At 32.5% G+C, this 129585-nt stretch overlaps 5 protein-coding genes across 13 annotated transcripts; 1 reads left to right on the top strand and 4 right to left on the bottom strand.

Annotated features, from left to right (window-relative positions):
- Positions 1-41975: 41975 nt before the first annotated feature.
- On the bottom strand, positions 41976-67891 carry LOC123691574 (vascular endothelial growth factor receptor 1). Of its 6 annotated transcripts, XM_045636017.1 has the most exons (25): positions 67394-67891; positions 59992-60345; positions 59794-59906; positions 59250-59403; positions 57994-58142; positions 57720-57879; positions 57453-57576; positions 56623-56798; positions 56314-56468; positions 55947-56229; positions 55719-55862; positions 55479-55606; positions 55086-55284; positions 54494-54754; positions 53861-54085; positions 53411-53567; positions 51122-51213; positions 48369-48413; positions 47796-47950; positions 47526-47648; positions 46823-46992; positions 46329-46473; positions 44477-44654; positions 43435-43486; positions 42992-43125 (listed from the first exon to the last, which is right to left on the bottom strand). In XM_045636017.1, exons 1-24 carry the CDS (start codon positions 67461-67463, stop codon positions 43461-43463), a joined length of 3786 nt encoding a protein of 1261 aa, XP_045491973.1. In that variant the 5' UTR covers positions 67464-67891; the 3' UTR covers positions 42992-43125; positions 43435-43460. The 6 variants fall into 6 exon arrangements, with proteins under 6 accessions (XP_045491968.1, XP_045491969.1, XP_045491970.1 ...); XM_045636012.1 differs by lacking the exon at positions 43435-43486 and having other exon boundaries at positions 41976-43125; positions 67394-67890; XM_045636013.1 differs by lacking the exons at positions 43435-43486; positions 59250-59403 and adding an exon at positions 58752-58878 and having other exon boundaries at positions 41976-43125; positions 67394-67890.
- A 7741-nt stretch (positions 67892-75632) lies between these two features.
- On the bottom strand, positions 75633-98199 carry LOC123691637 (proline-rich extensin-like protein EPR1). Of its 4 annotated transcripts, XM_045636131.1 has the most exons (9): positions 98006-98199; positions 85892-86081; positions 84764-84895; positions 82098-82357; positions 79645-80670; positions 78444-79551; positions 77961-78167; positions 76998-77122; positions 75633-76657 (listed from the first exon to the last, which is right to left on the bottom strand). In XM_045636131.1, the coding sequence occupies exons 2-9, from the start codon at positions 85995-85997 to the stop codon at positions 75863-75865; spliced, it is 3759 nt and encodes a 1252-aa protein (XP_045492087.1). In that variant the 5' UTR covers positions 85998-86081; positions 98006-98199; the 3' UTR covers positions 75633-75862. The 4 variants fall into 4 exon arrangements, with proteins under 4 accessions (XP_045492087.1, XP_045492086.1, XP_045492088.1 ...); XM_045636130.1 differs by having other exon boundaries at positions 78444-80670; XM_045636132.1 differs by lacking the exons at positions 84764-84895; positions 85892-86081; positions 98006-98199 and adding an exon at positions 83732-83880 and having other exon boundaries at positions 78444-80670.
- Positions 98200-98706: 507 nt separating this feature from the next.
- LOC123691794 (protein phosphatase 2C and cyclic nucleotide-binding/kinase domain-containing protein-like) lies at positions 98707-102214 on the bottom strand. Its single transcript, XM_045636352.1, has 10 exons — positions 102117-102214; positions 101783-101974; positions 101278-101382; positions 100837-101092; positions 100383-100510; positions 100113-100307; positions 99672-100033; positions 99520-99586; positions 99185-99352; positions 98707-98890 (listed from the first exon to the last, which is right to left on the bottom strand). The coding sequence occupies exons 1-10, from the start codon at positions 102147-102149 to the stop codon at positions 98723-98725; spliced, it is 1674 nt and encodes a 557-aa protein (XP_045492308.1). The 5' UTR covers positions 102150-102214; the 3' UTR covers positions 98707-98722.
- A 1461-nt stretch (positions 102215-103675) lies between these two features.
- LOC123692086 (proteasome maturation protein) lies at positions 103676-107480 on the top strand. The gene is made up of 4 exons (XM_045636721.1): positions 103676-103756; positions 103842-104000; positions 104244-104345; positions 107256-107480. The coding sequence occupies exons 1-4, from the start codon at positions 103754-103756 to the stop codon at positions 107415-107417; spliced, it is 426 nt and encodes a 141-aa protein (XP_045492677.1). The 5' UTR covers positions 103676-103753; the 3' UTR covers positions 107418-107480.
- Positions 107476-110509, bottom strand: LOC123692085 (2-oxo-4-hydroxy-4-carboxy-5-ureidoimidazoline decarboxylase-like). The gene is made up of 3 exons (XM_045636720.1): positions 110168-110509; positions 108299-108452; positions 107476-107702 (listed from the first exon to the last, which is right to left on the bottom strand). Exons 1-3 carry the CDS (start codon positions 110349-110351, stop codon positions 107525-107527), a joined length of 516 nt encoding a protein of 171 aa, XP_045492676.1. The 5' UTR covers positions 110352-110509; the 3' UTR covers positions 107476-107524.
- Between the last annotated feature and the right edge of the window lie 19076 nt (positions 110510-129585).

Here is a 129585-nt window from a genome sequence, read left to right as displayed (position 1 = left end):
CTTAAAAATTTGTTATCGTTCAGTCATGTAAAATTAATTTAAAGTGAAGTTTTTGTTTAAATGGGTGCATCTTATACTTTAATAAAATACTGTTTTATTACTTTCTTTTAATTAGATATTCTTTAAGGAGCGGAAAATATATCTGTCTATGAAATGTAAAAAATGTATTCGAATTACCTCTCCTTATAAAATGAGGATGCGGTATACATTATCAATGTATTTTTTTGCTTTTACAAAAACAAAAGTATAATAGAGAAGTAGTATAACGATCGATAATTCTTAATTGCCACGGTCTCCAATTGCCATTATTAACGATAATAGTAATATTATGGAAAATCAATAACACGCAAGCAATTTTATTTCCGCATTCCCCCAATTATATTACATACATGATTAAAATTTTCTACGGGCCCTGAAGGGAAAGTAAAGGAAATATTCCATTATTTTTAAAAATCTTTAAAAAGAACTGTATTTAATTATTTTTAAAAATAAAGGCAGCAAAATTTGCTATCTTCAGTATTTTAAGTAGGTACTTCGCCTCCAGGGCCCATATACAATTTCCACCCCGTACCTACATCGAAAATAATTTAGAATGAAGTTGGTATGTTTATGTATAAAACACACAGGTATATTATACTTAAATTAATCATACTAAACTATATAGCTATTTAAAATTTATAAAACACTAGTACGGGCGAGCTTCCACAGCGTTCAGTCCGTTCATCTATCAATATTTATGTGAAATAAATAATATATTAGGCAATCTTAGCGAACAATTACTTTAATAGAAAAATATACATAATATCGATTTTTCTAAGATTTCAACGAACATTTATTGTGGGTTTTGAAAATGTATAACTAGCTTACCGCCCGCGGCTTCGCCCGTTTTGTCCAAAACTCGTAAAGTATATACTAAAACCTTCCTCTTGAATCTATTAAAAAAACCGCATCAAAATCCGTTGCGTAGTTTTAAAGATTTAGCATACAAAGGGACATAGTGACATAGGGACAGAGAAAGCGACTTTGTTTTATACTATGTGCCTAGTGACTAGCGAAAAGAATTTTCGTTTTCCTTTATAAAATGGGTAACTAACTTTACGTAAACACTAAATAATGTATAACGTATGTAATGTGTAACATACATTCCAAAAATTTTCCTTGTTTTGCCATTAAGTTAAATACTGACCCCTTTTTACTAGATTCTGTAAAACCCATGCGTTCGAGAACTCGCTAACGGTGGTTTTGTAAAAATGGTTTTGGGTCGAAATATAAATTATTAGGTATACGATTAAAATATTTACATTGCAATTTTCAATTAATCATATTTTATCCAGTTAATTTATTTATATGAGCATCTTAAATGACTGCAAATGTTCGTAAAATCTGAGTGTTTATTTATTATAAAACTATTTAACAGGAGAGTTTGTAGCTAATAGGTTTAATATGTATTATGGGCGAGATATTTATAATAAAATACAGCACTTTCATCGCACAAACCATTTGTTATCCTTAAATCTAATATTGATTATCGTTAAAGACTAGAGACATTTTTTATTATAAATCAATCATTATTTACTGTATATTTCTACAAGTAACGAAATGTTAATTCACAAATAAGAAAACTCTACACGATATTTCATTGAAAAGAATTGATGGGATCGAGTTATCGAGCGCTCGCGGATAAGTGTATTTGTTCCAATAGTCGGCAGTCGTGGGGCGTGCGCTGCTAGCCGCAGCTGCAATTACCTAATGATGCGCAGCAGTTACCCAATTACCCCGACTGCTACATTTACGTTTTTAGTTCCGCTGAATCGGACGCCCGCACCGAACGATAGTTAACGTTAACACAAATACTTTCCATTCGTTCGCTACGTCTTAATTATGTTTGCCTCCTACCTACTAAGACTATTTTAAATTCCATCTCACATTCTCTTTACGTATCATTCCTAACTCCTGCAGTATTAATAAAAATAGACCGTCAGCTCAGTTTGCGATACCGCAGCCTGAAACTTAGACGGTTTCCTATACTAATTTTGTCACAAATTAGTGCAGTGTGGACTTCACAAACAAAGTGAGAGAGATGTTAATTTAATGTACGACGGTGTCACTCGACGCGGTCCGTTCCGACTTTCAAAGGACTAGGGCAGCCACGGATTCTCTATTATGTAAATTTTCGAGTAATTTTCTCCGGTACTGGCCAGACTTTGTAACCCGAGCGGGCGCCTCATTAATGCTTACCTGAACTCGTTGCCGTTTCATAACATTTTTACAATGCCACTCTAAAAGGTACAATGTTTTTTATGGTTATACCGTCCAAATTGAAACTTAAAGTGTTGGCAAAATAATTAAGGTGAATTTAGCCCCTGTTGATGCTTTCATTTTCAGACTACAAGTACTTTAGCGACTGTATTTTCATGACGGTCAACTGTGAAGGTTGTTTAATTATATTTTTATTCGTTCATAATAATTATTATAACATAAATAAAAATAAATTCATCGAGCTTTATATAAATTACAGAAAACAGTGTAAAATTGAATACGGTCGTAGTCACATGATTACGAGCAAACGATAAAAAATAAAGCAAAACAGCAGTGGCGTAAAACTGGACAAGTAATTATGTACCGAAAGCCCAGCTGTCAAAATGTTTTGCGTAAACTTCTATGAAGTGGGACACATAATATGAAAAGCTAACGGGTACTAATCCATAGATGAGCCGTCGCTTTCGTAGGCACATCTGCGTCTGCAACGACAGAACGAAACAAAAACTAAATGAGAAAGGTTTTGGAAGTGGTATTGTGGCAAGTCACGAGCACGCCGTAGGGTTGAAGACAGTACTTTTAATATAAGTCTTGCATTGCACTACTGCTATATGATATTCCTTTGTGTAAAGAACTGACGGTCTCAAAATAAAAACGCATTTTAGTCACTTTGTGTTCCATTGTAGTATTTTACTACCTGAATGTCTGTGGAATAATGGAGTTAACTTTTGTTGTCTATTTTATATTTGTATTCGTACAACACTTCTGATGTAATTATTTGTTTTAATTCAACAACTAATTAAAAGTTTACATTTATTAAAGTTACTAAATACCTTTAACTTTATGAAGTCTAGACTAGACCTTCACGAATTACGTGTTACCGTTGAATAATTAGCCGACAAAGCAAACGGGAGGTGATAATAAATAAGACAGTACTTAATTCTATCTGCTTTTATTTTATGTAAAACGTAAAATAGTTTACGAGACTCACTTGACGTGACTTGTATATCAACCACGCATAAAATGGTAGGTAAAAGACAATTGCCTATTTAATTTCTGACATTTTTTTGAAAAAAAAATATACTTTGTCTTGAAGGTAAGTTATAGTTATTTACTTTAAACATTTTCGCTCAGGTACCTAACTACAATAACCCATTTAATTCAAAACATTATATTAAGCAGAAAAAACATCGAATACCCGCCTTTGGGTTAAATTATTATCTATTTCCCTGAAAGTAAATCTAACATTTTATAATTTTATAAAAGCAAAATGCCCATAGAACGTTTCGACTCATTCTTGAGGCGAAAATAAAGCACCTCTACTTCGCCAGCGGAATTTTTTTAGATGATATCGTATTCATTGAATACCTGAGTGAATCTGTCCTTGGTCTGTCTAAATATTACTGATGAATTATAGCTGATACTGAAATATTTAAGGCATATTTGAAAATGAACACGTGCATCGCAAGTTTAGTCACGTACGATGTATATCACAAAATTGTGGATCGCGTAGAGCGACAGATTTCTCGAATTGCCTGTAGCGTATCGATTACGAGCAGAAATGTTCTACGCACCTTTTACATCAGTTTATAAATCACTAAGTAATCCATCAGCTCATCCAATCGCTTCTATTTCTCGCGGTCCTGTCATTTTTGCGAAATATTTTTTCCGTTCCATCTTCCTTGTTACGCCATTTATTCTTTTGATGTGTTATATTTTATTGCAGTAGATGTACGATGATGGTAATGAGATAAACGACATACGAGCTTTTGTTCTTTATGGCGGTGTCTTTATATTCTTGTCTTATAAGAATGTTGATTCTCTTAAGGAAAGATGAGAGGGATGTAGGGTTTTCAAATTGATTGTGTAGGATCTCTTAAATAATGTTAAATGGTATCGAATACGAACTATTTGTAAAAGATGTAATATTTTTTCAAAATTCAAATGATATTATTGTTCTATTTGATGTTATTTCTGTTATATTTGACCCCCTTTTCTCATACGTACGTTCATAATGTTTAAAAATGAGTTCATCAGAAACAATTTAAAAATAAATAGGGTTGAGCGATAGAGGAGTGGATAAAAGGATTAGAGTATAATTATTTCCAGGATCTTCCATTTATTTAAAAGCTTTAATGCATTTGCTAAGCTCTTATGATTTTGTTGTGTACTCGCAAACAGATAAATTAATTATTCACCAATCATGAGTGTAAAACTGAAAACCATTAAGGTTTCAAGAGTAACTATGTGTGACAAAAATGACGATAAATACTAATTATTAGGGATGCGCCGAATACCGAATACATATTCGGTATTCGGCATATTCGGCATCTTTTTCACTATTCGTATTCGGCCGAATTATTCGGTTTAGGTGCCGAATATATTCGGTATGAGTATTTCTACTTTCTTGGCTATAGAACTACATAAATAACTTCATATTATGAATGATTTATGTCATACTAAACTGCACAAGTCAAAGAAATCCTATGAAGAATGTGTTGAACCTAAGCAGCTAAGGTATCTACACTAATATTATAAAGAGGAAAACTTTGTTTGTTTGATTGTAATGAATAGGCTCATAAACTACTGGACCGATTTAAAAAATTCTTTTACCATTCGAAAGCTACATTATCCACGAGTAATATAGGATAGGTTTTATCCCGGAAATTCCACGGGAACGGGAACTATGCGAGTTTTTCTTTGAAACCGCGGGCGGAGCCGCCGCGCGCCGGCGGAAAGCTAGTATAAAATAAAACAATCATTACATTTCAAATCAACGTTTATTTTGTAAATTTACATCAACATAATTTAATCATGTTTATTATTAGCACTTAGTTAGTATTTACTATTTATTATACTTTAAATCCTGAAGTCTGAAGACAATGCTTTTAGTCCCAATAGAATATGACACACGAAAAATAACACAATCACACAAATTACACTTAACTTTTGTTTTGTCACCTTGCATTTCATCAAAAAAGTCCCAAGCTCGCGATCTTTTACGTCCGCTCATGTTGCAAACACTAACTTAAAGTAAAAATATAAAACTTTTAAACAATATAAAAATTTTAATATTTTTTTGTTTTAATTTGTAACGTATTCGTGCGATGTTTCAACACAACTGAGACGGCACGGAGTGCGCGGGCGATATACGCGGGTGGCAGACGGTGAGGTACCTAAGGCTCGCTCACCACCGAGCCACCGAGCCACCGAGCCAGCAGCTACTTGCGACCCGTTAGAATCCGTTTACGCATCAAAACACATCAAAACATTGAACCGAATAATTCGGCCGAATATTCGGTTCGGTAAGGTTTTAACCGAATAGTATTCGGTATTCGGTTATTCGGTGAAACCACTATTCGGCGCATCTCTACTAATTATGAAACCTATTAATAACTTTATTGTACTGAATGATGGGCAGTTAACAGAGATTTGATTTAATAAAATAACTTCTATCATTTAGTTTGAATATCTCTGAATCTATTAACGAATTAGTACTAATGGATATATGGAAGTTTTGGAAAGAAAATCTTACAGGGGAAGAATTTATTAAGTTTGATTTGGACACTTTGCAAAGCTAAAAACAAACTATACACATTTTGTACATGTTATAAAAGTAGATGTGGTAATTAAAATTTTATTCTTATCTCGAATCCAAGCACTTAAAATATAACACCTACGCCTTATACAAGATTCCTATTATATAAAGTACTTTATTTAAATTTAAATGAGATTGCTTATGCACTATACACCACTATTTTTAAATCAGTACAAAAACTTTAAGGACATGTTAGCGAATACTTTATTATCGTGATCATGATGTTAGAATTACATAATATCGATAGATAGCAAAGATATAATCATTTGTTTATTTAAGAAAGTCTCACTAAAATCATAGACACATTGCAGAGTTCATTCACTTATTCATTGATAGTATTACCTAACCTTGGGCAATAAAATGAAACAAGAGATGTAGTTACTAACTTTATTTATTTTAATTTCCTAAATTCAAATCTCCCCTTCATACTTCATCCGGGCTTAGGACCGGAATAATTACTTTTTTACAATAAATTAAATAGGTAGGTACGTAGGTAAATTACAAAACAAACAATATCAAAATCGAATTTTGACGTATAAATTAAGAAGTTAGAATCAGCTGTTTTTTACAATACCTAATCTGTATTGAACGAAAAAACGATTTTGGCGTGTTTAAGAAGTTAGAACCAGCTGTTTTTTACAATACCTACTCTGTATTGAAAGAAAAAACGATTTTGGCGTGTTTAAGAAATTAGAATCAGCTGTTTTTACAATACCTAATCTGTATTGAAAGAAAAAACGATTTTGGCGTGTGAAGTTAGAACAGCTGGTATTTACAATTATCTTAACTAACCTTACAAGTATTTCAATAATAAAATTGTCCTTCAAAATGTCCACCACCGTTATCAATACACAGACGTGCACGTTTTATTAAATTGTTTTTTAACGAGAGAAGTAAGTAGGTATGTTTTTTTGTCTTTTCACTTCATCCAATATGCGCTGTTTTAATTATTGTTCGACACTAACCGGCTCACTTTTGTTCACTTAATTTCACTCCACAAAAAGAGGTCCAAGGGTGTGAGATCAGGTGAGCGAGGAGGCCAAGCAGCAGGCCCGCCTCGACCGATCCACTGACTTCCAAACTCCGCTGTGAGAAATTCATGAACCGCAGCGTTATTCGACATTCGTACTACGTCGAGGATCCTCTTAAAAATACGCTAGTACATTACACGTTAGCATTTTGTGACAACGCCTGCTGGTAAGCATTTACCACGACGGTTCGTACATTTGGCGATCGAGCGTTCGGGACTCGGGTACTATTATCTGTACATACGTACTGCTGCACTCGCATTTTCTCCACTCAAAAAGAACGCACGAAGCATAAGTAGGTAAATAATCCCGTGATATGAATTGATATGATATTGTACCAGGAAAAACGTAAACAAACGCGACGAAAAAAAGCAAGTTTTCACTTCCGCTAACAATTAGGCACTGTTTGTCCGTTGTCGCAACGCGTTCGGCGTTGGGGTGCGAACTGCGAACTGCGAACTGCGACGCGGGCGTCGCGGGCGCAGGCCTCAGAGGGAAAGAGGGTGGCGGGGTGAAGGATGGCGAGCTTCGACGCGAGTTTGCCGGAATTTATCAATGGAGCTGTCCAGCGGACCTATTCGAAATCGTACGCTAGAAAATTACAACACAATACCTAGTGTGGGTCATTGACTAAGAATAGGTTTAACAAATTTTACATATTTATGTGGACAATTTTGGGACATTTCTGTTTGTTCAGTGTTTTTAATTATTTCTTACACAAATATGATTGGTTAAAGGTACTTAACACCCTGTAAAATTTTATGTACTGATTAAAAAATAGTGGTGTATAGAGCTATAAAATTCTCTATAAAAAGAGAGAGAGAGTTATGAGCTAAGAAATAGAGGTGTGCGGTCAAAAATATTAACATTTCTATTTCCCCTGCAAGTGGTTTGTAGTTGAGTTGAATTCGCGCATCGTGAATATACGTTGTAATCCATCATGCGAGTTTTCTATGTAGCTGAAATAAAAAGTCTTGTTACAGATAATATTTCATGTTCTGTGAAGAATACTGTTTTCAAACTGGACTATTTAGGTGAGAATCTTAGTTATTATTAAAACTCCTGAAATGTTTATAACCCCTCTACTACTACAAATATTTCGAGTTGCCTCTAAGTAAAATCTGTCTATTTAGACAAATTCAATCATACTTATTCCAAGCAAATAAGTATGATTGTTATTTTAATCTAATTGAAGAACAGCCATACTCAGGTCTTATCCTATCAATTTAATACAGCATTTAAAAGTAACAAAGTGCTATAAACTAACTACCTCGAATCATCCAATAGTAAAGAAAGAAAGAAAGAAACATTTATTTATCAAGGACAGCACAACACACACACACACAACATAGTATTAAAACATATTTATACTGTGATAGTTCTATATTATACTCATTGGTTACTTTAGCCGTGCAGAGTACCTACGGATGGTCGAAGCTGGAATATTGAATTCTAAACGTGTCTCCGAAGAGCGTACGTGCTCGCGACCAACTAGAGCTCAAGCCTCAACAAAAAGTCCAAATGGATGTCCACAAGGAGGGTGCGAAGGAGGCCATTGTGTCCGAGTTGCACTTAGGCGCCTCTGCAAATCTCAACACATTTCGCTAGTAACGAGAAAACTGGCTACACACATAAAAACGTAGGCAAACAGCTATAAAATCCGCAGCTATATTGCAAAATTCGAAGAATATTCATGCAATCAGTAATATTAAGTATCGATCTGCTTAAATTAATTAATATTCTCGGACATCAAAATGAATGCGCTGATGTTTTTATTCGAAGTATTCTGGAGCCAATTAAATGGAATTTCATCTTTTAAGTAGAGTGATTTTATCCCATAAAGCGAATTGAGAGGTATGAAGAGTAGAGTAAATAGTTACACGCGAAATGTTATCGTCGAGGAGGTATTTGCACCCGGCCTCTGCCCTCCGTTAAATTTCATAAAGCTTTTCAGGATAATATTAGATTTAAATCGACAATCTATTTTCAGATATGTCGTAAATGTCACCGGGTTCGATAAAGTATTGTAGCATTTCTATCGAACAATTTTATCTATATTAATTTAATTTGGATATAGATATAAAAGAGTATTAGTGCAGGAATTTAGGTTATGTAATTTAGACTGAGGATTGGTATTTAATCTGATAGTTATGTCATGATTTTAAAACAGAGTAGGTAGGTTATTATGAATTTGGATTATCAAATTAAAGCAACGATAAAAGTTTAGAGAGATAAGCGTCAAGCGACACTAAATTGATAAAATAATGAAATCAAAATTTCAACGCTAACATTTTTTCAATGTACATTATCATTGAAAAAGGCGAGGGCTTAGGACCATGGAGGCTAGAAAACCATAAATTCTACTTATCTATACAATTATTCAACTACCGTCATAATGTGGGTTTTCCTAGCTACCCTTTGTCTGTAATCGAAATACTAAGCTGAAGTGATTTAAGATTATGGTGTGGGATAATAGCGTTCATTTTCGGTTCCACGCAGCACAGGTGCGATGGGCGATTTTTCTCAAAATCACGTTATTTACGATCATTGTAATTCCTGTAACTGAACCCAAATATTGGGATTATATCATGAACGGGAAAATGTTATTCGCAAACATACAATCGATGTTATCATGATTTATGTTATTATTGCAGATAGAAACGATTCACATCGTGCGACACTTGGCAATATAGATATTAAAATGTATTTTGCAATCTAAATGAACATTTTGATATTAATTAATCTTAATTATAAATTGCTGTTGTACAGCAAAAATAATGTACAGGTATCAGGAACTTGCTCTAAGAAATGTTAGCGGACTGAAAAGAGCTTATTAGTAATATAAATGTTCGCGAACTTAAGTAATTTATTACCCAGTAACGTCAAGCGAACTATTAGAGCCCCCCCGAGGAGATTATCATCGTGGGGTAGGAAACGTGAGGACCCAGACGGTATCAGTGCCGACTCACTGCTTCACTACTCTTTGCACCGCAATCCAATTCGTACATTAAAATATATTTTAGACTCGAAGTCTGTCACGTCTTGTAAAATAAGATAGGATTAGATTGCGAAGATATTAGGTAACTAGATATTCAAGGCAATCAGTATTCACGCCGTAAGTACTTACTCTACGTACGGCCTCAGATCATCATAAGCTCTGATGTACAAATCAATTTTTAAAATGTTTTGCTAATTCCTTTGTAGCAACCCTTTAGACGATATTCCAATTAGCGTTGCCCACATTATCTCGACACATTGTTTAATTTAATTCAGAAAATATAAATAGAGGGAATATACTATAATCATTTAGAAATTTTCAGCGACGTATCGCTCACCACCAAGTAAAATACAAACGGCTGTTTATTTTCTTTTCTACGACGTAAAATTCAAAAATAAAATTATTCGTATACACAGGAAATGTTAAGAAAACCACGCCAAAATCCCCCGCGTATGTTTGCAGCAAACCGCAACAAAGGAGAATGCCCATTTTTGGTACTGGTTTTTCTCATGCATCAAGACAACAATATATTAAAAAAAATCTCGGCAATTTAGAGGCCTTCTTACCATCGGAAAATATATTTTGAACAGGGAATGTTTTGTAAAATCTAATAAGACATGTAATTGTTTAGATCCGTTATTATAGATTTAGTGTCCATTACCGTTTACATTTTTGGTACAGGTTTTTTCTCATGCATCAAGATAAAAATACTATTAAAAAAAATCTCGGCAATTTAGAGGCCTTCTTACTATCGGAAAATATATTTTGACCAGGGAATGTTTTGTAGGTTTTGTAAAATCTAATAAGACATGTAATTGTTTAGATCCGTTACCATAGATTTAGTATCCATTACTGGTTACCACGGTAACCAAGCGGTAACTATTATGACATTTACTATGGTAAATAGCTAATATTGTTTTCATTGAATTACAAAAAAATCAATTAACATAAAATCACTCTTTAAGGTATTGTTTATACACTGTAGGTTGTTTTAACATATATAGTGAAGTAAAATAATATAAATATATATAAAAAATATTATTATGACATAGCTTGGAAGGTAACCAGTTATTTCTTATTTGTTTCTTTCTTCGAATATGTAGTGAAAAAATGATTCAAACAACAACAACAATATGTAAACTGAATAAAAACTCTATTGGCATTTTTTAAATATATATTTAGGTTTTCTTGAAATCCGTCCCGGAAGATTTCTGGTGCCTACCTACACTAGCCGATGAACACATAGACTTTGTCTGAAAGCATAAGCTCTACGCATAGATTAAATATTATGTTAAACGAAAAATAGCCTTCAGACGATAAAATACTACCTAAATCACACATAAACCTAACTAAATCGGGTTCATTTAAGTTTTGAGGTTAATTCACATTTTTCTCAATATCTTGAAAACCCCTGTTTTTATCACAAAAAAATGTATTGGTAAAAATCTTTTGAATATCGAAGAACCCTCCAAAACCACTCTGGCATTGACGCAACACTATACTGAGGTCCATACTTTCATGGGCATTCTCCTTTGTTTATTTATCCAGCCTTTGACGTTCGCATGGTAGAAATATAGAATGAAGACATTGAGTTAATATGTACCTAATGAATGAAGATAAAATGATTAGCAATGGCTTAATAATTACATGTGCAATTGGGATTTTTTAACCAAAATATTTAATTTAAACATTATATCTTTGCCTTATGTTATATGGGGCTTAAAATGTTTTATTAACTTTAATAGACTAGGTATAATTTGCTACAAGTCAGAAAAAGAAAAAATGGAAATATCGGGAAAGCTATAATTTATTGAACGAACATCAAGATGGAATGCCCAAAATAAATATTTGAAATTATAATGAATTTGTGTCTCACAATTTTTTTTGCAGAAGGATAAATGACCTTTGTACCAAAAAACGGAATAACAGCAAATCCCGTACATACCGTATTATTTCGTAATTCATAACTTAAAGTAAAAATGATCCATACTAATATTATAAATGCGAAAGTAACTCTGTCTGTCTGTCTGTTACTCAATCACACCTAAACGGTTCAGTAGGAACCAATTTTCATGAAATTTGGTGCGGAGATATTTTGATACCCGAGAAAGGACATGGGCTATTTTTATCCCGGGAAAATGACGCAATCCCGGCAATCCCACGGGAACGGGAACTATGTGGGTTTTTCTTTGACTGCGCGGGCGAAGCCGCGGCCGGAAACCTAGTAATGAATAAAGTTGAAGTTGTTATAATGTTATTAGTGTTTAACATTTATGGCCAAAGTATTTTTACGTTAGCAAGAGATTTTCTTTTTTTATTACTAATTGTTGTGCTGAAACTTTATCATATTTTTTATAAATTATATATAGGTACGAGTGAATTTTCAGTCAGCTATTTAAACACTTGATATTCCATTTATAATTAATATACAGTAGTAAGGGTAGTAAGTCTAGATAATAGGGCGTAGTATTATTATTGGACTAATTTATATGTAAATAGCCAAAAATATTACGGAAAGAGCTTTTATTCAAATTATGCCTTAGCAAAAAAATAAAAGTTATTTAGTATTTCTAAAATTGACAAAGAGTTCTTTAAAGTGTAAGACTAAACTATTTTTACATTAAACTTATACTCGTAAGTTTAGGCAAGTTATTACTAGCTTGTGCTCTGAGCTCGACCTTCAGACAAATAAATTTGCTTGGGTTGGCTGCCTAACTGTAAAACACTTGAAAGTTAGACGTCCCTTTTATTTCCAGTATATCTTAATCTTTTAAAGCTCCTAACAGTTTCTTGCAATAACCGTCGTCAAGTCACAACGGATCCTTCTGCGAACCTCTGTTAAATGTTAAATGTACCGCGTTTCACAAACAACAGTAAAGAGATTTTACTATTTTTATAAAAATGCTTGAGTTGAAAAAAAGGTTGGTGACGGTAGCCGGTTGTTAAATTACCATACGTATACGGTATAATCCACGTTGCATATTAACAAGTTGATTTACAATGGTAAACTAGGCAGTAACTTTTGTTTTTTAAAAAAAATAACTCCGTAACATCGGTAAAATTATTGACTATACTAGCCGTTTGCCCGTGCGCCGCACTCGACGTCTCAGGAGCATAACATTTTTTTTTATTATTTAATTCTATTATATATTACAATTGCAAATTGCAATTACATCATTTAAGCCTTCGATTAATTAACAAACTTCGACTTGACAATATTGTCATACTCATATTGTCATACATTAAAATTACTTTAAATAGTTAAAGTCATTTACATTTTACACTAAATGTTTAAATAAACTCACGATTAATATTTATTTTAGTTCATGCATGCACTCGATGTCACATTTAGTTGTTTTATATCCGCGTTAGCATTCCTTACGAACACAGCCATACAAAATTCTTTTGAAAGTAAATGTCTCTAAACCTATACTCATTTTTTGTTATTAAACAAAACGTAGGTAGGTACTTCAAATACCAAATCTATTTGATGTTCGATACGCCTGATTTTCGTGAATTGCTGATGAAGCGGAACAAGAGAAATATTAGTGGGCGGATCATATTGCCTGTGATAAATGTTAAACTATTAGCAATGACCTATTATACTAGTAGACGCGGCATACGCCAACATCATTGCACTAAAAAACAGCGTAATTAATACATACCTACTTACTAACGCATTATCACCAATACAGTTGTTCTCTCTTTCACTCTCACGCACGAGACATAATACATGTCTCACTCATGTACTTCGTAATAACAACTGCCGATTAAAATACAAAAAGAACGTCCAGCCACGACGCTGAATGGTGCGTGACTAAGTGAAACTCGGGCACTTACCTGAGTTTTTTCTTGCCAAAATAGAGAGCGGGTAACGTATCTAGCTCTTTTATATATCATAGACTATTAGTTTATTTTTTATTCATATTTGTTTGGGGTTTGATTCACCCATATATTTCGCAAGACTTAATACTTATTATTATATTGTTACACATGGATCTTATTAACCCGTTTTGAATAAAAACAGTAAAAACAACCATTGTTACGCAAATTGCTCTTGCCCAGGGTTTCAAACTAAAACGGTAAGTATAACAGGCAGGGCAATTTTAACGAAACCGCTTAAAATTTTATAAAAGTATCTATATTATTTTTAGAAGGAATATTTTGTAAAGATGCCTACTTTCCATAAATTTGCAGATGAAACATAATTGTTATACCTATAGACATGTTATAATATTGCAAGAAAGAAATAATCCAACTATGGAGCTAGAGAAAAAAGGTCATAGAAAAGTTAAAAAATAAAAAGATAGAAAATATTTTTTTAAAAGACAATTCAATTTTGAAACGATTAAAGATATAATCGTTAAGTGCTTTCTTTTCGATTAGAACTATTTATTCAGTTAAAAATTTAAACTATTAGTATTGGTATTATTGGAAATATAATTATGTTCCATAGAAGCACAGTACCTAGTGGCTATTACTTTATGGAAGGAATAATACCAAATACTATGAACCAAACGATCGATGAAACGCTTTCATACTAAGCTACCTCGGCTATTCAGTGCGATTCTCAGAATAGCAACGTGATTAATTAAACATATTATTGTGAGTAAATTAAGGCAACATGTTCTATACTACTAGGAGACCTTTTTTAAACCCTTTATTATTATACAATTTTGTCTCAAATTAAAAAGTCGTAAGTAATAATTCTTATCCAATATAACGACTAAGACTAACGACAAAGAAAATTATTTAGGTATTGTGCAGTGTGCACCACAGAAAAAGTACAAACAAGAACAAACAATGTAATGGTATTGAAGTTTGTCGATATCGTCACTTTTATTCCTCAAATATGTAAATTATAAACGAATAATTAATTGCATCGCTGTGAAAATTTTCGGAATATGTTAATAGCCAATTACTTATTTACAATAATGAGGCAACTGGGAACACTTCCCGTATAAAGCCTTTTGTATTGAGCGATAAAATTTTATCATAATCTAGGCATAAAGTACTGAATCTACAATCAATGCACAATTATTAGTCTTATACAATATTTTAAAGCGTGAAGGTTTCATTAAATACCTACAAAAAATACAAGAATCGATAATGTATTCAATAACTGAATCAATGGCTGAAATTATATCTAATCGTCTAAAAAATTAAAGTACAAATAAAAAGGTCAGAAGGCTTGATAATTATACCTACACAAAGAAAAGGTTAACCTTAATACGTGAATAAGTGCTTATTTAAACTGTGCTGTTTAAAACTAATTTATTATTTAAATGCCCTAGTGTTCAGAATTATTAACATTTCTACTACCTAGTCCAAATTTAAACATATCAGTCGTCTAGCTTCATCCGATAGAAAGCGCATGAACACTAAAGGTCTGAATCTTTGCTGTAAAATTGTATTGAATAAAACATTCAACGCTTACATTTCGCACCTGTAAATTGAATCTGTGGGAGATTTGGACTGAGGATAAGTTAACGTTACGGTAAACACGAACACGGAGTCCAAACTTGATCCTTCTAAACCCTCGCAGTTCGCACCAATCTACAATTGTGCAATATTACATTGAAGCCAGATCAGGAAGTTGGATCGGTCGTAAACTTCATTTTATTATAGAATATAATTCTACAGAACGCCGAAAAACTATGCATCTATAAAATTATTCTATGATAATAACATAAATAACTAAATGATATGCTAGACTAGCATTTATTATCTTCAGATCCAATTCATTCATGTGCAAAAAAACATAAAAGGATTTTTTATGGTTTAAACAAGCTCCAAAAACAGACAGAGTAGATAATTACTCACAGGATAGAAATTCTAGTTTCTGAATGCATATAAATCAAAAAATATTTTAGGATAATAATAAATAGTTTGCTATAACACATTTTTAATAGTTTGTATCAAAATATGTTTTCATCATAGTTATCAGTCCATAAATGTTCCCACTAAAGGTACACAGACAGATTTCCTAACAGGTATAAAAAATTATACCAAAAATGCCTCAATACCAACGAGAATTTATAACAAGTGATTACTGCGTTAAAAACAACCGACTTCAAACTTGCACTTGCAACATTTACAAATACAGACAAAAATGCTCATAAAATAAAAACTACTAGGCCTATCCGAATAAAATTTTTATGGGACCAAATCGACACCATCCCGCATCGAACAAAAAAAGAATCACGTAAATCGGTTCAGAAACCTCGGAGTAATCGGTGTACATACATAAAAAAAACATACCGGCCGAATTGATAACCTCCTCCTTTTTTTTGAAGTCGGTTAAAACAGACTATCTTTACAGTAGACGGGTTGAAGACAGAAACGTAAATATCCAAATGAATGTCTGTATATTAATAGGTACGTTATTCTAGGAGTAAGCCTTTCTCGTATGTGCTCAAAACTTTTCACATTTGCTCCTCGCAATTTCCGTTCTCTTAGCTGAAGTAATCCTATCTGGCTGCTTCTTTTAAACTTTATTATCGCTTAGAATTATTTGTAACTGATGAAGGCTCCTGGCTTGTGATTATCCAACCTCAGACTTTTTACATTATGAATTATGAATGACTTCTTTTATTCCTGTTACATTGTATGTTTTAGTATCTACCTATTATCATTTCATTATGATATGAAAACTTTCGAGTTCCAACAAAGTTCTCTTGTAATCTGAAAATGTGTTGTGAGTAAATAAATGAGAATAAAATGAATTTAGTTCCTACTGTACTTACATTTTTGTTTAACTTTAAATTAAGGAAACAAATTCATAAAGAATAAAAACGCCAGAGGAAATTAACCGAATAATTTAGAAAGGCGCGAGGATTTTCATGTTTCGTGTGTATTTAAGTATCGCTAGTAATAAAGATATAGAAGCTGGAAATATTTGGAAATAAGCGGATAGTTGCGACGAAAAGAAAACAAACTAGGCCATTACCTTCCCGAACATTAAGACCAAACATTTTCCATATACAACAGCAATGCAATTCTCCATAATTATAGACGCATCAACAAAATGTACATAAAAATCAAACGAACTGTGATATTTTCTTTTTTAAATCGACTACGAAATAAGCTCACTATAATCATTATGTTTGAAATGAAGTTTCTAATCGACATTGCTAGACATGCATGTTCGATGCGTTCAATTTAAAATAAAAGCAAATATGTTGGAACTAAAAATAGAACTTAGCCTCTTTATATTAGATTAGTTTTAACGACAAGAGAGTCTTTTAAACGATAGGAGCGCTAATAGAGTTGATTGCCCAAAGCTATTTGCTACTGGATCTGGAACAACTGAGCAGAACAGAATTCCAATTAAGCGTGACTTTAGCGAAATCAACTTTTTAGAATTAATTTATACCAATAAAGGGTAAGGATTTCCAGCTTTTTAAGCTGCTTATAAAAATATATGTCATGGTATTACTCCTTGGGTATTAGATGATTATTATTTATTACGTAGCATTTAAACGTCCTTGAACGATGATGATAATTGTCTAAACGGCACATCAAAATGTATTACGGTTATAGTTTAATGTATTCAATATTTAGTATTTACATTAACTAGTGTGCGGTGATCTGCGGACGGGTGAAGTGTCGACGCAATCTTGTCAAAGGGTCTCTAGTGACACCCACCAAAGAAATTACCCGAGATTTGCATAAAGGAGACTCAAGGGATCGGCTTTGAAACTCGTCCTCTAACTTCGTGGACATCTCAACATGCTTTATATTAAGTCACGCTCCTTGAAGGAGCGCACTTGAGAGGGAAAACCACTAAATAAACAACCTTATGCGTCTTCAATTCTCCAAAATATTGATACTGGTGCGGTTTTGACGTTTCATAAGAAAAAATATTTAAATAGCATACATTTTACTCGAATTGCAAGGTGTGAATGAGTATGTTGTTATTTTCAACTATCGTGAAAACGGATTTAGAATAGAGTATTTTTTTACGTTTAAGATACGTATGTATTTACTTACACATTGCGATGACAATTTGAGAAATGCGTTTGGTACGTGTTAAGCATTATTATGTGACTAAAAGGAATAATGTGTTAAAGATTTGTTGTAAATAAGAAGAAGGATCCAAAAGGCAAAAAGTATTATTAGCCAGAAGGAGGTTCGCTGAGCGCTATGAAAAAACGATAATACGATTGAAATATTAGAACTACGCTGTACTTTATGAGAAAATTAATAACTATGCTGATGTGGGGCCAATTAATGCCGAAATATACTCGAAACTAGCAGGTAGTGTTATTGGCTCGTTATAACATTAATAATACCCTCCATACATCGGCTGCAACGAAACAATACACAAACAATAGTCTCGGGGTATAAAACAGATATTTCAAAGGTAGTTTATACACCTGACGTCCGATTAAAATATCAACAGGGTGCTGGCCACGCTTTGTGATGAAAAATAAATATAAAATGTTTATTCAAAAAGCTCCTACTCGTATTTTAAAACAAAATTAATAACAGTCGATAGTTGTTTGTTTAGGATAAAGAGCTCCCTAAAACATCAATTTTGCGGTAATTCGTTTTCGTCTTTGCACAATATGCCTATGTATTTTTAGTGTATGACTCTGATAAAACAATAAACGTTTATATTTTCCGTATAAAGCTTACAGTTTCAAGTAGACAAACAATCAAGTCGGTTTGTAGTAAGTAATTTAAGATTATCGGTAGAGTTAATGGCGGCAGTTAGAGTGACTATCTGGCACAGGTTGGACAGGACATTTGTCCACGCGACAGCTCCAATTACCGGGAAATACCGGTCTCATTCGTTCAAATACCTAAGCGATTTACCTTCATAGCTACTCTGCCCTTATACGATAATACTTTTGTATTAGCGTTATAACCTTGTGTAATACAGAATACTGCCATGAAATTGTTATAGAATAATATAAATTTTTGTTTTTGCTATGTTTTTGGTAATATAAAATAAAGAGGATTATGCAATAGTTTATGCGAATAGATGAATGTTGAAAATATAATAATAACAGTTTAAGCCGACCCTCCCAAAAGCCACGGAGGTTCTGAATTGGTAGCATATTTTTATTTTAGGCTGATATTATCAATTATGTAATTGAAATTGAAATTTGGAAAAGCGTCGGAGTATGTAGAGCATGACCTATTTCTTAAATATATCTATAAATTATATTATGTCATCTTTGCTTTATTATATACTAGCTTTCCGCCCGCGGCTTCGCCCGCGTTTTCAAAGAAAAACCCGCATAGTTCCCGTTCCCGAGGGATTTCCGGGATAAAACCTATCCTATCTCTCAAGTTGGATCGAACTGCACATGGTGTGCGAATTTTATTATAATCGGTTTAGTGGTTAAGGAGTCCATTGAGGACAAACATTGTGACACGAGATTTATATATATATTAAGATTTTGTATCAAGTGCTTCGACCAGAATTTCAATTTCAATTGTGCAAAGCTAGTCACAAGCAACATGAAATAATTAAAAGTGTCTCCGATTATTTTGTCGTGAAATCAATTTTTTGTCCGTTACAATTATTAAAATTTTACTAATTTAAATAATTTACCCAAATATGCATGGTAATTTATCTTTAAAGTTTAAAAGTAAATGGATGCTTACGCACAAACTCATGATTTCCCCGGGGCAACGCAGTCTCTAGTTAAATTATCTTAGCTAAACATTCATAATGAGGTATATTTTTCAATTTATAAGGCAATTTTGTCGACGTGTTGCGCATATTTTAAAATGTTAGTTTATTTTATTTAAATTGTGCTATTTTTCATTTCAAACTAAGTTTTATAATAGAATGAATAATTCGTACCTAAGTAATGTTATATATTTTAAATAATAGTTAAGTTAAGACAGTGAAGAAATAAAAAATGAGTAAATTAAAATCATTCTGATGCATATGGTATGTGACCAGTAACCCCTTTTAAATATGGCAGAAACTTTATACTGCAGGCGCCAGCTATGAAGGATACGGGATAAATGAAAGGATTGGTTAGGGCCAAGGGGAATAAGCAAAGTAACTAGAAGGGGTATAACATAACACATTACTGGTACCGCTCCATTCCGTATTTAACAATAAAATTAATATAAAGTTTATTATTTTAATAAATTGTCTTAGATATTATCATAATCAAACTATTAATATTCCCACTGCAGAGATTCAGACTTGTAGGGAAATTACTCGTTAATCTATGTCTCACCAGACGAATAGTTAGTTCTAACTCCCACGAAATTATGTCTGAATTATTCTTGATTGGTTACAGAAATATTTGTGTTTGACTATTATAAACTACAATTCGAATATTTATATAACTATAATTATTGTTAGATTTGCATAGCCAAGTTCTTTCACCTATTAAGTATACTTACTAATATTATTCTTCTACCCATCTCAGTTTAAAAATCAAATGTGACTTAATATATACCATAAATCATACCCTTAACCCGCACTTGTGATCGGTCCTTTATGCATGTGTCAAAGTGTGATTTAAGATTCATACAACTTTATTGAGGTAAAATCCTGTCTCACGATCCTTTTAAAATGGCTTTTTGTATTAGGTATATGCTTCCACTAGAAAGCTTTTTACTGTAAAATATAAATGTAGCAATATTTAATTAGGTCTATAATTCACTTACAAAGGTAAGACGTACTTCTCATGTGTAAATTACGAAAACTCCTTTATTCAGTGAAAACTGGCAATTTGCCAAAACTTAAGCAAACAAGACATGATCGTGGTTTCAGCCTTTTGAAAGCGAAGTGCACTATGAAAATGGCAAAATGTTCAATTTCATAATAAAATACATAATAGATTGCAATTATGTAATTAAACTGCAAGAGGTGCAAATTAGTGAATGAAAAGCGCCAAGGGTTGTATGTACGATGTCGACTGGTTTATTTAAATAATGCCAAATCATTTACTATATTGATATATAGATGATTATAATAATTCTCATGCTCTTAAAAATATGTTATTCTGCAACCGATGAAATTGCAACCGCAAAAATTTATGGTCCATTCACAACTTCTGCGAATCTATGAGGAAGGAAAATTACATTACGTCGTGTATACCTACTTAGCCTTCAAGCCTTGGCCGATATTCAAACACTGTAAAAAATATTGACAGTTTTCCAATAGCATAAGGGTTCTGTTGCATTTTGATTCTCTTATTTATTATTTTCAGTAACAGCATTCTAGGAAGGCTCAAGCATGTCCGAGCGAAGCACTTCACAATTGGCGCAACAGTTTTGTACGAAAAAGAGGATTTAAGCATTTTATTTGCGATAAAATATAATATTTTGTTAATAAAAATAAAATAACTTCAATATCGTTTCTAATTTTATTTAAAGTTTTGCTATATTCTTGATAATCACAAAGAGCATAATATTATTATGTCAAGTAGGGTATGTTACGTTGAAAAATAAGTATATTTTGGACTGAGCAATTTACAAGTGCCTACATATCGCAATTTAAGGAAAAATCTGTTCCAAAAGTTAAAAGCTCAATTTGGTACTTTCTAGTGTTTGGCAATTAATTTATTTTTATGTTAACCAATAAGTACCTACAGTCCAAGAACGTAAAAGAGATTCCTAACATATTTGAGATCCTATTTCGACCTAAAATTTATCTGTCAGTATTTTCCTCTTGTACTCAATGTAATATATAAATAAAATGAAATCAGAACAAAAGGTTGGACCACTTTCGGTAAACGTTTTACGTATTAACCAAATAGGATCTAGTGATGACAATTTATATCATTTACCCAAATAAACTGGCTTGTTAACGGGCCTTAATTTTGCGATACACATCGGATAATGCGAAAATTTACATATTTAACCTATATCCTTTTATAAAATTACTCGTTACCAAGTGATATCGTCACAGCGAAAATTGCTCGGAGTCCCAATTGAAACGTAACAATGGTTCCTGTTTGCAATGAAAATAAAAATCTTTCACATGGGAAAGATGCGGGTTACGCTCGCAATAGTAAAAATAAAAACGCTTTCAAGAACTCATAAATTCCAATTAAATCTGATAAACATAATTTAACTATTTTCGCCCGTTAAAAATTAATATGTTCCAAACCTAACGTTAGTCAAAAGGCCTACGAGTATCATAATTATGATAAAATCAGTCTGTTAAAAATAGGACAATGTTTGTGTTTATTACGGGCATGATATTTCGTAATTAACAAGTAAAAGTACAAATTATACAAAGGGTTTATCAAAAAGACCTCATCTACATTTCATTGTCAGTCGCTCGTGAGATAAATGGCGGAGGATGGCGGTTTGATTACTACTCATAAAGTGTCGACTCGTGCACGTAAAATTGTTTCGACGCGAATGGTCAAATAAATACGTACTTTTTCGTTTCATTCTCATCGTTCGCTACAACCCTGTCATGTTCAGGATTGATGTGGCAATATCAAATAAAACTCCGCACACATTTTGATTAGTAGCTTCGTTTATTTTTATCCTAGATATTTTTTGATGAATAAACAGTGCTTTTCCATCATGATAGATATGGGTTTTAGATTACTTTTTATTATAATCATAAATATTTGTTTAAACGTAAAGTAGGATTACAACGGTAAATGGTTTTTAAACTGAATTTCATTTTGTTAATAAGATTTCCTAGAATACACAAGAGGTGCCTATGTTTCATAAACAACCATATTTTATACTGAAACTAGATCCTAGATGACCCTCGCACAATTCAACGGGCTTCAAACAATATTTTATCGATTTACGCAAACACTCATACTTTTCCTTCTTGACCGTATAAATATTTTATTTGTGTCATCTACACTATAAAAGACTGGTGCAAAATTATAACACTCCTAATCCAACTATTCTGGGCTGTGCGTTGACATGTAATTCGAAGTCTGGTCTGTGAGTCAGTCAATCAAGACTAAAATAAAACAAACCAAATAAAAAAGCCAAAATACCTCTTATATACTCAAACTACAAAGCCCAAGCACGCCCAAACTAGTAGGTAAAATTCTTGTAAAATGTATCAGTTGTCCTTATAAATCTACATAAAAATCAGTATAACAATAAACAGCAAAGTATTATCTCCGTGATACGATCACGAAGTACGAGGAAATTGATTTTCCTTTTATAACAGGGGCATGTGAGGCGCGCCGGGCGCGATAACGAGGTTTCCTCGTAAACAGAAACACGTGTACTAATGGAGTCTGTCCATATGACTTCCGCAGCCTTTTAATATGAAACGTTGGATGGGTCAATCGGTTTGCCGGCGCGGACTCTACGGCGCGGCGCCCTCGTTAATATTTATCAAAACCTTTCGCCTCGAAGCACGGATCACTTCACGCAATTTTGCTCTGTACTTTTATAATTTTTATAATCTTTTCAGTGTTCCAAACGAGTTAATAAGTCAATGAGATGAGAGAGGAATACTGGTATTCTATACTAGTTTAAAATTCAAGTTTCTATTTAGCATGACTTCTAACTCTAAACAAACTAGCTCATGATAAATATATTTTATTTAAATACTAGATTTCCGCCCGCGGCTTCGCCCGCGTTTGCAAAGGAAAACCCGCATAGTTCCCGTTCCCGTGGGATTTCCGGGATAAAAACTATCCTATGTGTTAATCCAAGTTACCCTCTATATGTGTGCTAAATTTCATTGTAATCGGTTCAGTAGTTTTTACGTGAAAGAGTAACAAACATCCATACATACAAACTTTCGCATTTATAATATTAGTAGGATAACATTCCAAAAATTCAATTAAATTATCAAAGCAATATTTTATTAAAATAAAAATAAAAATTAAAGATCTGTCTTTAAAGTCCTGGAAACTATTCGGAATATTTAAAAAATTTAATTATTTCACAAATATTTGTTTTTAAAAGTATGTATTTACGCGAATAAAAAATTCTTAAAAACTATTGAATTATGAAAAGCCTGTTTTAAATGAAAATTACGGGATAACTTTTCTTTTAAACACTTTTAAGAATATTATGAAAAACAAGAATACTTATTACGATTTCGAAATGATGAACCTCTTCACGAATGATCGTGATAATTCGTGGGGATACAAATAGAATAAGCAATACTTAAAATACTAGACAAATAAATCTCTTACACAAAATAATAATGATTTTATCATATCAAAACCTAAAGATAATGCCTTTGTTTAAGACTTAATAAAATCGGATAACAAATTTCCATTATAACCAAAAAGAAATGAACCAAAGAGAATGTGAAAAGAACAAAGCTTACAGTAATGTTCTTGGAAACAAAGACTTTGATTTTATGTGAGCTAATATTATTTAGCATCGTGGATGATTAATGTGTTATGCTTTAGGTAGTTCACCTGACGGGGTACAACAGCAAGAAACCATTTATTATATGTTATTGGGTTTTCACATCACTGCAAAAGGTCAGAATATTCTTACGAGATTTTAATATGTAAGCGCTTAAACAACCCCTGATATATTCACACATTCATTTCATAAATATTTTTTCTTTTAACACATGTTGCAATGGCTTCACTGCTATCATATTTTCAGTTTGATGTCAGAATTGCCTTTGCTAGTGAAATCATTCGAATGAATATTTTAATGCAAGAGATATTTATTTCATATCATATTTTATAAACTTCGTTTATTTAAGTTCTTTTTTATGTATCATCGAATTATGAGCTTCGAGTTCAAGTATCATAGTGACAGCTTTTATAAATAAAATTTTAATAACGTACGAATACTTTACACTGGTTTAAATATTTATAACTGTATTAAAACAAAATATGTATACCAAAGATATATAAGTAAACTATAAAGAATATATACTACATATATAAAGTAGGTCAAGATTTGAATTACAATTTGCCCTTGAAAATCATAACAATTGAAGCATATACAATGAATTGTTTATTCAGCTAGTGAGTTAGCGCTTTCACAAGCACCGTGGGAGTCAATCAAACGTTTGACGTATCCAAAATTGCAATCCACTTCATGAAACTGTTACGGAAAGAAAAAAGAAAATGATTAAAAAGCGCAACGTGCAAAATGAAATTTCACATGAGCTCAACGAGTTTAATACTTCAAGGATTGTAACTGATGTTTTACCGTTTTCCGCCTTTGGAAAAGCTCAATTTCCTGAGCTAAATACCCACTGAGGAATATCTACTTAATTACTGTGTTGAAAGTGTATTCGCCGCTTACTACCATTAGTTGGACGTGCGAACATACTTCATGTGTTTTGTTTTATTTGCACGGAAACTTTATAGCAAGTTTTATTATGATGTCCTGTAAATACCTACTACAACAGATCTTAAGTTTTTCTCTAGCATTTGTAAAGTGATATAATATATATTAACAAGTGATAACTGCGTTAAAAACAACCGACTTCAAACTTGCACTTGCAAAATTTACAAATACCTACAGACAAAAATGCTCATAAAATAAAAACTACTGGGCCTATTCGAATAAAATTTTTATGGGACCAATTCGAAACCATCCCGCATCGAACAAAAAAAGAATCACGTAAATCGGTTCAGAAACCTCGGAGTAATCGGTGTACATACATAAAAAAAAAATATACCGGCCGAATTGATAACCTCCTCCTTTTTTTGAAGTCGGTTAAAAAGATAACTGATTACTTCATGACGGGCTTTGAATGTTATAATGTAATAGGGATATAGAATATTTTGATATAATTAATTTAAAAAGTAACTTTCATCTAATTATTAGAATTAGGAAATGGCAATTTACCAAGTTTAAATCGTTTACCGTACCCTTCACCTGTGTGGGTTAACCTTTTAGTCCTGGGGCTACGAAGATGGCCATGTGGTAACGGCATTCGGTAATTCAAATATACTATGTTCGTGACACGCTTTACCTTCTCTTAATTTTTCTACCTAAATTGCCGATTAACCTATGTTTTATGTGAAAAAAAATATTGTTTAAGTATGATTGATGTCATGTTGAAGTCATGAATAAGAAATGATACGCCAAATCTCAAAACTTAAAAGTTTCATAGTTTCTGAGTTAAACACACAAGAAATTATTGCTTTTTGTGGTAGTGTAAGTATGTAAAATAACACAAATAAACTACGTTAACATTGCAACTTCTCAATATGCAGTATTAAAAGAAATTGCTATAAAACTTCCAAATATTACACTATAAGATTTAAAATAAGTATAAATTGCATTTATAAAAACATATTTTCTCAACACAAATAAGTCCAGCTTCCGCAAACATGATATGTGGTATTTGACAGCTCGCTGCAAACATGTCTCCCAGAATGTCCACATCAACGCGTCGGGTCCGCCACTTAACATATCTTCGGCCTATCGCCTACATTTGTCATGTCCAACGCTGACTGCGTAGATTGCTAGTGCAAATAGCTGTACTACATCGAACTTGTTCTATTGATATTTCCTTCAATTTTTCGTATGTAACGAATCAGTTTTGTACGAATGCATTGCTCCAGTTTAAGTGCTTTGTTAATTGACATATCGTAGAGGAAACTAATTTTTAAAGATAAAATTAGATATCGCCACAATTTCGATTTATCCATTCATGAAATTTAAAAAAATATAAAAAATTCGCTACACAGCATAAAAAAACATCTCAGAACCAGAATCGCAATTTTTATTATCGTTTAGGCAATCCGTAACGCCCTCTGTTTAAAGCTGGACAGCCAATTAAAAAGTTAGACATGAAGCTATTCTAGCGCTCCAACGTATACGTGAAAAAAAGAATTTTACACTTTAAAAACACTGGAAATAGCATTTTGCAGTCGGTTATCCTGTTTGTTCCGGGATATCTATAAACTAACAATTTTATGTTGACAATAAGCTTTTGATTCGAATAACTACCTTTGTATTTCGACTGTATCAGTTACATTTCAATTAATCTGTGTTCATTTAAATTTGTGACGAGCCATCCATGTGAAATAATTTTTAATGTGTATGATTAAGTTTGGAAACTATATATTTAAAACATAATGCGTAGTTGTTTTATAAATCTATTGTTAGTAAAAAATATGTCATTCTGTTATTCAAAAGCTTAATTTAGAAGCATAATATGTTAAACAAATATATTTCTAATAACATGTTCATATAATAATATAAACCGTAATAAACATAAAACATGAAAAGCCGACGACAGTCTCTAGCAGTTGGCGTACCATTGCATCCGATATGGAGATGATTAACAGCTATTCACCCAGAACTATGTACTATTTGAATATACTATTTCATACCCCTTACTCCATTGCAGTGTCTATAATGTAGGACCTATATTCGAGCTTCAATTATCTTGTATTATGTCTCTAATAGTTATTACTATAAAATATATAAGGACTTATCTATATCCGCAACTACGTATGCGTGAAAATATTATTTAAAGTAATCAACCAAATGGAAGCGGCAGACAATGAAATTAACAGATTGTATGTGATGGACAAACTTCACATACAACTGCGATGTATTTCCAACTAGTACAATAGCAGAATAAGTTAATGAAATTAAAAGCTCGTTCGAAAACGGTGGCTGTTAATTTGATAGTGTCGTGTTCCTACCTGACCCGAAACTTTGCCAGCTCTTCCGAACTACAAACTGAAACCTCGCATTATAGGAATTGTATAACTTGCCTACTACATTTAGAATATTACTTCGTGAAAACGCTAGACCAATTAAAAACTTAAATGTTAATAAAACTCATAATAGTTTAATTTCACAAGTATTTCCCTAAGAGCGCAATGGAGAGTGTAAAGTACTGAAGAAGTTTTAATATAAGCTTACGAAGGAGTTCTTAGTGTTTATTAATCAGTTATTTGTTTCAGCGTAAATCGAGATATCCAACACAAACAGAACAAAGTTTGATCGAAATCTGTTAAGAACTAAAACGGGAGTTTTAGTTTTACGAAGTCGGTATCGAATCCATCATTTATAATGTGAGGAAATTTTCTGAAAGTTATGACGCTATTTAATAGACACGCTTTAAACTTAAATTACTTATTTATTTATACTGAGTATGAGCTAGACTACCTTTAAACTTTCATTATATGAAGTATGAGCATTTAATTAGTTTTAAGAATATGTAGGTGAAAATAACTCCGTAAATATTTACGCCAGCATATTAATAAAGAGACTTTAAAAATATTTTAAGCGAATTTTTGCGTTAAGCATGTCTAGCTTTAAGCGAAACATCTAGAAACGACAGAGGTTTATAAAAAAATATATACCTAACTGTTTGCATTTTTGTATTTAAGTTTTTTTTTTTATTGTCTTACAAAGGACGTAGTTTTATTTGTTATATTTTTATTCATATCATCATTTAAAGTTCACACTTCACACTCAACGTTTAAAAGTATCTTACCAGATATATGAAAAAAGTCGTCTTAGTTTTCGGCGGAACGGATTTAATGATTTGGTGTGTTAGATTTGTCTCCCCTTTCATAGGTGCAAGTAAAATTTTTAAAATATATAATACAGGAAACCCAAACGGAGCCGAGGTAAGCACCTAGTCTAATAATATAAAAACAAATGTATTCTCTCATTAGGCAAACTTGAGTATAAATGGGAATAATATTCTGTGATATTTATGACAATAAATTATGTAAAATGCTCTGTCATTTCTATAATTCGGTAAAAACGGTAACGTTTACTAAAAACTAAACCCGGTTTTAAACATGACAGAGGATTTGAGCTGTAAAAAGTGGGGTAAGCCAGGGCATAAATCCCGTACTACACGGTCGACGTCGCTACAACTTCAATGAGTGTTTTGTAGTTTGTGGAGGGATCCTTCCTTCTCTTGTTGTTGTTTAATGACTAGATCCAGGAAACAACTTTGAGTGAATGTAAACGTATAACCGTGAAAGTGCGTTCAACTGTTTAATCACACCTAATTTCCCCGCTTTGATGTTAAAAGTGTGACTTTTAGTTGAACATTGCTGGATTATAGGGGAATACAAGTGTAGTGTGTTAATAAGGTTCTGAATTATCTTAAGTTCTAAGAGCTAAGGTACCGTACCGGTTAACACATAAATTAAGCACTTAGCAGTCGACGCCATTTGCAGCCAATTTTCTTTCCACATTAAAGCGTAAGAAGTTTTGTTCACAAGCATTCCAAAAGAATTAAACTGTTCATTTTGGTCTTAAATAGTTTACGTAACACAATGGCGGGCTGAACAAACGTCATTTTACTGTTTTGCATAATGGAGTTGTTTGGTAAACAAATATTGGTTACGTAATTTAACGCTAATCCTACAAGTCAAAATCGACAAACATCACATTTCTGTAGCATTTTTATTCTGTATATTTTTTTTAGTTATCAATGCATTTTAATGAAAAACTACGAATGCGGAACAAAATATAAAATTTAGATGTAATACCTGCCGGGTTTGTAAATTTGTATTCATATACCTACGAGCTTCATACTATTCACCTACAATTAATTTGAATAAACAATAATGGACTACTCGTATTAAACCTTCTATTTTCATGATGAAAATGAATGTCGAGGGAAAGTTTACATATTTTTGTACGTTTTTAAAAGCTTTTATTTCTGGATCTCTGTTTATACTGCCTACAAACTGTCGTAAATAAATACGTGTCTTTGTCAGGGAAACCGCTACAAAGCGTGTTAGCCGCGAACCGTTTTGTTCCTGTAACACGTTTTAATAATTGTTTAAATTGTATTGCGTTAATTTAATGAAGCTAGTACCTAGTCAATAAGGCGATAGGCGTCTTGCGATATAACAAGGGCTGTCCAAAGATCTATAAATTAATGTCAGCTCAATCACGCGACTCATTTCACACGTTATATCCGGCCTACTATTAATCTTTCTTGTAATTTTTTATCCATCTTGCATTACTTTGAGTCATACACATGCAGGTGCTTTAATAACCGGGAATAAAAACAATAATCCATTATGCCAACATTCTAATTAATTATATATATAAAGGTTATGTATTTAATTATTATCTAATTAATAAGCTACAACGTAGTGATAGTGTTTAGTTTTATTAATAAACGTTATTAAATTAATTAGCGACATCTGAATGGATTTGTATACAAGATGACACCGATATTATAATTAATTAATTATAATCTGGAATAGCACAAAGGTTTTTTTTATCTGGGGAACAATCATTATATTATTATTTCTTACCCTCTAAAAATAAAGATAATTACGATTACACAGCAGATTAATTAATAGTAAAAGTACAGTAAGTATTATATTATCTGTGCTGTGTTGTTAATTGTTCGTATTTGTTTGAGAACAATATTTACTTAAAAAAGGGCAAAAGTCTCTATCAGAATGTTATTGTGTTTAATAAAATATGGTCCGCACCTGCCGGCTCGTCCGGTACTCTATCCGAACCACCTCAGCAAGAGATAAATCAAGATATTTCAATTACAACCTTCGATATAAATAAAAAGATTAGGTATTATCAAATTTATGCCCTAGGCACTAATTGGTAAACTGATATACGTTCAAATGCTTAGCTAATACAATTTTTTCGCATTATAAGGAACTAAAACTTAGAAGGAACCAAAACTTAGATAGAACGTATTTATTTAAATTTGTGTTATATACTAAAGATGGAAAAGCTGTGAATCTTTTGTTTTTTGATTTAACAAAACAAAAAACAAACAAACAAAAATACTTTATTGTGCACCACAGAGAAAAGTACAAGTAGGTAAGGACACAATACATTGTTAATAAAAAAGCACAACAGGCGGTCTTATCGCTCAGACAGCGATCTCTTCCAGACAACCTGGTGGACAAGGAGACGCAGTGCAAAAGTAATAAAAAAATTAACCTAATTATACCTAAGAAAACTTTCACTAAACTAATTGACCGAAAGATACGCGAATTATATCTCAATTCCGTCAAAATGTCCGCAATTTCAATCTAGGTCGCTTTCATAGTTAGAATGAATAATCCAATCAACGGTAACGAAATGTATTCAAAGAAAAATGTCGGATTGAAAATTGAAATTAAGTTAATAGCCGCAGACGTCGAGGGTCGTAACCGCAACAGTATAAGAATGGGCTCTTGCAGTCGCGTTTTATAATTTACCTTTTGTTTTTGTTAATTGTTCTGTTTATTGGAAAAATTATTAATTATTTAATTATAACTGCAACCTTAAAAGACTGACAAAGTATAAATAAAGAATAAAAATTACCTACAGAATCGAAAAGAAAACAAATAGGTACAACATAAAATATTTTATCTAACTTGTTTAATTTAAAATATATACAAGATACGTCAATAGCCCAAAAATCTTATAAATTTTAATATAAAGCCGTTATTTAAGTCCAAGAAGAATATCCTTCGTATTATCATTTGCATTGTGAATTTTGGCAAGCTTCCCGCGGCGACGCAATTTTGAAATTCAGTTGATATGCAAAAGATTACGTGCAGAGGCATCTACGATAGAACTCATTGCGAGTGTCTATCTTCACTATTAGTGTATTGAGTTCAGATCACGATCAACGACTTATCTTTCGTGTGACTTATTTAGTTTTGCTTAAGTTTATGCATTTGCAATGCCTGTTTTGTTGTCATAATATTATGTATTAACTAATGGCTATCTACTAACATAACTTTCATGCTTATTTTACAATTATTATAAGTTAAATCCTAGTTTGATACTTTTTAACTATTCCTTAACAATATTTTGCTGCAGCCTCCTCAATTTCCTCCTTTCACCTCCTCAATGCCACTTTTAACCCGTTAAATGTAGAATTCCTGGGGGAAGTAAGCGCTGTCATGATTTTAGCATCTGTACTCTTGGGAAGGAGATCCAATTCGTTTAATATATTTTGGTCATCAATTTTTTTTCAGATCAAAGGAATAAAAATTAAAAATGTTTTGTATTCGTTGTTTTTTAAACAGAGCAGTGGACGATATATTTTTCATTCATTTTATTTTTTCATGAGTAAATTAAATTACCAAAGGAATGCACAGCAATGAATGGTTTTATTTGCTTTTAATAAATTTGTCAAATAAAATTAAAAATATGAAAGTCATATTTGAGTACAAAATGTTAGAATCAATTGTTTCATTCATGGTGCACACTGAATAATGTACTGTATTTCAACGAAGATCAAATCTTTTCACTTGTCCCTTAATCCTATTTTATACCAGAAATAATTGCACTACTCGATGGATGAAATAAATTACTTATTGTTAGAAGTAATAAGATTTATTAATTTATAAACCCAATATCACCCTTGAACAAGTTTTAAAGTGAAATATCGCATTTTTCGTGGTCGTAATAAAGAATAAATGTGTCGTCGTTGGACTCAGATTGCTGAGCCAGAGCCGCGGCCGGAACAGGTGCCGGCCCGACCTATCTTACAATTCACTAATTTCACTTACTCTGCCTTCCCTTTGTACTATCTCACGAAATGTATTTTTAGCATTTAACGATATATTTAAAAGATGATACTGAATATATTGGTTCAATTTTATATGGTTTTTAAATCAAGGAACATTAACTATTTGAATCAAATATAATAACTGTGTTTAAAACTTCAACATTAGAAACTAAAATAATTATTGTCTCATTAATAATTTATGACAGGCCCTTTAAGTCCAATATAAATTATGTTGAGTAAAATGAAGCGGTGAAGTAACAAGTTAGTTGTGGTTTTTGATTAAAACTTCTATTGATGAATGATATTAAAATAGCGTAGGCGGGTTCAGGGTGAAAATTGGGTTATGGTGAAAATTAATAGATTATGTTTGCAAAATGATTTCCATTTTTATACAAATAGGTAATAAAACATTATGGCAAATAAAAAGCCTCACAAAGTAATGTCTTTATTGAACACTCAAGTTAGTACCGTTTTATACGTACCTACAGATAATGTGTAGCAAGTTCAATCAACTCCATGAATATGATGTGAATGTAAACGCATTCATTAATGGCGCACATAGAGACGGAGCCCATTCACGCGCTCTCGAGTATAATGCTGATGATTACGATGGGGCTGTAGTGCCTATACACACGTCTGAGCAATATTGATTTTTTTATTTGGCTGAAGCTGTGGATAATGGACGCTTTTATGCAAATGCAGCATCCGCAGTGCATCATAACCCGGTGCGGTGAGCGAAGAACACAAATAGAATAAAACGTTCCTTTTAATGTTCTTAAAGTATCTTTAGCTGTTTATACCTGAGACTACCTTTTAGTCTTTACTGCGAAGTGAAATGCTTTAAATGGCTACAGCAAAAGTTCTACAAAGGATAATTGAGTTAAGATTGGCGTTTCAAACAATCCTCTCGCTTGTCGCGTAATCAATACCGCTTGGCAATGGATTTAAAAATAAATGTCATAAATTGAAAATAAATATTCCTGAAATCTTAAGCCAATGTAAAAAAGATATTTGACGTCGTAATTTATTCAGTGCTCGTTGCGTAATTAAGAAGGTGTGACTCATTTGCAAATTAAAAAGAATTTAAGGAGAAAGCGACGACTGAACAATAAAACTTCTTAGCGCTGAAAAAAGCTCTTTATTTTATGTTAATAAAGAAAAAGGGATGAAATGAGCTGTTTTGTTCTCTTATTATTATAATCTACTCGGCGAGTCTAATAGATGTAAAGCAAATGTTAGTGTAAAAATAAGAATTGTAAATTCTTATTCCCGCTAACCATTCGGATTTTATTTATTTAGGTAGAAGGAAAGCTTTTAAGAATATAATTATTTGTGTTCGCCGAGTCTATCTCGGTGGTGCGGCAGACAATAGATCAACTGCCAAAAGCAACGCCACGGCCGCGGATATTACCGTGAGACATTTAATTTTCTACGTGAAAGGATAAGGCAAGTAGAATTTCCCCGAGCTTCCTGGGGTTGCTGCTCAAATTGTGTTACGGTTTGCCTAATAGTCCGGTCTATTTACACATTCAAGTTTACATAAATTCCCATAAAGCTGAATATTGGCATAGTTGTTCAAAACATCATTATAAAGAAAATCTCAAAAGTCCTCATCGTTCCGAGGTGTGCTAAAAATTTGGCACGGGGTCAAAGGTCAAAAAAATGAGTTTTTTGCGATTTTTAGCGAAACGGTGAGTTTTTTCGCAAAATTACCCCAGTACAAAATTGTAGATCACAAAATTCTCTACAAAAAATATATCAATAATTTTTTTCCTAAAAGCCACCATTTTGGAGATATAACGTTCCGAAAAGTTGGATCAGTCGTAATCCCTCTATTTTGCACACGTTTCCACGCCACCTATGAGGTAGTGTACAAAGCGCGTTTTTTTTAACGTGGTTTCCCCAGTAGGCCTATTCCACGGGTCTGCTGAGATTTTATATGTTTTAAAACTATTGCAAAATAATATTATATATTATAGTGGGCAAAAACAACGGCGGTGTAATTAAATAAAATACTTAAAATAAAAAGTTAGTCGTCTGATTCATAACTGTCCAAGATTTCTGTTTCTTCTTCTTCTTGATCTTCTTCTCCTTCTTCTTCCTGTTCATCCTCTTGTTCTTCTTCTTCTTCTTGTTCTATTTCACACGTAAACTGCCCCAATAGCGATTCCTGATCGGTATCAAACGAATCTTCAAGAGTTGGTGACTCAACATTCGAGCATGATCGGCCTTGACAGTGTGTGCATGCCAGGGAACAAAACAGTCCAACTTTTCTGCAACCACATTTTGCACTACACCCTTTCTTGCAGTTGCAAAATATTGTGTTGAGAAGTTTCTCAGGTGCTGGTGGAAGTAAAGTTTGAACTGGCTCTAGTGTATTGTCGATCAACTTCCAACCCCAGTCTTTAGGGTCCAGCTGATTACCAAGCCACACTTGAACTTGGTAATATACCCGAAACAGATGTTGATGAGCAGCTACTGAGGTTGGAGGAAGAGAAGCTAAGTTGACTTGTTTTTTATTACGCGTATTTTTCACGAAAGATGTGTATCGCAACTTATCTAAGCAAGTGGTTTTTTTGGGGGCTCCGTACATAGCAAGAAGAAATTGAACTCCGTTGGTGATAACATGTTGTTGAGTTGAATTACCATATATATATGTGGCGTACGTGTGCAAAATAGAGGGATTACGACTGATCCAACTTTTCGGAACGTTATATCTCCAAAATGGTGGCTTTTAGGAAAAAAATTATTGATATATTTTTTGTAGAGAATTTTGTGATCTACAATTTTGTACTGGGGTAATTTTGCGAAAAAACTCACCGTTTCGCTAAAAATCGCAAAAAACTCATTTTTTTGACCTTTGACCCCGTGCCAAATTTTTAGCACACCTCGGAACGATGAGGACTTTTGAGATTTTCTTTATAATGATGTTTTGAACAACTATGCCAATATTCAGCTTTATGGGAATTTATGTAACCTTCCTCCTGATTTTAGGCTTAAATAGACCGGACTATAAGTAGGCGAGGGGCCATATACTGACTGCGACCGCCGCCATCCGACGGGATTAAACTTACCGTACTGTTCATAACGATAATTTGCTTTTAGATTTTGCATTTCCAAAACGAATTTAATTATTTTTGACTTGGGTCGGACTTGGTTTAACGAGGGATTATAAAGTTTCACAATATTTTCGGCGCAATGTTTTAATTGGTTTGAAGTACATACTTATAAAAGGTAATATAATAATGTACCTAAGTACCTTATTATGAATAATATTTTGGGGATTTGCAGTAAATTATTACAGCCAATCCAGAGATTTTGGTTAATCTGCAGTGATACACAGAATAAGTTATAGGAAAACCCGAATGATATGTTTTTTGATTTTTTGAGCGAGCCACATTTATTACCTTCTTATTATAAATTTCAATGAGATTTTTAGAAAAAAAAAAAATATTATAAGCTGTGTATTATATTTTGAAATGTACATCAAGGAGCTTATCAGATTGTATTGGTTTGCGTTCATCAATTTATTATTAGCATCGTGACGTCAACATGTACCCACGTATTGATGATTCTCCGTATGTAAAAAGATTATTATGTTTATAAGTATAATATACGTTTTTTTATGTTATACTTTCCGTATACTTAATATGTAAAAATCAAGCAATGATACTTCAGAATAAAAGGCTGGAAATGTAAATTTAAAATAATGATTTACTACATAAGTATTATTTTATATAGAGGTATGGGTACCATTACTTTTCTATTGAAGTTTCTATGATGTTTATATGTTATATTTTATCTGAAAACATACAATCTACCAAATTAAAGAATTACCCATACTAATATAATTATAAATGCGAAAGTAACTCTGTCTGTCTGTCTGTTACTCAATCACGCCTTAACTACAGAACCAATTTGCATGAAATTTGGTATAGAGATATTGTGATACCCGAGAAAGGACATAGGCTACTTTTTATTGCGAAATATGTACCACGGGTGAAGCCGGGGCGGACCGCTAGTAGAAAATAAAATTCTTAAAATTATGGACTTTAAGTAAGCATATTTTTTTACATATTTGGGCATTAAATAAAATAAAGGTAATAAAAAATATATTTTTTGGTGCGCATCTTATAAGACGATAATCCGTTGCAAGCGGGCTGACTCGCACGGGGCTCGTCTCGCCGAATGCGGATGCGCTAACATTGTGGAATAATAGCTAAATCTAATACACGTCCAACCAGGTAACATTTAAATCCAGTTGCAGTACATTACTCGCTACACGAAAGACTTGTTAGTGCACTTTTCGCTCTACGCAGCAATGTAGTGCACTCAGTTCATGTTAACGAAAATTTGAAGTCTGTGAAAGAGGCGTAAGCCCGCGAAGCTTCCGCATTTAAATTGCGATGTTACATATATACCGCACCTGGAGTACCGAATACCGGATACAAACATGCTTGGGTGGTGAAAACTTGACACTTTTCCAAGTTTCACTCGTTTGAGATACCTGACATTTGAACTTGGGCTTAACAATTTGGTCGCTTATTTCTTTAGCTCAAAATTCAAAAATGGGTGCAAATACACTGCTAACATTTAAAAATTGAATCAATACATTAGTGATTCTTTAGTTCATACACTTCAATGAATTTTAAATTTTAATTGATTAATTACCATCTACCAATTATTGGTAGATATTTAGCACCTACAACTACCACTTTCACAAAATAAAACGGTACCTTTAGTTACACCATCATCGTGGTTCATTATGTACCTCATTAAAATTAGTGTATGTAACCACTACGTTTAAGCACTTATGCTGCCATAGAGGTAACAACACCACTTAACATTAAATGGATTTACGAGTATATGGTCAAAGGCTCGCTGGATGTACATTAAAAAAGCCCCTATTACATGCAAAAGAATATAAGTGACTATGCATAAACATTATAATATTTAGAAGCAAAAAGGTTTACGGCCCACGGTTGATTCACAAAGGCATCATGTCAAGTTTAAAAAGGTCAAAGGCTGCTTCAGCGTGTTTTATCCGACAATGTGAAGCCTTTTATGTATGAAAAAATTATTGACAATTCTTTGGCAATGGCACTGAACAGATGTACTTTAGATATGGACTTTTAAACACAAATAATTTAGTCCATTTTAATATTACTTGTGGCCTTCTAATAATTAAGTGGGGTTGTTTCTATTCCTATTACAATGAAGCTTTTTTGAAAATTGTAAAATAAAGTAAATCGCTGTATGAATATATTTAAATAAGACCTTTCCTTTGTGGTGACGCGATTTTTTGTATAGATACCAATCTATAATTTCGCCCCTTTCTCTATCTTCGATAATTTAAAATCACAATATACATCGTCAAATAATCTTATAGAATAAATTTACCAGCCACTTGACTTACTTCCATTTCCTAAGTACATTGTTAACAAGGAAATTCAGTATACCAATTGATAATATGCAATATGCATTTCTATAGTTTTAAACAATATTTTAAAATAATTTATTAGTAACATTCATGAAATTAATACATTTGCTTGTGCTTCAACGACGTTTAATTAATATGTAACACAGTTCATTATAATATGCGTAATCATTTATCATGTATTGTTACATACATTATTACAGTTGTAGTGTCCGCAGCACTCGTTAGTTAAAAGCTTCAAAGAATAGAATTGTTATTGCACTTATTTATTGCTGAATTATAACTTAAGTACTTTTTTTAAAAACCTACGTCATTTTTCATAGAAGCTTTAACGCATAGTCAAACAATTTTTTTCACGCTAAACCTCTTAACGTAAGGTTCTTTCGAAATATACAAAACAAAGACGTTGACATTTCTTTTGTGGGATACAAGGGCAATATCACTCAAAATTGGACACGTTTATTTCCGATTGCACACAACAAAATGTCGACGTAAACATTCTATTTTACTCCGCAAACTCAAGAACACATTATTTACTCATTGACCAAACAATGAATATTCATAATTTCTGTAAAAAGGAACCGACGCCATCGCCTCTGAAAATAAATTAGCATCTCATTACGAAAGAAAAGACAACACACCTTTTGGTTTGTTTCAGACGTCAATCGTACAATGCTATCGTAACGGCTATCAAAAATACTATATATAAGAAAAATGAGCCGGCAAAATATGTTAACAGTTGTGAATCGTTAAAAGAATGTCACGCTTTAGTTTGCTCTTGCTGGTATTGGCGATGTTTGTGGTTGCATCCTGGTGTGCTGACACCACGGCAGCCCCGTCAACTACAGCGGCTTCTACCAATCCAAGCACTACACCATCGCCAACAACGACTGCAGCTCCCAATAAACCAGATGTGCGTACATTTTAGAATATTATTATTAGTCTTAAATATTCATGATTATGTACCTATAACCTTATCTTCATCTCACTATTTCATTAGTCTATCAAAATTCATACAATATTATTGTTTAATAATTAATCATCTATTTGCATCGGTCGGTTTCAATTCAAATCGTTTTTATAAGTTTTTTGAAAAACCAAAAAGCATACATCTTCTGTACCATGTGTTCTACTAGGTTTTAGTTGAAAACCAGCGCTAGGTTCATGCCTGGTACAAGCATGAGCCTAGCGCTGCGCGAGCGCAAGCAACTAGGTCTTTTTTGGCGGTACTGCGGGCACACTTTTTCGTTCTTAATTTTTTTTTCTATTCTTGTTGATTTTTTTTGTGTTATTTGTGTTGTCAAATAAATGTTTTTTCTTTCTTTCTTTCTTTCATGTGTACAAAATATAAACGAATATTTAGGTACCGTGCGAATAGTTTTACAAATTAGTTTACGAAATAATGATCGTAGCATTGAAGGAGTTTTTAAATAATTTCTCTCAAATATATGAAACATTAGTACCTACTCCAACATTCTATTGATGACCTGTTGATTCGGTCGGCGCCATTCTACAAACAGCGCCTCTCATAATGAGTACCTATGAACATGTATTTATAAAGTATTTTAGGATTAATGACTAAACTTTTCATCGTTAATTACGTATGTTAATTAATAATTGTCCCTTAATGTTTCAGATTATAAAAGACATCTTTGAGCATATGATAGATGCTTGTGCAGATGTAAGTGTGACCAGTTTCTTTTATTTTTTCATAACGCTCCTCTTGCCAATTTTCCTCTAATATTATTATTTTGTTTTCAGATGAAAAAAAAATTTTTGGATTTCTTCTGAATGGAGAAAATGACAAAAAACAGTGAATGTTGTAAAATGATGTTGTAATTAATAGATGTAATTTATAAGAATTATGTATACAGTAATTATTGTCATAAGTGTGTAATAAAGTTATATTCTATTGTTATTAAAGTATTCTTATATATTTAATTTCCTATAAACCATCGGTCACTACAGCTCTGTAGGGGGCTAATATAATGAAAGCTCATTTTTTTAAATAAAAATGATTATTCTTGTTTAAATTAAAAATAATTTAGTTATTTCTTGTTCTATTGCCTATGTTTCACAAATAATAATTATTAAAAATCTTCATAAGAATGACAAATTTGATTAAAAAGAAAATTGAAACATTTAAAATGATAAGTATTCTTTTTGTCTTCACTACATAGTATAAAACAAAGTCGCTTTCTTTGTCCCTATGTCCCTTGGTATGCTTAAATCTTTTTATCTTTTTTTAATAGATAGAGTGATTCAAGAGGTAGGTTTTAAGTATATAATTTATTAGGTTTTAGACAAAGCGGGCGAAGCCGCGGGCGAAAAGCTAGTATACTTAATATAAAATACATTCTAAATTATATGAAAAATAAAATTTCATTTAATACCTACTTAATGAATGCCATATGATTACATTTTAGTTTATTTAACTTTTATGCATGTACAAACCTAATAATTTGGAAATCGTTATATAATTTGTTTCTGCTAGGTATTTCCCAGAGATACACATTCATCATATTCATTTAGATCCTAGAATATACCAGAAGCTCACAGTTCGCTGTAAGCATTTCAAGTTAAGTTTCAAGTAGTATAAAGAAAAGTATACATTTACGTCGGCTATATGCAGTTTATTACATAACCAAATCCCTACGAAGCCGCGGCGGACGGCGTGAAAACAGCAATTTCTTAGTAAAATATCAACAGTAGTTTCATTGCTCTAATTTTTATATTAACACACAAAGATACTCCATAAAACGATATTTTTTGGATAAAAATCAGTAACTACTGTTAAGTTGTACGTGCCACCACATTATAGGTAAGTAGGTACTATTATAGACCTTCCTTCTAAAGCAGCCACATTATTTACGGTAAAGGAGGTTATCCATTACAATGAACAAAACCAAGCATTGACTTAAAAAGAAGGCACGGTAACAGATTGCTTCATTGTTTGGTAGACATGGATTCGAGTATATTGATACTTTTAACTTTTTTAGTAGTCGTATGTTGTTCTGGAAATGAGAGCGCTGCACCAGACTCGGGAAACAAAGAGTATTATGGGCCTCATGGGGTAAATATCATTTGTTTTAATATTAATTAAAAAACAAATAGGTAGTGTGTAAGTTAATAGAACTTTCTATTTTATTAGATATATCTCTTAATGTTATTTACTTTACAATAATTATCGTCCTATAATTAATAATCTCATATTTATTTTAGGCTCTCTCAAGTCTAGGAAGGATGTTTATAGATATACCTCTTGGATTTGTCGAAGCTCTGAAAGACGTAAGTATAGATACTATATTTAAAAAAACGTTAATATTTCAATATCCGATGCTATAAAATAAGTAGATTTCATAACTTTCGCTCCCCACACTTAACTACTTCTTCTTCTTGTTTGTCGTGTTGCTCCTGACATCAGAAGCATAATATGTGCTTAACAATATTCGCCATCTTTCTCTGTTCCCTGTCATTCTGCTACACTCGTGCAGCGCACGACCAACTTTTTATCAGGTCGGCCCACCGCGAGGATGACCGTCCGCATGATCTAGTGCTCTCCACACCCAGCACTATAAGTAATTAGACGTACTGTCAAAGATAGACTATAATAATTACTTCGACCTATGGACGTCACAGTCCTTTGCAAAACATGCCAGAATAACAGCTTTAGTATGCGATACTGTACTAAGCTTTGACACCTAGCTCTTGGAGAATGAACTTCGTCAACACCACAATAATTAATACTAACCTGAACCTAAACCTAAGCTAGGTATGCTTTATCTTCCAAAGGCAAAAGACTTTAGCCAAATTGTGATTGTTATGCTCTTGGCTTACCTAGGTATATATTATATAGATAAAATAACAAAGAATAAATTTCTATTAAAATAAAATAAACTTTTGAATTTAATTAGACACCGAGTAAGTTACAATCTAATCATATCTTTTTAATCATTTTCAGGCTGCTGAAGCAATAGAAAGCGTCGCAGTTGCTGTAGTGAAAGGAGTATTTAGCTAGAATATTTTTTATTACATTATAGTCACTAGTCAATTATAAAAATTGGAATATATTTTTATCGAAGTTATCATTTATTTCACTACCTTTTATATAAAATGTATTACCAGTATTATTTATATCTATAATTGTTTTCAACGCTAATAATTTCTTAACACAAATAGCTATGACAGAACAAATATTATATTATCTATGTTATTCACAAATGGGGGATGATTGTATAATAATATCAACAAAGAGATTCAGGAAAATGAATAATTTTTTTTTTTTTTTTCAAAACAATGCTTTATTTTTCTATTCAGAATTTGAACCTTTATAAATACGTAATACATAGAGAATATTCTTATACTTACTTAAAATCTTACAAATAACATCAGAAACAGAAAGCATGCATATTTTATGACATTCCATCAACTTAAATTAACTTTTATAATACATCTAACTTATCACGGCGCAAATAAAAACTTGAATATCAAGTTTATAAAAACAGTACATAATAGAAAATTTTGATAAATGCAAAAATGTTTTCACTAAAAAGTATTAAAGATGAAGAAGCAAGGAATGATAATATATTGAGGATATCTAGCAAATTGTAAATATGGAAAATATATAACTATTAAATTAAAGTGGTGGGGTACGTAAAAATACTAAAACTACCAGTAAATAGCGAAATAAGCTGACACTTTTAAGTAATGTTAATGACATTACTTTCCTTTTCAGTTACATAATTATAATATTTGTACTTCACAATAAATATATTGTATTACTTATAACAACATATAATACTTGTTTATTTATTAACAATCTTTAGTAACAAGTTACTAAGAATCGTACATAAAAGGAAAACGGATCTTTCATTCCGTTACACGCAGTTTCGATAAAAAAAATAGCTTAAACATTAAAAGTAATGAGATTTTGTATTCAATGATAATATTATAAGGAGATCAAAACCAACGAATGAATTCTAATACTCATACATACATATTGTAAATGTGTACAAGAGTACGTCATAAAAGATATCTACTTGACTAGACCATTGGGCACGTTTATATTAATGTAATTATTGGAAATGTTTAGGGGCTTCTTATTATTCTCGTTAAAAGCAATGTAAGTCGGATTAGTTACTGCTCTGTTTTTCGCGTTTTTGTCTTTGACTTCGAAGACGTCATCTGATTCTTCTTCAATGCGAGGACACATGGGCATGTACGAGGATGAATTCCCGTCGTAGTCGGAGTCCGAACCGCTCCTCGCTGGAAGGTTGTTTAGGGATAACATCGGAGTCGATTCTGAACTGAGGCCATTTGCCTCGGTCATTCTAGGGTTCAATTTACGGGCGTCGAAATCAAATTTAGTGTCTTGAGCGCGTGGACTGAATATGCGTTGGTTCGCTGGGCTCATTTGTAAGTAGCCTTCGTCGTCTGTAAACACATCTCATATTACATTATCATATTATTATACGCGTGCAATATAAAACGAAAATCGTGCGTTGTCAACATACATTAACATATATTCTAGAAACGTTAGTAACATTAGGTAAAAATGTGCAAAAGATAAAAAGAAACACAATTTATTTAGGATTTATTTTGTTGAATTGTTAAATAATCACACGTTTCATACATTACTGTATTTGTTTGTATAAGAAGATAACTAGGTTTCTATAGTGTTTACATTCAACATACACGTTTTGTTGTTAGTTACATCAACCATGCCTTATACCATTTTATTACCGTATGAAAGAATCTGTTTCGCGTGATCAGACTGGCGTATTTTCCGTTTCGTCTGACAAAAGGAAAAATGCGTTTATATGATGAAATTGCTACCGAGGAATTTTGTTCAATAACAAGAACATGAATTCTAATAACATTAATACATCTACGACGAAACTCTGTTTAATAAAAGATTATCAACTTATCTTAATTCAACTAAAATGTTTTGTTCATTATTTACGTAATAGTGATCATATATTAACTTATATAATGTAAGTATCTACTTCTTGGAAACTGTTCAATTTTTTTCTAAAATGTTTAATAAAATTACTAGATACTAATAGTTTTGATAGTTTTATATTTTACAATAATATAACTCCAAAATGAATAGTTAAAAACTTAAAACTATGAGCTATGATTGGGAGATAGATTTCCAAATTTTTAAATATTGTGCAATCAACTACCGTAACATGTGACATACATGTGACATACATAGTTATTTAAAAGGTCTACTTTTGAATATCTACGAATAAATTTATAAGTAGGCACATACGTCGGACTAATTATTATAACCACATATTTTGTTTACTTCCTACTAAATAATATTTTTACTCGACATATTATGGCAACTAAGGCTTTAAGCAGCGATGCGAGGTCCCCTAGGCGCTTTTCATATGGCAAGGCCCATGATATTTATAGGAATATTTATATCTATTGTAGGTGAAGGGGAATTTATAAACATGATATCTACATATAAATAAACCTGAATACAAATTGAATGAATAATGTAATAAATATAGATAACTATATAGCATTCTGTAACGACACGAAAAATATAGGCAGTAGCTTTCAATCTTGTTTGGATATAAAAAATCCAAACCTTACTTGTATTCAAAAAAAATCATAACTTCTGTTATAATTTATAGTACAAAACATGGGATTTATTCAATAAATTAATATAATATGACACAGTGTTCAATCAATTGCTAATTCAAATACATTAACTAAAATTATAAACCAGATTTAAAATTCGTTTACATACATTTGATTCAAGAAAACTTACCATGCTGTAACTGCGTAGGCGTCGGTGGGAAGAACTGCGTAGTTTCGTTCACATAGTGATGAGGACTCGGCGTCACGAGGTTATTGAAATCAGGCGCCGACACCATAGCTAAATAGTCCTCTTGGCCCTCACACTTTGCGTTTAACTCCATGTATGCGGAGTTCAAGTCGACGTAATGCTGAAATTTTCCATAATCACGTAACGGTGCATTTAGATCAAACGAGCGAACGCTTATTCTAACCCTAACTTCTAACCCCACTATGTCAAGTTTTTTTAGTGTAAACAGGCGTAGAGCATTCTTTCGTTGTTCTTGGTGCTTTCGAAAAGATTCTATGCAATGTTCTATAAATAACACTGCATATTGTATACAAATTTTCTTTTACACTTTAGTGTACAGAAAATTTGATCACGAAAGAATGCTCTTGCTCTTGTTCTTGCTCTAGCTCTATGTTCGTTTGATGTAAATACACCGTTATATGCCATACATAATTAGTGTTCTTTTTTTTAATTTACATATTTAAGAATGTGTGTAATGTGTGTAATTATTAAGTACATATACAATATACATAAAAGGAAAATTTATTAGCGAAGCAAGATGTAAACAGTATTTAATAAGAGCCTGGCAACTTTGTTATTTAACGAAAATCGTAAAGAATTTACAGAATAATAACAACGTTGCTTATTAGATATACAATGAAGACTATTCAAAAAAGCGAAATCGGCCCTTAGTTACGCTATTCACAATGATCAAATAATTTTATAATTTAATATTGGAAACTGGTTTTCTTACAATAACGATTAGGTAAGTAAAGTCACTAAATCTAAAACTGTTACTAAATACTATTATGTGTGTGTTACTAAATAAATTTGGAAGTATTGTTTATTTAAAAGGTTTATCCCAAGAGCACATGTTAATCTTCCAATTTACTCCATGTTCGCTATACCCCAGGCCAATATAGTGTAGTATAGAGGAGCGTTTAATATTTAAATCACTTTAAGGCAAGTGCTGGTCTGAACACCCTATGATACTGTTATCTTGCTCGTTTGTTGAATACAAATACACATACACATACACGAGTTTAGATAGTTAGATACCCAATCAATAGTTACAAATTATTATAAAAATAAAACTGTATTAATACTAGGATAAATTAATTATATAGCTGATGAATATATAAGTATTCCAAATTTATAAATTTAAAAAAGGGAATAAATACCTAGATTTTTATAATATTATTTAATCAATGCAAAGAGTAAATTCCCACAAGCAGTCTATTAATGTTAATTTATGCAGAATACGTAATATTATTGTATTAACTATATAATATTTAAAGCTGTTAACATAATTCATTATTACTTTTGGTATACTCAGATTGAGTGGTTATATATTTAAGAACTAGCTTCCGCCCGCGACTCCGTCCTCGCGGATGTCGGTCTTCGCGTGGATGGTTTATTTCTCCATTTTGAGTAACTCTGACAATGACATCTTATAAATATCTATTGAACCCAAATACAGCTAGGCCTATAATAATACGCAACGTGTGTTCGCGGTTCTACAGAACAACGTCTATGGATAAAATTGAAAAATTAAGATTAATTTTTTCCAGGATAAAAAGTATCCTATTTTACGCCCAGGATAATAAGGTATAATTATACCAAGTTTCATCGAACCACCACCTGGTAATTATTTTTTCAATATTTTCAATGTACAGAATTGACCCTTCTACAGATTTATTATATGTATAGATATGTATAGATAATTATAAGAAGTTGTTCAATTCGTTATATTTTTTGGTATAAAAAGAGTGTTTATTTTACGAATAACTATAATTATAAGAAGCTATTTTCTTACATTTCGAACATTGTCTTCTAAGAAGGATCCGAGTATTTCTTGTAGTTGTGAAAAGGAGGGCCTGGCGGTGGGCTTCTGTTCCCAGCACTTCAGCATGACGTCATAGAGCCTGTCGTCCGCGTAAGTCGGCTTCTCCAAACGATGCCTAGATTAAATTATCATTAAATATTGTATTGTTTTTGTTATACATGAAAAATAATTTTGGTGTTGTATTCGTTCTATATCTTCAGGCTATTTAGTCTACAAATAGTCAAAGTTTTTTGAAACTCCTTAAATTTTAATTGAGAGAAAAAATATTTAATGTAGGGTACGTAAAAAAACTTGTAAAAAGACTCTCCACAAAAAGAGAACTAACTACTAAAACTAACTAACTTACTAAAACAATTAATTTAATTTGATAATACGTTTACCTGTATTTAAATCACATACTTAATAAGTAAGGAAACCAAACTGAAAGATTTTTTAAACAATATTATGACGATGACAATATTTACCCCTCTAAAAGCCATTTCAGCAAGTTAGTCGGACTGATGTTGGGATACGGCGTTTTAGCCAACGAAAAAAGCTCCCACAGCACGATACCAAAAGACCAAATATCCGATTGAGTAGAAAATATTCGGTCGGTCATACATTCTACTGCTAACCACTTCACTGGCAAAGGACTCTGAAAAATAAAATCAACCTTTAATTATGTAGCTATGTATTAAATAAATTGAAACGTTACAAATATTCCTAGCAATTTTTCTTTATAATCTATCCAATAAAAAGTAACAAAAGACTCAACAAGACAACATTAAATTTTATTGTAAATTTATTCAAGCTGTGAAAATTAAAATACCTACTTTTGGCGGGAAAGCCACGGCATTCCAAATTTCAAGAGAGTAGCGACATCTAGCGGCAGTGTTAATAACTACTAGACCGCGAAAAGGTTACATAGGCTTACAACGTGTTCAACATGGACCTTTATTGTAAATTGATTACAAAATATGTTTTGCGTTTCTGGTGAGGGCGCTGCTTTAAATAAAAAGCCACTGGTTGCAGTAAGTAAATGACTTTACTTCTCATTTCCTTTCTTAATGTGGTGTGAAATGCCATCAAATATTGTTGATTCATCGACAAGTCGTTAATCATTCAATAATGTCCATTGTCTACAGTCTAGTTTCTACGTTATGCAATAGAAATGAATAAATAACTTACGTTTTCCTTTTTCTGATATTCATCGTTCTTGTAAATACTTCTTGCTAATCCAAAATCGCAAATCTTTACGATATTGTCTTCAGCAAGCAATATATTTCTGGCTGCTAAATCTCCATGAAGCACCTGAAATTTAACATATTTGCACATAAAAAAAACTGTAAAACCTTTTTAGTCAAACCTATATTTACTTTTTTAAACAATCGAAATTTGGAAATTTTAATTCCCGATAAGTTGTTATCAATTAAAATTTCATACAACAGAGCATATTACCTTCCTGCTTGCAAGATATTCCATTCCTCTTGCAATTTGAAATCCCCAAGCTAATAGATCTCTTGAGGTTAGAGGTCTTGGATTTCGCCCTTCATAAAGGTAGTCACATTCGTAATTTGATCTCCATTCTGGTTGTACGTAACCAGTGTCGGATACTGTAAAAAGTATTTATTAATAGTTCATTCTATACATTTGTAGATAATAATTGCTACAGTGTGGCTACAGTGAATTGAATGCATGTCTAGTTAAAGTGCTTAGTGCTTACATAGATGAACTAAAAAGCTTATTACGTATTTTCTTATATTGTTACATTAGGGGAATTAACTATTGAAGCAAGCTAAAACTTGAACTGCTCTTGATTATTTGGAAACGTAAATTAGAAAACCGATATTCTATTGAATGTTGTAAGGAATTATCCAAAACTGTATATACATATAGAAAGTGCATTATAAATTGCTGTTATAAACGATATTATTTTCAGGTAAACATATTTAACAATTAGTGCATAATAACGTCGTGAAAAGCCAAGAAGAGTGTTTTAGAGACATCGACATCACATAAAAGTAAATATACCTTTTATAAACTCCACGTGTGGAATTTGATTTGCATTTGCATTATCTGATAAAATACAAAACAAATGTTGTATGATTATATACGGTTTAAGACATTTATTTCTCAAAAAAGATTACATTTGAATCACTTACAGAGAAATAATAATAAAAATTATAAACATGTTTGCTCGCTTATCGTTGTACGTAGTAAGTAGTTTGTTAACACAAATAGAATCACGCAATTGAATACAGCAAGAAATAACAAAAAAATGGGCGGTAATTTTTATAAACATAATTTCAGACTACCCCAACGACATTCTAAAGATATAAGGCTTGTGTTCTAGGTAAAGATATGCTATTTTCATGAGATGAACGTACAATTATATTATGCTTAACCTTTTGACCGCCAGAGCAAAAACGCATCGCCGTGCCCTCCACGCCAAGCCACAAATTCAATGAGATAACCTTGAAAATAGTAGGGAGTCCAAAATGTTATCGATAAACATAATAATTCACGTCTGAATATTTGAATAAACAGCTTATAACACAAAAATAATATTTATTTAACCTCATCTCCTACTGTAAAAACTTAAGACCACATTTATAGCAAGTATCAACAAAAAAAATCAACCTTTTGAGATACAAAAATACATATAAAATTGCAACAAGTTACAGCACTATTCTCTATCAGTTACGCCCCATTGGCATGTATACATGCCAATGGCGCGGGCAACCATCCTTTTTTTTATAATCTCTCGCTTCTGATTAGGGATGTGTAGTTGTATATTATTATAACTTATCGAGTTTATTTATTAAGTTTATATGAACTATAGGTATTATTGTGGAGTGTTTATTTGTAAATATCAAAACAACTATTACCTTTAAATAAAGGGAATTGCATTAAAACTACTTACATATTTATTTTCCAATCATTTAGTTTAATACTTGAGTTATTACAAATACTAATGATATGTAGGTACCTGTTTAGGTCAATTACCATATTTGATATGACATAGCGACAATTTGTATCATAAGAATATTCTAATAAAGGCACTGATTAGACTTATTAGGTAATAAATTTTGAAAACTGCTAAATAGGTAAGTACCTACAGATTTTTAGAGATATTTATACATTTTGGACCTAAGCGAATTTTTATCATTACATGGACAATAAATATTATGCTAGAACGCATACATTGTGTTTGTGACGATAAAATAAAAAAAAAGTTGTGTGGTTTTATGAAACCACGGTAAAAGTGAAACTGTTCGAACGGTTCCGAACACTGCTTTGTGTAGCGCATGTCGCGTGCCAAGTAGGTATACCTACTCGGCAGCCGCGATACACGCGACATGCGTTACACAGACCAAAAAGTTTGAGACGATGTAATAAAAGTTTCACTTTAATAATAAAAAACCAACAATTGTATATAATCATTATGTTCATTAACAGCCTTGTATTTACCTACCTATCTATATAATTATTATGCTCATTAATAGCTACTCGATAAAATATTTTTACAACTTTCCGCACTTAACAACACGGCACGCGCTTACGACGTCACCAGTCCGACATCTATTCATGTCAATGGCGCAGAAGGGATTGCATATCGATACTGTGCTAGGGATGCGCATGATTGGCAAAAAGGAAAATATTCAAATCAACAATATCCACAATATAGACAATATGGTATTATACCAAAGAATGTAGTATTTACCTTTTTTCTCAGTGACTAAGCTTATATATTTTTTTGTAGCTATTACAAAAATTAAGCGAATTAGAGTAATTTCGCTGAAATTTTAATGAAGTTACTTGAATATTACACTACATCACTAGTAGGCACGTATACATGTCATTGGCGCGAGAGAACATGCTTTTTTAGCCATTAATTAAGTTATTTTTTGTCATCAAATATTTGAATAACTACTTGGCAATTTTGTTTACTGTGTACAATTATGTAATAACTGGGGATTCAGTTCATAAACTGTATAAATAAAACACGTAAAAGTAAAGGTTTAATATGTTTATTTTGTATTTATCTATGATCTGTTTCTTGGCATGTATAGGTGTCGTTGGCGCACAGGGCACGATTGCGCATGACATCTATAGATGTCATTGGCGTTCAAAAGGTTAATGCATGAGATGTAATTATTATAGGTTACATAAAGTATTGAATCTACGTAAGATATGAAAGATGTATCTATAAAGATTAAATAGGTACTTCAAAGGCTTATATTCAACCGACTGTTTTAAAATAGTGTTGTCATTACTGGAATACTATGAATTATGATATCACTATCACTACATATTATCAATAACAGTCTGTCTGTTCGAGATAAACTTACAATCTAATGAACCGATTTTCATCCCGTTTTAACAAATGAAAAGCGTAAGTAGTTCTTTAGGTAGGTTTATATTGTTATATTATTAATATATGACAAATAATGTGTTAAAAACCGAAGCGCGAAAGCCTGCTTTGTTTCATTTAACACATGATCTGTCTAATAATACTAGAGGAAGCCACGTGATAATAATAATTATTCAGTTTTAGAGCATTACTTTTATATGCTCTCCTAGTCTCGATTCACTTACGGTCACTGCAGTAGTGTTCACAGATGAAGTTGCGTGGGTTAGCTTATTTCAAGCTAGATAATCAATTGAAATGTAAATCGTTTTTATCTAGGCTTATCTTTCATAAATAAATATTTTCTTTGCTTTTCAATGATTTACCTAGAAATATAGATGTAATAACTAGATACATAACAAAGTTAATTTACCTTTTCTCTCAGATCTATTTGTATTTGCAGAATTGATAAACGTGTGATCTGTTACTTGAGTATTATTCGAGCTGAAATAATCTGAATGCATCCTGAAAAAAAAGAATGACTTCATAAAATTTTACATAATATGTTACACCAATACGATAAATAAGCATAAATGTATCCGTCTATTTATTATTAATATATATATATATATATATATATATATATATATATATATATACACCACTATTTTTTAATCAGTACATAAAATTTTACAGGGTGTTAAGTACCTTTAACCAATCATATTTGTGTAAGAAATAATTAAAAACACTAACAAACAGAAATGTCCCAAAATTGTCCACATAAATATGTAAAAATTGTTAAACCTATTCTTAGTCAATGACCCACACTAGGTATTGTGTTGTAATTTTCTAGCGTACGATTTCGAATAGGTCCGCTGGACAGCTCCATTGATAAATTCCGGCAAACTCGCGTCGAAGCTCGCCATCCTTCACCCCGCCACCCCCTTTCCCTCTGTGGCCTGCGCCCGCGTCGCCGTTCGCAGTTCGCAGTTCGCACCCAACGCCGAACGCGTTGCGACAACGGACAAACAGTGCCTAATTGTTAGCGGAAGTGAAAACTTGCTTTTTTTCGTCGCGTTTGTTTACGTTTTTCCTGGTACAATATCATATCAATTTATATCACGGGATTATGTACTTATGCTTCGTGCGTTCTTTTTGAGTGGAGAAAATGCGAGTGCAGCAGTACGTATGTACAGATAAGTACCCGAGTCCCGAACGCTCGATCGCCAAATGTACGAACCGTCGCGGTCGTGGTAAATGCTTACCAGCAGGCGTTGTCACAAAATGCTAACGTGTTGCGGTTCATGAATTTCTCACAGCGGAGTTTGGAAGTCAGTGGATCGGTCGAGGCGGGCCTGCTGCTTGGCCTCCTCGCTCACCTGATCTCACACCCTTGGACCTCTTTTTGTGGAGTGAAATTAAGTGAACAAAAGTTAGCCGGTTAGTGTCGAACAATAATTAAAACAGCGCATATTGGATGAAGTGAAAAGACAAAAAAACATACCTACTTACTTCTCTCGTTAAAAAACAATTTAATAAAACGTGCACGTCTGTGTATTGATAACGGTGGTGGACATTTTGAAGGACAATTTTATTATTGAAATACTTGTAAGGTTAGTTAAGATAATTGTAAATACCAGCTGATTCTAACTTCACACGCCAAAATCGTTTTTTCTTTCAATACAGATTAGGTATTGTAAAAACAGCTGATTCTAATTTCTTAAACACGCCAAAATCGTTTTTTCTTTCAATACAGAGTAGGTATTGTAAAAAACAGCTGGTTCTAACTTCTTAAACACGCCAAAATCGTTTTTTCGTTCAATACAGATTAGGTACTTATTGTAAAAAACAGCTGATTCTAACTTCTTAATTTATACGTCAAAATTCGATTTTGATATTGTTTGTTTTGTAATTGCATACCTACGTACCTATTTAATTTATTGTAAAAAAGTAATTATTCCGGTCCTAAGCCCGGATGAAGTATGAAGGGGAGATTTGAATTTAGGAAATTAAAATAAATAAAGTTAGTAACTACATCTCTTGTTTCATTTTATTGCCCAAGGTTAGGTAATACTATCAATGAATAAGTGAATGAACTCTGCAATGTGTCTATGATTTTAGTTAGACTTTCTTAAATAAACAAATGATTATATCTTTGCTATCTATCGATATTATGTAATTCTAACATCATGATCACAATAATAAAGTATTCGCTAACATGTCCTTAAAGTTTTTGTACTGATTTAAAAATAGTGGTGTATATATATATTATATATTGGTTAGATTTTGTTATGTACTAAATAATTTTACATTTATCCTTTAAAGTAAATATAGTTATTTAAAATATACGCCTATAGTATTAAAGATTTCTATTTATAGGATATTACGGGTTAATTTAATAATGCCAAAGCATGTGTGCCACATGGAGTCCGGTATTATAGACCCAATGCTCTATATCGCATATTGCGAAGACTTTAATTTAAAAATACAACGTACAAATTATACGAATCATTTACATAAGCTGTGTTAAAAATGCTAAAATAACTTCAAGGATAACTGTTAGTATAGTTTTGTGCACAGAACATATAAGTTTTGTGACCACACTTTTATATAAATTAATGTCACTTCTTAGTTGTCTTCGTATATTTATTTTTTTGGAAACAAAGCTAAATATGCGAATTTGTACGTTTTTCTTTGTGAAAGCCACTTTAAAATATCTTACCCGCTGCTGCCACTGCTGCAGGAAAAAGCTCTGTTCACTTTTCCAAGGTTTTTCTCTTTATTATCTGTCAGCTGATCAATGAATACCTCGCGATGCCGTAACATGTAATTGTGAATATTGCCGAATTTGCAGTACTCAACAATTACAATCAACTCTCCTGTAATGGAATAGTTTGTGTTGCAATTATTTAATATAAGAAAACTTACATTCACTATTTTGTACTTAACGACATAAATGATAAAATACATTAAAATATAACTACAGAATAAATGAACTTGTTCACAAATCTGTAAGTTATAAGTTAGTTCACAAATCTGTAAGTGTAAGTTATAAGTTATGCTAACTTTTTTAACTTGTTCCTTGAAATGCTCTCTGTCAATTTTGTTCTATATTAAGGATAAACAATTCAAATTTTAAATTTATTATTTAAATTTCAAAACAATTTCTTACTTTTCCCCGCATTCTTCGTGCACGCTCCCAATAAGTTGACAATATTGACATGTTTCCCTAAATGCACCATAATCTTCAATTCTGAAGCCAGTGCTTTGATGTACATGTTATCAGCTGTTTTCTTTACCATTTTCACAGCAACTGTAGTCGTTTCTTCAGCGTTTACAATGCCTCTTGCTTCGGCTTTGTATACAACACCGAATGCTCCTGCTCCTAATTGTTTACCTATGTGAGAAAAAATAAATAATTGTACAAGAAACTTAAAATAAATACATTAGGTAACATGAATCATTTAAATATTATTTGAGATTTCAATGAAAGATTTTATATTGCAAGGCCAACGAGACGAGATAAAAAGTGTAAACATTTCTGACCGTTCACTGAGTTTTTGTATCATAACATTGCACTCTCATGTAAATAATTTTGTGTTATTATCAAATTTTACTTAATAACATCATTTGAAATCCTTTAAAAATTCAAATAGATTATCCATGTTAATCAAAACTTAACAATAATATAATGATAAATAGTTTTAATTTTTGTCTGCTTACTCTTTGATCAAATTCCATTATCTAGAATACTTATTACACTTAATAATTTTCACTGCTCATAAAAATAAATAAACAAAATTACCTAGCACAAGTTTATCTGGCGGAAATTCGAATCTGTCATCGTATGGTAATAGTTCGGCTTGCTCGTCGATGCCTAAATCTGGATTTAGCGACTTCGGAACACCCTCTTTAAAGTACAGAAGTCCAGCGTCCGCTAATTCCTTCCTGAACTGTTTCTCTTTTTGTATTCTCCAAGTGAGATATACAATTAACAGGACTAGTATAAATACAATAGCGCAGGTAACACTTAGAATGGTATACGTGGTTTTGTATGTCGCTTTATCTGAAAATAATAAACTAAGATTATTATTAGAGAGTCGACGGATTGTTCTATTTCTATTATATATTTTTGGGTAAAACATGTTAATTCTAATATAAATATCTTATTTTTTGGCGGTACTTTGATAGTACTAGCTGGTTGGCAGACGCTAAGGAATTAATCCACCTACCCTCAATTATTTGTAAATATTCCTTATAAGCACAAAGTTCACAAATTGTCAATAGTTCTGTTTCATGCAAAAATAGGCCATATATTATTAAAGTTTAAAAGTTTGATGCCATATTTTGTAGTGCACAAATAGTATCGATCATTATATAAAATATTACAAAATCACCTTTGAAATACACATTGTATGTTTTTCTCATGGTCCGTCCACTACTTTCTGCGATACATTCGTATTTCCCCTTGTTATCGTCCACCCGTCCGTCTGTCTGCATAGTGGTCTCGATTTCGAGGGTCGAGTTAACCGTTGTATGGTTCAAATAATCAGTTTTTATAACAACATCAGTTGCGTTAATTAGAGGGACACCGTCCTGTAACAAATAGCTTTGTTTACTGTGCTAGTTATAGAGGGTGAAATAGTACGTATTTGTGCAATCAACACACTATTATTAGGCACGTGTGTGTATAACATATACACACGCACATACACGCCAACACGCACAGATACAAACATACACACACTAATAATAATCACAAATGTTTATATAAATTATGTAAACATTACCTTTTCCCAAAGTATTGTAGGTGGAGGAACAGCATCTGCTTGGCAGACTAGATACACTGGGTGGTATGGAATCACTTCTACGTCTTCTTCATCCAGTTTCGGAATATTTATCTCAGGTAAACGTTGTGCTAATACAAATAGATATTATTGAAGTTTACAAATATTATGAAAAGAAAAATATTTTTATGAAATCTTAACATTAACGTATGTACGTAAGTTTAATTTGAAAAAAATAGTTACCTGTGACACTTATAGAAATCGTAAATGTTTCGCTTGTTTCATTGTTTTTAAATCCAGCACATGTGTAGTTATCAGCTTGTTCTAAGGATATGCTGTCAAATATCAACTGTGCAACGTATGAGTACGGAGTTTCTTTCAATTTAACTAAAACAATCACATTATTAAGGTAAACTTAATAAAAATAAAATTGGCGTAAAACCCATTCTTTAAAATTAAACCAAAGATTACCATTATCAGCAATATCGTTTCCTTCACCGTCAAACCAAGTCACGTCTGTAAATTCGTACTTTGAAGCGTAGCAACTTATGACCACTCTATCATTCTCCGAGAACCATGTATTGTTTTCATTGGCAACACCAAATCCATTGTTTATTTCGTAAACAAGGAACTTTCGGGAAACAGATGTGTGATTTATAGTATTTGTGGCATAGCATGTTATGTTTCCAGATGAACGAACGGGAATTTGTAGTATCGACGATGTTTTGATGATCGAAACTGCGGTACTCTTAGCCTGGAATAAATAAATCAATAAATAATAAAAGATAAACCATCTAATAAGCTTTAACTAAAAGCCTGCTTCAGAGATAAACAGTACCTGTTTTTCTAAAATGTGTCTTTCTCCTTTGTCAGTTGTAAAATTCCAACTGATCGTTGGTCGAGGATATCCGATTGCATTGCATATTAAAGTAGCAATGGTGCCTGATAAAAACCTCTTACTGGAACTTAGATTAAACTCGATGCTAGGTGATGCTGAAAATTACAAGTCAAAAAATAAAACGCAAATTTAAAAAAATTGTAAGGATTAACATAAATGATACATATGTGATAGACAAAGTAGAAACACAGACCATTAATCACTCTTTTAGTCACCTATTGTTCATTGAATAGTAAGATAATAGTTTACCTTTTGGCCTTATATCGTAAGTAATATTACGTGTGTTGAACTGGTTTCTTGCGATTATCGTATAGTTTCCAGTATCGTTTATATTTAACGAATTAATTTGGAACACGACACCAGATGTATAGAAAATTAAAGAGTATTTTTCACCAGAGGGTAATTCCATACTACCATCTCTCACTCTGAAATCAAAATTAGTTATATTTGAATTTTCAAAGAAACTTCCTTATTCAAAATCTGTTCCTAAGTCGAACTGTTTATGAATCGCTGCTTCTTAACTGATTGTTGATATGGAGACCGAAGAAAAGGTAAAATTTATAAGTTATTTATAAAGACTAGAAGCTGTAAGTAAAGACGTACAAAGTTAATTAATCTGAAAAAATAAATTTCTTGTTGTTAAGGAAGACCGCATAAACATATTTAGTGATTGAACAATTGAATACGAATTTAGCTCATTGCAATGACTTGCACCTGAAACTGATTAGACTCACTTTCCTCATTACTCAGATGCATTATACCCGAAAAATTCATTGTTTCACCGAAGAATTAATACTGGTCAATATTTTAGCACATAACTGGAACCTTAGCATTGCGGTCATTTGCAAGGATCATTCATCATTTACGTATAGTCTACAATCGAACTGCTTTAGAGGTAAACTTTTTTATCCACAGTAACACGAAATCTATAACATTAAGTATCAAACTTGTTACTGAGAAAGATGATCAGAGAGAGGAACGTGTGGAACTGTGAGCACACCAAACTGCAGAACCTTAAGGTAATTAAAGAAGTTGGTTGAAAATATAATAATAGCAACGGTTATCTAAGCATAACTTACACAGAAAATTGTGCTGGAGGATAGGCTTCAACAAGCGTAAAGAGCCTCAACGGTGTGATGTTGGGATCCGTTGACACAATCTTTTTCATATTGAGCTTTTCTAGCTTTATGTAACCTTCCGTGCCTAAAACATGAATTTTACGATTAATATACAATATGTTTATGTAAATATTCAAATTCAAACAACATTTTTTCCAGACTTTATTTTGCAGAAAAATTAATATGAATAAAATATAACTACGAGTACCTATGTATAATGTTACAAACCATTGTACGTTTTTCTCGTTCTACTCGTCTTATTCCCATTTCTATTCTTCGATATACATTTATAATCACCAGCGTCTGTTTCAGTTGCATTGTAAACTGTTATATTATTGTATAAAATGCCCTGAGTTATTTCCCTTTCATTTGTTTCATGTAAAATATTCTGAAAAATACGTGTTTATTTTAAAACTTGCTGCTTATTCTTTTTAACAATTCTTAATAATAAATCAATGAATATAGTATTTAATAATTAAAATTGTATTTTCTTTAAACTTACGTTTGCATATGGATCTGGTGTTTGCCAAGTCAAGACAACAGCAGAGTTTGCTTGATAATCAACTGTACAGTTTATAGAAAATGTTTCTCCTCTTAGGAATAATTCGGAATCGCTTTTTATATTAGGTATTGGAGGTTCTATATTGTCGTCTAAAAATAAATAGAACATTACATATTAAATAACTGTAAAAAAATCATTTAACACACATTCTTGATTTTTTGCAAAATAAAAATAAAATGTAAACTAAATTTCTGTAACTGCGAATTAATAAATCTCAACTCTTAGTTTTTTGGAGACCAACATTTATATTAATATTGCTATTTAATTTAAGCTTATCACGTATTTTAATATATTATACGCACTGTCTTACTGACTTTTACACATTAAATTTTGCAGGCAAATCTAAGCCGATATTATCAATGAATTGAATGATTTGGTAAAATATGAATTATTTAATAAGTTTGTTGACTAGCGGTAAACTTTCCATGTTATTTTAAATAAACTACTTTCAATATCAAACACAAATAATAATATAAACTGAAATAGATATATAATGTTAGTACGTTAGTTGTTAACACAAAGTGATAAGAGTTGCACATAAATGGCGCTAAGCCACACACCATAATAAGAAGAAAATAGGAGATAGATAACAAGCAGCAAACTTTAGAAAACAAAAAGAACGATGCCAAAACAATCCCGAATGAAACCATCACACTGGGCTACCTTATGACATCAACATTTCAGCACTATCTACTTACTAGTAATATATTTCCTTAATGTTTGATTTCCGCGCTGTCCATCGCATATATAACCGGTTTCTTTCGCTTTCAATAAAAATCCAATTTTTGGGGAATACTTATTGAAATCGGCCGCCTTGTTATTCTGCTATTTTTATATTACCATTTAAACTTGTTTGTTAGTAAAATACATGGTTATGTTAATAGTTATGTTTTTCAATCGAAAGCATTTTTTAACTATTCTGAATAAACATCATCATTACAATTAACAATATTATAATAATCAATTCCTGTTTTGTTTTGTTATCATATTGAAAAACATAACCCAACGCATTCACCCCAATTTTATGACCTCTATTCATGAAACCGTATTTAATCTATGTTACCTACTTTAGATTTTTATACATCGAAATAATATAAAATTTATACACTCAAGTGAATTTTTATTATTGCTATAAAACGGGGGTGCACACCAAAGATAATAATTAAAGGAAGTAAGCATGTTGTCTAATCACCTACGTTTATTTACAAAAACATCTTTTGTTGCCTGTATATTTCGTCGCTTAAAGCCACAAGTGAAAATTGTAATCAGGTCTTCCAAAAATGTTAACAGATAACTATCGAGGGTGCACCCGATTTTCGGGTTACAACTATATTCCCCTTCTGCAAAGTCCTGAATATCAAGAAGGTTGTTATGAGTTGTCCAAGCAATAGTATTATTAAAACCACAGGTGGTAAGTAACATGCTTTATTAGAAGAAACATTTGCAGCTCAAAGCATTGATTTATTATTAAATGAGACAATGCATTTTCCTTAAATATTCATGCTTTATTAAGATATATGTAAAACATAGAAAACATTATCTCATTCATTGTCATTTCTTGGTTATTTTAATTTAATGCTGTTTAACATGCAAAGTTTGAAGCAATTTTACGCATTCCATTTTCATGTCTCTATTTATTAAGTTGTAGATACATGTAGCAAATCCTCTAACTAATGAGAGTATGTTTACAATGTATTATTTATTTAGGCATATAATATCATCGCATTCCTATATACATACCCCTATCAATGTAACGATAACATCTGGTGTTGTAGGTCTACATTCAATTACAACTTTTGAGTTGCCTTTAGGAATAACCACTTCTCTCATTGGCGCAAATATACTATCCGTACCTAAAATATATTCGAAGTTATTTCAAATCAAGTGTCTACTGTTTAATCACCAAATAATTTAATAGGATTTTTAATAAAACCTCACCATCCACGTATACATAAATGTAAGAGACTTGATCCGTGTTAGTAGGTTCTTCTCTCAAATCATTTAAAATTGTGTTAGGATCTAGATCTTTTTCGAAACAAGCATAGTAGCCGACTGCATACTGATCAACATTTATAAGATCGAGTATAGTCTGGTACACTTTGTTATCCCCCTCAATTACAGTCTTATTTCTTTGTACCATATAAAATGATTCAATCACTTCTTCGGGGATTTCTTGTTGTTTTATTTCGACAGGTTTGTCGGATTTACACGAAATAGTAAAGTTTTGTCCCTTTTGTAATATTATTTCTTTCTTTAAGGGAGTTATCACAGGACCATTGATTTGCTGAGCATCTGGAAAGCAGAACGGAATTCTTATCGTTTATTGACTTTTGAATTACTTCCATAGGTTTTCATAAACAGTAGTTTTCTACACAGGGAAACAAAAATGTAAGATGAATTAAAAAATCGACAGTGTATCGAATCATTATCTTTACTCATAGGTATTAGATACATATTATGATGACCTCATATTGAAAGAAGTTTATATAGCACATAGTGCTACCACGCCTCAGAATAATATAATGAAAGAAAATTAGCCTTTCATGGAAACTTCCTGTGGCTAATTTGTCAACGCTCACGTGCGTCACCTATCGAGTAGTTTATCATGTCGGGAAGACAAACAACGGTGGCCTTGGGAGGGAGAGCTCAGTGTTACACCGGAGCGAAGGGTGAATGTGATCAAGTAGACTTAGCTTATCAGCCTAATGGTAACACGAGACTAGCACCGTACAATGCGTATACGTAACTATCGAAAACATTTTTAATTAATTTGCGTCTGGGGTGTGACACAGGCGTGGTCAACATTGGGGAAATTAATCCTACCGGTAGGATAGCAAATGATCCGTGCGTCTGTTCACAATTGATTCGATCAAACTGTTCAATTCGGCAATTAAACAATTAGGATCCCGTTGTTATTTTTATTTATCTAATTAAGCTTCCGATTGATTTGGATAACGTAGATACAAATGTTTTCTATAATCACAGAAAAGAGATAACTGTTGATATATATTATGTGTGAGTATATTATGGGTAAAAGGATTCCCAAGTAATCCCATAATGAGAAATCGTCGGCTGAAGATAGATTTAGGTACATGATAAAATGACATAAAACGCTAGCTACAAAACCAAAAAATCAAGAATGCTTTGATAACTTCCCGAACAGAGTTTTAGAAAATTTAATTTAATTTTAATAATTTTGTTTTTAAGGACATTAGGGATACAGGCCAACAGGATGCCATACGCGTATGATAAATAGCGGTGGCATCCGGTAATACAACAAAGTTAATTATAACAATTTACATAATTTCTGTGAATTTCATAATTATTTTCCTTTAATTTTTATTTAATTATGCATTAAATACAGAGGAAAAAATCTTTCTAAACTGAGAAAGTCCAATTTACGTCTAGCAATTTATAATAACCGACGGGAATTTATTGGTCACTGGTGAACAACGTGAGGAAAATTGTAAATTGTAAAAATTTTACTGTTGTTTGTCAAACGCTTTGTTCATAACTCACTTTTTTTCTTAAAAATATTTTATATAGATACTGGATATACTGGAAATACATAATAAAGGACAGTATAGTTCTCGAATTTTTTTGTAAGTGCTTCTGTTTAAAGTTTAAACCTACTTTGTTTTAAATTGTTATCAACCGTTTAATTTACATGAGGATTATTTGAGCCCGCAGTTTTCTTTGCGTTGTTTCAGTGCAAAAATTAAATTCTGTAATCATAATATTAGGTGAGTTGCAACATGAAAAAAAAGCCCAGATATTAATTTTAATAATTGATTGAAATTTGGAGTGAAATTAATAATTGTTTTTTAATTATAAATATATTATATCATATAGAATCATCTTAACTTCGATACTAAGAATGAGCAATGCGGACGAAATAAAATCGATCTCACAAAACGTACTAGGTACTATAAATAATAATTTTATTTATAGTCGCCGTAGTTTTATAATTCTCGACAATTATACATCACAGGTGGATGTAATAAAAACTGTAACTATGAAAAACATGCTATACTGTAATGATTGGAAGTGACCTTGTAGAGGTCGGTGCTTTGACGCTATTGCTTGTAACAGTCAAAACAAACGCATATTTTATTTACAATCATATTTCTTTAAAAGTTTTTTTGGTTTTTCGCATTAACTAATAACACATTGCAATGTTTTAGATGCGAAAGAATGTTTATCATAATTTGTTTTGAATGCATTTGCGCTGAATTTATGTGTTGTATGTATGTATGTATAGATCATAAAATATGTCTGAGTACCTATTATCGTTATTTGTTAGACGTAAGTTTACTTTGGAATTTATTTTAGGATCACTCTTATGTAAACTTACACAGATTGTTAACAACGACAATACCAGTAGGTGTAGGCTCTTTATTGAAATTTACATTAGTGTTTCTAATTTACCATTTTTCCGCCCGTATTCTCTCGCGCATATTTCAGAATAACGACAAAGTAATTTATTGGTATCATAATTTTTGATAAAAACAATCATTCATATCTATAATTAGATATTAATATTTTTAATATGAATATGAATATGAATATTTATTTTTGTATGAAAATAAAATCTAAAAAATTATCAAAAGTCGTAGAACAAATGTTGTTACTTATGATGTTAGCTATCTTGTCCTGCGAGGTTGCTGGTGTTTTACAAGTAACCCTGTATATTTTTTTTTTTGGTTTTTATGGCATTCAAATGCTTTATAAATATAAATTTATAAAGAATAGAAAAAATTCGATCACGAGGCGGGACTTGAACCCGCATCCTTCGCGCCATTCCGGGGCGGATGCCTAACCAACTCAGCCACTCGTGACCTCATCTTTAATCTAATATATAAAAATCAATGCCACTTTTCGTTGTAATTCCATAACTCGAGAACGGCTGAACCGATTTCGATAATTCTTTTTTTATTATATTCCTTGAAGTACGAGGATGGTTCTTATGTAGAGAAAACGTTAATATGTACCACGGGCGAAGCCGGGGCGGACCGCTAGTATATTATATAAATCTCGTGTCACAATGTTTGTCCTCAATGGACTCCTAAACCACTTAACCGATTATAATAAAATTCGCACACCATGTGCAGTTCGATCCAACTTGAGAGATAGGATAGTTTAAATCTCAAATCGTTTTAGAGAAAGCGGGCGAAGCCGCGGGCGGTAAGCTAGTTCTTTATAAGTTTATATGTCTACATATTATGTCCAGATTGGAACTTCCGGTATTTTCCCAGCAAGGAGTTTGTTTTTATAAGTTAACCTTTTCTCGGTCTCGTTAATGACACATCTTGAAGTAATATGTACCTTTCTCACTTCAACTATCTTCCATAATTTCGCTTTGTTTGTAGTAGATATGATTTTTTAGTTCTAAAATAATTAATATAGGTTTCTGTTTTAAAATTGATGTTTAAATAATATAAATGATGCTTTTTATTGGTGAAGGTTTCACAATCCACACGCCATAGACATAATCAATAGAACCCAGCATGCAACCATACACTTTAAATTCTGAATGAAAACTATAAATATTCTCAATGGATTTGGATATAGATTTAATTATATTTTATTCTATGAATCAGTGGCAAGACAGTAACAGTAAAGCGATGACGCATATCTTAGTCACGAGAAGACGGAGTCTGCAGAGTGTACAAAAATCCATATTCTTAATATTTTCTGACTCATTGTAGTATCACACGTGTACTATAATTTTATTGATTCGAGATCTTATTTTAGATATCATTTGTGTCTGAAAGTTTATTTGCAACTAGCTTCCGCCCGCGACTCCGTCCGCGCGGATGTCCGTCTTCGCGTGGATAGTTCATTTCTCCATTTTGAGTAACTCTGACAATGACATCTTACAAATAAAAAGAATCCACTGCGGGTAACGCAACGTGTGTTCGCGGTTCTATAGAACAACGTCTATGCATAAAACTGAAAAATTAAGATTTTTTTTTTTCTACGTATTTTTCCAGGATAAAAAGTATCCTATTTTACGCCCAGGATAATAAAGTATAATTATACCAAGTTTCATCGACATCGAACCGTTAGTTTTCACTTGATGTCTTCACATACAGACAGACAGACAGACAGACAAAAATTTTTTTAATCACATATTTGGGTTTGGTATCGATCCAGTAACACCCCCTGCTATTTATTTTTTCAATATTTTCAATGTAGATACAGAGTTGACATACTTCATACATACATACTTCTACAGATTTATTATATGTATGGTACCTATCTTGGTACCTATATAGAAGATGATTTTGGCTTAACTATGCTCGCTGCAATCATGCAGCTGCGCAGCTGATAAAATATATTCGAAAATTTAAAATATGATAAGCAGATATTCGAATAATTAATTAAAGAAATCTGAGATGACAATGATTTGATAACGATTAACGAAGTTTTATCATAACATAATTATTAATTATGTTTTATGATAATAAAACGATACGAAAAGAGGAAAATTCTCAAAGATTTGTTATTACAACCTACTGGATTTATCTATTTTCAAAAGTATTAAAAGACTTAATTATATATTAAGAGATTTTTATCTATCGTACATTTTAACCATAACTAATTTTACAGGATAAATATTAGTCTTAGGTACAGTGTTTATTACCTTATGTTAATTATACAAAGTAAGAAACAATTTATCAGAAATAGCATTTCTCATTTTTTGGTTATCGGTCAAAACAAAAGGTGGTAGGTATTATATTTGTTAGCACAATAGTACCTACCTACCTATTTATTATACGAATATACCTAGTTACAAACTAGTTAAATTTGCAACATTTTTACATTATTTAAATTAGCAAAGCGATTACCCATACAATTATAATATTCCTGGAAAGTGTACGCAGAGCAAGCATTAGGAACAATATTTAGTGAGCAAACTGAAATATCCCAGACATGTTATTGCAATAAAATTTGGCGCCTCAAATGTGACATCAGTATAGATAGAAAGCCACACATTCGAAATCATATAAATATTGACGTAGTTACTACTATTTAGTCTGTGGTAATATGTAGATTGATGCTAAAGTCTAGCGAGTATCCGATAATTTAAATAAATTTATGTAAAACTGGTCGTACAACTGCTGCTTTATGTTGGTGTTTATTCACTGTTTGAGTGAACCGAGTTTAATCACGTACCTACTAAGTACTGTTACTAATTCTGTGAATGCCAAACAAATAGCCAATGGGTGTACCTAGGTGGTAGTAATAACTAATTAACTATGCTAGGAACTACATATTTCTTATTCTCTATTAGAATAGTATTACATTCCAATTTCTCTTATTGTTTGGTTAAACTTGAAACCTAAGGCAAGTGTATAAAAATTTATTTATTTATTTATTTATCATTATATCAAATTACCATTACAGGCTTAACCTAATGCGGTATTGACTTACACTAAAAACTTTACACAGAAACTAAACTAATAATAAAACAACTTAAACTAACAAACTAGATAGTAATTAATCTAAGGAATAAATTAACACGATAATAATTATACAATTAATAGCTAATTATTATCGTGTTAATTTATTCCTTAGATTATAGGTAAACCAGAATCTGATGGCAATTAGGGAAATCAAAATTTTGAGTGTGCAACCCTAGGGAAAATGGACTGAACGATCTTGATACTGCTTATTTTTTATTTTGTCCTCAATATCAATAGTCACATTACATAAGTGGACAATACTGTACTAAATAATGAGATATCCACTTAATATTATGTAGGTACATACTTACATGTATAATATACAATTATACATATTACTTTTATACAGGTAATACATATTATTATTTACACATACCTATATTTGTATATTCATTACCAGTATGCCATGTGAAAATATCGATATAATGATAATGTAGATCAAAACTGCTTATAATTTTTTATAAATAAAATAAAAATAAAATAAAACTATGTTTATTTTCATAAGTATTAACAGATAAACACATTATAAAATTGACTTGGACAGCTTGGACTTGACGAATAGCCGAATTGGAAACTCCTGTAATAAGTTTTCATAAAATTATATTCTAATCAACAAACAATATTATTATATTATTATTTACCTAGATATAATATTTTTTTTAATTTAAAGTATCAAAACGGGTAAGTCCAATTTACCAATAAAATCTTCAAAATTGAAAATTGTGATGTGTTTGACCCTTCTTCATCGAATGTTTTTCTATACACATTATAAACAACACCTCTTGCTTGTGATCGCAGCGGCTTTGTCGACATTTTCGAAGATTTTTTAGACAAAATCCTAAAAATTATTCATTTACTGCAAAAAAGACAAATAATTTGACAACCAATTTGATAGTTGTCAAATAAGTTGCCACATGAAAATCTTTGATTTCTTAAATATAAATATGCCATCAGATTCTGGTAGACCTAATTACTATCTAGTTTGTTAGTTTAAAATGATAATATTATCAGAACAAATAAATGATAAGTATTAAAATATTTGTTGTTTGTATTCTTATACGTGGGTACGTGGGTTACTAACTGCCTACTTATACCTACCTACCTAAATTACCTTGGTTTTTGAGTGAAAAACCACAAGGTAGGTAATTATTTGAAACGTAAATTAAATATTTCTGAAGTGATAGGTACCTATTTAAAACGGTCTAAGAAAATGGTAAAAGAAATAGATACTAGGTAGATGGGTACCTACCTAAGTAAGTATATTCTAATGAAAGGTTTCTTATTATATATTCAAATATTCCAGTATTTTCTGTAGGTAACAATTATTTGTTATTGTAAGTGAACAATGCTAAAACATTACTAACATTAACTAACGTAGTTATTAATTTATATTCAAACAAACAACACCTTATTAAGAATGTTTTTTTTAACAAATGTTTGGAGTCAGAACTAGTTATTGAGAAAAAAAATACCATAATAAATAACAATTCTAATAAAAATAAACAAACCTACCTACGCGGAATGCCTTCGTCATGTGAATAATATTGTAAACAAAAATACAAGGTGTTGTACCTATTCTCAACAGATTTGCCGACATGTTTAATGTATAGTGCGTCCATATTAATAGACGTTATAGGTACCTACTTGTGTTTAAGGGGAGGTGTCATAAGAAATAGGTAGGTATACCTAGGTGCATAGGTATTCATTATTCAATGGTATCCCCACTTACAAATAACTGGCTTTAAAATCTATACTGATTCATTCGAACAAGATGCCATTAGTTTCTATTTAGTTATAAAAAGAAGATTAAATTACAGAATCCGTGCTTTTTAGGAAGTTAGTTCACAAGTGGAAGACAATAGTATGCAAACCTGAATACGCCAAAGTTGTCAAACATAGTAAAAGAATCCCACGCGCTGCTATTAGCCGCGAGCGAAACATTTTGGATAATATTTACTATTCACTATCAATTAAAAACTAATTCTCCAGAACACTATTCATTGTAGACTCCATACGCCGTGATTTAATCAAGCGTTCTATTTTAAACGTTCCATCCAATATAGCGCTGCCCAAGAGCAAATAGCTCAGTCTCAATCACAGTCGATGTAAACACTTCGAAACTTTGTACACTGAGTCACAAAATTAAATACGCGTTGCAACAATCGGAAATGTTCAATCATTTTGTCTCATTTCACATCTTGATGCTATATATGGTCACTGGTTTCACTAGATTTGGGAGTAAGCATATGCTTTGACGTAGTAATTAGGTCACTGTTAAAGTTTACAACGGTACGACACGTGATGGTTTACAAGGCAATGACAATAACGCGTCCGATTCGCGGCATCCAGTGTGGCGGAATGTCGACGCAATCGCGCTTACACTCGTGGCGCGCCCGCGACCTCGCCGCGACGGACGGTCAAACCAAGATAATGCCCATAGTAGAAGCACCATACAGAGAACATAATCACCAGCCATATTGTAGATACTATCGAACAGCTGTAGATATGTAAATACAGACAAATGACCGCTACATAGAAGTTTGTTAAAAAACTGTTATTAATATGATGGTACGTGTTCCTTTCCCAAATAATGATCAAAGATTTTAAATTAACATAGGTAACTTCTCAATTTAGCATAACTTGATATAACATCTAGTCAATTATTGATGAAACAACAGATATTAATTAAATACCTATCCTTCTATAGATACTGTCGTAATCCAATAAAATCTGTAGAAGATGATTGAAGTTCTCCAAATATTAATAAATAATCATAAGACTCCATAAATTTCTCCCTTTGTCCATAAACAGATGAAGACACAACTTGGAACTATAACATGAACTGTTGTTTTTTTTATTAATAATTCTTGTCAAACTCTAGGAAATTATATATTATCAGATAGAGCAATGTAAGCCCTATATCCCGAAATCTATGCATTTATGCGGTGTAAGACCACTGCGAGTCTACCAGTAATAGCTTAGTCATAATTTTTATGAAAGTAAACATTAACATTTAGGTGCACCGTAGAATGTTATCAAACAATCACTGCGTCATCAATTATTAAGTCCAAATAGTAATAATTACACAAATTATTGAAGTCTTTACATTCCATATCAAGTGTTCCTATTACATGTTCGTATGTGATACATTAAAAATATGGTAAAATAACGATGAATTAGTTCTGGCAGCAACATGCTCACAGCACGTTTTTGATCACAATTCGTGCAACATTGCATTTACTGACACCAAGAAGCTTATAACTGGCACTCAAATATAGTTAAATCAAACAAAAGCCAGTCAAAAAGTGTCATATTTTGATCGATGAGGGTATCATGTTTGTTGCTATGAATTTATATTGTGCACTGCAGAACGCCCACCAACAGAAGAGTCGAATTCGCCATGATAGTTTTGATAACGCCCCGTATCCATCATGATTCATGACACACATTGTCATACTCGTAGGATAATAGATTATGTACTGTCGAAGCCTGGCTTATGTTACTTTACCTATTTTGTTACAATCCTGCAATAAATGAAAGATCTTCCCAAAAAAACAATTGAACATGGCTTCTACTGCAAATGAAAAATCGTTAACACATTATTTACAATTTTACCAAATAATAAAATGTTATTTTTTTAAACTTGCAATATCTTAATTAAATTGCAGACTTTAATGAAATTATGGATCCCACGAGCCTTAACAACCAACCAGTGGTCACCCCATACTGCGAGAATTATAAGCTGTTAATAGGACCTAATTCCTTAGCGTATTTTATGAATACTGGCTTTTTCAATTTAATTTAGTCTTTATAAACTATCAAATATTATTGTGAATTATTGCTTTAAAGTCTCTGAATAAGAAATAAAAAATAATTTGAAAAACATCAACATTTAAAATAACATCATCAAGATGTCTGGCATGGTTGGCAATACTGTAATGTGTAATTTACACAGGAGAAGCATATAATGAATCCCGAATTGATATGTTATTCATTGAACAAACATTGATATGTTACATTGAAATTTGTAAGAACTTTATGACCTATTTGTGGTCTCTACACTATCTTAGTTGTGTATATTTTTTTCCTCAATGCATGCGTGTTTTTAAAGTTTCTAATAAACATAATGTATAAAATTTAATAACATTCTTGTTCCCTACTCTACACACGGCGGCCTATGTCAATTGAAATTTTTTGGTGCCCCTATAGGCTATTTAACTACTGTCTCGTCTAAATCATTTTCTATATTATGAGAACTTCTCATACTATTAACTATCTTATTATCTCTAACTATCTTTAAATTTTATCAGTAGATAATGCAATCAGAAACAAATATAGAAACTTCACAGACAAGTTGATATGACATCTCATAAACGATATCTCAGACTTTTTGTTTGTACTTTAGGAGATTGTGAAATGATTAAATTTTATTTTCTGTGTTTATTTTGCATACAATTAAAGTTAGACCTGGCAACTAATTCTTTATTTAGCACATAATGTTAAAAAAATAAGTTGGGAAGAAAATACCAAAAGGCAAACTATAGGTATTGCAAAATTTAGAAAACAAATAATTTAGTATTGTCTACTTTATCATAATTTTATTACACTTCGATACTAAGCTTCGGTACTACCGATACAGAAAAAACAATTATTTTTCGACACATCAAAAATTTATGGGTATTTAACTTTCTAGGCTCATAGACATGAGGCATCTTATAATAAACGAGCCTTTTAAAATGAACATGTCAAGGAAAGGACGATTACAACATGGATAAACATACTGTTAATCTATTAACTTTTAAAAACCATTCACAGAAAAGTCATAAAATTTCGTTATTTGTGACTTTTATAGATTCTTCTTGCCATAGAATATGTTCTGTGGTACAGACACATTATGCTTTCTTATAATCTCCCAATGTCTGTACATAGTTACCTGTGGGTACATACTAGAATCAATTCCAATTACAAAAATAAAATGTAATCTAGAGCTCCGCTGAAAAGAATATTTTCCGACGTAAATATTATGCTTTCAACACATTCTCCTACACATGTTCTAGTGTAAGAATACTTTATTTTATACCTAAAAATATTTACAAAAGTTTTAACATTTAAATCATTAATAAATTTATTAATTATTTGGAAAAGTAAATTACCAATACGAGCATTTAACTTCCTTCCTTGATAACTGTTCGATGCGTTTCATCAAAATTATTGAAACGTAAAGCAAAATACTCGATCGTTATCATAACATGTATATTACGCTAAAACCGAGCGTAATGGTCGTTATGATATACGAACTTAAGTGTAGGACATTGCCGTAACGCATGGCTGTTATCAGATTTTCGATAACATATGTGGTTACACAATTCGAACGGATTAGCCTTAAATCGGAGTTAAGTGCACTTTAGGTTTATAAAAAATATATTTACTTGCCATTGTGATTAAATCATGTATCGTACTAAAAAGAAGATTGAAATGTATCTTACACCGATAGACATACTGGGATGGATTTCGTTAATACAAGATAATATCTAAGTTCACGATAAAACGTTGAAAATAAAATGTGAAAATAAAATAAATTGGTGTAACTCCATCGCTCATCCTTTTTGCCGTATCATCTTATTAAGCCGTATCCGTGTCTTATATCATAATTTGATCCTTCCTGTGAGCGTATGTGGGTAACATTAATAATCTAGACAATTTGGCTTCAGCCGGTTTCACTCCGACAATATCAGCATGAAGGTACGTGCTGGCCCACTAAAATTAAATTAAAGAAATACTTAATGAATAAAGTGTTATATAAGGATAGAATCTGTAAGTTTCATATAAGCTTAAAATTTTTGTGTACTGGAATATTTTTCACATAATTTAATTAATTTGTAAAAATGCTGCAGACAACAATAAAATTGAAACTCATTAAACGTCCGACACCACGGTACATGCCATAGACAAGGACGCAACCACAACAATGTATTCAGCTTGTATGTATGTCACACCACCGCTAGCCAATATTTCACACGTAGTTCTAGTAAATTTAATCTACTTAGTTAAGACTAACATTACGCCAATTAAATCAGATATGTAGATATATGTACGGCGGGTCGCTTTGGACATTCATTCCACAAATTGGTCTAAATGACAATTGTTACACCAGGGCACTGTAAACTACTTATCGACCTTGACCTATTGCGTGTTACTAGTTAAATGTCGCAAACGCTGTTACTACCTTTATTTCATAGAAACAACGTATTAAAAACCTTCAAACATAATGCCGACAGCTTAAAGGGCTAGACTATCCTTGAATATATTACTCCTGGGACGACAATTATTAACTGTTAGCTTTTAAGTTTAACCGTTATCTCAGAAGTCAGAACAATAGTTACTATGTGATGCAACTCAGAAATAAATGGCTATGAAACGAGAAGAAAGACAACTTTACTTGAAGAATTGGTACTAAGTTAGGTAGATGTGATGGTGGTATGGTAGATGAGAAAAGAAATATAGGAGATTAGACGATGAACTCAAAAAAAACGGACCAATTTAATCATATCTCGAAAATCCTCAACAAATGAAGTTCCTTATGAAGTGATAATTATCAAAGAAATTTAGAAACAACAAATTATCAAAATTAAAACCATCCCCCACTTTTGTCACCTTCATCTCCATCGTTTTTAGGCACCATCTTCAGGTCAATCACCGGAATACTGCTTACCTTATATTATTCACACATAGTAAACAAGATTTAATCCACTTACATTGTATTTACTACTTGTATTCACATTTGGTTGTTATGTCTAGATAATAAATAAACATTATCAAAATATTGTTCTCTATCACTAAAACTAAAGTTACGACGCCATTATTCACTGTAACTATTAAATGGATTTTACGAGTTTCTGTATTGAAGGTTTATCCTATATAACAACTTCGCTGTAAATTTTACTGAACCCGATTTACATCCATCACATTAAAGTTGTGCTGAATTTTATTATGTCGCATGTCGTAGAGATCCTTTATTGTAATTTTCAAAATAATGATTCGTTCAGTCGGGTAATCGACGTGTTATTGTTACTAATACGTAGGTAACATTTTGTATCCTCGCAGTATGAAGAAATAAAATACTTGTGATTTATTTTAATTCAAATATCATTCCTAATTACTATCAATAGAGGCTCTCTAAATACAAAACTCTACAAAAATAATCGAAGTCTTTTCTTATAGTATTTCTTGTAAGAACAATAATTTCTATCAGAAAAAATACCACTACCTACTGTTACCTTTGATTAACAATAAGGTATGCTGAAATATAGGTGAAATACCTAATTAATCCTGTAAGAAGTCTAGACATTGTGGAAGTTTTATTACCCACTTATCAATAATATTGGAGATTTTATAATTACCATCGATTTGGAATTAGCTACATACCTACTACACTTTTTAAATTTTTACAAGATAACTCTAGTACCTAAACATGAAATACTTTAGACTTCTTTTATTAGGTAGTCGTTAATATCAGGTAGGTAAACTTTGAACACGTTCTTTTCGACATCAAGTACAAAAATTATACCTACTAGTCATTTATCTTGTCTTCATCGGTATACAGTAATCAATTACCCTTATTGAGGACATGTAGGTATTTCTTATTATAGAGGGCGATAGCGGGGAGCGGGGTTGATTTGCGTCAATCAGTCCAGGGTGTCGCTCGTCGCCACTTCATTACATACCTTTATTATTGTGCTTACGTCACTACATCAACTTCTAATGATGTTGTGTAACAAACAATTGACACAGTTCATTTTAAAGGTGTGTAGCATAAGTGCTGGTGCTCCTATCACTTTGTCTTAGAACAAGTGTCCATGTGTGACGTGTGTACTCACGTCTTTGTTGATATTGTAAAAAACTATACCCACAAATCTGATTTAGGATGCAACACCGTTGTTTCCCATTACACTTTAACCTATAGTAAAAATAAATTTTAAAATTCCCTTGTAAAATATTATATTTTCAGAGAACTATGTTTTGTATATTATGTTTGTATGGGTGCGGTAATTATCTAGGTATTTAAACAAAGCTATAACTGTTATATAAATTCATTTATTATCTTCAGATACGGCTTAATTAATGTTTTACTCAACTATTAAATAGCGGTTTTATTAGTGTGTGTCTGAGGTTAAAGCGTTAACGATATTATTTGTGAAACAAATTCTATTCCAGAGAGACGCATTTTATTTATTTCATCCATTATTCAGTAAAAACTATAACACGCAACGAATAAAAAGAGAAAAGTTTAACAGAGGGTTGCAGTATTGTTGTTTATGATAAACACTAATGTGGCAATTATTTTAATTGTTCCTTTGTACGTCAGAAGCTTACCTTCGTCCAATTTACGTCAGTTGGCGCTTTCACGAAAATATCTTTTATAACGAAACTTATTACAAAGCAAGTGCTAACGATTCTTTTCCCGAACTGAAACGACCATTATACTCATAGTATCCTTTGACAGGACATGAATGGTAAAGAAAGTAAGATTGATTTCCCTCATAGAAACTGGCACAAAAATATTTAAGTATTTAAATAAATATCTTTCGGTACAATAATAAACTCACTGTTTGGTCATAAATAAACTTTTTTTATTCTGTCAATCTATCAACAAATATATTGTTAACTTTCATAATCATTACCTACTATTAGACGTAGATAATAAAACAAAACTCTCTTGTTTTATAATCTGAGTTAAATATGCATTAATTGTTATGGTTTCGGAAAAATAATTACCCATTTACTCGTGCATACCAAGTTATTTTGTATTTGTTTTTAATCTGAAATCGAACCCAGGAGTACAAATATTGATAATAAATGATTACTGCAGGAATAGCCCCATTACCCACATGATAACCATATATCAATAACCACATTAAAAAAATACAAAATTGCAAAGTCCTATAAATATCATGTGCGCGATAACACTTAGAACAACAGAGATAGTGACTTTTGTTCACATTCATGGAACACAATATCTTGTTCAGTGACAACGCTCGCAGTGCGTGGGCGCACATTGTAGTTCACTGCCCATTTATCCAGCGGCCATACTTTAAAACTTCCGCTTTATACAAAAACTCCACTTAAATTATCATTCAAAACATCCGCTTCATTGAATACAGTAGAATGTAAATTGATAAAGTAATGTGAACTTGCGATATTGTTAACAATGCTCTCAGATGTGCTACATTTTTTTGCGTAGCTTTAGATTATAATTTTAAGCTTAATATTTAATATACGGAGCTGTGTATACAATTATCTATTTAAATCAAGTAAATTTCATAATTATGGTTGACCAAGAATACTAGGTCAAAAAAGATTCAATGGTATGATTTTATTTTAACTCAATAACTACTGTAGCAATTTATGTGAAACATTACCTATGAACAGACTATTTCCTATAGAACTGAGGATTGAAGCTGGTTATCGTGAAAAGTATCTCATCTATGCATTATTTGAATTATAAAATTGTGTATTTGTTATAAGGAAAAGTCATGCATATAACTGTACTAAATTTAAATATTCTGCAATTCCAGAGAGTGACATTTTATCATTTACAAAAACAGGAAGTGGATCTATGTACCACTGATTAAACACTTATATTTACCAATAACGGTCGTTTCATAATAATCAATTGTAATAACAAGCTAAAATTTAAATAATTATAATTATTCAATGCAATGAGTTCAGGAATAAAAAGAGGTAAATGTTGTTATTTGTTACTAGCTTCCGTCCGCGACTCCGTCCGCGCGAAAAAATTAAGAAAAATTAAGATTTTTTTTTCTACTTATTTTTCCGGGATAAAAAGTATCCTATTTTATGCCCAGGATAATAAGGTATAATTATACCAAGTTTCATCGAAATCGAACCGTTAGTTTTTACGTGATGCCTTCACATAGATACAGACAGACAGACAGACAGGCAATATTTTTTTTAATCACATATTTGGGTTTGGTATCGATTCAGTAACACCCCCTGCCATTTATTTTTTCAATATTTTCAATGTACAGAATTGACACTTCTACAGATTTATTATATGTATAGTTATTTGTTATGAGCAATAAAAAAACGAACAATTATAAAACAATTTTTATTATATTACTTTAACAAGGTTTCATAGTTACATTTGATGTCATATAAAATATTTAGATTTTCATAATATTATTATAAATTAAATAGGTAACAAATTCGAAAGTTTCCTAGCAAGCTGCGCGGCGCTTTGTTAATAGAGCGAATTGTTCATTTTAATAAATTAATATAAAGCTTTATTTGCAATGACTGAAGCATAGTATTGTAAGAATTTATTTAGTACCAACATCTCTTGATGTAACGGCTGTCTTAGTACGAGTTACTGTAGTAGAAGCGTTTGCTGTTTTGGCAGCAGTTCCTACTTTCTTAATAGTAGTAGTGGTTGTTGTTTTAGCGATGCCCCCATTAGGAAGATGTTTCACATCAGAATCCACAAGAACTTGTTCCGTCGCTCGTTGAGATTTCTCATTCGCACTAGCTCTTTGAACTGCTTTATCAACATTTTGGACGAAACCATTTCCTTGGATAACTTCATTGCTATGTTCTTGAGTATTAGACGCGCTCCTTTCTCCACTACCAGATACTCTCATAACTCCATTTTCCACGGGAATCACTTCGCTATTGTTGTAACGTTCAACAAAACCGTTGCCATCAGATTTTTCGATCGTGTAGGAGCCACGTCGTTGCGTTTGTTCTGGGATCCAAACAATTTCTTGTGTTAGAGTTTCTTGCACTGGTTCTGGTGTAGCTGTTGTACTCCTTAATTCCTTAGTTCTCACTTGTGTTACGTGAGTGCGTAAGCCATTTTGTAGATCTGATGAGTCTATAACATCATCTCCATTCTGTGTTACATATTTCTCCGTGTTAGTAGAATGGTTATAATTATTAGTATTAGTCTCTTGACGCACATTAACGTTTGTTCGTTTTACATCGTTAACGTTGCTCGTTTTAATTTCGTTTTCAATGAACTCGTTGACGACACGACGGGGTTCTATAGGTTTCAACTGTCCAAGTAAAGGCGAATGTTTGATTCCGAATGTTATGTTCGGTTTTTTATCCAGCTGCACCTGCAGGTCACAAATATCTTTACGTTAACATATATAATTCATCTGATAAATATTTTTTATACTATACTACATACTTAATTGTATTAATAATCACTATAAAAAAAATCTATCGTTGTTTTAACATCAAATCTAAACAAATATTAAAGATTGAATTGATTTCTAGCAATCTTCATATTTGAAGATTGCTAGAAATCAAATCTTTTGATTTGAAGATTGGGCAAGTACAGGTCTACGATTTACTTGGGAACTATAAACTTCATCACCCAAAATAATTGAAAAAAAACACACACAAACAAAAAACAAGTGCAGTAAAACTCAAAGCAAATATACATAATCTCACCTTTTCCGGCGAGTAAGTGCCAGGCGCGGGCACTTTGGCCCGATCGTCGAGCGGCTCCTTGTGGCGGCCCGACATCGTGTACACCGGCGAGTCCAGCACCGACGGGATGCGATATGCGTTCGGTGCTATAAATAATAATCATTTTAATCTATCAACTCAAAGGTGACTGATATAATCAACGCACAGCCCAAACCACTGGACGGATCGGGCTCAAATTTGGCATGCAGGTAGATGTTAGAACGGTGGCGTCCCCTAAAACGGATTTTGATCAATTCTACCCCCAAGGGGATGAAATAGGGGATGAAAATTTGTATCATGTTTATTTATCTTTTCCACGCAGGCGAAGCTGCGGGCAACAGCTAGTTTTAATATATTTATTTAGTGAATAGAAAAAAAATATCAAGAGGTGAGATTCGAACCCACGTCATGCCGGGTCGACGCTTGATTTCTCGGCCACCTATGATACCGGCCGCGGCATGATGATAGACGCAGGTTTGAATCCCGCCTCGTGATCGATTTTTTTATATTCTTTAAAAATTTATATTTATAAAAAAAGCATTTAAATATCTATAAATCACATTTGTTTATTTATGAAACCTCTGTCCATTATTTTATCGGCCAGATACCGAGACTATTTAATTTATTTTAAAAACTGGATGCAAAATGTGAAATCTGATTTCTGGGGAAATTTTTTGTATTATAAAACGCTTAATATATTTGCTTCTATCAAAGTACACTTATTATGTCTTATTCTTTGTTTATTTATTACGTAAAAACACTTCATTTCTTTCCAATACATTGGACACGGAAACTCAGGAAACCTTTACAATTCATAATAGGCTTATTATAATTGCCCTTAAGTTCATAGAATATGACGATTACTCTTCTACAAAATTACACATTGAGCATAATACAGAGTCAACTTACAATATTAAATTTATTATTTTCAACATTTATTCTCACCTGGTGATTCCGCAAACTTTTCCGTTTGAATCTTAACGCCAAAGGTATATTGTGGCGAGTAAGTTAAAACGAATTTGTATCCCTTTTCTGGGTTATAGCTGCCTGGAGCGGGAACTTTTATCCGTTCATCGATTGGCTCCTTGTGGCGACCCGATATCGTGTATAGCGGAGTTTTCACGGGCATTGGTAAAGTGTATGAGTTGGGAGCTAAAATACAATAAACAATTAATACATAATTAAATAGATGACATGAAAAAGTTTAGTAACCTTTGTTGTAATAATAGTAAGGATTCAAAGTGAGTTATGTGTGCTAAAAAGTCAAAGAAACAAAGTCAATGCCGTTCTATTTTTAAGTCTGTCATAATAGGTAATTATCTTTTTGTAAGTATCTAAAATTAAAAATCGTGTTATCTTTTTCCTTGGTTGTAACGTTATAGGGTTCAACGAGGCCACTACACATAAAAGATAAAATAGATAACTCACCTGGTGTATCCAAAGCTTTCAAGGTATTGGACTTGATCCTGAACGTATATTGTGGAGCATTTGGTAGCAACACTTTGTCAGCTTTGTCAGGGTTGTAATTATTTGGAGCAGGAACATCATCTTGCTTTGGTGGCTTCGTTTTTATCCTAAATGAGTATCGAGGTGCATTATCTAATAAAATCTTATCAGCCTTATCGGGATTATATGCATTAGGTGCAGGAACGTCACTTAATTTAGCATCCTTTCCCTTAGGGGCCAAGGAATAAGCTGGAGTTTTCTCTAAAATAACGCTATTGGCCTTTTCTGGATTATATGCGTTAGGAGCGGGGGTATTCATAGGTTTTTCGTTTTCAATTTTTGGCCGGAAGGTATATGCTGGTGAATGTTCGTGAAGAATATTATCAGCTTTTTCTGGGTTGTACGCATTAGGAGAAGGATTGTTTGGAAGTTTTTCTAATGGTCTTTTTGTTCCAAAAGTATATTTTGGTGTTCCATCTAATCTATGTTTGTCTGGATCATAAGAATTAGGAGCTGGTGTGTCTGAAATTTTCTCTGGTTTACCTTTGCCAGCGATAGTATACTTCGGGGTATTGTCGAGAACGTGTGGATCATAAACGTTTGGACCTGGTACATCTGACACCTTTGAATCAGGTCCTTTACCACAAATAGTATATCTAGGAGAGTTATGTGGTAAGTTCGGGTCATATGCGGCCGGCCCAGGTGTTTCAAATGGCTTTGGTGTGTAACCTTTTCCATATAAACTGTAATGAGGTGCACCGTCAAGTAAATGGGGATTATAAACGTTAGGTCCTGGAACATCAGGGAACTTTCCATCGGGGCCTTTTCCAGCAATAGTATATTTAGGAGTGCTACTAGGAATCTGCGGGTCGTAATAGTTAGGTCCCGGTGTTTCCAAAGGCTTTCCATCTCGACCTTTACCTGCCAAGGAATATTTTGGTGAATTTTCTGGAAGATGGGGATTATATGCATTCGGTGCTGGAACGTCTGAAGTTTTACTAGTAATTCCTTTTCCAGAAATCGTGAATTTTGGAGCTGAATCCGACACACGAGGATCATATACATTTGGAGCTGGTGTATCAGAAGGCTTCGGATCAAGACCTCGCCCGTATAAACTAAATTTTGGCGTTCCGTCTATAAAGTGAGGGTCGTACATATTAGGCGCTGGCGTGTCACTCGGCTTGTCAGTGGCATGTTTTGGTCGAAAAGTATATGCAGGAGTACTTTCATGAAGAAGTTTATCCGCTTTATCGGGGCTATAAGCGTTTGGAGCAGGTACATTTTCAATTTTGGGAGAATGTCCTTTTCCAGCGATTGTAAATCTCGGTGAACTATCCAACATATGCATTGAATTTTCAGGTGCATACACATTTGGTGCCGGGTTATTATTTTTGTTTATGATCTCATCCTTAGTCCGAAACGTATATGCAGGTGATGATTCATGCAATAATTTATCAGCTTTATCTAGACAATAAACATTTGGACCTGGAGTATCAGGAATTTTATCAGTTGGACCTTTACCACTCATAGTGAACTTAGGTGCACTATCCAAAACATGCATAGACTTCTCTGGAGAATATACATTGGGTGCAGGTGATTCGCTCCTTATTATGTGCTGCTCCTTAATTCTAAACGAATAAGCTGGTGTGCTCTCATGTAATACTTTGTCTGCTTTTTCAGGGTTATAGCTGTTAGGAGCTGGCGTTTGTTCTATTTTAGTTGAATGTACTTTGCCCAACATGGTAAATTTCGGCGCACTGTGTAAAGCATGAACAGATTTTTCTGGTGAATAAACGTTAGGAGCAGGGGTTTGCTCTATTTTTTCAACAACTTCTTTGGATCTCATGGTATAAGCAGGAGATTTTTCATGTAACATTTTATCAGCCTTCTGCGGTTCATATGAATTAGGCGCAGGAGTTACATCATGTTTTTCAGCAGATCCTTTTCCTGCTAAAGTATATTTCGGTCCATTTTTTAGCGAATTAAGCGACTTTTCAGGTGAATAAATATTGGGTGCGGGGGCATCGCGTGTTTTGTACATCTCAGTTTTCGTTCTAAATGAAAAAGCGGGTGACTTTTCTCTTAAAAACCTATCCGCTTTCTCTGGATTGTAAGCATTAGGTGCAGGAACATTTTCTGTTCGTTCAGTTTTCATTCTGCTTGAAAACGTGTGCTTCGTGGTTGTGGTTGTAACTCTTTGATGTTCACCCTGAAAACATATTTTGATGCGTAAGGAATCGAATTAGGAGGAACTAAATATATATAAACTTCCTATATTTATCAATTTCAAAATTTACATAGTAACTACAAGTTTTCTAGAACTACGTTTCATAGTAATAAACCAAAAATTAATATCTAAGCACGATGTGATGAATGAAACAACGTTATCCAATATGAAAAATGTTATGAACAAGAAAAATAAACTGAGCGAGCAACGATCGATTAGAGAAAACTTAAAAGTGCATTACGAATAACATTATCAATTACCGCAGCGAACTGCACAACAAACTTTTGCGTGACCGTAACTATTGATAAGGTGCAAAAATGAACACTTACAACACATCTTCAATCGCCGCTTGTGTCATTATCAATAAATAAACTGGCATCGTAAACACAAACAATCTTTAATTTACATGATACGGTTAGAGGATAATCGATGAGCGAAAGGCGTGAAGCGTAAGTTCGTAAGGGCGAGATTAGCTTGCGGTGATCTCTTCGGGCGCGGCGTAGTGGACTGACTGACCGACGAACGGCGAGTGGCGGATGCCGAACGTGTGCGCCGGCGCCCAGGGCAGCGTCACGCAGACCTGCCGTGCACCCAACCCTTGTTAGTATTATGGCCTGTGGCGCTTGGCGTTAGGGATGACCTCACCACTACGCTTTGGATACAAATCTACTCAAGCTGGGATCATCATTTGGAACGATTAGTACAATGTTAGTCTGTTATGGCCTATGGCGCTTGGCGTTATGGATAACCTCACAACTCCGGTTTGGTATCTACTCGAGTCGTTTGGAACGATTGATAGATAAGAACCTCTACTATAAAAGACAGACTGAGAATCAGCTCTGTTATACTATAACTGATTATTTAACCAACCTGATTCCTATTGTTTCATTTTTTTTAACATGAACAGGACTTGATAAATTACTTCTCATACTTTTTTTCATTTGAATTTGCTTTGATCTAATTTTTGTCGAATACCAAACAAAGATGTCTTTAATTTATAAATAAAATACTCGCATAAAATCAAACGAAAGAGAATTCCAAAAAATAAAGACTCATCAGTAAAATGAGAATATTTTGAATTATTTTTTTTAAGAAAAATTGCACCTAGTGAATGAAACTTTTAATTTCCAATAATAATAAATGATTCCATTTATGTATATATCTTAATAATAATAATCGATACCTGCATGAGATGCGTCTGCGGTGAGGTCGTGTTAGCTTAGAAGGTTATTGCTATGTACGCATTAGTTATTATTAATGATAAGGGAATGAAAACAAGAGTAGAACATTTTTCCATTGAAATCATGAACCAATTATATAAAAAAAAACTACTAATAAAAATAGAAGAGTAGAAGTAAATAAGAGTAGTTTGTGTTATTAGTGTACCTAATATTATTATGAGAGTTTACCTTTTCTGGACAGTACACTCCGGGTCCAGGCACGGACGCAGACGGGTGTTTCAGTTCCCGTCTTGGAGCCATGGTATATGCTGGTGGCCTCTTCGTTATCACAGTAGATGCTTTATCCGTAGTGTAGGTTCCAGGGCCAGGCATAGACGCCTTCAGCTCTGAAGGTTTCCCCCTCCCAGTGATGCTAAAGGCGGGTGCCGCACGCTTACTGCCTTCTCGCGCTTCGCCGAGAACCGGTGGCATAGAATAAACGTTCGGTGCTGTGGAGGTTGGAATATGAGATATAGAGGTTGTTGAAAGAGGCAGTTGTAACGATTTGTAGTCATTGAAACCGCATGAACTTGTATAAATTTGAAAGCTCTGCGTCTAAAAGTTAAAAATGCATGCCTAGAGTTTAAATAACGCTCTTGTTTTAAGTTTAATAGCGAAAGTAAAAATGGAAGTAAAATAATTGATATGCGAAAGGTAAAACACTGGTAACGTAGGTACACAAAATATCCGAGTTATAAAAAACGACGTGTGGCACTCGGGAACTGCCGCGGTAAAGCTATTGCATGCTATGCCTTCAAGCCACACCTCCGCCCGTCGGAGTGGGGAGCGTGAGGTTTTTTCGTTACGGAATTTCTCGATTCGGTCCCCGCGCTCTAGGCCCGCGATAGAAGCTATGCAATAGTTTAAAAACTTTATTTCTCTAAAATACTTTTCAAATGCTTCTTTTCTACGAACTAAGTACTTAACTAAAAAAATATGCTATTTACATACGAAAACGAAAAAAATAACTAACAATGTAATATCAACGTGATGAACTGTTTAATGAAGTACTCAAACACATGCAAAATAAAACAAAAAATAGAAAATGAAATGCCATTAACTTCTTGACTGAAATGAACGATATGACCAAACCAGCATTATCTAGCACAAACATTTATGCAAACGGCTACCACAAGCCAAACTAAAAAAATACAAAATAGTTTTAGAACTATCAAGCGACATGAAAACTTTAACAGCGAGCACTGAAATAATAACTTTAATGATAGTGAATGAAACAAAACAATGTGGCTCGAAAGACAATGATGATCTCCGAATTTTGCTGAACCTGGCGTTTTACTCCCAGCTTGTGGCATGTTGACTCGAAGACCTATCGAAAATGCTGGCGCATGATCGAGCACAGCCCTTGACGCTTTACTCGGCTCATAGTCACAAGGAGCTGGCGTGGGCGCGACTTTTAGCGGCGGCCATCTTCCGTGTAACGACACAGCTGGGCCCTCAGCCTTGCCTAGCATAGACGTCTAATTGTTAGCAAACACGCTTTAACTCGTTATTAGTTACGAAAACAAGAAACTATACGATTTAATAATCATTCTAAAACGTGTTTGTTTAATATTATAATGTGATGATTTAGTTTTTATTTATTCATATGTTTCGTGTTCTCGAAAGGAGCTTGAACGCATTACGTTCCTATAATAATTAATATTGCAAATCCAGAAGCACATTTTGATCAATAAGTATATTAAAAGATATCGGAAAAATAAATTTAGTTTATTTATAGTTAAATAAACTAAATTTATTTTTCCGATATCTTTTCAAAATATTATTCGTTAACAGCTGAATAAACATTCCAGCAATACAAATACCTTTGCGTCGACAGTCCTATGGCACTGTATCAGAATAAACACACAAACACTGAACTTTTTTAAATAAATAAAACGCGTCCCAGTTTGTGCAAGAGTAGCACGAAGCGTCGTAGATAGTCCACTGAGGCTGTATGTGGAGCGAATCGAGCAGACCATTCAGGGTTCTCTTGGCACCTACGCGACCGCAGCTGACTCATCGCGTCGATCACCTTCATTTATACGGACTTATTTGGCGACAACGGATAATTATGCAACTAGAGGAACTTAACATTCAATGTCGACCTACCCCGCAATTATGCAAAAATAATCATACGGCAAAAATTCATTCATGTGATACACACTTCTTCAATCTTTCGATCTCCGCTTCATTTACATTTTTATCCTTGGTAAAACGAAGGAAATAAAGCACTGCAGACGATGTTTATGCAAATCAGACTGCAACCATAAAGTAATGACCTGGTTATGTTTGCGAACACGTAACTTTATACGAATTGAAAGAACACTTTTTATCTATTATGTTATATAAGAATTTAAATAATGGAAACTTAATTGGCAAACCGTCAGAATATTTTTTGGTATTCTAGATTTAGCAAATATTGTTTTAAAGAATTACATATTTGTAATTTTAAAATTCTGTATTAAAATACAATAAAACAAGTCATATTTTTAATATTTGCATACATATTATATTACCTATGGCTCGTGTTATGAAACTAGTCGATTCAATTTACTAATCGATTAGTACCAATTTGCGATACTGTTCAAAGTATCATACATAAGAGTTACAATTATCCTACTCAAGATCTCCATTGTAACAATTGAATAATAGCATCTACATTTGTACAAAGAATTTATTTACGTGTGTGATAGAGCCAGTTATAGAGTCATTTGTTTGGTTAAACATAAACAGGCTTTTTTTTAATACGCATTTAGATAGAGTTACCTACTACATATTCTTAATAATTGAAGGATATCAAGTGAAGTATAATATGCAAAGCACAATAACTATAAACATTGCTCGTAAATTTTTACCTTTTGACGTCATTCCTTCTGTATTATAAGTTGCAGGTCCCGGCCCAGTCTTATCTTTTCCTGCAGGGTCCAACTTATGCCCAAATGTGAACGCTGGTGCACGAGATTTCTGTGATTCTGGTGGTGGTTTGCCTAAACCAAACAAATTATTAAATAAATTGTTCAATGCAAAATAAATGGATATAAATTGCACAAGGAAAATAACATGAATATTGTACATTCAAAATAAATATAAGTATAATACTCCATTTATAGCCAGTTAATAAGGGAATTTTTAACTGGTAAACTTCTAGGTCTAAGAAAATCCTATCCTGTGTTGTTTCCGCAACACTGCAGTAACTTTAAATCACCCCGTGTTAAAACGCTTCCGCCTGGATATTTAGATGCTAATTCGATTTTAATCACACTTTAATTCTTTCTAAACGACGCTCACCTTCGTCAGGTTCAAAGTTTTCACCCACAGCACGTTTTATGATACCCAAATATAGTAATCTTAGGCACAGCTGACACACGTTTCACTTTTTTGGGCAACTAAAAGTTAAGAACAACTTGCGTGTCGCTCGAGCACAAAGTTTTCTCGAGTCTATATTTAAATCCAATAACTCACGTCAATATCCTTTCGATTCAGTGTTTAAATTAAGTAAAAACTAGTATGGCAAATACGGTTCGGCGAACATAAACAAAGTGATGTCACCTTGTGTATGAACACGGGCAAGGCCAATGTTTGCGAGCTGTAATCTCACACTCACAGTATAACCTCCGGATGATGTCAGCGGACATTGATGTATTCGATACATAACCAGTAACGAAATACCATTAATATTACCATTGCCAAAACCGATATCTACATACCATCACTTAACAATAATAAGTATGCTTATAACTAAAACAGCTGTTTCAATATGTTTCCCGGTATTTACGTGCAGTATAAATAATTGCGGTATGGACGTCCATAACGAGACATTCTTTGAAATTCCGCAAGGTTTTATGCAAATTCAGAGAAATGAATCATTAAAATTACCTAGGGCACAAAAAATATTCATTAGCTATTAGCCTTCTTTTAAAATATGTAGTGACATCAGTTTAATTTAGTATGTTTACATAGGTAATGCGAGTATAATGACTTACCGATGAGTGAAGGCAAAGAGACAACAGCTGGACCAGGACTAGCAGACTCGGCGGCGATGGGCCCACGTCGCTTTGTAGGTGTCCACGGGTTCTGACGAATGCCCATGAGACTATCACACGCGAAGGACCTTTTTGTCAACGTTGACGCGGTACGCGCTACTCCTATCCCAGTTCGGTGTTGCGTCACTGCCTGAATACACCAAAATATTACAATTAGCAAAAATTATGAGTCGTAATATTATGTGTTTGCACATAAAGAGTGATAAAGCATATAGGTGATATTCTTAACACCTGTTCAAATTCAATCATAAATGTGACTAATAATTTCGTTTGGTTTAATTAGATACGTACCGATCTAGTTGTACTTGGATTTGTTTTTATTGACTTCATGATTTTAGATGTTCGATTCTGTGTATATAAAATGCAAATCTAGGTTCTACAATTCAGCAAAGTTTGATTGTAGCAATTATACCAATAATAAAATATTCCGTGATCACATGCACAAAGGGTTTCAAGAAAATAAATATTAAAACGTCTCTGATTACTATGAAAAATATAATAAAATGACGTTATTATAACATGATTTGGTAATGTACAAATGACATCTACAGTATTAATGCCTTTTTCTATTTGTAGAAACTTTTTATGGACTTGTCATCTATTGATATTATAACAAATCCGATAAAAAAGTATTTGTATCTATCCTGTGTCTACAATAAATTAATTCAGATAGTACCATAGTACCATAGTACGTATGAATAAAGACTAGAACACCTTCTGAACGTGAACTCTAATAAAGCCCCTAATTGGTCTTGACCTTACCGTATTTCCTACATCAATACATAAACATAATATTACTTCCCTCATTCAAACAGCATTATCATAGATTTTTTTTTTTACATTTACACAGAATACCAGAATACCGAAGAAATAAACTTAGGTATAGGTAAACCAGAATCTGATGGCAATTAGGGAAATCAAAATTTTGAGTGTGCAACCCTAGGGAAAATGGACTGAACGATCTTGATACTGCTTATTTTTTAGTTTGTTCTCAATATCATTAGTCACATTACATAAGTGGACAATTATTACTGTACTTAATAATGAGATATCCACTTAATATTATGTAGGTACATACTTACATGTATAATATACATATTACTTTTACACAGGTAATATACATATTATTATTTACACATACCTATATTTGTATGTTCATTATCATTATGCCATGTGAAAATATCGATGTTATATCGATAGAAAACAAGACTGCTTATAATTTTTTATAAAATAAAATAAAAGTAAAATAAAACTATGTTTATTTTCGTAAGTATTAACAGATACACACATAATAAAATTGACTTGGACAGCTTGGACTTGACGAATAGCCGTATTGGAAACTCCTGTAATAAGTTTTCATAAAATTATATTCCAATCAACAAACAATATTATAGTTACCTACATATAATATTTTTTAATTGAAAGTATCAAAGCGGGTAAGTCCAATTTACCAATAAAATCTTCTAAATTGAAAATTGTGATGTGTTTGACCCTTCTTCATCAAATATTTTTCTATACACATTATAAACAACACCTCTTGCTTGTGATCACAGCGGCTTTTTCGACATTTCCGAAGATTTTTTAGATAAAATCCTAAAAATTATTTATCAACTGCAAAAAAGACAAATAATTTGACAACCAATTTGATAGTTGTCAAATAAGTTGCCACATGAAAATCTTTTATTTCTTAAATATAAATATGCCATCAGATTCTGGTAGACCTATATACTATGTGTATACCCGTAGATTGTAGAGTTCATTTAAACTCTTTTAAAGTAATATAATAAAGAGGAAGCTTTTTATTCCTTGTTTTTTTACGATTCTCGAAGATTTAAAAAAATCATATCAGAATGCGGCATAATTGTTAAGTAATATTTTATTTAACCCGAATATGGCTGGTATGTTATACATTTTAGACATATTTTTAACGCATTATGAATCTGAAAAAAATAACTTTATGAACCAACGTTTTAAAACATTATCCCCATTTTCTATCCCCGCCTCGACATTTGCGTTACATATATTTCACTAATTATAAACCATCAACATTTTAATTCATATTTTAGCGCAGTATTTTATGAGACTTAACTGCAGCTTTGTCATTTCTAATTAATAGTAATGTTTCGCTTAAGTATCATTGTGAACAACCAATACTAAACAAAGCGTAGTTGTTTACAAACTTACTTCATAATGAAGATGTCGATTTATCCTAGTTTTAGTGCTCATGAATCATGGGTAATAAACGAATAAAATTATTCGTGCACATAAATTCACAACCAATCACATTTATAGATATTGGTGCTGATGTATTTGAATGTGAACATTAATATTTATGACTATTACTTGTATAGATATCTATATATATAAAATATAATAGAACTGTAACGTGTAAAAGCATTTTATAACTAAGATTTATACACTTTTGATTGAGTGCACAGCTGATTAGGCAACTTCATAGGTAGTTCATAATATTACAAAAGTGAAAATTTTTAAAATGAAGAACCTGACTATAAATTCCATATGATTAGTTTTGTAAGTAAAAACATCCATGTATGGCAAGTACTACCTAATCTTAATCGAAAAAAATCTTATTCAAAGCATCGTCACATAGCTAGGCGTGCCGAGTGCATATTACCTTAGGTATCTTGAAATAGAAAGCTGTATTTCCATTTTACTTAACTGATAGAACGTATCTATGTTAGGTATTCAAAGTCGACCTAAAAAAATATCTTTTGGTTTGATTAAACTTTAGCCTTTACCGATTTAGTTTTTTTCTTAGAAGCAAAATTAAAAAAAAATAATTGTAGGTACCAAGAATTTGGAATATCTATAAACAATCTACCTACTACTATTTTACGACAACATTAAAATTTATAGTAGAGCTATTTTACGATAACAATAATACAGTACATAAGAAGTGAGTTATTAATGTGTTTTGTTCTGAAAAAACGAGAAAACAGTTAAGTAAAATATAGTTCGATACAGATATTAGGTATAACATGTTTTATAAAACCTGTCGGTTAACATCCCACATATTAACTCCTTTTATCGCCTTCATCCATCGCCCACAACTATGTGACGGAAATGATTTATTGTTATGTTCCTTGTATTACCTATGATACATTGTACAGTTTAACTCGCAAAGAAATGCGCAATAAGGTAGTCCTATATGTACTTACACATACTAGCTACTACTTCTGCCCTGGTTTATGAGAGTTAAAAATTTATAAAAATATTGCGTAAGGACAATTGTAGAGCCTAAGAACATTTGTAGCGTTTCACACGTAAGAACAAGTGATAACTGCGTTAAAAACAACCGACTTCAAACTTGCACTTGCAAAATTTACAAATACCTACAGACAAAAATGCTCATAAAATAAAAACTACTGGGCCTATCCGAATAAAATTTTTATGGGACCAATTCGACACCATCCCGCATCGAACAAAAAAAGAATCACGTAAATCGGTTCAGAAACCTCGGAGTGATCGGTGTACATACATAAAAAAAAAAAAAAAATATACCGGCCGAATTGATAACCTCCTCCTTTTTTTTGAAGTCGGTTAAAAAGGTATCCAAATCGATTTGGTAGTTCTGGATAGCGAGTTCTGGATTGTAAATAAAGTAAAATGATTTTTAAACATGATGTACCTAACCATTGCTAGTATAGAGTCATGTAATCATCGCTCGTATAGAATTTAGACTCTATGTAGGTATATTATTCCAATCAAATGTTTAACGTGTTTGGGACCAAAGCTAAAGGTGACCACTTTGACCACCTTTGTTTGCTTAACTTATTTACTACCTATTTACTTTTATTACATATCTATGTATCGTATAACACTATAAAAATTCATGAATTTTTATGAAAAAAATTTTCGTCATACAATCCTAAAAGTGTAGCCAAGCTAGTACCAGGTTGTACGAGTCACTGTCAACGTGAAAAATGAATAAAATCGTATTTGGGCCATTCGTTTCTTTGTTCTAGAATATACTCGAATGTTAGTAGCTTAATAAAATTGCCAAAAAAGAAATTTGATTACCATGCAATATTAATTGTACCTATTTTAAATAGTATAATAACCTAGCTGTGCATAGTTGCCTACATCAATTCTGCAATACACACAAAACACTATAAACTATTATAATTAAACTATTTCATATCAGTTCGACTGATATAGAGTACCTAACAGATTTCACAACTCTATGTTAAAAATATTACTTATACATGTAGGTGTAAAGTAGAACAAAAAAAATAAAAAATGTCTCATAACATCGAGCGCTGTTTAAAGTACCTAATGAAATATTTTTAATTTCTAATATTTCAATAGAACTAGTCACATCGAACTGATAGTTATGTCCATATATCCACCTACATAACTAGTTCTTTTTTCTTAAAAGGCATGTGAAACTTCCAGAATTACCGCATTTCGCAGCAACTTCCATTACAGTCTAACTAGTACACAGTTCTAACGTTTAATTTCTTATTGGATTTTTTATCACAGAAATGTTAATTTGTATAACTGTGCTTTTCTTTATTATATAATTGTACAAATAATAAATGTTTTCATAACTTTAATATTGATTATTTCTTATTAATAAAAGGTTAAAAAAAATTAAAAAACAAAATGCACAAGTGGTACCTAAAGGCGAATAATATCTGCACATCTATAGTAATATTATCACAAATTACTATAATAATATGTATATATGAACGCAAAAAATGCTCCCCTCACCTCTTTGTTTAATCAACATGGAATGGAAAGCGTCCAAATAATTAATATTATATTGATATCCCATACCAGCCATCCATAAGCCCACATATTCACTCTCAACCTACACCGAAAAACTCATGACGTGTAAAAATCTTCAAATCCAAAGGTGAGCCTACCGAAGCATGTCCAACACCGACACTTCCACTCCACTATTTTTTCTCTTTATATTGAATAAATAAATTCAATTTTTTATATTTTTTGCATCGTATAATTTTCATTTACCAAGTTCCGGCAATAATGTAATTGCCAACTCAATACAACATGTTTATAAAACATGAAAGTTATTTTCGTTCAGCTTATTTTTATTGATTACTATGAGCATTGAAGAGCCTATCACGATAATATCGCATAGGCGATAAAGATACTTATTAGGTTATGGCAGTTTTCATATTTGTAATTTTGCTATACCAACATAACTCTTCTCTATGTCCATAGAAAAAGACTAGGTACTTGAATCTAAGACTTGAATCGTTTTCTATAATATAAAGGCATAGAAACGTACAAACACGATTGTACGATCATAAAAATATCGTATATTTTTAGCTAGGTACCTACTAGACTCTTGATACTAATATTTTTCATTTACAACGATTAATTTAAAACATGTGCCAATCAATTTAGCTTGTTATTCAAAAATATCGATGTTATATCGATAGAAAACAAGACTGCTTATAATTTTTTATAAAATAAAATAAAAGTAAAATAAAACTATGTTTATTTTCGTAAGTATTAACAGATACACACATAATAAAATTGACTTGGACAGCTTGGACTTGACGAATAGCCGTATTGGAAACTCCTGTAATAAGTTTTCATAAAATTATATTCCAATCAACAAACAATATTATAGTTACCTACATATAATATTTTTTAATTGAAAGTATCAAAGCGGGTAAGTCCAATTTACCAATAAAATCTTCTAAATTGAAAATTGTGATGTGTTTGACCCTTCTTCATCAAATATTTTTCTATACACATTATAAACAACACCTCTTGCTTGTGATCACAGCGGCTTTTTCGACATTTCCGAAGATTTTTTAGATAAAATCCTAAAAATTATTTATCAACTGCAAAAAAGACAAATAATTTGACAACCAATTTGATAGTTGTCAAATAAGTTGCCACATGAAAATCTTTTATTTCTTAAATATAAATATGCCATCAGATTCTGGTAGACCTATATACTATGTGTATACCCGTAGATTGTAGAGTTCATTTAAACTCTTTTAAAGTAATATAATAAAGAGGAAGCTTTTTATTCCTTGTTTTTTTACGATTCTCGAAGATTTAAAAAAATCATATCAGAATGCGGCATAATTGTTAAGTAATATTTTATTTAACCCGAATATGGCTGGTATGTTATACATTTTAGACATATTTTTAACGCATTATGAATCTGAAAAAAATAACTTTATGAACCAACGTTTTAAAACATTATCCCCATTTTCTATCCCCGCCTCGACATTTGCGTTACATATATTTCACTAATTATAAACCATCAACATTTTAATTCATATTTTAGCGCAGTATTTTATGAGACTTAACTGCAGCTTTGTCATTTCTAATTAATAGTAATGTTTCGCTTAAGTATCATTGTGAACAACCAATACTAAACAAAGCGTAGTTGTTTACAAACTTACTTCATAATGAAGATGTCGATTTATCCTAGTTTTAGTGCTCATGAATCATGGGTAATAAACGAATAAAATTATTCGTGCACATAAATTCACAACCAATCACATTTATAGATATTGGTGCTGATGTATTTGAATGTGAACATTAATATTTATGACTATTACTTGTATAGATATCTATATATATAAAATATAATAGAACTGTAACGTGTAAAAGCATTTTATAACTAAGATTTATACACTTTTGATTGAGTGCACAGCTGATTAGGCAACTTCATAGGTAGTTCATATTACAAAAGTGAAAATTTTTAAAATGAAGAACCTGACTATAAATTCCATATGATTAGTTTTGTAAGTAAAAACATCCATGTATGGCAAGTACTACCTAATCTTAATCGAAAAAAATCTTATTCAAAGCATCGTCACATAGCTAGGCGTGCCGAGTGCATATTACCTTAGGTATCTTGAAATAGAAAGCTGTATTTCCATTTTACTTAACTGATAGAACGTATCTATGTTAGGTATTCAAAGTCGACCTAAAAAAATATCTTTTGGTTTGATTAAACTTTAGCCTTTACCGATTTAGTTTTTTTCTTAGAAGCAAAATTAAAAAAAAATAATTGTAGGTACCAAGAATTTGGAATATCTATAAACAATCTACCTACTACTATTTTACGACAACATTAAAATTTATAGTAGAGCTATTTTACGATAACAATAATACAGTACATAAGAAGTGAGTTATTAATGTGTTTTGTTCTGAAAAAACGAGAAAACAGTTAAGTAAAATATAGTTCGATACAGATATTAGGTATAACATGTTTTATAAAACCTGTCGGTTAACATCCCACATATTAACTCCTTTTATCGCCTTCATCCATCGCCCACAACTATGTGACGGAAATGATTTATTGTTATGTTCCTTGTATTACCTATGATACATTGTACAGTTTAACTCGCAAAGAAATGCGCAATAAGGTAGTCCTATATGTACTTACACATACTAGCTACTACTTCTGCCCTGGTTTATGAGAGTTAAAAATTTATAAAAATATTGCGTAAGGACAATTGTAGAGCCTAAGAACATTTGTAGCGTTTCACACGTAAGAACAAGTGATAACTGCGTTAAAAACAACCGACTTCAAACTTGCACTTGCAAAATTTACAAATACCTACAGACAAAAATGCTCATAAAATAAAAACTACTGGGCCTATCCGAATAAAATTTTTATGGGACCAATTCGACACCATCCCGCATCGAACAAAAAAAGAATCACGTAAATCGGTTCAGAAACCTCGGAGTGATCGGTGTACATACATAAAAAAAAAAAAAAAATATACCGGCCGAATTGATAACCTCCTCCTTTTTTTTGAAGTCGGTTAAAAAGGTATCCAAATCGATTTGGTAGATAGCGAGTTCTGGATTGTAAATAAAGTAAAATGATTTTTAAACATGATGTACCTAACCATTGCTAGTATAGAGTCATGTAATCATCGCTCGTATAGAATTTAGACTCTATGTAGGTATATTATTCCAATCAAATGTTTAACGTGTTTGGGACCAAAGCTAAAGGTGACCACTTTGACCACCTTTGTTTGCTTAACTTATTTACTACCTATTTACTTTTATTACATATCTATGTATCGTATAACACTATAAAAATTCATGAATTTTTATGAAAAAAATTTTCGTCATACAATCCTAAAAGTGTAGCCAAGCTAGTACCAGGTTGTACGAGTCACTGTCAACGTGAAAAATGAATAAAATCGTATTTGGGCCATTCGTTTCTTTGTTCTAGAATATACTCGAATGTTAGTAGCTTAATAAAATTGCCAAAAAAGAAATTTGATTACCATGCAATATTAATTGTACCTATTTTAAATAGTATAATAACCTAGCTGTGCATAGTTGCCTACATCAATTCTGCAATACACACAAAACACTATAAACTATTATAATTAAACTATTTCATATCAGTTCGACTGATATAGAGTACCTAACAGATTTCACAACTCTATGTTAAAAATATTACTTATACATGTAGGTGTAAAGTAGAACAAAAAAAATAAAAAATGTCTCATAACATCGAGCGCTGTTTAAAGTACCTAATGAAATATTTTTAATTTCTAATATTTCAATAGAACTAGTCACATCGAACTGATAGTTATGTCCATATATCCACCTACATAACTAGTTCTTTTTTCTTAAAAGGCATGTGAAACTTCCAGAATTACCGCATTTCGCAGCAACTTCCATTACAGTCTAACTAGTACACAGTTCTAACGTTTAATTTCTTATTGGATTTTTTATCACAGAAATGTTAATTTGTATAACTGTGCTTTTCTTTATTATATAATTGTACAAATAATAAATGTTTTCATAACTTTAATATTGATTATTTCTTATTAATAAAAGGTTAAAAAAAATTAAAAAACAAAATGCACAAGTGGTACCTAAAGGCGAATAATATCTGCACATCTATAGTAATATTATCACAAATTACTATAATAATATGTATATATGAACGCAAAAAATGCTCCCCTCACCTCTTTGTTTAATCAACATGGAATGGAAAGCGTCCAAATAATTAATATTATATTGATATCCCATACCAGCCATCCATAAGCCCACATATTCACTCTCAACCTACACCGAAAAACTCATGACGTGTAAAAATCTTCAAATCCAAAGGTGAGCCTACCGAAGCATGTCCAACACCGACACTTCCACTCCACTATTTTTTCTCTTTATATTGAATAAATAAATTCAATTTTTTATATTTTTTGCATCGTATAATTTTCATTTACCAAGTTCCGGCAATAATGTAATTGCCAACTCAATACAACATGTTTATAAAACATGAAAGTTATTTTCGTTCAGCTTATTTTTATTGATTACTATGAGCATTGAAGAGCCTATCACGATAATATCGCATAGGCGATAAAGATACTTATTAGGTTATGGCAGTTTTCATATTTGTAATTTTGCTATACCAACATAACTCTTCTCTATGTCCATAGAAAAAGACTAGGTACTTGAATCTAAGACTTGAATCGTTTTCTATAATATAAAGGCATAGAAACGTACAAACACGATTGTACGATCATAAAAATATCGTATATTTTTAGCTAGGTACCTACTAGACTCTTGATACTAATATTTTTCATTTACAACGATTAATTTAAAACATGTGCCAATCAATTTAGCTTGTTATTCGTGTCTCGATAACCTGAGTGCAGTCATTCATAATTATATATGGGATACTGGGATGAGGCAAAGAAAGGAGCGGAAGGTGCTTTAAGTGTTGTTCAAAATTGGCTTTCTTCAAACTTCCTGACCTTAAATATTAAAAAATCTAAATTTATTACCTTTGCCAGTAAAATATCTGCTATTCCACCTGAACCTTCTTTCAAAATTATAGCCCACTCGTGCGATAGAGTAAATACCTGCAATTGTATATCCATAGATAGAGCCGTCTCGGTAAAATATCTCGGAGTCTGGTTAGACTCTTGCCTCTCCTGGAAACAGCACCTTGAAGCCATCTCTTCGCGAATACGTAAGTTAATATTTGTTTTTAAAAAATTACGGATCCCTGCCAATAAAGGTGTTCTTAAAATAGTGTACACCGCATTATGCGAATCAATTATTGGTTACTGCATCACTGTCTGGGGAGGTGCTCCGAAAAACAATATTCTACAAGCTGAACGAGCTCAAAGAGCAGTGATTAAATCTCTTCTCAACAAACCCTTCAGATACCCAACGAAACAAGTATACACTGACTTTAAGGTACTTACAGTGCGCAAAATGTATATACTCCGGGCAATGTTGAAGAAGCATAAAAGCCTTCCCGCAACTAAAAGTAAATTCCCAGATAAGAGGCGACCCCCGCCGATATGCCCAGTCTTATATACAAATACTAAGCTTGCAAAAAGACATTACGAATTCCTAAGTGCACATCTATATAATAAATTAAATAAGACACTTAATATACACAACATGAACACATTACAATGTAAGTCCAACCTAACTAATTACCTTCTAGATCTTAATTATGATGAATGTGAACACTTGTTAGATCACTATATTATTTAATCCAAACTACAAAATAGAAAACACACACACACGAACACTACCTCACACACACACACACACACACACTCAATACGTATATCCTTTCTTTTAAATTCTTTTAAATTCTTTTAGATTTTTAGTTCAATTTCTCTTTTTTTTTTTTTTTTCCTAAAGAGTATATTTTTTAAATTCACCAAATCTTTGGCTAAAGTGATACTTGCATAGTATAGAATTGTTACAATAATCAGGTATATCATTTGTATCAACGGACGGATAAATGTCTCCTGTAACACAGGACATTCCCTAGTATAGGAGACATTGTTTAAATAGCGCAATTAACCTACGGTTTATGTTTTAATTATATGTAAGTTATCCCAAAATCTAATTGCATATGTACACATGTATTTCTGTTCTCAAATAAAGAATTTATTTATTTATTATTATTTATTTATATTTCTGAAAATACCGTCATCGTCTGTTCGACCTCAAAAATAAATAAGATAGCGTCTAGATCGAAAGGTCAGTTGATTAAACAGAAATACTGTTGTAATATTGTAAAGAAATTTCTTCTGATTAAAACTATACCTGTTTTGTTTATGTAACTACCTAACCAAGGCTTAGGAATATACCTGAATCGTAATGCAGATTATTTTATAAAGCTATATTTTACACTGTAACGACTTTCTTTCATTATTAATTAAAGCGGATTTCTCATAAACAATATAATTTTATTCTAATCCCAACATATTTCACTTAATAAAAGAGCACAATATTAAAATAACTCTATATACGTAAAAATAAATGTTTACTCAAGAATCTGTTTGTTTTCGTATCGTGAAAAATATTAAATACCAGGTTTTTTATTGTCTTTCGCATTTAGTAGTCTAATAGGTAAATGAAAATGAAGTTCAACATTAAATTGTAGACCAAAAATAACTAGAATATTAAGATAATTTAAGTTAAAGAACCTAATAATTATGTTATCAATTATCATCATTAGGTTAGGTTCCGAATTTTGCTAAGATTTATTCAAAGAGTTCATAAACATATTATAAAAAAAAAACAAAATAAAAAGTAATCAGAGTGACGTCAGTATAAAATTCATTCATAAAAAATGTAATCTATGACGTAATGAAATTATGTTTTCATCATAAAATATGAGAATGATGTCATACATGAAAAATATGATGTTTATTTATTCGCGGGGATTCTAAGTAGGTAGTTCCTTACATTTTTATAATTATGTAGGTACTAAATAAAAGTTGAAAAGAACATAATAATGAAGACTTATATGGAAATTTACTCTCTTGTTCCTTTTATTTACTGTCAAAAATATTAGATAGGTACTGAAATAATAGTCGGAAAAATTTCATGCGCATGAAATGAAAATCTATCAATAATAATAATTTATAATATTGTATGAGCTCGTAACAATTTGGAATTGTTACGCTTGTTTCCTTGTATGTTTTCTTTTTGTATTTCAGACTAATTACTTTTTAAGTGAATAAGTACTATATTTCTAATTATAATAAATTATAAAGTAGAAGTAGAAAATTTATTGCTTTATATGCTTACCTTTTTATGGACGTTAGAGTTCTGCTCTGGAAGTCAGCGGAGTTACAGTTAAGCAATTATTTAATTAAATTAAATACTTTTATTACTCGATGAGAGTGTTATAGATATATAGTAATTTTCGATCAGCCAAGGCTGTCGTCGAAATACGTTTCGCGCTCGATCGTCGCGGTGCACTGCGGTCGAATACTTTACCTATATTGTTGTTTCTCATCTACTCGTAAAATGGCTTCGAAACGATGTCGCGTGGGCGCTCTTCCCGCCAAAACCGGTCTCCTAGGTTACGCGACGCGTAAATAAATATGTCGTCATCGCAGCTATAGATTTAATAAATCTAGCCATGTTTCGAAAAAAAAATATTTGCGAAAAAATTGTAAAGGTGTAATCGAAGGGTGTAATATTTTAATGATTAGCTTAGAAAGTAATGAATAATAATTTAAAATAAAATAGGTTATTAGCTATATTAATTTACTTGTGGAAATTCTAATACTTTAAGTTATCTGTGCTGAATAAATTGAAGTTTCTGATTTAAAAGTTTATCTGCAGTATTTTTCTTTGTTATGTAGTATGTATATGATAAATTAGACTACGCATTTATTTATTTTTTCTCATGAATGAGAAAAAAAAAACAAATGCATAGTGCTCTAACTAAAAAAATCAGTCATTTAATATTAGCAGACTTTATTATTTAATTTATTCTGCATTAAAACTACATCAAAATCAGATATCTAGCATTTCTTCCATACGAATAGAATACGGAACATCGTGGACAGAGGTCCAGTTAACGGTATTCGAGCGAGCAATGACGTCATCGACGAGTTCTTCTCGAAACTCCTGCCAACGTCTCGCCGAAACAAACTCTTTGAACAACTGCTTTTTTGTGGGTATCTGTGAAAAAAAATCATCAATTTTATATTAATTACAATATCAGTTGGCGAAGTAAATAATATATACATAATAAATTACTATAATAAATAAATAAATTATTAGGATTTCTTATTTGGCATCGAAAAATTGAGTCTGATACATTGAGTTACTATGTACTACGTACGTACCTACGTACGTAGTACATACATAGTAACTCAATGGTCCGATACGACCATTATTATATTTTCATATACTAAATTTGTTTAAATGGTCGTTAAAACGAGTGAAAATGTCAAATATTATTAGATACCTTACCTTCTTTTCAAGATAGTGCTGAATTCTCGTCCAAATATTAGCCGTATTGCGCTGTAGTAACCATATTTTGGGAAGGAGCATACAGTCCACATGGGTCAATGCCACTATACGCCTATCCCGCATATTTTCACCAAACCCAAAACTTGAACCTGGATTTAATTGACAGACCTAAAAATGAAATTTATTTGTACTTTCTATCAGCCTTTGTTTTTCTAGTTCTCCTCCTAAAATATGTATTTCATCTAATAAAGTCCTACGAATTTTAACAACTCTATTGTTTAAATAAATGATTGAACATAACTAGGTAATTAGAAATTATGTAAAAATCTTCAAACCTGCATAAAATACGTTTTAAGATTTTGTGGAGGACGTCTCGTTCCTGTTTCATTGATAACACTCAACCTAAAGGAAAAACACTATTATTTATTACTACATATTATAAAGTGCTTTATTCTAGTTCCAGACAATACGATATTTTCCAATTTACCTCACAGATGGTCTCATATCCGAATGCACTGAAGGTCGTAAAAAATCTTTAGACTTATTCTCTTCCCCTATTATTTGAACAGATGCCGTAGCACTCTCTTTACTGGCTCTAGCCGTGTCTTGTTCAATAACCACTTGGGCACTTTCTCGTGCCAGAGGATCTGACGATTTGCGCTTTGTTGTACTTGGATGCTTCAAAATGCTCGCTCTGACTTTTGACTCGCTTTTCATTCCCGTGGCAGCATCTTGCTGCTTACTAATTACTGATTCACGACCTTCGGAGCTGTTGCTATCTTTTATCAGATCTTTATAGGCCCCAAAATATTTAGTATCAAAATCTTGTTCGCTCTCCTCTTTTGGTATCTTAATTAAAAACATATAAAAAACAATATCAGTATGAGTTATTTTCAAAATTTATAAATGAATCTTAAATAATACATACGTAAGGGTCATACAAGGCATAGTAATTGCGGCCTAGACGCGTTGTAACAATCACTTGTAGAGATTCAATCATCTGACATCTGCCTGATAGGATAAAATAAACGAAATTGGCTACACCCACGCCGTCACCGAGCAAAGTCTCATTTGGCTCATACGATTTCATCTTCGCAACAATACAACCTTCACGACGTGCTACCTACCCAATCAAGACAATAATCATTTATTTTCTGCATACCTTAGTAAACATTCTCTTAAATATTAATCATTTTACCTCATCAAGGGCATCAAAATAGGTAAATGCGGACATGGCACGTCTAACTTCATCCCACTGCTTTTGCACAGATGCCTGAAGAACATTTTTGAAATCCTCCTTCATGAGTGCAAGTAATTCGCAATGACCTTGAGATTAATAATGTAAACACTTCCTAGGTGACGTAAATTTTTAAAGGAACCTACTCACAATTCAGTACACGTCGTACAAGTAACAACGGTTACTAAGATACGATGTAAATAAAGAGGCGAGTGAACGGGAGAAAATTAGAGGATAGTGATAAATAAATTATTACTATATGGGCACTTTATACTTCAACGTTTTATAGTAGTACTTATTAGTATTATTTCAAGCCTTTGTTCCATAAGTATCTGTTTTATTATGATAAAAATCTGCTAATTTTACGGGCGCTCATGGTCAATTTGATTGATATGTCTAGTATGAACAAACTAACCAGTAGTAGTCACAGTAGCGGTTCTCGGTATATTATGCAAAAGAGAAACTTCTCCAAACATATCTCCAGGGTGCATCACACCCACATCAACAGACACGTATTGTTGAAGTAGTTCGTCAAACACCATTTGACTGACCACAACATCTCCAGTTACTATGAAATAGAGAGCGTGGGCTTCATGATGTTGACGAACTATGGCTCGGCCAGGACCATAATACTTGAAATACGTTACCGCAGCTAACTTCTTTTTGACATGCTAGAACATTCGAATAAATACTACTATTAAAATTTTCGTTGAACTTTGCTAAAACATCGCTTAGAGGAACCAATCCACCCTCTTACACTGTTTAAGAACTATAAAAGTAGGCACATAGTTACTATATAAATATAATTATTATATTAATATATTTTACTTTGCAAATGATAATAACACCAACATACATTTGGATATCGTTTAAAACATTTTAGGCCACCGATAATACGAAAAATATATTTCTTTTCCTGATCTGTTCGTTCTTCTGCTGGCTTATTCAATAGCGCTTTATCCTGAAATAGTGTAGGACTATAAACGTACTAAATAGTATAAATAAACAATGATTAATCATTAACCTTTATGCCAAAAGAAGGTATAAGTATAATTCAAATAAATTAAGAATTAGTTTCCATGAATATCAATAATTATTAATATTTAATATTATTAATTATTGGTAAATAGTAATCATCATGAAATAATCATCAACTACTCTTTGCTTTGTTGCCTGCATGTCACACCATTAGATACAAACGCCTTTCCGATTTTTATATGGGCAGCGAAAGCGAAGACAATGATGATCTGCCCACAAAACATGACTTCCATATTATGTTGCTATGAACTCAACTGATTTATGACTTACTCATTTGGACTTATAAGTATCAAGGATATTATTTTGTAGAGAAATTCGTTAACCTTTATGTTTAGCAATTGTTTCTTCTTAGCTTTGCCTCTCACAGCTTGCTCTACTCTGCGTTTGACGTCATCTAGCCCTTCATAATGGTCTACTGCTTCTATCAGCCAATAAGCATTTGCCATAACTAGCCGTCCGAGCGCACGAAACAAGCATTTCGCGCGATGCTTTCGTTTCATTTGTTCTTCAGGGTCCTGATAGAGCATTTTATAAATATAATATTTCGGATATTATAGGCACAATATGATAATAATAATTATGAGGGAATCTCTATCTTTATAACAATAACGGAATAGGTACTAAGGAAATAAATATAATTTAAACAAAATTACACACCAATTCCTTCTTAGGCCCACCGCGGGAAGTCATGTTGAAATGAATGAGTTATAAAAATATTGATAGAAATTTATGTGTTCAAAATAATAGGTGCGAAGTGAACAATATGTATTTTATCAAAATCAAAATATTTAAATATTTAGATAATAGTCAAACTTCATCTAGTAGCCCTATGCTGTGTCCCTAAGTATTAAATTATCCATATTCATTGTCCTTATTTAACATAAAGTGACAGTAAAAAATTACTAAATGAGGTTTAATATGTTATTCGGTAAAGGTCAATGTGGGTACATACCACGTACATACCTAACCCTTAACTTTTCGATATTATATTTTAATAAATAAAATTTAATATTATCCATTTCAACTGTCTATTTAAAGTATTAGAAAAAATTGATGATCTTGAAGTTGATCCTTCGTTTAGCAAATTAAATAGAAAACACGAAAAACTATATTCAAAATATTAATTATATTAAATTCGGTCACCAAAAAATCCCAAGTAAAAAAAAAATTAAAATCCTTTTCATTTTTGTACGAAATACGTGTCATGCTTAATGCCGTGCGTATATTTGATGCAATTTTTTACGTCTTATATAAATTGCATACATTTTTTATATTTTAATCATAAATTATACGATACATTTTTAACCCTACAGTAGTCGCTTGGTCTACACGTGTAATCCAGTGATACAAAATTGCAAATTTCTAAAAATCTAATAGCTCCATTTATTTCATCCTTCGTGTTCTCTAAGTTGAATAATTACCGCGTGTACTCAGTACAGCACCACAGAGTACATTATTATTACTGGGTACAGCACGGAGTCGGATGCGCGTGGTTATGCAACAGGAGTCGGGTGCGCGTGGTTGTGCAAATGCCATACAAATGCCATGTATAAGCCGGCATGTGTGGATACGCCAAAAGATCAGACCAAATGACATTGCCAAGAATCCTTTCCTTCAAAATAAAAGATTTCTTATTTCTTCCACACCAAGAAACCCGGCCATCGATAGCAGGACCAATTCGAAGAAATTATGACTGCGTTAGAGCCCGTAATTGAAACACACTAAAGATGTGCAGTAAGTGCAAAAAGTTTATATGTTCTGACCATTTTGCAATTGTATGCTTATTTTGTTTGCAAAATACTGACTAGGTTATGTATGTATACATATTATATATTTTTTTATCTCATATAATGTGAATTATGTGATTTAAGACTGAAAAAGAGGTATATTGTGTTGTAGTTGAAATGAAAATGAAAATGAAAAATATATTGATTATTTTAAATAGAAAATATAATATTATAGTATGATTTATAAATAAATAAACAGACTTTTTAATTTATTTGTGTACTTTTTCTTGTTTTAAAAATGGTATACCCTTGTAGACCACGCGACCTTACACGTCACTTTTACATACGCAACTACTGTAGGGTTAAAACAATATACATACCATAAATAGTCCAAAAGACTAGTATTTATTCACGCCAAGAAAAAAACAAAATGTCATGATGTGACAATATTTAAATTTGACAGCTTAAGAGTGATTTGCCGAAATAAAACTTGTGATTTGTGAAGGCATAAAGCAAACACAGTTAAAATTACTAATCTGTTGTTCCAGTTCCAAATAATAAAACACAATGGTAGTTTTAATATACTTTATTTTACTTAGATTCCAATATATTCTAAAACTGTGGCATTGTTAAAAATGTGCTTTGTTGATTCCAGAGTTTCGGTCTTCCTTCGGTCAAGGTAAAGCCAGACTTTGAAAACAATGTACCACTACACGAAGGAGCATTTGGTGTCCCCAGTCCAATGGTGGCTGGAATTGCATGTACCAAAAATAAGTTAGCAGTAGCTCATCCACTACAAGTATCGGAGAAAAATGTAAGGAAGTGTTGTTTCTGTGAAAATGTTCAAATATTGTCTAAATAAACTTATTTAACACTTTGTTTTATAACAACATCTTCATTTAATTAAAAATAAGCAGTTTCTAAGTCTAGTATGACGTTTCAATTATTGACCAAGCTGTTAATTTATTTTATTTATTGTAATAGTTTCAATACCAATACAGCTAGCATTAGTGTATTATCAATAATAATTACTAATTTATGCCATTAATACTTTCAGTATCACTTAAATGAAGAAAAAATGAATATGGCAATGCTTCGAAACATTCAAGGACTTCATGCCCCACTCAAATTGTCAATGGAGAAAAAGTTTTCCAGCAAGGTAAGTTTAAACTTCTATTCACCAACTGCTGCTTTATGTATTTGTTTTCTATTAGCTGTACTCCTGTGGCTTCACCTGCTTTATCTAAAGACTCGCTTTCATCCATGCTTCGCTCGGTTTCATCCCCGCGGCTCCACTCCTGTTGGTTGTACCGTGATAATATATAGGGTATATATCATCACCGTACAACCAACCTAAAAACCTTCCCCAATAAATGAGCTATCTAACATGAAAAGATTTTTTTAAATCGGACCAGTAGTTCCTGAGGTTAGCGTGTTCAAACAAACAAACTCTTCAGCTTTATAAAATTAGTATAGATTTAAAATTATTTACTATGACCTTCCTTGAGGATCACACTATATGCATAAAATAATGCATCACAATCTGATGCCCACTTTTAAAGATCTAAACATAAATAAGACAGACAACAAAAAGCATCTTATTAAGTATTACATTATGTAATATGTGTATTAAATTTTTAACACAGTTATATGAATGTTGTTTCTTGTTAAGATTTTCATGCTCATGTTGAAACCTGTCCAACAAACAGTAATCTTTCATTTACATAATGCAATTGGAATGTTTTCCTTTTTTTTAAATTATGATTTTCTTTGCTACCATAAGAAAAAACAATGCCTGTATGAATTTATTGTAGGTTGTAAGTTCTACCAATGATTTTAACATATATGTTTTATGGCAATCATGAAAATATACATATTTTGATGGATATCATTAATGCTATGAGTGAAACAAGAAAGAACTACAGTAGATCTGTGTTACTCCGGCCCTTAGCTTATCAGCCACCCGCATCATGTAACAGTGTACAACATGAACAAAAAAAAGTGCCACCACTATTGTACTTTGCATACGCAGATATTATTTTGATTCCAATTGCTTAGATACATACCATATTCCAACACTGCCTGAAACACATTAGTGCCCTTACGCACTAGCGGTTAACCGCGGGGGCGGCTAACCGCGCGGTTAGCCGCTTTCCCATTTAAAAATATGCAACCGCTTATGATTGTACACACTTCATAAAAGCGCCCCCGCGGTTAACCGCTAGTGCGTAAGGGCTCTTACATGAACTGAAACATGTAATCTTTGATATAGTTTTTTTAAGACATAAGTTTCACTTTACAAAATAAAAATTACATACTTACAATATACATATATATAAGAAATAACACGCGAGGGCGGGTTAAATATTAGTTTGAATGTAATAAGAATGTACTGAGATTCTACATAGCTACCTAATTGATGTAGGTAGTTGATAACAAATCGCAGTGAGTCAACGACTATTAGCAAAATGTGGGTAGTTGGGTCAAACGTCGTAATAAACAACGCCCGAGCCCCTAGGCACGATTCGTACGAATGCGCCACGAGTCAAGGCAAAGCGGAAATTGATAGTATTCGACAGCTAAGCATGTTCTGACTGCTGACCAGCACAGAACAGTAAGAACATAATAGAAGTGCTATAATGTCATAATTAGTATGAAAACCAGTGTCGCCAAACCCACACATTTAAACCGACAGTTATACAGTACACTACAAGTAAACTATGCCTTTGATTGGACAGCTTAATTTGAGTAAAAACTGACTTAGGTTATAAATTCAGCATTTCAATATGTACCCTAACGAACCAAGTTACGGTTTATTTTAGTATAACATCCCTAGGTATATTAGCTGTTTTGTTTCTCTTTGCTCAGAAATTCCAAATTCGAAAACATTCAGCTATTCCACAACAGAGGGTGTTGGTTTTCAATACATATAACTTTGAACCTCAACACATAAAGATAAGGTTGAAATTTGTGTCACTCTTAATTAATGACATTAACTTGACATTAACCTGATGCTATGCTCTAAGGGATGTCAGCCTTGTTATCGATAATTCACAAATAAATATATTTTTGTGCATTTTTTTTCTTTCTATTATATGAGTACAGGAGTATAGGTGTCACATTTTGGAGTATGTTTATTACTACTAAGTACGTCTTTTCATATTATTATATTTAAATAAAAAACGGAATAGAATAGTATAAATCTATATTTACAAAACAAACAGAAAATATGCATTATTTTAAATCTTGGAACTGCCGTAGGTTTGATGTATCGGTGGCCTTTGTTAGACTGCTTATTGCTGTTCGGCATCCAGTTAACTCGTCACGTTGCATTTATTATCCATTTCTCTTTTAAATTAGGCTCTTTGGAAAATCTATAAATAAATAGAACAAATGAAAGCTAAGGAAAAATAGAATAAAATTTAATATTTATAATGTTTGTCTTTTCTAAAGTATCGATACTGTCGATATGCGCTACAACCATCACTAAACCGACATTCGTTTGTTTATTGCAATAATATTCCAGAAAGTCTTGTTTGCTGTTCAATCTATATTAGTACTTATTTCTTATGGATTAAGGTTCATTTTGACTTAATATTTTTATAAATTTTTGACAAATTACGACAAGCGAAGTTGTAACATAAAATATATTTAAAATAAATTAAAATAAGACTTACCGATGGTATGAAATGCCTCGATTGCTGATATTATTTCGTCTGCTATCATTTTTCCACTCTAATACCGAACAACACGCTCTAAATAATGAATAAATATGGAAATAAGGTTTGACAGTTGACAACCGACTCGAATATTTTTCTGCGCACAACTGAGAGCGAGTTAGGTGATCTTACCTTACTAGTGACACGTGGGCCACGCCCACATCGCACTTCTATTATGTTCTTACTGTTCTGTGGGTAACAGTGACAACTATAATGACAACTATTCATCCACAAAAATATTAAATCAAAAGTTACTTCTTGGTTACTTCTAACACATACATAGGTAATGCATACACAAATTAATGACTTACCAAAAACAAAACATTCATTATAATTAAATTTATTTTCAGGTTGGTCGCTTGCCTTTCCTCCCAAGCTCAAACTTTCAGCAGAACGTCCTGACTGGAAGGTATTTGGATATCGGCTTTGAAGATATCCTAAACACTCCAGAGATGTGTGAAGTGGCCGGCCAACCCCATGCCGTGGTGGAAAGATCTTTAGGTTTATTGTAACACCTAACATAGTGTAACAACAAATTATTCTCTATCAATTTTTAAATAAACACATAAAAGTAATAACGCATTTTTATTGAAAACTCTTTATTTAAACGAAAAGGTCGTTAATTTTTAACAATGTCTAATATTCTCAGTTTACAAATCTTCTTTACTTCGTCTATTCCAGTTTCTATTTCTTGTTCCCTTGTGTTATGATAACGTTTCTGCAGTCCTTCAATAATAGACAGCACCTTGTTTTCTCTTGCGCAGATAATAAAGGGAAATCCGAATTTCTCCTTGTAACTGGAAAAAAAAATGGAATATTAAAATCAGTATGAACTTTATTACACCAACATTCTTGGCTGATTTGGAATACAAATGTCAGCAAAGAGCGAGCGAGAGTTTTTTTTTTACATTTTATTTATTTTTGCACGCAAAATGTTTTGATAATTGTAATTGTTTATAGAGCCATCTATCGGTAATATTTGTACTCATTTTATTGCAATCACAAACTTCAGTGTTATAGCAATCGAATAATAGATGGCGCTAATTTCATTTTAAAGTATAACTTAAATTTGAATAGATGGAGCCACTAATATTTCTTGCAAACTCCAAAACACGTAAAAAATACTCAAATTTATTTTATTCGAAAAAAATCTCAATGACGATAGTTATGTGAGTATAATTGATTGGACAACACGAATTGTTGTAGACACAAACAGCTACAGAATTTTGCGGAAACAAACACTGGTTTTGTAAGGATTTCTATATAGACAAATCAGATAGCTGCAAGTTATACTTTCATCATCATCATCTACGTTTCCACTGCTGGGACACGGGCCTCCTATGAGGGTAGGTATAACTTATGACGTTTACGGAGGGAGTTATATTTTACTAACCGTTTATTACATGAGTCGATGGTAGATTTTTGTTCGCTGGTGACGTCTTGAAGGCCGGCACTTCTCTGCTCCTCAGTGGATTCCTTTGTGAGCGCCCCTTGTGCGGCTAACCGTCCAGCGAGGTCTGGATGAGACTGCAATATTTCTAATTTACCTGAAAAATTATTAGTTATTAAAGCGTTTTACCAATGAAGAAAAATAATCTGTCTTTTAAAAGAGTCGAATTAAACAAATAACAATGTATCTGTGTATATAGGTATTAGTAGTTATGTGCGAAATAAAATTAGCTTATTATTAAACGTATACGACCACTGCAGCCAATCTCGATTAGGTACCTAAGCCCCACCTGGAGAAGATAGATCTCCTCCATAGTAGGCTATTCCTATCCCTATTCCACCATCCTCATAGTATAGTCACAGTATTATTAATAATATTGTAATACTGTGGTATAGTCGGATGAGACGCATGACTGACACGGGACACCACCAAAAAGACCATTCTAGGTATCTACCAACAGGTTTACATATCTTGTGCCTTTCTTATTTTGGTGAGTAGATTTCTAAACATAGGTAAATTAGGTACATATTGAAATAATAAAAGATACGGATTATGTAATACACTAGTGACTAGACCTTAGAAATACGATGCAGTCAGTTTGGGATCGATATAGGAACTTGCGTGTGTGGTGGTGTCTTTTGACATTCCATCTGTCTATCTGTTGCAAGGTTGCAATATTACACTTCCACCGCGGATTAGAATGAATTATTATATAGGTATTATTAAAATATCTACTTTTAATGAAAGATGACATCTTGGAGATAGTCATGAGTTCATGACCATATTTGTCACTAACTTTTTACCTGTGCTGTGCATCTGGCTTGTGCTGTGCTGTGCGAATTGCGATATCGCGAAATAATAATGCCTACAGTAGGTACCTAGGTACATAGTTAGGTATAGGCTGGTTGTTAGGTATACCGAACCTACATATATAGAGAGGTATAACGTTACATATATGTAGGTACCTACTAGCTTATCAACAATACCCATTCCTACTGTAACCCTTTATGGAGTTGATGTAAAAAATAACCTAAGTAGGTAAGTTTCACAATTGCTCTTCAAACAAATTGATTTCATCCAAATCGGTACCTAAATTGATTGATCATTGAGCAGTTAAAACGTAGGTACCTACCTAACAGAGAGACGGACGGACTTTCGTATATTTTATGTTAGTATGGATTTCTTTTTATTTAAGTAGATTTATCTAAGTCTTGGATGTGCGTTAATACGTAGGTAGGTAGTAAAGATCACGTTAACTCTGACGTCAGATTATCTTGAAACCAAACATTGTGATGTAAGTTAGTAAAATACTATAAAACACTAAAACCAAATCCATTCATCTGTTTGCATCAATTAGGTATTGCCGTAAAAACAAAAAAAAAAATTTGAATAATGTAGACGTGGGCATGATTAAATTATAGGTAGGTACTTAGCTTTGATTTTTGAGTCCAGAATAATTGTTAATTGTTCTGCTTACATAGGTTACCTACCTACCTCCTTCTACCTTGTAGGTACATACTAGGTACTTACAGCATTCAGCATACCTACCTACCTATGAAAAATTATTGTTATACCTACCTAAAGGTAGTTCTTAATAAATAGAGTTTTGGTAAGAACAATTATCTCAGTTACAATTTAGTAGGACAATTTGATTTTAAGTACTTGGCCAATAATGTGTTTTCAATTTGCTGATTTAGATTACTGATCTACATATTTACAAACTTTTGATTTAGCCTACCTACTATTATCTTTTCTCAGTGTCGCCTAGCAGTGTGATCGTGTAACAATTATGACAGAGTTATAAATATTCACCTTCAACACTAAGATTGTCCAAATATTTGTGGAACGCTGCACAAAGGTCGGCTAAGTTGTTGAACGGACGTTTTTTCTTTACTTGCACCGCGGCGTCGGCACACAGCTCTATGACATTCCCAAACACCCACTCAAACTGGTCATCAGCCATAGAATTTACTCCAGAGATTGTTACAGCTGACATTTTTAGTCTCACGTTTCGAATAACACTGAATTTTAAGTTGTTCGTTTGATCAATCGTGGGTCATTAGTTCATCGATAACTGTACACACCCATTAAGAGATAACTAACTACCTACCTATTATAAGCAATATTTTAACTTTGTATTTACATAATGGAACGTTTTTAGGTAGGTCTGTTATTTATAGAATTTTTTTTATAGGTCACCGAGCATCACAAGCTCTGAGAATTGATGAAAAGAGGATATCAAATTACCTATATAGGTAGGCGTAACTATTATTTATATAGACAACTATTAGATACCTATTTAGTTTAGTTTAACATACATTTTTAAAAACAAATGTCGATTATTTTAATATAATTATGGTTCCTGACATAGGTAATATTAGTACCTATAGGCTATAGACCTAGTACCTAATACCTATACAGAGAATGAATACTTAGCACAAATAGATAGATCACTATCTATAATCAATAATCATGATCAATAACTACCCACGAGCTACGTGCATCCATAATATTATCACTATTGATACCAATTGCCAACTCTATAATTACCATAGTTAGGTACATAGTTGCATATCTATAAATAACATCACGATAGCAAAGAGAAACCATATTTCCCTCCAATTTACATCTCGTTTTATAAATCACCGAATAAAGAGGAACAATGCGACATTTATGTGTCACTTGTATTGAGCAGGAACGGGGGATAAATCACGGTGCTAACGCGAGATGTCGCTTACGACCCCGTCGGGACTGCAGCGCGACAAATTGTCGCGAGGGAGCTACACGAATCGCAATATGAATGCAAAACCAATTTAATTGTGTTTCAAATTGTTACACTGTTTGATACAAAGGCTATTTTAATAATTTTCATTGTGATACATTTTTAACGATATACAAAATTCGATCAGGAGGCGGGATTCAAACCCGCGTGTCGAGTTTTTTTCTATAATATTTATAAAGCAACGCCCGTTTTGTCTAAAACCTAATAAATTATAATTAAGTATGTATACTAAAACTGTATGCTATCGGTATACGAGGGAGATCTATATCGATAGATCTGTTCTTATATCAATAAAAGAATGCAGGCTGTAGTGATTGGAGGGGCTAAAAGTAACTTCGTAAATATATCCAATCTGGAGTTCCGCAGGGCTCAATACTTGGACCTCTTTTATACAACGCTTATCTGTTTGATATTTTCTGTTTTCTCCACTCTATAATATAGATATTAATAAATGTTATTTACTGTAATGCTGTATGATTACGAATTAAACCTACTTATCTATATTATAAATGCGAAAGTTTGTGAGGTTGTGTAGGTATGTGTGTGTTTGATTCTCTTTCACACAAATAATACTGAACCGATTACAATGAAATTTAGCACACATATAGAGGGTAACTTGGATTAACACATTTCCACCTAATTTCCAGTTATTCTGGTTATAAACAGGACTATATAAATAAAATCACTGCTATGTTCAAAATTTTAAATAAAATTAAAAAAAACAACGTGTGGCACTCGGGGACTGCCGCGGTAAAGCTATGCATGCATGCATGCTATGCCTTCAAGCCACACCTCCGCCCGTCGGAGTGGGGAGCGTGAGGTTTTTTCGTTACGGAATTTCTCAATTCGGTCCCCGCGCTCAAGGCCCGCGATAGAAACTATGCAATAGCTTAATAAATGTATCACATACCTATAGGTAAGTAGTTAGTTATTAATAAGTTGTTTGTTGTGTTGTAACCATGTTTGATTGCAAATAAATGATTTGATTTTGAGTGTAAACTCTACGTTATCATTAAACTCAAGAGACTCCATATAAGTATAATTAAAGTTGCAGAGACTAATTGAATAAAAAAAATCTTTACTTAGTTTAAGTACCTAGGTACCTGGGTAAATCCACCAAATATTAAAAATTCGAAAGTAACTTTGTCGACAGACATGTAAGTTTGTCTGTACCTTCTTCACGATTCATCGCAAACCCGATAATTTGATGAAATTTGGTATAGGTACCTAGGTACCTACCTACCTACTTTGAGACCCGAGAAATTTCCCGGGCGGAAAGCTATTAGGTACCTACCTAGATACTAACCTACGTACCTATCTACGTCCTATCCTATCCTATCTTATCCTATCCTTCTAATAAATGCGAATATCCTTCTAATAATTTGTGAGGATGGATGTGTGTCATGTGTGTGTATGTGTCTATGTTTGTTACTCTTTCACGCAAATAAGTACTACTGAACCAGTACATATATAGGTAGGTGGTAACTTGGATTAAAATTGGTAACTTGGATTGAAATCCTACGGGAACTGGAACTATGCAGGTTTTTCTTTGAAAACGCGGGCGGAAAGCTAGTCACAGATAATATAATACTACCTAGGTACTCGGTACTTAATATATCGTCGCTATGCTATTATGAAAGGGTTTAGTGCTATAGGTACCTACTTAAGAACCTAAGGTGTATTTTACTACTTAGTTGATAGGTAATCTAAAGTCTAAACCAACCAAATCCGAGTGATTTCAACGCATTTATAGATCATTTCTTGTTACGTATATAGGTAATGTACCTAATGTTGGTTTTTTTGTTACCGTCAGGAATAATTAATAAAACGTTAGTAACTCATCTAACCATTTTACTCCAATTGCAAATTTCATACTCTTTAGTGACTTGGAGAAATAATATAGATGCATACCTATATAATTATATATTTATGTATTGGTATGTATTGGTAGGTATATTAAATGAAAGATTTTTTAGATTCCTGGTCTGTTTACACGTTGTAAATTTTTATGCTCATAATAGTATTTATTGCGGACATTAAAAATTAATTAACTAACATTAGGTAATATCTCTATAAATTACCTACAAACACAATTTACCACACAAAACATTACGACAGTGACACTCTAGAGAAATCAAATGTGGAGCTTTAAAATTATATGGAAACAATAAACATAAAAGCTTTGGTGTGCGCGTTGCATGTGATTGCTGTGAATTAATTAAATGTGGTTTTCATTAGCTCTAATAAAGGCGGTAGAGCGCGCTTGTGTCCGCCATGTTGATTATAAAGCGCGGCAAACGAAACGACTGCCAGGGCGGGGCCTCGCGCATAGATAACAAATGCTCTAAGCTCGAGCGACGGTCTCACCGACTCACCGCCTCACTTACCTGCCTCATAAAATCCACCAATATTCAAATCTTCTCTTAATCCATCCATAAGATATCAAAAGCGGTGCATATTTGATGCCGGATCGCTTTTAATAAAGGTTTAATGATTTACATTGATTCTTTCGGTGTATCTTTTTAATGGGGTGCTAAAATACTGTATAGGTATTTCTTTATCTTTGGGTTATAAACATAAAAAAGTAATTTACTATAATACCTACTCATTATAGCTATGTAGAATGAGGAAAATGATTTTTTTAATGTTGAAGGTTGGTTTTTTCACTGAGAAACTTTAAGATAGCTAAATCTTATTTGATTTGTTCATCCATCATTAACGTTTTATTTTATGTGTTGTAGACTTTGCACCGGAAAACTGAGTTTATTCAAAATATATTATTACGGGTTTTCACAATGGTTTTCATGTGACTTTTCTTGTTTTTATGTACTAAGTGCTTCTTTAAAATCTGATAGTGAAGTAAGCTGTAACGTGAATAAGAATTAGGAAGATCTCTCGTGTTGATATAAGTATTACCTAATAAAAATTATCTACCTACTCTTTTACAAGTGAGGTAGGTCCGAGGAACATTGTAATACCTATCTACATACTGTTATGATATTATTAATTACTTATACAAGGTATTTATACTTAGGATACTTGATATTAATTACTTATACTTGTATAAGGTATTAGGTAACTACCTATAAATAGGAAATTGTGTTTGACTGTCTTTCTTTTACTTCGCATCCAAAGCAATTGTACGTGATGTGACTTTTGTACCTGTAGACAAAAATTAATAGGTACCTACTTATATATAGTTAACTGGCTAGAGACTTTCCGTCTAGAATAGAGTTATGATTTTTTTTTTTTTTTTGTATGGTGTTTCTCAATGTTAGCCAGAAGGGCTACTACATTTTAACGCGGACGCGGGGGTGAACTGAAGGTTCACCCTGGTAGCGACATGCACAAGGGCGTCCCCCCTTGACGGGGACCACGAACCTCGGCTTGAGCTGTCGCTTGAGTGGAGGAGGCCAGAAGGGCCCTAATCGGACGGGAAAGAGTTATGAGTGAGGCTACTTTATACCGCGGTGAACCATTCTCATGGGAATTTTCTTTGACCACACGGGTCACCAGTCACCACTCACCAGTGAAGCCGCGGGCGCTAAGGGTACCTACCTAATCCGCTACTTAGCTAGCTCATTAACTATTATAATATTATGTACTTAGGTACAGCTATTTGATTAAAAGTTAAAAGTACAACTTTTCTCTGCAAATAGGTAAGTTACAAATCATCCTAAAATTAAACATATTTTAAATCATACATACATTATTTTTAAGTAGGTATGGTATTAAAACAACCATGAAAACAAACCTTAAAAAATGTCGACAGTCGACACTAATCTGTTATCTCTTCATATGGATGTTTAGTTATAGCCCTAACCCGTCACGTCACTGTATAGTTGATGCAGCAGTGATTTACAGTGTGATCGGTTCCTACAATATATCCCAAGTTTACTTTAGACAATCCGTGAGCGATGTACAATAACGTGAATAATTTATTTACACGCGACAGGGTAAACTAGAACCCTTTATCTCGGGTTTTAGTTCAGATAAAATAGATAATGTGTTTCTTTATGGCAGAAATCGTAAAACTGTATCGTAATACTGGCGTCATGGGGCTAGGACGCGACGGAGGTTGACATGTGGGTAAGGTATACCTATATTATGTGTTTTGTTTGGTGTACGTACCTATATAATTGATATGGGAATGGCATTGAATGAACATAAAAGGTTTATGTATACGTTTCTAGGAATAGAAGAAGATATTTTAATAGAAGTAAATAGGTTTACCGTTTAATATGGAAGCTTCTTTGGGATGTGTTAAAAATAGACTCGAATATCGACCTACCTGTCGTCTACTTAAATTAAAGCCTACCAACCTAAATATAGGTATAAAATAGGATAATAATTTTATATACTGAAACGACAGATTTTTTACACTTCTGAAAAATTGAACATTTCACACTAGGTATAAGTAATCATCACGATTCACGACTCTACATAGTTAAACACCACAATCACGAAACGATAACTATCCCTTACCATAAGTAACCTAACTACAGGAAAAAGAGCGTTCCTGAAATTTGTATGCCATAGAAGTTCGGTTCCAGGCGATGCGGCGGCGGTTGATTTATGCTGGCGTGCGGCGCGGGCGCGGCAGGTACGCGGCCGTTTATAGCAGAACTTTAATTTACAACCGCTCTAAATAACGTGGATTTACTGCGCGCTTTTATTGGCCCGCTAGACGCTACCCGCCCTACCTCCCCACTTCCCGATATCCCCTTTGTTTGAATCGAATTTAATGTGATGCATTATGTTTTTTAGCTTTTAATGACACGACTTTCCATGTGTGATGGCTTTATCTTTGTATATTTTTGAGTTTTAATTAGCCTATGTAAATGAATATTAATTTGAATAAGTAGATAGGTACCTAGGTAGATACGATTTTAATTAGGTACCTATCTCAAAAATATAATAAACTTCTATCACAATTTTAATCATAAAATAAGGTAGGTACATTATACATACTTACCTATACCTACCAAGTAGGTAGGTACCTGCTTAAAATTTAAATATGTCGCGCGGGGATTTCTGTTTCTTTTTAGTATTTATTGTTAGTAGATAAAAATATTTATAAATATTAACCTTTACTAATTAGGTACCTATGTGATAGAAAGTCCACATATTTTTAGCAATATTTTGAAAAGATATTCACGCTATGACTAGGTAAATTAGTAGGTACCTAGTTTCAGTATAAATGGGAAACCCAAACATATCAAAGTAGGTACCTACCTTGATGATAATAATATCAAAAATCGTTATATGAAATAATAACCTCAGGCTTTAGATAACATTTATTGTATCATAAATTTAAATTATATAAACATGAATGTGTATTGTGTGTGCATTTATACATATAGGATACCTACCTAGCGTATAGGCATATTGTCGATAAAGGTAGGAAAGAACCAGGTTGTGTAAAACTTATCTATATGTAGGTACCTTATTCTAGTTAAATCAGTACTAACCTAGTATTTAACTACATACCTAGTTCTAAGTTGATAAGTTACATTATAAATAAATTGATTCAATTGTAACATCATCCAGTTCCTAAAGGCACATAGTTTATAGTTAAATTTTTTCTTACATTATTATTTGAATCGTACAAGTCCACTATCAACAACAATTCTTTTGTCAAGCTCTTTGCTATATGTGATAACGAAAATTGGTGGGATTTTTTATCTTAAAGGTGGAATTTATCGAGTAATCGTGAAAAGCTCTCTCTCGGCAAGGCCACGTCATATCCGTCATTATCTACAGAGAGAAAGCGGATGCTAACACCGGCAACTTAAAAGGCATGCAGCCCTTTGTCGGCGTAATCTTTAACTTTTAATTGCACTTGCAAAACTAAATGTCTTTATTGCTCTGAACAGTTTTGTGATAACGCTGAAAGATACAATAGCATGAAAGTCTGCATAAGTACTGTATTTTCTATTCTTTGGTACCTACTGATAAATGTAAGCCGGCCAACTTTTTTATGCATTTTATGTGAAAGAAAACAAGGGAATAAATGCAGAGTTATCAAGATTTCGGTACATTTTATTCCATGGCATTATTCCTTATGTACTTATCTACGCGAATAACAATTCTACAATTCAAAACTATTTAATTAATTTTATTGCCAGCACGGATCGTCTTTCAACGTCTAATCTAAGCCTATTAAACATCACGAAGCCGTCTCGGATCTCTGAATGCATTTCCAAGTATCCAACCCGAATCCCGATATAATTGTAAAAAATAAAACGCAGGATGGACAACAAACACGTTTTACCTAAGTGTAATTTTCATCTGGTGCGATTCCGTAACTTATTAACCCTTTTCAGTTCATCTTAAATGATGATCTAAATAAAGGTAAATAAAGTTTAAAGTCGTATATTGCAACTTTAATTTATGGCGTTTTTTGTTAGGATGAAGTTTTATAGCGTTGGCGGCTGAGTAATAATTGGAAGCGGGGATGCGTTAGCGCAGTAAAGCTGCAATTGACCAGAAAATAACGAGCTCTCTCATATGTAAATATATAGGTATGCTTCGAATATGCCGTCCATTCCCAGCTGCTGTGCGAGTAGTTTTATTATCTAAAGTATTTACTTTTTACTTATCGACAGCACTTGTGAATATTAGTACGTGAGTATGTTTTTAGACTCATAATTATGTGCCTACCTAAGGTATCTTCTATAGATAATACTAGACCTACTCATTGAGTTAATATGTAGGTACCTATACGTAGTAGGTAGTAGGTACAAAGTAAACTCAATGAACATACTGCTCTTATTTTGTAGTTCTGTTTACATAATGAACACTAACATAAATACTTTATATAGGTATATTAATTACCGTAGTTACGGTTCTTGATTTGCGTTTGGAAATCTCGATTAAATAATAGACATTAGAGACAAGCTCTTTCATAATATCATTAAAAGGTCAACACAACACATTTACAACGTTTGTTAACGTTAATTTGATAAAAAAACAGTAAAAGTATAACTCGCGCAAACAAGAATCAATAAACTAGTTTCTAAACACAATCCGTAATGGTTATGGACCCGCTGCGAGCGAACAGTGAGTCCATACAAGTCGATGATGATTCCATAAATTTATATAGTGCATAATAAAAAGGCTGCTTGGAACAAAACGTCGTCACCTCCGTTTATGAACAGCCGTACGGCGGGTGCACCCAATCATTGTTCTTTGTAAGCCCTAGCGAGTCCATACCGAACTTAATTACCGTGGAAATTGGTGAATGGCCCGCTTTATTGGATTTTAGCGACTTTACATTGTGACTGATTAAGCGCCTAATACTTACTAGCTACGTGGTAAACAGTTTCGCCTTGACATTAATGAAACATTGCCTGATTTTATGTCAGACGCGGGCCGAAAGTTTACATAGGGGTGCTAATTAGATATCTATAAAACTTTAATTGGTTCTGAACACAAATTAATTGCTGTGCGCTAAAATGCGTATGCTGCGTTCATTATTTTACTTGTGATAAATAAATAACCTAATTTTAATTGTGGGAACATAATAAAACTTGAAACGTCGAAAATACGAGCCATAAATAGTTTTGAAATTCAGGCTCTCCTTTTTGTTCAAGGCTTGTTCAAGGCTTGTTTGTTCTTTGTATTGAAACATAAAACCAAATTTAACATATTCCAATCTACAGTTCATATATTAAAAATCTCCAATAGTACATAAAGGTGTTACATAAGCCATGACCCGCGTCCATGGGTGATGGGCGCGAGGCGGAGTCAAGCGAAGTGACGCGGGCGTAGTGCGCGGGCGGCGGATAACGCTCGGACAAAGGCGGACATGAAAAGCGCCGCCGAATCTGCTTATCACACCGTTTGATTGTTCGTTGGCCGCGCACTAATAATGCCCTCTATATATCAACTCTCACGTGGGCATGTGAATGCAGCGATATCATGTACTTACCTACGTGGTATAATTAAGGAAGGGCGATTGAAAATGGTTATATGGAATTTAAATGAAAAAGCATTGTTTGGGTGAAGCTGTAAGAATTTTTATTAAAAATTGTTATAAGTAAGTATGCTGTATCATGAATGTATGTATTGTTAGATGAATTAATCAAGAACGCACATCACTATAGGTAGTCGAGGACACGTCCCCTCCCTAATGCTGGCAGGTGTCAGTCGATTGCGCGGGAAGAAAGCAGTGTGACGCGACATTCCTTTTGGCTAGATTAAAAACTATGAATTAATTTAAAGTCTTTTTAATATCCTATTAAGTAGGTATTAAGTAGGTATTATATTATGTAGGTACCACAAAATACATAATGAATGGTCCTCTTCAGATTAAGGTACCTATTTTACCTCAACATTTAATTAACTCATATCTATCTTTAAAATTTTTGTAACATATAATGGTGTAAATAAATGATTTGTTTATTTATTTATAACTAGTAACTACCTACTCATTCTGTTATTTTTTTTAAATGTCTACTTATATAAATATTATTTTAAAGAGAAATTTAATTGAAGTAAATAGTAATGTGTAATTCATTATTTTATAATATTAATAGATACCATTAGTAATTACTACCATAATTTAGCGCTTAGTTGCTTCTATAAATTGCAAGAAAGCTATAAAATTGTAAAAAGATCGTATAAACTAAGTACACACCGTTGTACCTACCTACGAAAGATTCTAGAGCTACCTACTCATACTAAAAAAAATATGAAGGTAATTTGTATCTTAGGTACCTATCTAATGACCTAAAAAAAGGATTAACCATGGTGTTTCCATATGTGTTAGATATCAACTTTGAAAATTGGATAGACTATAACTTCGAAAATTAAAAAAAAAGCTTTATTCAAAAAATATTTTCTAGATGGACACGATTAAAAATATATGTCCATTAATTAAAAAGCAATATAATGATATCCAAAAAGTTGAAATCGTGTATTAATTTAGTTTAGGTACTTTTAAGATTCAGACGTTTGCAGTTAAAGTTCCGCAAATTATACCTTCCGAGTTCCAACCTTATCCAACCTTAAGGGAACCCAACTAACTACGCTTTTACAACGTTTTATGGCACATAATCGCCGTTCTTATTAAAATTTAAGTGCTTGCCTTTCCTTATGCAGCTACAATAACGAATCCTTATTGGCATTTACCTTAAATTGACTTACATAATTATATTGATGCAGTATACTGTAATGTATATAGCGCAAGTACACAGGAACGCAATTAATAGTTGATCTAACGGAGTTGCAGCTTTCACTTCCCGTCGTGAACGTTGGAATGCATCATCATCGTTATCATCAGCAGCCTCATTGACGTTACTAAATACATAAGGTCCCTGAAGATTTCGCTCATATTCCGTCACGCTGGGAAAAAGTGGTTGCATACCATTTTGACAAAATAATTAACTCTACGCACGCTCTATTGCCCGGTTCCTATATTTGAAAAACGATCCGTTTTAGTTACGAATAGTAGTATAATTAACCAAGCGTAAGCGAAAATCGTTCCTATAAAAAACGTCTCGTCAAGCAACTTACCGTCGGCTTCCTACTGACGGATGGGAGGGTTACTATTAACGAACGGTAAGCATATTGTATGGAGAAGACAGTTTATCGCGTTCCTATAAATATTTTTAACGTCATTATGCTGTCAAAGTTACTATTCGTATAGCAGTTTGTTTACCCGTCGATTTCGGGCGGTTAAATTCTTACTATTTCATTGTTTCCGCTTCAATATCGAAATGTGGAGTTCAAATAGTGATAGAGAAGTGTTTAATATTATATCGAATTTCGGAAGAAGATAGTGGGCGTGAAAGAGTATATATTATAGAGAAGGAGTGGATTTTTTTGCGACCCTGGATTCTCACGAATTTCAATTGAGATTTCGACTTGATAAAGAATCTGTTGAACAATTACTTCTTGAAATTTATCCAGACGTACGAATAAAAGGAGCCAGGTTAGTTTAATGGAGGCATTAATATTATACCAAACACGTCTAACCTTATTACATAGGTACCTAATTTATGTTGTCATTTCAGGAATCATGGGGTATCTCCATAACATCAATTACTGTTGACGCTGAGGTTCTATGCTTTAGGCACAATATCGATATCAGTGGCAGACCTATTTCCCTTGGTCACGGCATCACGCGTGAACGGGTGGACCGATTTCGATAATTATTTTTTTATAATATTCCTTGAAGTAGGTACGAGGATGGTTATTATGGAAAGAAAACATAAACATGTACCAAGGGCGAAGCCGGGGTGGACCACTAGTATATATATATATGTCTATGTTTGCAATGTAGAAATCAATTTTTTAAACATTGTATTGTAAATAATAAAAAATAAATAAAAGTACATAATAAAATGGAATAAAAGTTTTATTTCTTTATTACAGTTTAATTTTACATAGTAATATGTAACTACATAATATATGCTAAAGAACTGTCCTGTGATTCTTACGCGACAACCCTCCATCGATTATCATCTTCTATATTATATTCCTTAACGCTGTAATAGGCTCTCTGAACTAAATACATTTTTTACATAAGATTTACATTTAGCACTAACAAATTCTTTTTCTACCGTATGTCTAGATATATTGCTTAATAATATACAAAAATTAATTAGTTATTGTGTGTTCAGTATTTCAATTATTGTGTGTTCAGTATTTCAATTATTTCTTCATAATATTTGTCCATCATCCTTATTATGTTTGAATTTTTTGGCTGAAAATAAAAAGTTTTCCTGGTATTTGACTTTTTGCATTAAATGTGTTGGTCAACGAAGTCCAACATTCATCCTTTAATTTATTAGTAGAAGCATTAGTCTCCTTACTGGTTATAATAATTGAGCAACCTCGTCTTTACTCATAGCCTTCTTCGATTTCTGTAACAGAAATACCTGGGGGCCTAGACAAAAACCAAGCGTTTTCAATGCAAGCGTTTTCCGCTCACGCTAAGGACTTGACATTAGCGTGTTGAAATTGGTAGACAAGTTACACATGGAACGCTGAACGCCCATTCCGCAGCGTTACCCGAAACATTCTATAATTGAGTCGATACATATCAAACTCCGGTAAGTCCACTCCCCGCCAAAATTGAGATAACAATGGCGCCAATTTTGAATTGTAAAACTAAACCAGTCTGTACTTTTCAAAGTTAGGTAAGTCAATCGTATCTTTATTAAAATAAGGTTTAAAGTTAATATTTTTTTTCAAACTCCGGTATGTCCATCGACAGTGGTTTATCAAACTCAGGTAAGTCCATTTCGACCAATCACAGCGCAGTATGGCACTAAAATGGCTGCCATTTCTCTCAATTTTGTTGAAGCTAACATGTGTGACCAATGCTTAGAAATCGTTTTAATTGATAAATGATGGAAGAAAACAGTTTTACTATAGAGGTGGTGGTTCTAGACAAAGCAAGGAAAAAAACAATACCAAAAGCTAAAACAGACAAGGCTCAGAAAACAGCTAAAAGATAAATGAAACTGACGCACAGCACACGCACAGTAGTTATTTCCAGCCATGAAGCCCAGGGCCGTACTGATATTTTTTCAACCGTTTTGATTTATTGACCCCTCTCTTTGCCCAGCAGTGGGATGATAAAGGTTAATAATAATAATAATTTGTATCTTTTATTTTACATATTTTATTTTAATGTCCTATACTTACAACGCAACAGACTATCTACCCATTTCCACCACCTCAGTACGTCCCAAAACTGAGTTCTATCAAATCCCTGTAAGTCCATTAGAGATTTTTCAAATTCCTGTAAGTCCAAGACGATGTTTTTCAAAACCCGGTAAGTTTTGCTGGTATTTATCAAACGCCTGTATGTCCAGATTTAAATCTAATTTTGTGGCATAATCATCAAGTAATACATTTCTTTTTCTTCGTAAAAATAATTCTAATGTATTATATTATATCCGTCAAAAATTATAAAGCTCCAAACATATTGTTTTTTTAAGTTATTAAAAATACCTCGATTCCCACATTTCTGTTAGAATGGACTTACCGGAGTTTGATATGTATCGACTCAATTAGTCTATGGAATAGTGTGTAGCAAGTGTCAACTGTCAATTGTCAAAGAGTCAATAGGTATCTGTTACTGTCAAAGTTCAAACATTGAGCCATTTCCAAATGCGACTAAAAGTAAAAATTGCTATTTTAGTAATTATGAATAATATGGCTATTTAAAATGTTATGATGATTAATATAAGTAACCTATAAGCATACAAAATAGTATGAACTGAGACGAATTCGGGTATATTTGGTATGGTGACGTTTGTTCTTTGTAATGTCTTAATAATTTATCACTGTCGTTTTAATTCTTTGCTAATTTTTTTATAGTTTTGCCTCATAAAGGGGATAAATGATGCATCAAAAATTTGCTTTTAATCGTGAAACAGGAAAATATAACTTTGATTCGCTTCCCGGTAACCGATTGAGCTGAAATTTTGTATATGTATGTAAATTGGATAGGTAGCGATGAAACATTATCATGACATAGAGCTGATTTGATGAGTTTGGGCTGATTCGTATTGAAAAATACACTAAAAATTATTAAATAAAAATAACTGCGTTAAAAACAACCGACTTCAAAAACGGAAAAGTAAAATATAAAAAAGATTTGATATTATTAATTACTACATATTATTTAGATGTGCTATTTACTAAAAAGGTTTGAAGTCGGCGCCAAGCACTAAACACTTAGTATTAAGCTGGTGCACCAACATTAATAATAATGTAATTAAGGACATTTTGTATTTGAAGCTTTTTAATTATATTTTGTTATTATTTTTTAAAACTCCTTTTATACTACAAATATTAATTTTATAAGTGCATATATTATTAATAAAACATATTATTTTAAAGAATATTTTTAATTTTTATCTTCAATGGAAATGAAATTTTTACATTGCTTTCACAAATTACTAACACAATATACTGTTATACACTAATAATAATAATAAATGATAATACACAAGTAAGAAATACTTTACTTTTTTTAGTACAAGTACTACACCAAATTAGAATTTAAGTAACATAATTATGTTCTGCCCTTCATTCTCAATGGTCAGATAATTTTTATCTGGGGAATAAATGTTGCGGTTTGACAGCTTTTGTATAGATATCTGGCTATTGAAAATTCAGCCCTTATACTATGTATTCTATGCCTAATGTAATTAAATATGATATTTATTCATATTCACTTGTTGCATTCCTTAATGTATAAAATATGTTACAAAAGAATAAGATTAAAACTACATAAACAAAATTGAAAGGCCCCCTGTTTGACTTAAGAGTGTCCGAAGCAAAAAGTAAGCGGCAGACGATTTTAAAGAAGAAATATAAAGGCGTACTTACCGGCGTAATATCCATTTTTAATAAATATATAAACAGTCGTCGTTGTATTGTTATTCTTTAATTATAAAACTTGACAATGAATCAACAATGAATGACAATAATTTGACAACTGACAAGCAATGCACGCGTGCGCGAGAAAAACGTTCCGTTTTTGCTTTCTGTGTAACGCATTAGGTTGTTTAGAAGGAAAATTATCACGCAGATGTCTACAAATATATAGTTCTTTAGTATTAGTTCTTTATTAATAAGAAACTGTATTCTTAAAGTTTATAATTCGGCTGTATATTTAACTTATTTTGTCCTGAATTTTGTGTAATTTTAATTTCAATTTGGCTTATAACGAAACGCACATCTGTGAGTGAAGAGGGCTCGGTATTTTTATGACCAACGGATGTCCGTCGATAGCACGTCAAGAAATAAAATTGTGGAACGGTATTAACGACTCGTAGTTAGTTCTAGAAAAACGGATAGTAGCTTTGATACTATGACGATCCGTTGAATATAGGAACCGGGCATATACCTACGACTTCGCTCTACGACCTACGTCTACGTCATGCGTGATGCAGATTTAATAGTCGTTGATTTCCTTCAACGACAATAGATATAATGATTTATATTGCGCAAAAAAAAACATTTATTTTCATGGTTTAGATTTCTGATTTAATAGTCGTTGATTTCCTTCAACGACAATAGATATAATGATTTATATTGCGCAAAAAAAAAACATTTTTAATCATGATTTAGATTTCTATGATTTTTATTTATTTAAATTTCGATTTTCGGTTTGACTCCTACTAGCGTTAGCTACTCTTAAGTATTCTGTGCTCGTAGGTACCTCAACCTACTACCTTTTTCCTGTATGTTACGTTAAATATAGTTAGTACCTATAAATAGTTTAATGTTCATTTATAACCCTTAATTTCTGTACAAAATTATGAACGTAGGGGAAGTGGGCCCAAAGGGGGCACCTTACCGGAAAATTAAAAAAAGTGAAGTTTGAAAAGAAGTTAAACCATTTATTTTTTTGCAAAAAGTTCCATTAATAAATACTTTTGAATGCTAAGTGGTTAAACTTGTCAAAAGTTAAAGTATATAATAATTATTAACAGTTTACTAAAAGCCTACGATTGCCTGCTTTGCCCGAAGGGGAGGCCTAAAGCGGGCTTTCGTTTAGGGCAAAACGGGCAGTAGTTGGATAAAGCGGGCAGGCCTGGATTTAAACAGCAGATTTCAAAATATACAGCAACAAATAATATATATAATAAACTAGTGATCCGCCCCGGCTTCGCCCGTGGTACCTACATGTTTAAACTATCTTATCTCTCAAGTTAGATCGAACTGCACATAGTGTGCGAATTTTATTATAATCGGTTTAGTGGTTTAGGAGTCCATTGAGGACAAACATTGTGACACGAGATTTATATATATTAAGATAGAGTAAAAGACAAAAATATTTTATAAGTTATGCATTGGTTATGCATTTCAAACAGTCACACAATTATTTTTAAATTTAAATATGAAACAAAGGAACTTTAAAAAAATAAAAGTCTCATAAAGTCTCATAACAAAATTAAAAATAAATTTATAATTGTCATTAATGATGAAACATATTATAAAGGTCAGCATAACATGTGAACGACAAGTATTTAAACAAAATAAATCCTAAAATAATGTAATAGGTAGGTATACAAGTTCCATAAATTCTTGTTTAGACAGCCCGTAAAATAAAGAGTCCACGTATTCCAAAAGCTCCATACCTTGTTCCGTAGAAAAGACGGTAGTAAACCTAACAATTAGCTCATTACACGAACCCGATTTAAGATGTCTTTGCAATGTCGTTCTTGGAATCCCATATTTAGTTGCTACTTTTTTGACAGGTTTTCCTAACTCTTGCACTTCACGCATTGCTTGCTGCATAGCCATGAGGCTTGTGAAGTTTTACGCTTATATTTACTAACCATCTGAAAGGAAAAAGCAAATTCTAAAGCAAAAAATTAACAAAAGAATGTAACATTTTAGCGGACGGGGCAAAGCGGGCGCGTGCCCGCTTTACCCTGCCCGCTTTGCCTTTTTCGACATTTGAAAGGTTCAGACGAAATTCTAGCCTCAAGATTTTTAGACATGTGGATTTTTATGGAACCAAAATACGGCCAGATAGCCACTTAATAACTAACAAATTTTGGTTAAAGAATTGTAAAGACCAAAATAAAAAGAACACATATTACATACCTTGCAATATTTTTCAAAAATCATCGAAAAACATTTATTTGTTGCAGCTTGTAAATGCGTGCTCGCAAGCGAATCGAACGATTGCCGCGCGTTGGGAGGGGTGCGGGGATCGTCCTCACGCGTCGCGCGCCCGCCATTATTTAAAATTTCGATACTATACTGAGTGCCCGCTTTAGGCTCTATGCCCACTTTAGGCCTCCTTCCCCTATGTACCGAAAATGTACTACATCTACCGATACGATCTGTAGTAATTTTGTGCAATAAAATTTAATTGGTTTCTACTGAACTACAATATTATAGAGCATACTGAGTGAGCGCGGCAAACGTGGAACATCGACCAAATAGTTGTAAACCACTTATAATCCTATTGTAACTAAACGGATTGCTTTGAAATAAAACATTGATTTTTCATGTATGGTACGAAATCGTGGAGAGTTTGCATTATTGTATTTATTACTAGAAACCTGTCTTATAATCTATAATTCTATAGGAACCTATTTATTCAGGGCGGTATGAGGGGCGTGAACAAAAATATACCTACCTACTTTAAGTTTTATAATTAAATTATTAGGTACCTACCTGTGTGATTTCGAAAGTCTACCTACCTATCACATTAACGAATAAGAGCATATAACAGAAATCACACTACATCTTTTACAACTAAGATATTATATTCACATATTTAACAGACTCCGTCCGCGCGGATGTCGGTCTTCGTGTGGATGGTTTATTTCTCCATTTTGAGTAACTCTGACAATCACATCTTATAAATATCTATAATTGTACCCAAATACGGCTAGGCCTATAATAATAGGTACGCAACGTGTATTCGCGGTTCTACAGAACAACGTCTATGGATAAAACTTGTATACGTAGTATATTATTATTAGTCTGTGATAAAACTGAAAAATTAAATTTATTTTTTTTCCACGTATTTTTCCAGGATAAAAAGTATCCTATTTTACCCCCAGGATAATAAGGTACCTATAATTATACCAAGTTTCATCGAAATCGAACCGTTAGATTTCACGTGATGCCTTCACATACAGACAGACAGACAAAAAATTTTTAATCACATATTTGAGTTTGGTATCGATCCAGTAACACCCCCTGGTATTTATTTTTTCAATATTTTCAATGTACAGAATTGACCCTTCTACAGATTTATTATAGTTAGGTATGTATAGATAATTTATTTTGTTTTAATTAGGTTCGTCGTCGTGCGCAAGTACTAGGCACTCTCTTCTCGGGCACAGCTACGTGTTATTTTGGAAAACGAAGAATACATTTTATTGACATTTTTATTCCCAACTATGTCATTATTTGTCTGAACATGTTGACCAGTAATCTTCTAGAGTAAAGGTAAAGGATAACACAAGAAGCGAACTAGTTTTCTTAAAAATAAAGAGTCGAAAAACCATTCATTAGAGAACAATAAGTATAGCTGTACCTCATAAACAGATTACTTAAATATCCATAGAAGTTTAACTAAGACAATTAGGGCGGGTTCTTCATCGGGGATTACCGTCGCGTCGGCACCTTTTGAGTTTTGACAATTGACAATAAACGCTTTGTTTTAGTTGCCTTTTTTGCAACTTTTTTAGAAATTACTAGAAATCGCGTAAACTGGGGATTCCCGTTACAGTCAAGATATTTTCACGATAGGTAGTACCTATCTCAATATAGATATTATAAAACATTATAACTCCATTTAATTACATTCAATATTATTTACTAGATATATGTTATAATATGTATATCTAATGGAACTTGTAAAAGGTCTGGAAATCAAGTTCTTAAGTAATTTTAGAAAACATTTAATATCATAAAAACTTATGCTCTACCTATGAAAACAGGTACCTACCTATGATGAAAGTACATACCTATACAATTATTTAAATAGGAACTACATAATATTAAGTAGTAGGTAAGTATGCTTAGAAGGTAAGTAGTTCCTGAAATAAGCCAGGGCGAAAAGTCACTTATAAAAAGCTATATCATACTCAAAAAAGTTTTCTTATAAACTGATATTTTTTAAATAGCTCGGAGTCGTTTTCTTTTAGTAACTATTTGAATTATCACAAAGCTCATAAATTCTGCAAACAATAAAATTGAGAAAAAAATTCTTACGAATAGATCAAGTTAATCGTCTTTTGAATAGTTGCCATAACATGACTTTGATTAACGGTGTCCAATAATCATAAAATAAAAATTTTCTTTTTCCTTCCTCTGATACTCAACATTTCAAGTTGTTATTAATATCGTACCTATCTACCTATAAAACTTCAAAGGTACCTTTTCTTTATTTTCGGACTAGCTGCGCTCCGCGGTCTCACACGCGTAGCTCCGCTCCTGTTGCCTAGCTTGCCTTCCTCGATGGGCTTTCTAACACCGGGAGACTTTTTCAAATCGGACCAGTATAGTTCCTAATATTAGCGCGTTCAAACAAACAAACTCTTCAGCTTTATAATATTACTTAGTATAGATTTTAAAACTGAAAATGCCTTTATAAAGCATCTATAATTATTATAAGCTGAAATAGCTAAAAATCTTCAAACTGAGTACTGTAGGTATTCCATCTACTTACAGACCTTCACCAAAAATTCAGATACCTACCTACTAACATTATAATATATTATATGAATTGGTTTCTACGAAGTCTTAATTAGATAGGTACCTACCAGGCTCCGGAGACAACTATTCCCACTGGTGTTAAAAAACTTATATAAAATATGTTATAAATTATCCATCGCGATCGAACTAAACATATTAACAACAATGATTAATTCACACGAAGGAACGACGCCATAACACCAGTCGGATTTAAACTTGGAATTTGGTAAGGGCAACTTTACCGGGCGTTTAT

Source organism: Colias croceus, chromosome 5, assembly GCF_905220415.1.
Source record: "Colias croceus chromosome 5, ilColCroc2.1".
Classification (NCBI taxonomy): domain Eukaryota; kingdom Metazoa; phylum Arthropoda; class Insecta; order Lepidoptera; family Pieridae; genus Colias; species Colias croceus.
The sequence above is the reverse complement of the archived record's forward strand: the minus strand, read 5'-3'. Positions and strand labels throughout refer to the sequence as shown.

Excerpts from the sequence above, each read along its gene's own strand:
- LOC123692085 (XM_045636720.1), bottom strand. The coding sequence starts at position 110,351 with ATGTCAGCTGTAACAATCTCTGGAGTAAATTCTATGGCTGATGACCAG. Across the intron at positions 108,453-110,167 it reads GGACAATCTTAGTGTTGAAG|GTAAATTAGAAATATTGCAG; the intron begins GTGAATATTTAT and ends ATAATTTTTCAG. Across the intron at positions 107,703-108,298 it reads ATCGACTCATGTAATAAACG|TTACAAGGAGAAATTCGGAT; the intron begins GTTAGTAAAATA and ends TTTTTTTTCCAG.
- LOC123691637 (XM_045636130.1), bottom strand. The coding sequence starts at position 85,997 with ATGGGCATTCGTCAGAACCCGTGGACACCTACAAAGCGACGTGGGCCC. Across the intron at positions 84,896-85,891 it reads CTCTTTGCCTTCACTCATCG|GCAAACCACCACCAGAATCA; the intron begins GTAAGTCATTAT and ends TGTTTGGTTTAG. Across the intron at positions 80,671-82,097 it reads GAGTGTACTGTCCAGAAAAG|GGTGAACATCAAAGAGTTAC; the intron begins GTAAACTCTCAT and ends ATATGTTTTCAG.
- LOC123692086 (XM_045636721.1), top strand. Across the intron at positions 104,001-104,243 it reads TACAAGTATCGGAGAAAAAT|TATCACTTAAATGAAGAAAA; the intron begins GTAAGGAAGTGT and ends TAATACTTTCAG. Across the intron at positions 104,346-107,255 it reads AGAAAAAGTTTTCCAGCAAG|GTTGGTCGCTTGCCTTTCCT; the intron begins GTAAGTTTAAAC and ends ATTTATTTTCAG.
- LOC123691574 (XM_045636012.1), bottom strand. The coding sequence starts at position 67,463 with ATGTTTCGCTCGCGGCTAATAGCAGCGCGTGGGATTCTTTTACTATGT. Across the intron at positions 59,907-59,991 it reads CATTTATGTATACGTGGATG|GTACGGATAGTATATTTGCG; the intron begins GTGAGGTTTTAT and ends AATATATTTTAG. Across the intron at positions 59,404-59,793 it reads TTATCGTTACATTGATAGGG|GACTTTGCAGAAGGGGAATA; the intron begins GTATGTATATAG and ends CTTGATATTCAG.
- LOC123691794 (XM_045636352.1), bottom strand. The coding sequence starts at position 102,149 with ATGACTTCCCGCGGTGGGCCTAAGAAGGAATTG. Across the intron at positions 101,383-101,782 it reads AACAATTGCTAAACATAAAG|GATAAAGCGCTATTGAATAA; the intron begins GTTAACGAATTT and ends ACACTATTTCAG. Across the intron at positions 99,353-99,519 it reads TTAAAACGTATTTTATGCAG|GTCTGTCAATTAAATCCAGG; the intron begins GTTTGAAGATTT and ends TTTCATTTTTAG.